Genomic DNA, 144,179 nt, shown 5'->3' with positions numbered 1-144,179 from the left:
GCATTTTGGGTATCTTCTTTCTGAAGCACGTAGTTGACCAGCATTTTCCTAGCACACGACATGTTCCTTAAGCTTAATAATTCATACTACTGTGTATGACAAATGGCTCATCTGATCACTCATGTTGTTTCTTACTGAAGTACAGAAGTAGGAGGCTGCCCTAGGTTAATAGACAACAACCAGTCCCATTGATTTAGTCCGTGAGTGCTGCTTAACAAATGCTTTAAGTTGATGGTGTTGGCATGTGGTCTGTGTTTCTCTGAATGTTGAGATACATAAATAAAATTCATAATAATAATTATATTTCACTTGTTTTCATAATGGTTGTGGTGGGTTGACCTTGGCTGGCTGCCAGTTGCCCACCAACTCACTCTCTCACTCCTCCTTCATCAACAGAATGGGGGAGAGAATACAAAAAAAGCTCAAGATACAAAAACTGTGTGACCACTCAGGAAGTACCATCATGGGGAAAACTGTTTCAACTTGAGGAAGATTAATTTAATTTATTACCATTTAAATAGAGTAGGCTAATGAGAAATAAGAAAAAATCTAAACCCACCTTCTTTCCAGGCTCAATTTCACTCCCAACTCTTTTACGTCCTCCCTCCAAGCAACGCAGGGGAACGGGAAAAGGAAGTTGCAGTCTCTGCCATTCCTTCCTTTTCATACTCTTTCCCTGTTCCAGTTTTGGGGTCCCTTCCATGGGATATACAAACTTCTTCAAAGTGGGTCCTTTCCATGGGCTGCAGTTCTTCATGAACTGCTCCAGCATGGGTCTTTTCCGTGTGGTGCAGTCCTTCAGGAAGAGACTGTTGCAGCGTGTGTTCCCCACTGGGATACAGATCCTGTGAGCAAACCTGCTCCAGCGCAGTCTCTTCACAGGGTCACATCTCCTTTGGGGCATGTCCACCTGCTCCAGTGCAGGGTCCTTCATGGGATGCAGGTGGGTCTCTGTTCCACTGTGGGCCTCCATAGGCAGCAGGGGATCATCCTGCCTCACCGTGGTCTGCACCACAGGCTACAGGGAAATCTCTGCTCCAGCACCTGAAGCACGTCATCCCCTCCTTCTTCACTGACCTTGGTGTCTGCAGTTTTTCTCTCCCAGTTGCTGTTGTGTAGCAACTTTTACTATTTCCTAAGTATGTAATCATAGAGACACTACCAACATTGCTGATAGGCTTAGCTTTGGTCAGCAGTGGGTCCAGCTTAGAGGTAGCTGGAACAGTCTCTGTCTGGCATAGGGGCAGTTCCTGATGTTTTCTCACAGAGGCCACTTCTGCAGGCCCCTGCTACCAAAACTTTATCAGGTAAACACAAGACAGTGGTACATATAATATGTTAGACAAAAAACCTGAAAATTCCACCCTGTAAAAAAACCCCCAAAAACCCAAACCCAAAAAACCTCTACAACCAAAAAAAAAAAGAAAAAACCCACAAAAAATCCAAACAAAAGCCCCACCAAAACCACCAAACCCAACCAACCAAACCAAACCCCAAACCAAATAAATGAACACCACCCCAATAAAAACAAAAACAAAAACAAAAAAAACCCCAACCCCCCCCCAGACCTGAGAGGATATAGACATAATAACTGATTAAAAGGTCTCACTTTCCCAAAAATAACCAGCTTTTTTGTCTCCTTAACTCCTGCAGTTGTAGACATATCTTTTTTGATAGCTGAGATAATATTTCGTTTGACGTTTGGCTAGCACACTTTGCACCAGGAAACTGCAGCAGTCCTCTGTAAATTCTTCACATGGGTCACAGGCACCACAGGCACACAAGTGTTGTAATTAGCAGTGATGGAAATATGTACAACTATCTCCTTTCACTTCTCTTTTTCCTCCAGAAAACAATTAACTTTGGATAGATTGTATGAAAATGTAGCAAGATGTTACCGATTATATTGGTTGTTTCTGAACTCCTAATGGAAAGGTTTCCACCAACCCTTCATTCTAATGCTGCCTTTGTAAAATGAATGTTTTTATTGTTCACCCAGAGGAATGTTATATTTAAAAGTGTAAGTGCTGTACTTCAGCCTTTTCTTTCCACTGCCAAGAAGAAATAAGGCTGAACAATGAAGAATGTTAACATGGTTCATCCTATCTTCAGTTTGGGCAATGTGGTAATTTATGATGTAGTGGATAACAACTGGTCTTGCTTCCTCCACTTACACAGACTATTTAGTAGCAAGCAGCTGGATGGTGCCTAGATGTTGGCCAACAACAACTCCCCCATCATTCTCCCTTCAATCCTCCACAACTCTCCAGACTCCTCTTTCTCCATATCAGTCTCCCTGCTACCATAAAAACTATAGTTTTCCTTTTCCATCACCACGTGCATAGGTTAAAACTTAAAACAAACAGTAAAGGACTACTCAAGCTGTGTGAAAGCTGCTTCTAGACACTAAAAGGTGAAAGTTTGCTCTTCTATAATATATTGTTTATCTCAGTGTCAGTGGGTTTTCGGCAAGTGCTCAAGTGTTTTTCTGAGCCAAGGCTTGCATTCATAATTAATTTCGAAGATATTTGTAGTTGCATATTGTTATTTAACTTGGAGAACTTCTTGATACTTAAACACAAACTTTTGGAAAAAACATAGCAAAACATTAATTTATTGTAATTAATCTAATAAAGCCTTTATTTTTATAAATAGACAAAAGACATTTTAGGTTGCCTAATAACACTTATGCATGAGCAGAATGAATTTGCCTGTTGTAATGAATGCAGGTAGATTGAATGATGTTAATGAAAACAGTCATCAAAAAGGAGGTCTCTTTTAAACTATTAAATATAGTTTTACTGACTGTCTATAGCAGTTCAATTAATGTTTGTCAGCACTTTTAATTTATATTTAGAAACATGAGTTTCACTGAATAGAACTGTGTGACCCTGTGGTTTTCAGAAGTCAGTGGGAATGAATGAGGAATCACCTCTTTCTCCAGGCCAGACAGCAGCAGCTGCAGTCAGCAGGGGCACTATAGCTGGATCCCTCTAGTTATTTTTTTAAAGGTGACTGGCAGGCACCATCTGAGATTACTTCAGACTCTGGAACAAACTCTTCTGTAGCTTGCACCAAAACACGTTGAATTTGGTGACCTTCTGGTCATACTGCAAAGGACATCTGTTTGACAGGGCTTTGGTGGGATGTTAAGGATCATGGCATTGTACAGATCTTTATGGATGTGGCTGGTTAGACTCCTGGTGAATTGGTCACTTAATTCTGCTGAGATTCTATTTAATTCTTAATTGTATTAGAGTATTTCAGATCTGAGATACCCATCTCTTTTTTTTATTTGTTTCTTTGGTTTTTTGTGTGCTTTGTTTTTTGTTTTGGTTTGTTTTGTTCAGGTTTGTTTTGTTATTTTAAAGTCAATGGGATTAGCTTGAGTGTTTTGCTGAATCTCAGTGAAGATAAATGCTGTATCCTCTATTACTTTAACATTATTTTGGTACTAAATAGAAGAAATTACAGGATTAATTCAGTTTCCTTTTTGACATGTCCCAGAAAAACTGGTTGTTTTGCAAACCTTGAACTTTGAACAAAAGATCACAAAGAACTTTGTTGTTTATGAAACTGTTGAGGAAGTAGGAGAACTTAAAATGTGAAGCTAAGACATTCAAGATATTATATTTGCAATTCATATGAATAAAAACTCAGTACAACATTAAAATGAGAAAAATTAAAAATGAGAAATCAATACTTTAGGCTAATTAAAAAAGTAGACAACTTGCTTCTCACATGTACAGCTAATACCTATTAGTATAAAAACACTTGGTAATAATTTTTCTGTCTTTAATTAATGTCTTACAGTTTTCCCCTGTATTGTTTTATCTATTCTCATAGGTCATCCTAGGCCCAGATCTCACACTATTGAATTTAAATAGAACACAGCACGTTCTTGGTCTAGCTATGATTTTTTTTTTTTTAATTTTTTTAAGATCATTACTTTCATTTACAAGAGTAAACCTGAAGCCCCACAAATTCTCTGAGATGCTGGTTCCCCTCCACTTGACTGGTGATGTCCTGAGCAACATTTAGAGCAACAGAGATCAGAGGTCTGCAGATGTGAGCACCAGCCCCGACCCACATCCTGCACACCTGAAGCCTGCAGTGTGGGAATTCATGCTAACACTAAGTTTGCAAATCCCAGTTAGTAATACATTTTACAAGATCACATTACTGCAGAAAACCCAGGGGAGAAACATTTCCTTATTTGCTTGTTCTCTCTTTTCCAAGTCTGTAGGCAAGCCAACAGAGGTGAAGAACTAATTCTGTGAGAGTGTGTGAAACCTCAGGAGCTGTGAAGTGCAAAGACACTACTACTGCCTTAAGAAATCTAAACCACAGATATGTAAGACTGGAAGATTACAGGGGGAAATATTGTTATATTCTTCTTATTCTCTGGTCATTCATTATCAGCCACTGTCAGCAACAGGATGCACCGTGATGAACCTTTGATCTGACCAACAATGGCCATTTTAGTTCAACTACGTTGTGTAAGCAAATGCTGGGTATTGCTCTAATACCAACATGCACCAGCTGCAACTGAGCAGATTTTGGTCTGGTAACTTTGTTTTGTCATTCACTGTATTGTAGCAAACTTAACCTTTTATCATAATTTGTATGTGTTGCTTGAATACATAGTTGTACTCATCACATCACTGGGTATATCTTTTTCTTCTGCTGTATAGGGCTGTGATTCTTCAAGGCAAGGATGGTGTTTTTAGTGCTGTCTCAATCTGTACTGTAATGTTCCAGGGTCAACTTTATTACACTCACTGCACAATGCTCCTAGAATTCTCTGTGTACATTTGTGCACTCACAGGCTTTTTGTGAAAAGATTGCTTCGAATAAGTCTGTAAAGCAACAGCATGCAACAATCTTTTACTTGTGAAATTGCCTTTCCCTTTGCTAGTGATCCTTTAGATACATAAATGATATTTTACATTTTTTAATAATTGTGCTGCACCATTTACTTCGACCTGAGCAATTTCACCAAATAGTTAGCTTTTAGCAGACTTCAAAGGTGATTTATGAAATAATAGATTGAATGTTCTTTGCATTTTGGAGTTTATCCCTTAATTCAGAGTATTTAATTTTTATTCATTTGGAGTATTTTTATTTTATTTAATTTTTGTGCTTTAATCTGTTCATCTGCCCACTTGGTACATAATAGGCACTTGTTCATTGTCAATGAAGCAACTACAAACTCCAGGATTTCTAAATACATAGCAGACCTCAAAAACACACCCGTGACCACAGCTGACTCCTGGGATCCAGTGCCTAGAAGCCACTAACTCTTAGCAACACAGTGTCACAGTAGATAGGATTCATAACTTTGCAAGGGATTAAAAAAGACCTCTAGAGATATCAAATACCAAAAAGGAATAAGATACAAACTGACTCATACTTGTGAAAATGTGAACCAAATTTTGCCCTCACACTGTCTTATGTTATAAACTATAAGGCAATCACTTTTCCCTTACCTGTCATCGCTTTCAGATTCAAAGTCCGTGAAAGTGAACACTGTGGCTTAAGGCATAGCTCTGGGTTTAATACAACTGACATCTGATTTTTTTCCTAATACTTCAGAATTATATATGTATATATTAGAGAAAAAAAAATGGAAAAGGGGTTATATTTTTCTTAATTGATGATTCACTGCACTTTCCCTTTGGTGATAAGGCAATCTTCTGACCTCCTCTTGTGTTTAGTTTTCTTTTCTTGATCTTGCCGTTTGTAAAGGTGCAACCTGTTTTGAGAAGGAAAGAGACTATGTGATCAGGACTTACAGCTTGCTTCACAGTGTGCTGAGTCACAATGCTGTCTTTTATAACAGTGTTGCCTTTGAGACATTCGTTTTTTCATCTGCAGCAGTTTTCATGAATAAATTACTTAAAAAAAAAGAGGTGAATTTTTGAAAAGGTCTTTTTGTATCCTGTAATTATCTCATAGAATTTAATCTAGGAATGTACTGACTAAAATGCTTAAAGCGATGAAGTAGACAATGTTTAACTTATGCTCATTTTTAAAACAGTGTTTTCTGATACTTACAATAATGATGACGTGTATTTTTAATATACTCTGTATTGTCCATGCTTCAATATCCTTTCTCTGGCATGACTCTTATTCCACCTAAAACTAACAGAATGAGGGTTTTTTCACTTGTAAAACACTAAATTGCTGTTTATTAGCTTCTATAACAAGGGAAAAGGCCCTAGAATTGATAACTTTTTAAACAGTAGACCTCTGTCTGAATTGAAATTAAAAATAAACAAACCACTCCACTGAATTTCTGCCATGTAAATTTTAATTTGTCACTTTAAAGGCTGGATACATAACCTTAATATTATGAAAACTACCTATTTACAAGATAACCTATTTGTATTACAGTAAGTGCTTAGCAAATTGAAGCAGTTCTATTATAACAACTTAGTTTCAGAAAGTTGTAAATAAAGTTTCCTATATCTTTGAGCGTAAGAATGCTTTTTTTAGTGTAGGTATAATTACTGAAATCATCTTCAAATGCTGTTAGGTTTTATCTCTTAATTCTGTTATGTGACATCATCCTTCAGTGCTTTTTGAAAGACAATTACTTCATTGGTTGTGGTGATAGTTATTTCCCTCCAGATAGAGATCATTACAAACTACCTTCTCTGAACTCCTTTGTTCCAGGAGGCATCTGCATTGAACAAAGATAGACAGAAAGCTGCAACTAAATTATAGTTGCTATCACCTACATCTTTTTTCCCATGTCATTTAACTGGCAGTATCAGAAGGCAATTCTTCGTAGAGTCTGGCTCATCTGGGATTTAGTCCACCCAATCTAAATTTTTATATTTTTTTTTAGTTTCTGTTTAATTATGAAAACTCCAAGCTGAAGGCTGGATAATACAAGCAGAAACAGTTTTCCCATGTTATAGACACTACCTGTGTGACTTAAAGACAGAAGATTAGAATTCTGCAACATCATAGTTTGGTATTGTAGAGAGGACTTCAATGTCTCACAAGTAGCCACAATGACAAGGTCATTGACTGCCTTGAAAGATGTGGATGTTGGAAATTACCACCCATAGAGCCATAGACAAGAAAGTTTTATGTGACTAGTAATAGGCCACATTTTCAGAAAAGCAGCCTTCACTTCCACATGGACAATTCTGCCCATTAAGATGCTACTGTGCAGTTATTGTCACTAATCTGTGCTTATGCAAGTAATTCATAGACCATACAACCAGGATGAAGAGGCAGACAAAATATTCTGTCAGTAGCTGGGAAAAGGAGAAGTCTCACAATTGCTAGCCCTTGTTCTCATGGGATACTTCAACATGCAGATTGCTGAAAATATAGCTGAGAGAAGACAGTCTAGGAGGCTCCTGGAGTGTGTGTAAGATAACTTCCTGACACAGATGGTGAGGGAGCCAAGTAGGGAAGGTGTCCCACTGGACCTGTTGCTCACAAAGAGAGGGACTCGTGGGTGATGATTTGAGGGTGTCTTGGGCACAGTGATCACAAAATGATAGAGTTTTCAATTCTTGGAGAAGTAAGGAGAAGGTCAGCAGAACTGCTGCCTTGGACTTCTGGAGGGTAGACTTTGGGTTGTGTAAGGACTTAAAGAGCACAGTTGCCTGTCTCAAACACTGTCCAGGCCACAGGATGAACTTGCAACTACAGTGGGAACTTGAGATAAGCACAGAAGGGAGGAATTTGCAACAGGAAGGGACTAATTCCAGGCCTGGTAGAGGTGAGATCGGGTTAGCACATCCTGGTTAACATATCTGGGCAAAAATTCTATTGTGGCAAGCAGTGTGAAAGGAAGCAACTGCTCATACATCACCCCAAGTTATGATAATGGCATCTGCGAACACATCCTGCTGATACCTGGAACGTGGACTGCATAAAGTAGTACCCTCAGAAGAATCATAGAATGATAGAATCTGCTGAGTTGGAAGGGAACTCCGAGATCATCAAGTCCAACCCTTGATCCACTACTGCTGTGGTTACTAGACCATGGCACTAAGTGCCACATCCAGTCTCATCTGAAAAACCTCCAGGGATGGAGAATCCACCACCTCCCTGGACAGACCATTCCAATGCCTGATTACCCTCTCTGTAAAGAATTTCTTCCTAATACCTAACCTAAACCTCCTCTGGCACAGCTTAAGACCATACCCTCTTGTCTTGCTGATAGTCGCCTGGGAGAAGAGATCAACCTCCACGTGGCTACAACCTCCTTTCAGGTAGCTGTAGAGAGTGATGAGGTCTCCCCTGAGCCTCCTCTTCTCCAGGCTGAACAACCCCAGTTCCCTCAGCCTCTCCTCATAGGACTTGTGCTTGAGTCCCTTCACCGACCTGGTTGCTCTTCTCTGGACCTGCTCCAGCACCTCAATATCCTTTCTGAGCTGAGGGGCCCAGAACTGGACACAGCACTCCAGGTGTGGCCACATCTGATGTACCTGAGTACAGGGCAAGAATCACTTCCCTGGACCTGTTGGCCACACTTTTCCTGATCCAGGCCAGGATGCCATCGGCCTTCTTGGCCACCTGGGCACACTGCTGGCTCATGTTCAGCTTCCTGTCAATCCAAACTCCCAGGTCCCTTTCTGCCTGGCTGCTCTCCAGCCACTCTGTGCCCAGCCTATAGTGCTGCAGGGAGTTGTTGTGGCCAAAGTGCAGGACCCGGCACTTGGCCTTGTTGAACCTCATCCCGTTGGAACCAGCCCAACTCTCCAGCCTGTCCAGGTCCCTCTGCAGATCCCTCCTACCTTCCATCTGATCAACACTACCCCCCAACTTAGTGTCATCTGCAAATTTGCTGATGGTGGACTCAATCCCCTCATCTAAATCATCAGTAAAGATATTAAATAGAACTAGGCCCAACACTGATCCCTGGGGGACACCACTAGTGACTGGCCGCCAACTGGATGCAGCACCGTTCACCATCACTCTCAGGGACTCCCACCTCTGAGAAGCTCAGGGTGAACAAAGACTAACAGGACACCGCTGGATCCATGGGTGTGACTATCTTCTGCTTGATCTCTCTCTCTCTCCCTGCTCCTCCTTTGTAGTTCTATTTCTTTCTATCTCTCTACCTCACATTTGTTTTTAAATAAAGTCCGTATTATGGACTTTGCACATGGTCTTGTCTGCACTTTAATTTGGGCAAAGGCATCTCTTACTAACTGGATTATGACAGGTTGTTGAGACTCATTGACAAAGTCCCTTGAGAGGCAGTCCTGAAGTGCAAAGGAGTCCACGAAGCCTGGAAATTCTTCAAGAAGGAAATCCTAGTGGTACAAGAGCAGGTTGTCCACACATGCTAAAAGATGAACTGTTGGGAAAAAAGACTGGTCTGGGCAAACAGAGAGATTTGGCTGGAATTAAGGAAAAAAAGGGAGAGTTTGTGGCCTTTGAAAGAAGGGGCAGATAAGGCAAATATGGGCACTGAAAGAAATGGAGCTGCACACCACACAGAAGTCAATTTTGGGATTTCTCCGCCGATCTTTTCCAGCGTTCCCCTTTTATTCACATTCTCTCATAAACAGCACCTAGTGTTTGTCTTTTAGTTAACTGAAATTCCCAGGATCATTCTAGACCAGTGCTTTGATCCCACACATTCACCTTGCATCATGTGGTGGCTGTGTTCAGCCATGGGAAAAACATGCAGACCACGCAGGCCGTTAAGTGGTGTTTGCTTTGAGAACACAGCACTCTCTTTATCAAAAACACCAGTAAGGCCAAAACACTCCTTTTTGATCCTAATTAACTGAATTCAAGTGCTGCTGGCTTAACTTGTTCCCACAGGCAGGAAACTCATGGAGATTACAGGGACCCTGTGAAGTTATGCATGGAGAAAATCAGAAAGGCCAAAGCCCAACCAGAACTTAATATGGCTACTGCCATAAAAGGCATTAAAAATGTTTCTATAAATGCATTTTTAACAAAAGGAGGCCTAAGGAGTCCCCATCCTTTACTGGATGCAGGAGGAAACATAGCGAGAAAGGTTGAGGAAAAGGCTGAGGTACTTAGTGCTGCCTTTGCCTCAGTCTTTAACTTAGGGTACCCAGCCCCCTGAGCTGGAAGACTGGGATGGGGAGCAGAATGAAGTCCCCATAATCCAAAGGGGAAATGGTCAGTGACCTGCTACACCACTTAGATACACACAAGTCTATGGGGCCGGATGAGATCCACCCAAAGGAACTGAGGGAGCTGGTGGAAGTGCTCACCAAGCCACTTTCCATCATTTATCAGCAGTTCTGGCTCATTGGGGGAGTCCCATTTGACTTGGGGTTAGCAGATGTGATACCCATTCTTCCCAGAAGAGCCAGAAGGAGAATCCAGGGAACTGGAAGCCTGCCAGCTCGACCTTGGTGCTGGGGAAGGCCATGGAGCAGACCATCTTGAGTGCCATCATGCAGCACATGCAGGACAATCGGGGGCTCAGGGCCAGCCAGGATGAGTTTGTGAATGCAGGTCATGCTTGACAAACCTGATCTCCTTATATGACAAAGGACCTGCTTAGTTGATGAGGGGAAGTCTGTGGATGTGTCTGGATTTCAGTACAGCCTTTGACACGGTTTCCCATAGCATTCTCCTGGAAAAAATGGCTTCTCCTAGCATGGATGGGGATTCTGTTCGCTGGACAAAAAATTGTCTGCATTTATGGGCCCAGAGAGTGGTGGTAAATGAAGTTACATCCAGCTGGTGGCCAGTCACTAGTGGTTTTCTCCAAGGATCAGTATTGGGGCCAGTTCTATTTAATATCTTTACCAAAGACCTGGGCGAGGGGATCAAGGGGACCCTCAGTAAGTTTGCAGACAACACCAAGTTGGGTGGGAGTGTCGTTCTGCTGGAGGGTGGGAAGGCTCTACTGAGGGATCTGGACAGGTTGGATTGATGAGCCAAGGCCAATGGCATGAGATTCAACAAGGCCAAGTGCTGGATCCTACGCTTAGGTCACAACAATCCCATGCAGTGCTTCAGATTGGGGAAGGAGATGCCCTTGGTGGAAAAGGACCTGGGGGTGCTGGTCGACAGCAGCTGAACGCAAGCCAGAAGAGGCTGATGGCATCCTGGCTTGTATCAGACCTAGTATGGCCAGCAGGGCTAAGGAAGGGATTGCCCCTGTGTATTCAGCACTAGCGAGGCCACACCTCAAATACTTGGTTCAGCTTTGGGCCCCTCATTACAGAAAAGACATTAAGGTGCTGGAGTGATTCCAAGAAGGGCAATGAAGCTGGAGAAGGGTCTGGAGCACAAGTCTGATGAGGAGTGGCTGAGGGAGCTGGGGTTGTTTAGTCTGGAGAAAAGGAGGCTCAGAGGAGACCTTATTGCTGTCTACAACTACCTGAAAGGAGGTAGTGAGGTGGGGGTGTTGGTGTCTTCTCCCAGATAACAAGTAATAGGACAGGACTCTTGTGAACAATTAAGTTTGAACTTTAATAAAATTATAACCTATTCCACAGAACTATTGCAGTGTCTTTCCGTAATTAAGTGCAGTGCACAATGACTTAATATAATCTGTCAAACTCAGTATAGTTGTTTATTCAATTATTATCTATTCCTGAACACGTCACATTATATGAGGTGATATGCAAGCACAGAATAAATAAGAGTTCTCACTTTGATGTTTCATCCATTTCTATATAAGACAGCCACACAAGGGAAACTGCAAGGAAACCATGAAATCATGCTGAATGGTAGTGATCTTAGCATATTAGCAACTTAATCCAAATACGTTATTTTCCTATGCACTGTGACCATGGTTAGACAAAAGACTGGAATGTATTCAGCGAGGTAGTTTTCTGGAAAATATAGGGAATTGCTAAGGTAGCATGAGTGGTAACATAAAAGCACAACAGCCTGTTTCGGAAATGCGGGCGGGCACAGTGTTTTTTCTTTGGATGAAAAGTTTATTGATCTATAAAGTTAAGTACAAAACTTCAGTAGATATTGCAGGAATAGAACTGAATTTAGGTTAAATTCAGAAGAAGATTTAAGATGCATTTAGGAAACAGAAGTCGTTGTGTCCAGTAATTACTTCACAGAATTTCGAGTTGGAAAGGATCACATGGATCAAGTACAACTTTTAAGTGAATGGCTCATGCAGGGATTGAACCCACAGCCTTGGTCTTATTAGCAACATGCTCTAACCAACAGAGCTAATCTCAGGGTCTCCATATTATGACACATACAATCTTTGTGCCGTCTGAGTCTTTCCTCAATTCATGTAGTAAGTGAATGATGGAGTCATTATCTTTTGTTTTTTCCCCTTTGTATTTAGCTCTTCTATCAAAATGCAGTTGTTACACCAAAAGACACCACATCAAGAATATAACACAGACTAATGGCAAAGGCTTGTTCCAGCAATGGGATAATATGGGAAGAATGAAACTGCCTGTATATGGTAGGTACTTATACCCTGGAGAAGATTCACTGCCATGGAACTGCTGTGCCTGCTTTCATTGCTAGGTTTGTAAATACTCTTTAAATTGACTTGTCAGCTTAGCCTTTTGCTTTATTAAAATGTCTGCTTTTAAGTATGCTTTCATCAATTCAAAATTATTTCTTTACATTTAAATGTGTTGATAGTGTTTTGTTTTCTTTAAATTGCTTTACATCAACACTAAACTGAAATTAGTTGCCTTCTGTTTCACTGAACAGAACAACCAGCTTTTCTTAGAAGTCAACATCTTTATGATGTTTCTCATCCATATGATACATAAACAAGGTACTGATAATCCACAAGGACATGAGAAAGGAGGATTTTATTTATGTCTGAGCATAGAGGTGGAGCAGTGGTGGGAAACAGAGAGCTAAAGCTTGGCAAGAAAAAATGGCCTTAACACCAATGTTCCCAGAGGGTATGAGCAAGGCAAAAGGAAAGCTAGAGGAAAGACCTTTGCAAGAAAGGCTGGGCTGACTATACATAGTGGGAGTGGTCCAGATTTACTGTCTGTCAGTGTGTAAGGAACATGGAAAAGTTTCGAAGTGCTTAGTTATGGGTGGGCAGGAGAAAGGGTCTGTGTTCCCTTTCGTAGGTTGCCCTTGCATTCTATTGAGTTCAGCTGTACTGAAAAATACAAGCGAATGCAGATTTACAGAAGCTGCACTGACAGTTTCTGGCCCTGGTTGTTCTTCTGTGAGGTTGTGAATGGCTTTGGTGGAGGCATGAGAGATGTTTGAATTTTCAAAGCTCTGCAAAATAAACAGACAGAGTTCATAAAAGCATTTGTAAATTAAAGATTACTTTAATCTTCAGTGACAGATTTATGAAATATTGCTTTAAATTCTACTTCATGCTGCATAGTCAACTGAGTTTATTTTGGAAACAAAAGCAATTTAAAAGAACCATAGATTACTTTGGCTACTGAAGAGTATAAATTATCCTTAACTAAATTTTGTCGGTAGAGTACGTTGAACTATTTAGATAAAACGTACATTTTGACATTTATTACAAAATGATCTCTTCCCATAGACTGCTAGTCACAAAAGGGGAACACAAGATGAATCATTATGAGGCTGGCAATTTTTTTTCTGACATAAATGATAATGATTAAAGATGAAAAAATTAGACCTTTATGTGGTTGGGTTTTTTTTTGGTGGGGGTTTTTTGCTAGATTTTTGTTTTGTTTTTATTCTGTATGGTGCAGTACTATGCAATCAGACAGTATTGCATTAAAATTCCAATGTTAAAAATACTGTAAACATGTAAAAATGTATCTTGATATGGCAGATGCTGTTGCTAAATATATATTTACCAGGATGCAGAAGGAATCCTTCTGAGCTAAAAACAAGAAATCTAAGAAATCTCTTATCTAAGTTAAACGTCTAGCAATGAATCTTGACCCAGGTTCTTCATAAGTCAACAGTTTTTGAACACATAGCCTCAGCAAAGCACAATTTCCAGTCCCAGCCTTTTGTGGAGATATATTTTTCAGGGTAGAATTCTGATTTATGCAGTTGGTTTTACTTTCTCACACAGATAATATGTGAGAAATATTTCCAAGCCTAAATGCAATATTTTTCACCAACTAAAATATAACTGTGGCAGGTACCAATAGTATGCACAGCTATGCATGTGCCAAGCGATCTGTGAGTGACCCTATCCTAGAAACAATAAATGTTTTGCTTACAAGCTGGCAGATCCAGACTCTCTGCAAACCACCCTCACATTCCACATCCAGGTCACTGGGGTACACATGAGGCATGTTCCCCAGCCCTTGCTGAAGGCATGGCTCTGCTTCCCAATTCATCCCACTCACCCCAGAGCATCTGGATCAGCTTTCTGGAACAGGCGCATACCATCGCTGTCCTATAGTGCCCATCTGTATCTGTCCATACTTTTTGGCTGGAGACAACAGCTAACCTAGATTTGCTGCTGACTAGGTTGAGGAAAGAAGCCTAATGCAGTTAGCAAACTGTTAGCAAGTTGTCAGCAAACAATTCTCCTTATTTTATTAAGTGTAATTACATACTACATTCCTTCTCCTGATATGCATTCTTTTAGGCTCAAAAAAAAAAAAAAGAAGGAAAAAATACCTCCTTAAAAATTATATAAATATATTCCCTTAAGATTGTGCCTAATGCATGTTTTTGCAAATTGCCAGATGAGAGGGGAGAGAGTAGTTACTGTCTACAAGCTCTATCTTATTTCTGTTTATGCAAGTGAATAGGCAAATACAGATGGTTTTGGAGTGAGAAAGAAGAAAAATAATTTCCAAAGCACAGCTGTTTCTCCAAGATATGTGCAAATCCATACTTTCACTTACCATGGTTAGAGAAGATTCAACTGCCCAGTCCACAAAGTTCAAATTTTCATGGTTTTTCTCTTTTCAAAGTTCTGGTTTTGTACACTACTTGTTGTCCAGTTAAAACAGCATTTCCCCAGTTTCAGTCAAGGCTGCCATCTTAAACAGTAAAACGGCTAAAGAGGTCTATGGTTTGCTCCTCTGTACCTTTACTTTCCAGTTTTCCAGGTCTCATGTTTTTCCCACGAGACATGAAAATGAATGGAAATTCATAATTGACTCTATTTACCCTAAAGTATCATCTAGACAGCTGCATGTTGCTAACAAAAGTTTCCAACTATTACCCAACAGCACTTCAGGATAATTTATCAGGAGCTTTAGTCAAATCAACACTGGTTTTGGTAGGAAATTCAGACCTTTTTTCGTGCAGGTCATGTTCCTGTTAAGTTTATTTCTTTACTCTGGTGCTTCTCTCTTTCATGTCATTCCTTTTCTGTGACAGGAATCACACACAATGCTTCTGACTCTCCAGTTTTGCATAACACATAAAAAAGCCACTTTAATCCCATTAATATTAATATTTATATTTTTTACCTGACAATTGAAGAAAACAGACTAATGAGTTATTTGGTTACCTTTGAGATTTCCACTTCTTCATTTTATAAAAATGTATCCTTTTGAATACTGCTTAAATATGTATAGAAGCTCAAATGGTGTGCTTTGGAAAAAAAAACCCCAATCTACAGTCCTACCACAATTACAGGGTAAAAAACCCTCCTGTGGTACCACTAATATTGCACACAACTTCTTCAGACAGAAGACTTACTGATATTCTTCCCTAATTTAAACCAGGATGGTGTCTCATAATACAATAAGGCAGAATTATTTGTGCAACAGAACTTAGCTTCTGTTTCTGAAAAAACCCCACCACTCTCTACAGTTCTCATCTTTGTTAGCACACTGCCTTTTAAATCCTGAAAATACTCCTGCACATTGTGAACGACCACTTAATTTTAAAAGCTCATCATAAAATGTAAATAAATCCATATCCACTGCATAGTAAGACTTTACTGTCAATTTGAGTAAAGTAGAAATCTAATCTTCACAATCAAACATCTGTTGAGCTGCCTAACACAGTGGTATTCTGTTCTTGACAAGGGCTTTGGTCATCTTGGTCATCTTGCATTAAGGCTCAATCTATGTGCAAAGCAAAACTGTAATAATACTCAGTTGGTTTCATGCTAAAATATTTCTTTAACACTAAGATTATATAATCCTTATAAACAATCATGCTCTGTGTTCTTGGAATTGTATTTAGCATATTTTTGTCAAAGGAGTTGCTTCAGTGCTAATTATATTAAGGTTTGCAACAATCAGTCTTCAAAGAGTGTCTTGGGATTTATTCATTTGCAGTAGGTGAGCTCAGGACACCCTTGGCACCTTCTCTTGGAGTGTATGTACAGCTTATCCAAGCAGTCACTCACATATTGTATCTTTCCATGGGGGCAGTGAAGTGCACTGCTTTTCTGGCCGCTATCAGCTGTAGGTCTGGGTCAAAAAGGTCTCTAAATGTGTTCTACATTTTTCCTTTGTAACCTTGTGCTCTTTCGGTCTCATCTTGCTTCTTCAATAAGTAGTTATAATATCAATCTTTGTATTTCAGACATAGGACTCTAAGTAACAAACTCTTAAAGAGTTTACTGAATCAAAATCATTCCTGAATTATGTCCCAGCTTGACCCAGTTCTGATACTTTTATTCATTACATAGTAATGAACAGAATATTCTGGAAACCTATGCCAAATGCTGAATCTAATCCCATGCTAATTTGAAGTGATTTTTCTCCACTGTAACTGAAACAAATTCAGAAAAAAGTATCAAATCTTTCTTACCCCACTTAAGTGGTGTAAGAGGGATGCCATATCTTTTTTAGTGATGCATCAGAATAAAGGGATGATACCTAAATCCTATTCTTTCAGAGCTGTGGTAAAGAAAAGACTTTTAAACTATCTACAGATGAAGACATAAATCTCCTGACCTTTAAAAACTGATAAAAATATCGGTGACATGATATTTTAAACTGGTCTCAAGTTGCTATAAATATGTAGCAATAATAAAAAAGAAATCAATAAAAAAATCTGCAGGATCTATAATTCCATTTTGGATTACAGCTGGTGAAATAACTTGACCTGGATAACATAGTACAAACATTTGTGTGGAACATCACAAATATTTGCAGCAAAAACGGTATATATATTTTAAAAAATAATAAATATATACGTTACTTAACTTTGACCTTCCCTCCCTCCACAAAAAGACTTGTTTTGCTTAATTTAAAAATATATAACATCTCCAAAGAAATAAAACATTTTGTTCAGCTTACAATTAAAGTATCAAATCCAAAAATCAGTTTATAGATAGGCTGTTGCTTCAATTTACTACCTAGTATTTTTCACTTCCCTAAAAGTAGATCAGTGTTGGTTCCTCCTGCTTCATTCCTCCTCAAGCCCTTTAGGATTAAGTTTATGGGAACTTTTATTGAAAATTGCATAAAAATGGGAAAGAATGTTAGGATTTAGCTCACTTCTTCAAACGTCAAAATTCTAATTATGTAACTTCTGTTGTTTGATGCTCACCTGTGGTTGCCAGGAGCTGCAATTTATATTAATGTGGGGGATTTTTGATGGTGAAGGGAAGGCTGTGCATTTTTTTTTCCAGGACGAGCAACTTGTCTAACTCATGAGAAACTGCTGATGCAGACAGTAAGTTTCAAGGAAGTGATTGCATATTTATGTGGAATAGGAAAACCTTCACATTTGCATTAGGCAGGATATAAATAAATCCGAAGGGCTTGTCTTCCCCTAATTGTATAGCATTTTATCTTTATATGGTAGAATGTAAGTAATATAACCCTCAATTTAGAAATAACCCTCAATTTAGAATGCATGAAAATCTTGATGTAAAAAACACATGGTATCTATTTAATAGGAACAATCAAAGCTGTAGGAGTCTTGTTCTCAACTATATACCTGTGCCCGTGCTTACAATCAAATAATTTATAATTCTCAAGTGACTGGATTAATGACCTATTTGCCATGTCTGTAACCCATCACATGTATTTTTGTAGACCACTCAATTGCAGAACAAGAAAGTATGAATTTATTTTGAGTTATGATACTGATAGAGTCACAGTCACAAAACCCCAAGATTTACTTCAAATCAGCTGAGTCTTTTTATGAAGATCATAATATGAGTTGAAGAAGCTGTTACTTCATCACAAGGCATGTTTCTCCTCAGCTATGTAGCTGCTGCATGAGTGGTCTTCTTGAGCCTATTCAACAGTTCAATGGTGAAGAGAATCTGAAAATACCAAGAAGAGTTCCAGGGAGACAGAGAGGTTGTATTCGTCACCTGAACAACTGACATCTTTGCCTTTCCGACAGATTTCTTCTGACACAAAACATGACCCTCTTCACTACTATAAAAACATTTATCAGCAGTTTCAGATAAGGAACTACAGCAAACATCTGCCTATCAAAAACCAGTGTTACATTTTGTGGTGTAAATAGACCTCTGACAACTACTTTCCGAAAAACAATTAAAAGTATCCAACCGGTATAAAAGTTTCAAAATTTACGTCTCCATAGTGCTCTCCTTTATGACTGTTTCCATGTCTGTCTTATGGTTAAGTAAGGTAAACCAATTTCACTCATGTTTCAAATTCTCCTTAAAACAGCAGAATAACCAGTAGAATATGAGAGGGAAAAAATGAAGCTGCTGGGTCTTGCACTTTGGCCACAACAACCCCGTGCAGCGCTACAGCCTGGGGACAGAGTGGCTGGAGAGCAGCCAGGCAGAAAGGGACCTGGGAGTTTGGACTGACAGGAAGCTGAACATGAGCCAGCAGTGTGCCCAGGTGGCCAAGAAGGCCAATGGCATCCTGACCTGTATCAGGAACAGTGTGGCCAGCAGGACCAGGTAAGTGATTCTTCCCCTGTACTCAAGTACATCAAGTGAGGCTACACCTGGAGTACTGTGTCCAGTTCTGGGCCCCTCAGTTCAGGAAGGATATTGAGGTGCTGGAGCAGGTCCAGAGAAGAGCAACCAGGTCGGTGAAGGGACTCAAGCACAAGTCCTATGAGGAGAGGCTGAGGGAGCTGGGGTTGTTCAGCCTGGAGAAGAGGAGGCTCAGGGGAGACCTCATCACTCTCTACAACTCCCTGAAAGGAGGTTGTAGCCACGTGGAGGTTGATCTATTCTCCCAGGCAACTATCAGCAAGACAAGAGGGTATGGTCTTAAGCTGTGCCAGGGGAGGTTTAGGTTGGATATTAGGAAGAAATTTTTTACAGAGAGGGTAATCAGGCATTGGAATGGTCTGTCCAGGGAGGTGGTGGATTCTCCATCCCTGGAGGTTTTTCAGATGAGACTGGATGTGGCACTTAGTGTCATGGTCTAGTAACCATAGCGGTGTTGGATCAAGGGTTAGACTTGTTGATCTCAGAGGTCCTTTCCAACCTGGCTGATTCTACAATTTTATGAAAAATTTAACCTTTTCCCTTTGAAGTTTTAAATAAAAGAAGAAAGAAGAGGACAAGAACCTCTCCATGCAGACTCACAAGACAAAGCTTTTGGAGGATAGAAATAGATCACCACTGTGGTCTGCTGGGCTCATGCAGAAAGCCCAAATGAAGGCTCCATTATTTCTCTCTGCTTAAGCATTAAACAAGTGGGCTATACTATAAACATGACTTAATAAGCCATTTCAAAGCCTTTTGATGGCAAACACCCTCCTGGATCTGCTGATGTAGGTCAGAGTGAATGCCTCTGAGAACAACTAGATGTTTATTTTTCTACACAAAAAGACATCCTTTATGACTTTTTTTTTTTTTTTTTTTTTTTGCTTGGCAATAACATCCAGAAGGCTTAATACACGGAAAGATCATTACAGGATAATATATCCAAGAAGGTGGCACCCATCTGACTCTGGCAACCATAGCTTTGTATGCTTTTGGTGAACTTACATTATCAGACATCTCCACCACCAACAGATATGTGATTATCTGCAGCATTCAGTAATTCAAATGCAAATTTGAAGCTGCTGCATTTTGAAATAACACTAGTCCAGAGATGGTTGGTTATGTCATTACACAGTTGGCTTAAAATAAATTAATAAAATAATATCTCACAGTTGCATACAATTATTTTTATTACTTTTTTAAATACGTCCATAAAATTTTACAGCGCCTACTGTATAACACCCATCATTTTCCTGATCGCTTAATGAGTGATTCTGAGTAACAGCAACTCCACCTTGTGGTAAACTAGAGAAATAGATCTTCCTTAACGAGATCTGCCAGAAAGCACCTCTGAAAACATTATGATAATCTAGATCCACGCGAACTGGATCTTGGCTTCAGGTCCTTCAGGGAGTTTGTTTTAGTGTGATTTCTCTCTACCTTCATTTGGCACTTGTCATCTGGGACAGTCCTTGTCCATGCAGAAACCTTGTTTCTTACAGGCTGACAGCAGGGAACTTGTCTTCCCCTAAGGGGTCAGAGAGATACTGTCTCTCTATGAAGTGAGAACTAAAGCTATCAGTGAATAGCTGTATCTAGGCATTGAGAAGTTTAAAGGTTTACAGATACTTGTAATAGAGGAAACTTTCCATTCTGGTGCAATTGTAAAGGTTTTTTTCTTGAAGCTGTAGCATGAAAGCAGAAGTTTTCCACTGCCACAGCTGACTAGGAGCATGAATGTGTATGTGTGCATAGAGTTTGTATTTTGGGGTTAGAGTTAAATTTTATAATTTGGACAAATCTAATTCGAAAAGAGAAATGTTTTTCAAGCTCAAGAAGAGATCCTTCCTCACTGGTACTGTCCAAAACCTAGTTAATCACTGGTCCCTGTCTGCACTCTTGATTGCCACTGTGAACAGCTCAGACACCTGCATTGGGCTATCGCATGAAAGTCTAATTTACTTCTTCTCCTTTGTTTCCATTGGTGTTTTTTTGTTGTTGTTGTTGTTGTTGTTGGTTTTTTTGTTCTTTTTTTTTTATCATTGAGATACTATGTGCTGTGAATGCAGAAAGTGAGACATTTAGCAGACAAGACAGCTGGATGCCAAATATGAAGGGCCCCCCACTTTCAAACTTGGTATTGCAGCAGTGCTTTGTTTTGCAGGACAGCTCTAGATAATTAGTGTCATCATACCCAGTGTCCTCACCGTCTCCTTGAATCCAGTGTGCTACTGTCTTAGATTTACTCCAGTATATTAAATTTTTCCTTATCCTGGGGAGTCCAAAATGGGCACAGTACTTGGGTATGGTCTTCCAAGAGAAGGGTATTAATCACATCCATTGATCTGTTGCCTACAATCTTGCTAGGAGAGAAGTATGTTGTTAGTCTTCATCACCATGGGGACACACTGCTGACTCAGTTCAGCTTTCTTCTCTAGGACCCCCAGGTCCTTTTCTGGAGAGCTCCTTTTCAGCTTGTTGGTTTCCAGTCTGTGCTGTTGCATGGAGTTACTGTGTACTGGCTGTGGAAACTTGCTTTTGTCACTGTTGAACTTCATGGAGTTTCTGTCAGCTTGTGTTTTCAGTCTGTCAAAGCCACTTTGAATGACAATTCTACCCAGAATTCAAATAAGCACATAATTTGGACCAGAAATTATAATTGCATTGTAATTTAAGAACATAAAATCTTTTGTGCTATGATGTCCAGTATTTTATCTCTGACAGTGGTCATTAGAGAAAAGTACCATAAACCAAGAAAATTTAAATTTGCCTGTGCTCTCCTAATAAGCAACTGTCTCTAACAAATCAGTAGTTTAGGCACCTCTTCATTTGATATTTGCATTTTGACCTTTCTCTTCAATAGCAGGAAAGGAACTGACTCCATTTTTATTTTTTGCTGACAAATCTCCCATATCAATTCATAATCTGATGACGGATTGTGCAAACAAATTTTTTCTGTTTGTTTTAAGCTTACTTCTTCTAAATGTTTTTGTTATACTTCTTCATATTGAGAAATTGGAAACAGTAATCCACAGCTCAGCTTGTGCACTATTCCTACTTCTCCAGTCCCAGTCTAGTTTCCCTTTGCTCTTAGAGTAGAACCTGTCAAAATGTTTTCTTTTTGTTCTTCAATGCTTTCCTTGCAGTTTCTAACATTTGACTGGCATTTTTGACTGTTGCTGTGCAGTGATCTGGCATTTTATATAACCCTATCCAGGAACTTTAACATTTCTTCCTGGAGTGGCAATAGGTAATTAACCAACATCTTGGATGAGTACTTTGAGTTACTTTTCCCATACAAGGTTTTTTGCGTTTATTGACATTGGGTTTCATCTGCTATTCTGCTGCCCTGTCACCTGTAGGATCCTTCTGCAGCTCTTTGCAGTCTGTTCTACTTAAGCGTGCTCTGAGCAACCCTGCATGAGGAAGAGTATGCCACAGCAAAGCCTTTACAGGTAAAAATTGATTTGACTAAAACTCACTTCATTTAAAATCATAGGCTGAAAAGATTTTTATCCTTAAACATAGCTCCTAAACCATAGATAGGTCCCCACGTACACAGCACCTGTTTTGAGTTTTGGTTTCGTAGGGTGATGGAACGCAAAACACAGCATTTTAACTGGCACTTACCCCATCTGTATTTCTGAAAGCTGAATGCTGAAAGCTTCTTCATTACCTGGATTAAGCATGTTTCCAGCAACTTCTGCTGGCTTTGGGCTGCTCATATGTCATTACACACATATCTGGTCTCTTAACGTAGCATTGACTTCCAAAGCTACCCAGAGACTTGTGAGTCATCTAATGCACACCCACATATCCACAGCTGCTTCCACAGCCACAGGTGGCTGGAGCAGAGAAGCTCCTGTACACATCCCTTCCTGCAGTTCTTCTATAGTCCTGGTGGCCCAGCACATTTATGGCAAGTCCTGGTCAATAACACTGACTTGAAATCCAGTTCGTGCTCCTGGAGGGGCCCTCAACCACCAACTTTTATGATGCGTGTTTCTTTTGCTCTGTGCTGAAAAAAAAGATTGCTATAACAGGCATCAGCTACTTTATATTGGGTTGCATGCTAGCTGCAGAGCTACTTCTCTCCAGGAACTCCAGTCCTGCAAAATGTTATATACACCTATACATATACATATGTATATGTGTGTGTAAAATGTTATATACATGTGTATATATGTAAAATGTTATGTATAAAAAATGTTATATGCACATGTACATAAGTGAATACTCACACTCAAAAGAGTAGTTTAAGCAAAGCAAAGGAGAAAATCTATGTGTATGGAATTAGACACATAATTTCAAAAATAGTACTTAAGTTCTTCAGTTCCCTTCATTTTAACAGGTCATACAGAATGACAGAAAGTAGAAAGTATTGAACATAAAAGTGAATGGTGATACTGGAATACTTTGTGTGTTCTATATGGAGCCCTTTTGCATTTATTACTACAGATTAGCACCTGAACAATGAAATGCAAACTGCTAATACTTCCAGCTGGTTTTACGTCAGTGTTACCATTCGAAAATCATAATTTTAAAAATAGCACATATATGCCTGCAAATAGTGAGTGGACACTAATGACTGGATCTTAATCTCTGTCCATCCATTTTCAATATCAAAATCCAAAACGGTTCAGTCAATGCTGAGGAAAAAAAACCCTCGACTAAATTGACAGTAGAATTAGAATTAATTTTCATGTTATCTCTACCCCTCTTTTTTAAAGTCAGTTTCCCTAAAATAAGTGTGTTATATACATAAATCCTTAGTGCATTTTGCATATCCTTCATAAAATGCTAATATGTTTTCAGGAAAATTGTATGTTTCATTCAAACAAAAAGTTATTGCCCATCTGGATAGGTCTGACAAAGTATTTTATTCTTTTCCATTTTCACCTCAGGTTTAATGCCTCTTGCACTTTTAATTAAAAAAAATTAAAAATACCAACATTGTCCTTTCAAATATTACTTAATCTAACACTTTGCACATGAAATATGTTTTCTCTTACAGAAGTTAGATTCTACCATGGGGCATTAAAACGTAACAGACAGTTTTTTGTCTTGAATTAATTCATGCTTAATCTCTGGGTTTGCATAAATTGTATCTAGAAACCATACGCCACCAAATCTTTGGAGTGCTAAGTATCTGGAATTTATATGGAGGTCAGTGAATGTTCTAACATTCCTGTCTCTCTGAGAGAAGGATGAGGCCATCAGTTTGGAAAATCGTTATTGCTTACTGCACTTTATGGCATATTTTGTATTTTTACTCTAGGTTTACATATGTGTTTATATAATACTTCATTGTCAAATTCATTAGGTGCAAAGAAAAGTTCATTGGTGAGGCTCACAGGAGGAAAAGCAAAAATATTGATTGTTTTTCTCTCATTTACTTAAAAGGCAATGCTTCTGGTATTATTCAGCAGTCTTTGGCTCGCTTTCCCCTTATAATTGTATCTGTTTCCCATTGTTAAAGATTCTTCATCCAGGCTAGTCTATTATTTCTGGAATTTGTAGAAAGGTTAGTGAGTCTCTGGAGTTGTGATTACTTTTTCTAGCTGACATTTATTGATCTCATTACTTTCATGCTCATATTTCAAAAAACTTTTTTTTACATTTTGTTACCATTTCAAAGATGACAGAAATGCTGCAGTGCTCACTGTATTAGAACTGTATATAATTAAAATTTGTACTCTGTGTTTCATCAGACATTCACTGTCAAAACCTCAGCATGTGCTGTTTACGAATTAGACTGTTATAATTAGAACACAAAATGATTGAAAAAATAGAGACCGAATTTCTATTTGAAACAAACATCTATTTTATTTCTGCACAGAAAACTGTGACATTTTTGGCCATAAGCAAGTAAGTTGCTAGATACCATACTATAGATGAAATCAGATGATATCCACACCTGTGCTGATGCCAGCAAGCTCGTAAGACACATAAGAACATTTTAGGAGATACCATGGGGGAGGTAGGAGATGTAAAATTTTTGTGCTAGCTTTTTGCTAGGAAGTGAATTTCACCTTTTGATTTTACTGAATATTTCCTATATTACTAATTATTAATGAAATTTCAGTGATCACAAGAGTATTATCAATTTTCTTCAAGGCACAAAGAAATTTTGCTACTACTTGAATGGAAGGTACAGAATGCTTGAGATGTTTAAACCTACTAAGGAACAAAACTAGGTCATAACACACTCCGAGACCTCTTAGTATCCTTGTCTATTTTAGAGGAAGTATGTAGGTGTCAGTCTTAAAAAGAACTATTGCTTCTTAGACACCTAATAACATGAAGGACTTCTGAATTCCGGAGGATTCCAGCTGACAAATGCTACTGTCAATTTGAAATTTCTGCTGTGCCTTCCATATCTTTCTTTGTAAAGCCTTTTTAAAGGTTGTCTGCTGAAGTATTAATGTGGATAGATGATGAAATGCTGGCAACAGGTTATATACAGAACTAACAGGGTGATCTTGTGGTAGTGCATAGCAAATACTTCCATAGAAACATGAAGATCTGAGATAGCTTAGGTAGTATACTGGTTTAATGAGTATGAACATCTCAGACTCTAGTTCTGTACTGCTTTGCTGGAGACTGCTAAATCACCTCCCTGTCACTGAGCTCCCTAAAAAAATAGAATAAATTGTCACTTTGCTTTAGTGGAGAAAAACAGCACAGGAATAGGTGTTGACATTTAAACCATTTAAGAATATAGTTATATATTATTCCATTAATATATGGACACCAGACAGAATTATAAATATATAAAGTAATCCATATGCAATATGGATACATATTTATATAAAATAATTATATAAGTATACAAAAATGCATTTTATTGCTGGAAGTTCAGCAGAACCTATATTCATTTATTTCTTTTCAAGTTATGCAAAAGAGTTGCTTTCTCCTTGTAATTTTTTTATTTAAAGTGGCTTAGTGAACCACCACACTAAGTGGCCCTCTGCCCAGGGAAAGTATCTGCAGTTACTTGTCACTTATGATCAGGATGTATAGAGTTCCTAGATTAGTGATCTTTATCCAGCTTGTGTGACATCTCACAATTCCCCCTCAACAGTCTCTTTTCCCAAGCTGAATTCTCATTCACTTCATACAAAAACAATGCAACTTTTTCTCTGACAAATGTAACTTGAGAGTCCTTTATAAACTGGACATGATCTTATGACAATTAATAGGCTTCAACGGCTGAAGATGCAACTAGATTAAAAAATAACATATATGTGCTACAGTCTATGGGTGCCTTATGGCAATGCTCGTGCCAGACAAAAAGGGTGATACTAACTTACCAAGCCGAAATTGTCTATGATATCATTGCAGGTGTGTATTAGCACACAGTGTGTGTAAGTATGTTCCCTGTGGCAATGTAAGATAGCAGATACTTTTGCAGATAATACTGAGAGAAAGGAGATGTCTTACTGTGAAGACGGAAAATTCTACGTGATGGAAGTTGCCTTCATCATTCCTTCGCAATGGGTGTCCTCTCCTGTTCCTAGGCTGTTTCATTATAGTTGTCCTTGGAGCACTCCTTGAATTAAATGAGTATGAGTCGGAAAATGGATTGACAGCTGTGGTTATGTCAGTTATGGAAATTAATGTATCTGTGTCTGAAATATATGCTGCTAGCCTCTCTGGCTGTGGATATCTGTGGATATCATGGCTACCTATGGAGAGTTTAGACAATACTTTTTGTCTCTTTATATTATTTTAATAATATAAATTTAATTATTTAATTATTTAAATTTAATTATTTTAATTTAAAGATATCTGTTCTCCAATTTAAAGATATCTGTTCTCCAGTTAATATTCAAGTCTGATTCCTAATAATAAAAATGCAATAACTTTACTCACCTTTTAGATATTAAGGCCACCAGCACATACAGTGCTGACCTAAGGAGATCAGTCTGATGACCATCAACAAGCAATGAAAAACATGAATCACCTCTCTTGTGGATGTTAAGCATATAATTAAAGTTTTGGTAGGATTTAGGGAAAAGAAAATGTAAAAAAATTACAAGACTTGAAATGCAAACCGTATTCTTTCTAGAAAGAGATTGATGTATTAAACATTTATGCAAACATAATAAATTAGCAAGTGTATGAAAACACTGCTACACCTACATCTCTTTCATACATCATCTTCCTGAAAGAAAGGATTTGCTGCTAAAACAGAATTGGCACTCTGCTATATATTTTTCATAACGGTGGCTGTTTACCATTATTCTTTCTATATTCATCCTAATTTAAGTAAAGAATATAGCTAACAATAAGAAGAAACCAATGAATAGTATTTCTGCATAGAAAATGGAAGATATATTTACATCATTGGACACATACTCTGGAAGCACTGAGCTCTTATCAATATAGGGTCAATGTCTTTTTTCTATTACCGATCTGTGAATTTAAGTGAACGGCATGTCCCACAACCTTCTGAAAACAACAGATCTATTGCACATTTTAAACTGATTATGAAATTGGTGGTTTTCCCCAATACCACCTATTAGTGTTCTTCTCTAGAACTGTGGTTACACTCTTGAGTAACTCTCACAAGAATTCCAATGGAAACATCGTATTTTCTTTTTAGTGATAAAGTATTACAGAGGTTCCTGAATGTCATATAAGAGATGTATCAAAGTAACATCAGAGTAAGATGAGTTATTTGAATTAGATTATTTTTCAACTATATGACTTTTTTAAAACCGGTGGTGCACAAGCCTATAAGGAAAGTAGGGCATGACTTACTGCTCTTCACTGATGTATACACATGCACTTGGGTTTGATCATGATAAAGACTGCTGTACTCGCTGGCTACACAAGCAAGCTGCAGACTATAAAGTGACTGTTCAGCACTTAGACGTTCCAAAAAGCTCCATCCAAAGTAGAACAGTGTGACTGATTCTGCATGGACTCAGCCATCAATGCTTTAAATGTATAAACTTAGACAGATTCAACTTTTCGGTAATAGAAAGCTGCTTACATAAGTGATTCACAAGACGAATGTAACTACTATTTGGATTAAACGAGTCAGTTTAGGATTAAAAATGTTTGGATAAGCAGTATAATGTTTACTTCACATGGAATAAAATAGGGACAGTCTAAAATATCCTAAATTAATTAATTAAATAAAGACAGATATAATGAAGATTTTGCTTTTTTAATGAAAAAAATATAATTTTATTTTGAGATTCAGGGGAAAAAAGAGCAGATTTGAAATTGCCATTTCACTGAAAGCAAAACAAAAATGTATGCAGATCTGTTTACTTTGTATTTTTATATTCACCAGGATCAAACTTTATAAAATATTCTCCAAACTACATGGTTCACTGAGAAAAAAATGAAAAATTCAGATTAAAAAAGAAATGTTAACTATTTCTAATATCTGGTTCTCATTTTCAAATAATTATGATTCTTTTGGGATATTAGGTAATCTATTCAAGTAGAATAACAGGACAACTAATGTAATAGTACATTTCAGGTTTGTTACATACATGAACATACCTAACAGTTGAAAGTTTCTAAAGAAACTGATTCTGTGGACCTCAAAAACTGTCATTACTGTCAGTGGAGCAGGAGTTCACTTTTCATGTGAACCCACAGAATTAGCTGTAGCTAGGGACCAACAGAATGGAGAGGAGTTAGAGGTTGGGTGGATGAGTTAGAGGAACTGAAGGTGGAGGGACATGTAGTTCAGGCACTTATAATCCAAAGATCTGCATATATTGCCAGGACTTGATTTACAGCTTTAAAATCTCCTTTATGTCTGAAGATAACATATACCATAGAGCTATTAAGACTTCGCTGTTATACATCAAGAACTTCATTGTGTGTTTTCATACCTGAATTGTCTTGCCAAGATGTTGATCTCCCTCCTCCACTCCCTCCCTACAGTGGAAAAGACCACCTGTAAAAATCACATCAGTATTAGAGTATCCTTTTACTGTAGGGTTCACTTGGGTTCTTCTGCATTGGAAAACATGTTAAACTAACTCAAGTGAAGAATAATCAGATTTTGAAACAGCACTCAAGCTGTGTGTCTACACACCTCTGTTCTTGTTTGATAGTCAAACTAAGATTTCTAGAGGTGTAGTGCCAGAAGATGCTTTGCACTCTTTAAACTTTCTCATATATGAAGGCATGAGGAGGGATGTCTCTGTTCTTTCTAGTCACAGAAAAGGGAAAGCATTTTAATACTGGGACCCTTAAGCAGATCTAGTCTGTACCCACAGTGAAGAACACTTAGGTTAGCAGCTGGCAAATCATGCTAACTGTAGTTTTTACCTCTACAGCAGAGAATATCAGTATGATGGACTTCGTGTGCAGGTGGAACTCTTATTAGGAGCGATACTTGAATTACAATTTAGATAAAATTCTTAATGCAGACAAGGTTTTACAGGTATGTCTACACAGTACTATCTAATGCTGCAAAGAAACATACGCATTAGCTCAACCATTAAAAGTAATACAACTGCGTTAATATAGTTCTCTGATGCCTGATATGCAGACTATATTTATACCAGAACCAGTAGCCTTAGAGCTAGGCTGGTCATTTCATTTAGACACTGTATTGTGCAATGAGGACAATCCCTACAAAGAATATATAGAAAATCCTTCCAGATGTTTTTTGGGGACAATAAATGCTAAGCAGCCTTTATTAATGATAAACAAATGTGTAAACTGAGAGGATAGATGAACTGGAGAACACGTCATTTTCTAATCATCCTCTCTTAGTGACAGCTGACCTGCTTCTCCACTTCCTTGCATCTTGAAAAGCCACTAATACTTCTGCAAAGAAAGCATAATGTTCTGAAAGGTAGTATTTTACATCCACTGTGCTCAGTTGAAAATTACTTTATGAGATCTAAGGTAGTGAAGGATTGGACCCAGATGAAGCTACTAATAGTTAAGGCTCATATTTCTACATGATCTGTGATGAAAGAGAAGGAGGTGCAGCATCTCCAGAGACTTGGGGGAATGTTCAGGGAGTGATATAATTAATAACTAATCGTTCCATTTGACAACTCTTAATCTCATTTTCTCAGTCTTGTGTCCTACAGATTATTTATAAGTTAGATTGGTGGTTGTAGTAACTATTCCCTTGAGTTTGCAAAGTGAAGTGAGCCTAAAATGACTTCTACTTTTCACAGCAGGGTCAATTGAGCACATCATCCTCCTCAGCAGGATAAAATGAATACTGTGCAGCCTACTCTGGGGTAAATAATTTCCCTTTCATACAGTCTTGGTAAATGAACTGTGGAAGACTGTAAGTTTAAGAAGGAAAGTACTGTCCCTTAGTCTACAGCAAAGCACTCACAGTTTCAGCTTCTGCTGAACCTCCTCTAAAGGTGACAGGGCCCATCTGTCCACATAACTCCAACATGAAATCACATATCTCCATTGTATGCATATGGTGAGAGTCTTATGCACCCTCTCCCTCACCTTGTAACAGAACATTAGCTCTGTGGAGCAAAGGACTTTTTCAAGTCTTTTCACAACAGAAAAGGAACTGAGACCTCTGTGCAAGCTGTTGAGATGAGATGTAAATTGTCCTTCTGTTCTGAGAAACAACATCTGCATCACAGAGAAGTAAAAACAACCTTGGGAAGTTCGTTGCATTGCCAAAAAGGTGCTTGTCTTTACTTCCAGATATGTATTCAGTGCAGAGTCAGAAAGTTAAGCTGCAGACCAAAATCCAAAGTGAAATTAATACTTTTACCTTTAACAGGATTGCAGAGCAATTATTTCAGAAAGAACTTCCAGTTAAGGAAACATATATGCCAACAAAAATATATTTCAAGTCCCTCACATAGCTGTGACTTGTAGGAGGAAACCATCATAAAAGCTCATTTTTACCACCAAATTTACAGTGGATAACAGTTTTTTTCTTTTTAAGTATGGTAGTATAAGTTCTCAAACTTTACTTTACAGTGCAATTTCTTGCTTCAGAAAAGTCTTCCAAAGGTCTTTTGTAGGCGTTGTAGTGCTCCCAGGCTTCAAAGCCTGATCTGTACTGATTCATGGGACTGTTTAATCTATGATCCACAACACCCTTTGGCAAGGAGTCCCACAGCTCAACCACACATTACGCAAAGAGCCAAGTCCTTTTATTTATTTCACACCTTGATATTAGCAGTTTAATTTGACCCCCACCTAACAGTTTTTTACATTGCAAAACATTGTATGATGGTTAACATAAGGATGTTCTTAATACATTACTTCAAATACATTTGTAGTAATACATTACTACAAATAAATTTGTTTATTCCAAATTCAGATGTGTTTTGTCTTCTTTACAACATTGCATATTTATTAATAAAATACATAATAATATATTTATTTGTGTATATGTATATATACATATAATAAAATTTAATATTTTATGTGAAACACTGTATACAACACTGTATACTAGGACTGTACAATGCTATTTTACATATACAGTCAAAAAATGACATTCCAATTGTCATGACCTTTTTATCTATATAGTTTATTGGATTGTGTGAGATTTTCCTTTTATTTACATTAAATTCATAGAAAGATAGCTCAAGAGGCTAAAGTTAGAAGGATTGTGGTTTATCAGTTTCATTCACCAAATATCTCAAAAAATATTGTTTCACAGGATTAAATGAAAAAACTGAAACAATTTTTATCTGCAGTTTAAAGCAATCTACTTCGAAGAAACGAATGATCTGCAGGTGACTACTAAGGCCGTGTGATTTATTGATTTATTTTTATCGACTTAGCAAGCAGCAGAGCAGAGACAATACTTGTGACCTGAAGAGAAGAAGCTGAGTCTGCACAGGCGGGTCCGAGGTACCTCACGCCTCTGTCTTGCAGAAGGGGAGAACACCCTAACCTGTTCCAGCTATTTAGTGGTGGAAGATTTTCATACCGGCGTAAATCATTTAGGTCTTAAATGACACCACGAACCTAAAATCACGAGCTTTCAGGGGGGACGATGGAGACAAACGCAGCCACAAGCCGGGGGTGTCCAGGCAGCCCGGACAGCTGCGCGCAGCCCCGTCGCAGTCCTGGGCCGGTCTGCGCTCCCAGCCGTCAGCGGGCACCGGCGCAGCGGTGCTTCCCGTCACCTCACCTGGCTGCGGAGGGTCCAGGCGAGGGCCAGCCCGCGGGACAGCGGAGGGGAAGGGGGTAGAGTGGAGGGGATGCGGGGGACAGGTGGAAGCGCAGCCAGAGGCAGGCAGGGAAGGGACGTTACCTGCCAACACCGGAGGCGGGAAAGTTGGGCGAAGCGGACGAGAAGGGCGGTCAGCGCACCCTGCCACCTTCCCCAGCCCGCTCCGCCCGCGGTTGCCGGCGGCGGCCGCCCCTTCTCTCCGCAGGGCGGGGGCCAGGTCCTCCTCCCCGCCACCGCCCCCGCTCCGGCCCTACCCCTCCTCCGCCCCCTCGTACCGCCTCCCCCCCCCGCAGGCGGAGGTGAGTGAGGCGCGGCGCCGACTGCGGCGGCACGGCAGGAGTGGAGTGGGGCGGCGTGGATCCTGCGCGGCGCCCGTCGGCATCCACCACCCAGCCCGGCCCAGGGGAGAGCCATGGGGAGCAGCCGCCGCTCCAGCTGCCGCGGAGAAACTCCCCTCCGGATGTCGGCTGCCGGTGGCCTGGTCTGAGGAGGAGGAAGAGGAGGAGGAGGAGGGAGGGAGGAGGGGAAGGGGCCGTAGCAGCGGCGGACTGTGCAAGTTGTGCTCTGCCCTTCTTCTCGCCGGCCCGTCTCCCACCCGCGGAGCAGCATGCGGACTGGCCTCCGCGCTCCGTCAGATGTGCTCTGGCTGCCGCCGCTGCTGCCGCCTTCAGTGCATCCTGCTGCTGGCAGCGCTCACCCGGGCGCTGGATGAGACGGGAGCGGGGAGATCGCTGCTGCGGTTCCGCCCGCTCCTTCATGCGGGCTTCTGCTCCGGCGGGGCCAGCACCGCCGCCGCCGCGGAGGAGCCGGGCTGCCCTCCCTTCCCGCGCCCGCCCGCCCGGGGCGCCCGCATGGCGTGCTACCTGGTCATCAGCTCCCGGCACCTCAGCAACGGGCACTACCGCGGCATCAAAGGCGTCTTCAGGGGACCGCTCTGCAAGAAGGGCGCTCGCTCGCCGGTAACTGCCACCTCCTCGCTCCCTCCCTCACTTGCCCCCCGCACGGTAGGAGCGGTGCGGGCGGATGCCCACGCGGCGGGGCGGCCGGCGCGGCTGCGGGGGGCGCGGTGCGTGGGCTCCGGCTCGGTCCCGCTCTGCGGGGCGGCCGCGTGGGCGCTGCCTCGCCGGGCGGCTCGGAAAAGTTTCTCCGTCGGCGGCTGCCGGCGTGTGGCCGCGGGGAAGGGGCTGGGGGCGGTGCTGGCGCTCCGCGGTGGGGCGGGGGGGTTGCCGCTTAACTGGGGCTATCCGGGGACCGCGGCTCGGGCTCGTGCCCACGGAGAGGTTAATTTCTGACGCTTTGCAGGGAAGTTGAAGGCTGGTAGAGGGGAAGGTGCCGCGTCGGCTCCAGGTGTCGCGGTTTAGTACCTTGTCCAAGGTTTTGACGCGGCGGAGGAGGGAAGCGATCATCCTTCTGGTTTCGCCTGCAAAAAAAACGCACTTGCGAGTTTGGCTGCGGCGTGTTGTGAACTACCTGTCGAGACCGATATCTAGGCAGAACACGCGTGAAGTTTGGGGCGGTCCTGCGGTGACTGCAGACCCGTTGAGCTACTGTAGACGGTCTTCGTGAGTCGCTAAAGGTGTTTCGTAGGGGCAAGTGGTTGTCCTGGGCTGCGTGGCGGGGTCTCCACCGAACGGGGGCGAGGGGCAGTGGGGTGCCGGGAGAGTCGCCGCGAGGGCGCCCGGGCACCGCCGAAGTCGCACTGCCTTTCCTCCACCTCTCTGCCGTGTCATTGGTATCACAACCGCGTCCGTAGTCTCGACTGGACTTTCCCTGTCACTGTGCCCTGTCTCAGTATGTGACATACGGAGGGGAACGGACCTGCCACCCACCCGTACCGGCACCAGTACCGGGGGCACCTTGAAACCACGGTGGGACTTTGGCAGTGCCGTGTTATGCCGCGTAGCACACCTGCGCTCTAAATACCTTTAGGAAACCAAAGTCTCTGCTTTCTGTTTCTTGACGTTCAATGACAGAAAGTGACAAATATTTCATTACACTTTCAAAATCCCTTCTGTGTTGTGCACCAGAACTCTGATAGCACCTGCGGGTTCTTCCCCTGTACTGCTGTATCTGTCGTGAGCAATAGAATACAACTGTGCCGCAGGTATCATCGAGTAGACAGTGGCTAAGCTCTGTTTGTGTTCTCTGACCCGTGGAGCTGATCCACCTTCGTGTGTGGAGCCTCCCAAAATGCAGGAGACATTAACTGTACAAAATTAGATCCAAAGAAAAAGATGTTAAAGATCTAAAATGGGAACAGTCTTAATTGTAAATACTTTTTATTTAGTACAACTTTAACAACTGATGTTCAAGTCAAGTAGTGTCAGAAATAAAAGAATATAATGCCCTACAAATAGCATTACGTTCCAAATCCTTCACTTTCCAATTTCTTTCCCTTTCTTTCTAACTACCTGCATAGGAGTATGCACACCACTCCTCTCAGTCTAAACACTTAATGAAATAAAATTGTCTGACTTCACTAGTGAACCATCATTTTAAACATAGTCCTGTTACCAGGTGGGAGTAATTTTTGTTCATATGCAAGTAACAGAGAACAAGACCAAAAAAAATTGTATGGATGTTTCTTATTACTTAAAGATGCATTTTTTAAAAAGGGTTTTGCTTTACATTGAAGCATCTTAGCCAACTATCTGGGGTTTAGTGGAAAAGGAAAAAAAATTACAAAATTGAAAATAAACTGAAATCTCTTTCACTATATAGAAACATTCTTTCATGTGAGCTTTACAGAGTTGGAAAAAAGTAGCAAGAGCACTTTGTATTGCTTTTCACTAAGACAGAACTACTTGTTTCTGAGATTCATATGACCAGGAGTTGGTATACTTTATATGTTTTGGGACCATTTCTGTATAAAGAACTGAATTTTAGCAATCCTTAGCTTTCATTCCAAATTCTTGAGGGAAAACTTTCATTTGTCTACACACATTTCTTTTTCTTCTTTTCTTTATTTTTACCTTTTTTAGTGGCTACTCTTTGCAGCTAGTCAGGCTTTTGAAGTCATAGGCTGAGCCCTGTGGAGAGGGAGTACTGGGCAGCTCGTGGGGGTAAAGGTGCTTGATAATGTTTAATGCTGGGTAATTTTAGCTCTATAACTCTTTTATGTGTTTTATATTTAGGATTTACTACTGGTTTATATATGATATTTTCCTGTTTTGATACAGCAGTCCAGACTTTAGGAGATAAATAAGGGATGCTTAGTTGACAAAGAGGATAATAGTTTGCTATTAAATACTGAAAGCAGTGAGTAATCTGTATGTACCTACAACTTTATGACTTTCCAGATGATATCCTTCTTGCCTATCAGTGTGCATAAAGTTGGGAACAGTGAACAGCAGACAACACCATCCTGATACATTTTTGCATTATGGATGTGGGAATCATGCATATTGAAATTTCGTATTAACTGAGGTGGTAAAATTGTTTTAAGCATGAAAAATGCCCCAAACAATGCAAACAAACCCTCCGACTATTGAGTTAAACTTGGGACCACTTCTTATGCATCAGAGGGAAGTCTTAAGCAAGCGGCCTTTATTTGTATTCCCTGTGCTGTGCTTTTATTTAATACCTCCTGATTATAACTTTGAAAGATACAAGTTACATCTTGCAGTCTTTTTTAAAATGCTGAATTGGAAGCAACCTTGAAGATTCAATTTTATAGTTTGTATCATTAAACAATCTTATATTTTTACACTATGAGTGATCTTATGCATGAGCCTACACGGTCTTTAGTGGATAACATGTACCTTTCTATATTTAAAGTGTTCTGTATTAACAGACCATGAAATGTCAGTAGACTTAAGGCTATACTTTAAGAAATGAGAACAGTGGTGAATATTTTAAATACCTTTATCAAATTTCATGGTTATATGAACAAGGATTTTTTCAGTCTTGGTGTTTGTGTAGTAGTTGTTTAGCATACTTCATTGTTACTGTGCCACAAACAATTCTGATCCTTCTTCCTGGTATGCAGAGAGACCTTTAGCTGCAGCAGTACTAAGGGAAACAAGATATGGAGGACTACAAAGGTAATGTACTTTGTGCGTGTCAGTGTGTAGAGACATGGTCATAAAATCTTTTAAAAATTCTACCTTTCCTTTGCCCCCCTTCACAAATCGGAAAGGGACTTTAGCTATGAATATAGTGAAGCTGTCCTCTGAAGTTGTGGTAATGAATTCAGAAAGAGTGGAATTAGAAGCAATGAATCCTGTATCAATGGAGTTGTGATGGAGTTGTACTGGGAAGGAAATGCTGAGTTTGAACATGATGCCAACATTACTAAGGATAATGGACAGTAAGCCGAAGAAGGAAGCTGCTTACTTTAGAGACTTGATTCTGTGCTTTGAGCTTTTATATTTTATTTGAAAAGTTATATTCATGAACATATTATGAGCAAATTTTCTGTCTCTGAAAATTTCTGTTTAAGGAAATGAATTATGATACAGCAATATTACATCTCAGACCGATGATATTGTCTACAGGATTTCTGAGTCCTGAATAGATTACATTGATTGGTGTAGTGGTTTTACTTTTTGCAGTCATGGTAGATCTGCTGTAATATACACCTGAAGCCCAGCCTACTCAGAGGTTTACTGCCATGGTTCACAAGCCTAGCGAAGCTGACACGGAAAAGGACTCTGCTGTGAAACTTTCGAAGAAACTCTTCCAGGATACAGCAGAAAATGGTACTGGGAATTCAGCAGATGGCCCCCTTGCTTCTGAATAATTTCTGAGCAAAAGATGTTATTAGGGTGCACTGTTCTGCTTGTGGCTTTTTAAGATAAGATATAAACAGAATCTTGTTTACTACTTGGTATTTAAAGATCTCTTTGTATTTTGAAGGAAATAGAAGGCTCAGAAGACCCAGTGCCTTAGACAATTTCTGACTCGGCTAATTATTTTTCTTCCGTTGTTCCCTGCAGCTTCAGATGAATACAGTATTTTTCACATACTTCTCTAAGTTGTTTTCTAATAAGACTGTCAAGCAACTGCTCTGTTGCACTTAGTGCTTACCTAAGTTCTTTGGGATGCGGGGTGTGGGAAAGGCTTCTTGTCTGTTACAGAAAGCTGCCTTTTAAAAAGCACAGCTCTCATCCCACATCCAGAGGCTCCAGTAGTTTTAATTAAGTAGAGGTACTTGGAAATAATGACTGTTTAGTTGATACTGAGCCACAAGCAAGCTGTTTCAGCGCTAATGCAAATATAACCAGGTCTGAGTAGCACCTTAGCACTCTCTGTAACAGATAACAACGCTAGGCACGTGGAAACTTTTTTGAAAACTTAAGTGAGCCTGAGGACCAAACGACTCTAAATAGAGAACAGGAGGGCCACGGCATGGGCAGCTCTCTCCATCTGCCTGAGCTTAATTGGGAAATGCTAGCACAACCAAGTCTGCCACAAAGAATGACAGTGTTGTGTTTGCCACCAGAGAGGAAAGACATGTGCCAAGCACAGTTGTCAGAAAGCAATTTAAAGGCTAGACATGCTGGATGTGTACCGTGTGAAATATGGTCTAGGTGGCAGCAGGTTAAAAGGAGCATCCACCGTATATCTGTGGTTAGCTGGAAGACCAAATAACTTGTGGGTTTCTAACTATAAACAAGTCATCCTTCAGTACTGTGACTGTACCCTCAACAGCACTGAAAGCAGAGAGGAAGGGTATGCTCTAGGCATTACCAAGGAAAATGCACGAAGTGTGAAATTTAAGCAACGAAATATAGTATAAAGGGACCAATAATGAGCCAGCAGCTCTAATAAACAGTCCTTCTACGAAAGGGAAGGTGGAAAAAGAATTCCCAACTGTACTAACAAAATCTTGTAGAAAGGAAAAAAGGGAGAAATAGTAAAGAAAATGGTACTTCACTTTTCTGTGCCAAAAAGTCTCTGGCAGCTGCCTCCAGCAGAAGTGGCTGCCTGCCAGGGGGATCCTGTGTGCTCTTCTGAAAGCATGGAGCTGGCTTACCAAGGTATCTGCCTTAAACAAACCAAGGCAGGCACTCCTGCTTAACTATTTCTGATCTCATTGATTCCTGGCAATTTGTGCCTCAGAGTGGGCTGAGTGTGTTCCCTACTAGCCCTACTGCTCCACTGTGCTGGAGAATATGAGCATTCCTGCAGCCCACACTCAACCTTATGGTGACATTATTTCCCGAGTTCATGGTTCTGTTACAATACTTTCTGTGCAACAAAAATTCTGCAACACGTGAGAGAAAGAAAGAACTTCCAGAAAACAGGAATGTTCTTTTTGCCCCATGTAGCCTTGCTGCTCATGCCTTGTATTAAATCTGTTTTTGTGGAATGTGTCACTTCTGAGCATATTTTGGTCCCAATTCAGTGAGTGGGTAGCACTTTGTATATAGCATTGCAATAAAATTTAATCATCTTCAACCAATTTCTGCTGGGGCCATTTCCTTCATCCACAATTAGCAGTAATGTTAAACAGGTGCTTTATGTCTGAGAGTGCCTTTCTAGCATTCTAATATTTTTATTGGTCCCTCAATTGAGTTCTTAAAACCAGATCGATTTATCTGTTATTTTTCATGTGGCAATGCTTGTTTGTTCATTAGTTTTGGAGTTATTGCTGTTACATCCATTTGCATTCTCACTTTCAGTTTATATGCCTTTTACTCATCTAGAGCACAGCAGTTTAGTGGGCATTTTTTTTTTTTTTTTTTTTTTTTAGTTCTGTGCTGTGTACAAGTTTGAAAATGAATGTAGAGACCTAGTGTTTGTGAAACAGGTACTCCCTCGGATGGTGGGTTGGTGGGTTGAGGTGTTAACCATGCTCTAGGCCTTAGAGATTTTCTCTGCCTGTTCCTACCCTGTTTTCTGGACTCCTGATTCTATGTGCTGTCCATGGTAAGTGCTAGCTGGCTTTGCTGGGGAGGATGCTCCAGTTCCTTTCTCCATCTAACTGAATGTTTTGTTTTGACCATTAACAACTAAATTAACTGAATAACTTTTGTTTATGTAAATACTTTCATATGAGGTTAGATTCCTTGAAAAAAACCTGTGTTCAAAAGAATTTCATGGTCTGAATCAAGTTATTCCCTCTAAAAAGGGTTTGCAAGAGCTCCCTCTAAGAGGTATCTAAATGGAGAAGGAAAACAAAGCTTTTAAAGACTGGCCAAAATGTATGCATTTTTCCCTACTTGGATTTCCCTAGGGAACTGTATAGCCTTTCACTACAAGGCTTGGGGTTTTTAGTTTTTTTTTTTTTTTTTTTTTTTTTTTTGTTTTGTTTGTTTGTTTGTTTGTTTGTTTGTTTGGTTTTTTTTTGTTTAATTTTTTCTTTTTAGGTTACTTTTTTTGCGTTTAATATGAAAAAACTTTGTTAAGTCTTTTTATTGCATCACAACTGATCACTTTAGAAGACTGAAGTCATCATTACCTGCAAATGTAATTTTTCTCACTTGTCCTGGGGAAAATATAGACTTTTCCGTCGAAAAAAATAGAAATTAGAAAAGTTTTTATCTTCCTGCTAAAGCACTGTTATTTTAAAATGCCACAGAGGTACACTGTGGAAGATTTAGTTTTACTGCTTTATGTGTCTGTCGATCTGTATAAGCTTGACTTCTTACGTGGACATACCTTCCATAATGCCTTCAAGGTTTTCACTCTGAAAGACAGAGCATCACATTTGTTACAACGGAGAGCAGAAGCTGCAAACCTTCTTTTAGAGCTCAAGAGTTAAGAGTGGAAGTTTTGTACACCTACAACAGTAAAAAAAAATAAATCTTGGATTAGGGATTATTTGTGTAAAAGGTCAAATTAAGTTTATTACAGGGTCAAATTAATGTCAAAGAGAAGTGCAGATGCGTGCATGGACCTGCAGGAACCAGAATTCACAACATAACACACAGTACCATTAAAATCCAGTTTGACCCTCCAAGGAATTAAGCAGTCTTCACTGGAGAATAAGTCATTTTGCAAATATATGTGCATGCGGAAGTCTATGCACGTAAACATTTTTGAATAGCAATTAGAAGATCCTTTAAAAGAACTTTTTAACATTCACATTGACAGTTGTGAGCACTGTTTTGTGAAGATTTAACCTACTCCTCTGTTAACCTTTGAACCTTCAAAACTCTGAATGAACCGTATTAAAAATGATTTGATTTATGATGATAATCTGCATAGGTGATACCAGAGGCAGATATCTAGGGTTCTGCATTTCTGTGTTTTATGTGGGCACATATCACTGCTTGTCTTGTACAACCAGCTACAGCGCATGAGTAGCAAGATTTGTCATGGGGTATGTACAGGTTCCTGAAAATGCTGTTCACTGTGCAGAATGTATTGTTCTGTACCCAGTGGGAAGGCACTGTAATGATAGGTTTTTTTTTTAAAGGCTAAATTTATGTGCATACTGGATAAGATGTAAACATCATCATCATCAAAATTTTGTCCCAGTTTCATAGTTATGCATAACGATAATTGGCAAGCTGGTTCAAGTAAGATAGAACTATTGCTGCAAGATTGCGTGCAGCTCTGAAACAATCCATACATTAATCAACTCTAATTGATATCAATTTTTCAATTGATGTTTTCCCTGGAATACCTTCTAAAACAGATTTAGTGCTTTTGTGTCAACAGAAATATTCTGTCTATATTCTGCTCAGACTGAGAGCTGTATTTGGGGTCATTGAGGAGATTCTCAGTTGTGATCAGCTGTAAATCTGCAGCCTGAATTTCCAACTCAGACTGTAACATGAGAAAGGCTTTTGAAACTGGATTAGAAATTGTAAAAACAGAACTCCCTAAAATACACCTTTTGATAGCAAAATAGGTGGTAGATTAGATTTTGGGGTTAAAATTATAAATTAAATCTGTCTGAATACTGTGATCAGAAGGTCTGTTAGAAATGAAAATTCTTATCTTTATTAAGGTGTTTTGAGCTTTTTTTTTCAATGAAAAGTTTTCATATTCAGATTTTAATAAATCTAATTTTAGTAGCTTTTGTGGGTTTCAGAAGTTATCAGTACAAATTATTTGTCTGTACTAATCTTCATTTTTCTGTGCTAAACATTATATCTTCAGTGTAAGTACGATTTTCTGTGAGGTGTGTAAAACTCTGAACATGGACTTTATTGGGAGATCTAACAAGAAGCAGAACGTGTATATTTATGCCACCCTATGTTAGACATTGCAAAATCAAATTATAATCTTGATATTTTGAACCTGCTCTTGTCTGTGTTTGGAAGAAGCTTCTGGTGATGCATTGCAGGTGTAGGAACAAAAAATCCAGGATTCCCACAAGCCATGTGGCTCCAGGTCTGTGCCAAACAGCAGCTGAGAGGTGTACCCATCATCTCAGCACAGACTGAGATGCCTGCCTTGTGGCAGACTGAGTGGCTACCTGGTTCAATGGGCAACAGATCAGAAATTGTCACATAACTATTGAGGATTAGTTCAGAAAATGAAACTAAAAAAATGCAGTCATGTAGGTCCCCATAGAGCAAAAGTAAAAAACTCACAATGTGATGTGTATGCAAGTAGTTTGTGCGTACCAAGTAATAAATACACATCCTGTAAATGTCACTGAATACATATTTGGGTTCTCCTGTCTGTCTGAATGCTTAACTGCCGTCCTTATAAGGCCTTGCTACTGCTCTTCCTGCATAGAAGTCCAAGGTTGTTATGTTGTATGCATCTACATAGATGCTAGCATTTCCTTTCTTTAGTGTTTTGGTGTGCACTTACTTCACCTTAAAGAGAAGATAGCAAAACCCATGTGAAAAAAAATTAAGTGGGACAAATGAAGAAAGGTTGGTACTATATACAAAGATTTCAAATTTTCATTGGAATGATAACTATGTCCTTGGCTGTTAAGTGTGGAAAAGAGGTAATGTAAGAAACGATGTTGGAGACACTGATCATTCAGAAAATAAACTTCACTTTGAAAAAGTTCTTTTTCTGGGAGTGAGTGATAAATTTTTGTGATTACTAATAATCAATGAAAAAATCACAGATATGTGCTTTTTGATGCAGATGTTGTAGTTGCATGCTCTAAAAAACAATTACATTGAAATAAGTGTTGCATATGTAAACCTCCTGATTTTATATTTTGTTCATCTTCTGCTGAAGACCTGTTTATAACCAGTGTATTGTATACCATGTGGAACAGGAGTTTTTTATTGTGTATATGTACTCTACAATATATATGTTTTATTGCTTAGCATTATAATAAGCATCTTTTAGATGTTAAACTGCAGAACATATAGATGCAATATTGTGGTTATTTATCTCAGAAGTAAACCTTCCCCTCAAAATAAACAAAAAATAGTCTTCAAATTTATTACCTAGAAGATATGTCTTATTTGAAAATGATAACACTTGGTGGAGAAAGATACGCCTTTTATTTTGTCTAGGTTAATAAATCTGTGCAGCACAGGTTTAGAGCTGTCTTATTATTGGGAACAAGTTTTCATTCTGTGAAGTTAAAAAAAAAGCATTGACAGCACTGGGCTTTTTTATTATATAACGCAGATATGATGACTGAAATAGAGAGTTATATCCATGTGTCATGTTATGACTTCTGATGGGGAAAGGATAGTAAAGCAAATAAATTTTGGATTGGGTTTTTGTGGGTTTTGTTTGTTTGGAAGGTTTGTTTGTTTGGTTTTTTTTTAACAGCTGTCTGCTAGCCTTGGTTCATAATATTATTTTTTTGCCTTAAAGAATCACTGACGTTGTAGGTGATTGAATTTGATATCTGTGGGTTGTGGAATCAGCCTTTAAATATTTATGTTGCTTTGCATACTTGACAGCTTTCATTAGTAAAGATCATTATAAACAGTAAATTGGAAGAAATTTAAATATTCCTATCCTTGAAAGGGGTTTAAACAAGTTTACAGAATGAATTAATCTTCACAATCAATAAAAAACAAAGGCAGAGAAATGTGCTTAAAATCCAAGGCAAAAATATTTTGTTTCCACTGTGTATTCTTGAAGACTCACTTCTTAAGGTACAGCAAATGAGACTTAATGAATATGTACACCTATAAATATTCCAGTAGAAAAACAGTTTTTAAGGCCTTTCTTTTTAAATCTGGAGTTCATCAGTAAACTTCAGTAATAGGGACCTTGAACACCTTTTCCCTCTACCCAAATACAACTCCTTATGCCATTTCCCAACATGCATCCTGCAGTAATATTATTTTCCTGATGATCTGACTAGCAGTGTCTGAAGAATAAAGTTATCATTTAAAAAGTGCTTGAAATATGTATTTTTAGAAACTCTTTTAGCTGCTGTGACTTCTCATTGTACCAAGCAATACAATAACCTTGGATAATTTAAAAAAAAATAAATCCAGAACTTACCAACACCCCAAACTATGTCCCCAAACATATGAAAATAATCAGAGTTAGAAGGTGAGATCATCATGAATGTGGTGAATCACTGAGAGCTTTTCTTCCTATGTCTGTTCAGGTAAAGTTCAGTTCTTGACCTTCTACTTGCCTGGGAGCCATTATAGAAATCCTAATTGGCTTCTTGATGGCCTCTTAAGAGTAATAACTGATTAAGTAATTGTAGCACCTTATGCTGAAGTGCTTAAATACATAAAGTCTTCTGAGCTGTCTCCCTACAAAGAAAGGCATGGCTGCTCAACTTATATTACAAAAGAAACTCTTGCTTTCTATCATCCTTATGTATTTAGCTATGTTTAGACTTCTAACCTCTGGCTAATAAGGATGGTGACTGCAGGCATTAGACAGCTTTAAAAAGATTGATGCTTTTGATTACAGCATACTATAGGATAAATTGTAGGGTTCAAATCTCTCACAGGGTTAAAAGGGATATGTGGTATCTGAAGAAACATGAAGGTGTCAATTTTCTACTTGATGGTACTAATATATTTTGATAAGATCTGCATATTAATAATGAGCCCTCAAGTACAGTGATTAAGTTATGCAATTGTACACTGTACTTCACAGCGAGGAGAAGAAACAATAAAAATGAGAATCCTTGTCTCTGCTCTGAAGGACAGTGAACAAAGACTTGTAGGTGTTACAGCTGGCAGGTGTGGAGAGGACTTGGTTTTCAGAAGTGACTGGCAAGAGGAATGAAGGTAGGATAGTAAATGTTAACAAAGAGGTTAATTGCAAAGTAAATGAGTTTGCTGTAGAGAGTGCTGAGGCTCAGATCCTCAAAGGCAGTGTGTGCATTAGTAAACAACACCAGGGAATGTGCCAGGCATTGGAGCTTAATCAGCTAAACTATGGAATTGTGAGCATTGTTTCCAGTATGCTTGTGGTGTTGAACAAGAAGCACTGTCCCTGACAGTGGAGAGGGTTTGGGAACTAGGATAGGACAGAAACATTACCAGCATGCAGTTTCAGTTCCAAGAGAGTTTAATGGCACTGACATGAGCTGCTCAGTAAAGGCAGGTAAAAGCCTCCCTTCTTTTTTTATCTGGCTTTGAAATCCTTCCCCTATATGGAGCTGCAAACTAGCTACAGGGCACATTGTCCAGATGCTGTTTTTCCCAAAACTATAACTGGGCATTGAGAAAATGGTGGATGCTGTAAGTCAAAATTGTCGTGGAAAGCATTGTAAAAAACCAGTGCTGATGGTTGTGTACTAGTGCTTGAGCCGACGTCCTGGCTGTTTGCTTACTATGTGTGTAGTCTGGGCTCCAGCTCCATTAAGCTGTGCAGAAGATAGGACTGTATGTTGGAGTGTTGGGACATCTGAAGATTGAAGGGTAGTGGCTGCATCTCCTGACAGCAGTGTGGTGTTTGGATCAGATGGAGTGGCTGGATTTTCTCACAAATCCCACTACAAATCTGTCTTGTGCTCCTGACAGGAGGATTCCCAGTAAATGTGATATGCATATGCTGACTGAATGAGAGAAAGTTCAGCTTAACCACTCATGCAACAAACATCAAAGATAAAGAGCAGATGAGAGGATATTGGTGAATCATAATGAGCTTCTTGGAGTACTTTCTGTAGTTTCTTCAAGCATCCTTAAAATTCACAGGGAGAAGTGCACAGTGACTGACTGTTCAGGGCAGGACTATAGCTTGTGTAAATCAATCTGTTTAACTGATTGAATTTTCAAAGGCTGTTTTATACCAGCATGGATCTGGTTCTCAGATTTTATTTAGATTTTGTTTAGTTAGTAATCTGGCTAAAGTTAGCGAATACTGGTTATGAGGTCCTCCAAGGTTAAGGCATCACTGTGATTCAGTCACAATTTCAATTCGAAGGAAAATGCAACTATGCTGCAAAAATGAAACCTTGTATATTTTTGCTGGACTCTGTACAGTGACTGTCTTTTACAATGCTGGTTAATTGCAAACCATGCTGCTCTAGTACAGGTATTCAAGCAGTCAGCGTTAACACCTTTCTTTTTATGGAGCATGTCTTTGATTAGCACACTTCCCTGAGAGCACACACAGAGTTTGACTCACAACTTCCTTCCGCATTCCTTATCCTCATAGCAGGTAGGTGTTCATTAAGAAGGACAAGTACAGGTTATTCACTGTGGGATGGTTTTATACTAGACATTTTAGAGGCTCATCATACTAACATCGGGGACACTTACTTTTAGGATCCAAATTCCTGGTTGGAATAAATCAGATCTTAGTAAAAGACGCACATAAATCACTTTTTAATCTTTTCAAAAGACAAAAAGCTCAACAGAAGTCAGTTGAAACTTTTGCTGGATTATAAGTGCAGAGCAGTGCATTTTTTAAATGTGAATTCATGATCAGACAATATCTCAGTATTAATATTAGTCACTAACCTAGTATCATCTTAATATCTGAATATTAAGCTAATATCCCATTCTCTGCTGTTTCAATTTTTTTGCATAAGTAAGTGACTAGGCCAGTAAAGAGCAGCTGTTTACCTCATGAAGTGATTAGTTCCTTATGGAGGACAAGTGTAATTTTCAGGTTTAATTTGAAATCTAATGCATTATACTTTATTAACAATATAAGATGGATTTTCTACATTTTTATGTTTAGTTGCCCTATTAGAGATTTCTGTTTGTTTCTTTTCCTCTTATTTACAGTGTTGCCACGCCATTAATTTCCTCTAACATAATATGTACCAGAAACTTGCCAAGTCATTATCTGTAAGGCTGCTTGAGGAGGAATCCTGCTCTTTAATGACTTTAGTGGGACCCTGCCATCAGGTAAAATAGGAGGGCTGGTGTTTATTTCCACATAAGATAGCTCTCTTCACAAGAGTAGAGTCACTGTGCAGTTTCAGTCCTGCAGGTGAGTGCACACAAGGGATGCTGTGGGAATCTGTATGACTGCAGGGCACTGAGTGGTGGAAAGCTTTTGATTTTGGTGTTTTGCTGAACAAAAGGAATTTACTTTTGGGACATCTTGCTACTTCGTGTTGTTGATTCCACCATTAAGCAAGTGAGAGATGGAGTTATCTTGCTTTATTACCTGAAGCTGGTAAATATTTCTATTGTGATAATAAGTGATGATCTGATAAGTCTGGAAAATTACAATGACAAAATAGAGCCTGGGAAAAAAATTTCTGTGGATATGCCAGAGATTTTGTGACACTGCTTCAGTTTCTCTAACTGGGGTGGATTTATATGATAACTTTCTGCTGGCCCATCTCTTGGTATATCTGCTAGCAGAGCTACGTTTTGTGCACTGTGGTATCTTGTAGTCAGTGCTCTCTGTCTCTGCCCAGATGTTCAGGAGGAAACTCGCAGGAGAACGTGGAAGATGGAATGGTAAAGTTGCTCATCCTGCCAGAGATGCACTTGGAGTTCATCATGATTCAGCAGGCAGGGGTTAATGTGGATAACTGCCTTGGGAAGGTGAAGGGACAGGAAAAAAAGGGGAAGTAAACTATAGAAAACACATTTTTATTTTCCATTTGTTTTGCTTTCATCTGATATCATGCTAGAGAAAAGGTATTCATCCATGGCCAAAGGTCTGCAACATGACAGTAGATCTAAAATAACTGACACAAAGAAGTAAAAGCTTTGAAAAACAGAATTTTGGCAATTTTGAATGAGGATATTTTTTTTCTCTGTGTTGCTGGCTAATGAACTAGTCCACAACTGCAACTGGAAATGGACTCAACTCTCTCACTGCCTTCTGGCACTGGTTTAATCCTACCCCCAAAGCAATTGAAACACAGATACAGATTACATAAGATTTTAGTTAATTTATGTGTAGTTAGTCTGCATGTATGTATGGCTTATGGGCTATGTAGTGGAAGTAGGGTTGGTTTTAGAATGGAGATGAGTGAACTGCCTCCCTTGCATGACTGTAATTCTAGTGTTATTATTAGTGCGTGTAAACTATAAACTGTTGCTCTGTTAGCACAGCGAGTGTGTTTATTACAAACTAAAGGTCTGAGAAAATGCACCTTTTGTCAGGAAAAAATGAAGTTCCCCTCTTCAGGTATGATGCTGAGAATGATTTTGCATGAAGGAGGGATTGAATCAATAGCTTTCTAGTTGCAGGAGCACAACTTTTCGTGGTAGGTATGTCCCTAGAAAGCATAGTTTTTAGGCAGGAGTGTGCAATAATTTATGTCTGAGCCATTCGTTAATATTGGCAAAGCATCATGGGTGCTCTGAGTGCGGATGGCAAGTTGGGGACAAGAAGGCATCAGCAGGTTGCTGTTCCCTCCCTGCACTGAGGGGTGGCATTGTACACAGCGGGAGGTCAGAAAGGTACATTATTTCCCCTTCTAGTACAGGAAAATCTGTGCTTCTCATAGTAATTTCAAGGAGTTTTACTGAGCTCGATGCTCATGATTGTCAGCAAAATCTCTTAAAAAAATGTTTATAGAGAATCCTGTCTCTGATGCAATTACTCTGTCATATGCAATGGCACATCTTACTCATTCTCTGAACATTTTATCCTCCCAGGGGCATTTAAGAGCAAATACTACCAGAAGTACAAAATTAACGTATCCAATTAATTTTGTGTTATACACACACAGTGATGGATAGTGTCAGTTCAGGACTTGATCCTGCATATGCTGAAATTGAGAAGATTTCTTGGTGTTATTTTGGTTTATGATTGGCACATAAAGGTCTCTTGATCTTTTTCCTAGTTGTAGAAAACCCCATATTATTAAATAAATATAGGCATAGCATATTAACAAAAAACAATGGCAAATAAAGAATACATTAAGTTTTCCTGTAAGGAATATAATACCAAATTTATAGCAACAGTTTTTATTTTCATGAAGAAAAAATGCACTTGCAATCCTATAATTATGTTCTGAAGCAGAAAGTCAGCTTACTTTCAGGTCATTATATTGTCTGTCTTAGAAAGTGTAATTGGTGATTACTGACAGTTTTTATCAGGTTTGGCTTGACAGCAAACAAGGTTAACATAAGTGGTTGTATAGCTGAGTTAATTTTAAATGATCGTTAAGGTTGACTTGTTAAGGCTGAAATGCCTTTAAAGCAAGCTAAATGCTGCTTGTGTTTGGAATGTGATCTGATGTATAATTAGATTTCTCCTACAGAAAGGTTAGAAGTTGTAATTCAATGTTCAGAATCAACAGCAGAATTTGTTCCTTTTTTAAGTTTAGAAATGTATAAAACTTAACAGAAGTTGATTTCAAAGATTTACATGCATGTAATGGGGAGGGTAGGAAGGTACTGGATTTAAAGCATAGAAAATTTGGGATTACACGGGATATTGTAAGTTGTGTGAGTTCATACTCTGAATGGGTGGTCTGCTAAAGAATGTGGATTTGAGCAGTTGGTATCACTATACATTAAAAATACGTAGGTAGGGAAATTTATTAGGGTGAAGGACTGTGTCTAAGACTTAGCATTCCAAACACTATCCATTATAATGCTTTTAAAGACTGCCATACTTTTGCTAAAATTTCATCATTTTTCAAAACTGAACAAGCTTAACACATTGCAGAGGCTGCTTAAATAATATATTTAGAGTTTTTGTGACCAATAACTGACTGTTTCTCTCCATCCTTAATAAAGAGATTTTTGCAACTACTTTTTTCTTTTTTTCCTCTTCTCTCAAAAGAAGGAAGGAACAAAATTATGGCTGTGTTAGCTGAAAATTTAGGTCAGCTTCTTTTACCTGTTTTGGAAATAATGTTTCCATGTTCTCTCATGAAGGTAGAACAATGTCTTTTTCACATGTACAATGACTTCCAGTGCTAAGTCAGCTTGAATTAAAGTCGCTGAATGTTCTGTGGTGGAAAGAGCTTTGAACCTAAATTTGATTTTAGCTTTCCTTACTGCAGCCTGAGGACAGAAGTAGGAACATGTAGTGTTTTCACAGAATATGGGAAATCTTGTGGACATTTGACTGCCTCCCTTTCCCTCTTGTTTTATGCATTAATATGATAAAAATACATTCAGCAAGCCTGGAGAAGGGAAAATCAGAAGAAAAGAAAGGTTATAATGACTGCTGTAGGAAGGAATGCTTTCCTTGCTTCCATTATGTTGTTCCTAGAAGGCTCCAATGTGCTTTGCACTTACCACTGCATGATGCGTCAGTGCAGAGTGTACACACATGGCAAGCTGACTGAATAGAGAAGGGCAGGGAGCAGAACATAAGGAAAGGAGGGTATGAGGTGGCACAGATGACTGTGTCCCCTTCCTCCAAGAAGCAACGTGTGCAGACAGGGCTGCACGATACAGCAGCAGTAGTTGCGAAGCTCCTCCATTAATTTTGAGGGGACGTAAAAGGCAAATTAGTTTGCTTCCTGGGTGTGAACTGCTTGCAGAAAGTAAAGGGACACTCCTTGAAGTCAGATGAGATTAAGACGTATGTGCATGTAAACTCTTAACATTATCTAGTTTCTAAGCCTTGATATCTAAGTATTGCTCATGTCCTTACAAGATATATAAATAAAGTACATTTTTTACTAAAACTAGAGAAGATGGGATCTAGTATTCTCATAAAATGTGATACTGCTATTAGAGAGGGAAGGAATGTGAGTGGGGAAATGAATGTTTAAATTAAAAATGTATCTTACATTTTTATAGATTCATTTTATGTTACTATTAACAAGACTAATAATTTATTACATTAATATATGAAAAAAATGTCAGTAATTTTTGCTTGGGTCCAGTGGTAGCATATCTATATACTTCACTTGACACATCTCTGAAAATTTTAGTGAGATTTCTTACTTTTCCTGTCTGTGAAGCTCTCTGTGCACTTAAACATCTAGTTGGTAGTAGACTTTTGAAAAACTAATAATATATAAACCTTGCTAATCAAGAAGGAAATTCTGGCAGAACTTAGGTGATATTCACAAGTATTGAGCTCAGGATAGTCTAAAAATTATGTATTATTCAAAATAATTAGTGTGAGCAGTCATTCTTACATCAGCTGCTTTGAGTTTACAAGGTAAGGTGCAGTCCCAGGCTGGGGCATTCAGCACAGGTCCTTCAGCCTGGGGCTGTGCTTGAGCTCCGAAGATGGAATCGCAGCTGGGACTCACTTGTGCGGGTGCATTTAACAGTGAGCATCTCTGCGCAGCTTGCTGGCTGAGATAATATAGAGGGGTGGCATGTGATTGTTCCTGACCATATAAGCATGATTTTATGTTATTTAAAAAAAAACAAACCACTGTCTCTTCAGTGGGCAAAAGAGAAAGTAATTAGATAGTGCAATGTTTGCATGAGAATAAGTGAGTAAATAGCATTAGGGAAACTTCCTTTTGTCAGAGGTACTTCTTTCAAGAAACAATGTTAATAAGCATAAATAAGGATAACAAAATATCCCTCATATGGGTTTTTAGGATCATAAAGAATACAGATAGTTTTATTTATGGCTTCTGGTTTTGTAAAATCTACTGAAATAATTTTTTTGTTGTGATAGGCTATACTTTATTTCTTCACCAAAACAGTAAAAAAGAACAAGGAGAGTAAATATTATTAGGTATTACAACATGTAAATGGATTATTCATGTAATGCTACTCGACACCAATCCTACAAATGAAGGGACAGGGGTATATTTTCTGGCATGATGTCCTTAATTCTGTCATTTATAATGATAGGAAAGGTAATGAAAACTACTTGTAGAAGACAGCTCACAAAAATGATAAGTGAGAGCAAATAGATGACACATTGGAAAGAAGAATTCCTGGTAGTTAGAGATGACAGAGGAGGTCTTATGTGCACTATCTATTGTGGTTCTATGCCTGCCTCTTGGATAACTTCAGCAATTCAATTGACCGATATAAGCCTGCGTTTCATCATCTGTAAAAGGGAGATAATGCTTACCCACCTCACAGCACCTTAATAATTGATTTTTGTAAAGTGATTTGTGATTCTCAGATGGAAGGCACTATACTAGTGTCAAGTAGTAGTATTATTGCTACTAGTAGAAGTAACAGTACTTGGCATTTATACTGCTCTTGCCTGCTCAAATGCTTTAACTAATGCATTCCTGTAGTGCCTCTGTGAAGTAGGTACCTATGTGCTTTTAAAGATGAAAAAATTCAGCAATCATCATCTAGCTTTTCCATCTTCATGGTGTTTGTAAGATTTAAAAGAAAAAAAAATGAAAAAGTTCTAAGCACTTGTGTGATGATTAGACCACTTGTGGAAGGTTGTAGATTAGGTTTGGGATTTGACCATAGTTAAAAGGACACAGAACCCAGTACTCACAATTTCTAGAGAAGTTTTTTTGCCACTGAAGCTTGTGAAAGATTTCCATCTCTACCTGTATTTCTGAATGCAAAAGCATAATCATGTTTCAGGGCCAGGCTGGATGGAACTCTGAGAAACTTGTTCTACTGAAAGGTGTCCCTGTCCACGACAGGGGGGATTGGAATTAGATGATCTTTAAGGTCCCTTCCAACCCAGACCATTCTATGATTCTATTTATCTATATTGCTGTGTCTTTATCAGATGAAGCCTGTTCTTCCAGGCACTCCAACAATGGTGCCTGGTTTGGCAGGCAAACGGGGGAGCTCAGTCAAGGGATCAGTGCTGGCTATCAGGGAGTCCTGGGCATGTTCAGAACTCTTGGTACTGCCCTTAGACAATCCTTAAGTTCAAACACAGTTTTGGTTTCTCTAGGCTTAGATTGATCAAGAGGTTTTGGATCATCTTTTGACTGAAAGGCTTATAATCTCCAGAATTCTGTTTTAAGTACCTAAGAGTTTGTGTAGGGATTGGGTGTTGTGGCTTTTTCATTTGTTTGCTTGTTTTTTGTTCATTTTGTTTTAACTTTACTGAATCTTATCTTTAAATGATAATCTGAGATTTTAGATTTTTTTTTTTCCTAACTGCACAGTTTTTTTAGTGATAACTTGGAAAACTGGAACTCTTAATTGCTCACCAAGCTTTTTCAGATCAAATTCCACAGTAAAAAATAAATTCTTACCCTTGGTTCCATTGCTACCTTTGTTGTGGCCTCAACAGCTACAGATGTCATTGCCTCTGGATGTGCTGTCTTCAAAAGCAGCTAATTTCTGAGATGGCAAAATGTCTTTGACTCACAGCACCAATGGGCTCCAAGGTTCAAGCGTTCTTCCCATGTTCAAGAGATGTCTAAATGTCACTTAGTAGAATGGACATATGTGTTGCTGCACACATAGGCAGAGATGATATGACTGCATGCTGTGGACTCAAGAAGCAAGCCATGGTTTTGATGCACTTCAGATATTACCATAATAAACACAAATTCTGTTCAGCTTATGTGGATATAGCATGATTATACTAACACACCATACAGGGTGCTAAGGTATTCTGATCTGTGCAAAAACCCTTTTAAATGAAGAATCAGGAAATGTATGTGATCTCTTCAGAAGACTTTTCCTAAGACTACATAGGAGGAGAGCTGCAGTGTGATCGCGGGCTGCAGCTCATGGCTTTATCCCATGGTTTGCCTCTGACTACTGCACAGAACTTTCCCTGCTATGGACACCCTCCAGTGAGCTTCTACTTGCAGTAGAATGAGGTATAAATACTTTTAATTGCATACAACTTTCAGGAGTTTTGTTTGTTTGTTTGTTTGTTTTCCAGTCAAAACCAGAAATCAGGTTTGTCAAGAAAACCAGTTGGCCACTGTGATCCAGGAGACCAGTTACAGCTCAGGATCACGTGTTTGTAATACGTGGGGTTGGGGGAGAGGGGAAGACTTGGCTTTGAAAAGAGAAGTTCAATTGTTATTTATATGCAGACAGTCTCAATGAATCATTTATGTAGCAAAACAGTAAATGAGAACAAAATGCGACTCAGCATTTTGTGATGAAAAGCAGATACCCAGAAACATCGTTTTGTTAAGTGTTACATTCCCAGGCCATCACTAATGAGAGCCTTGGAAATCTGTAAGTAAATGTTTTTTCTTTGTGTCCTAAACATTAAAGGTTATCAATAGCAGCAGGCTACTTAAGTCAGCTTAAATGGCAAGACTGCTTTTCGTGGAAACAGTAATGCGTAAAACCAGAATGAATTTGATATTCAGTGCAGACATATGCTTCAGGCTTGCTTGAGAGGTGAGACCTCTGTGTTGCTCATAGTGTTGAAAAGCTGGAAAATGACTAATCACAGAGCTGGTAAAATGTGCAATAGGCAGGCTTGGGTTCTGTGTGTCTCCAAGAGAGCTTTTTTGCGTTCTGCAGACTGGCAGGTACAGGGTCTCGCTGCCTCACTCAGCAGAAGGAAGGCTCCAAGAATTAATGAAGTATCATCCATAGAAGTCATAATATAGGCATAAACAGTAAGACTGTCTTGTGCCCCATATGTGTTTTGTGTCTTCCTGCTTCCTTGCTTTAGCTCCCTAGCAGAACAGCTCCATCCAGTTGCACTGCTACAGGATTTGACTTTCTGCTTCTCTTACACGTGGTTGTCATGTACTATCTTTAGTTTTAGGGATACTTTCTCAATATGTTGCTCTACTTTTTGAAAATAAGATTCAGTCTCACAAACATTAACTGAATCAATAGCATTACTGGCACAAATAAAAGTTAAAGAATTACTTAGAAATACATAGTCAATGGAAGAAATCATTCATTTTGATATAATTCTCATTTCTGCTTTTATCATTCTCCATAATTTTTTTTTAAGGACAAATTATTTCCTATCTTTAAATCAGCTATATGCAAAAACGTTTTAAAACCAACTTTAAAACACCTTTTTTTTGCATATAGCTAAAAATTATCTGAGTTATAAAATTGCATGGAAGTGTTCTAACTTAAATTTCACTTTCAAGCTTGCACAGTAAGAGATTAAAAAATTTCATATATATATGGACTTACAATATCAAGGCATGTCATTAAACTACAGAAAGTTGTGCTTGATGCTTTCCTGACACCACAAAAGATGTTTTAAAACTTGTTTAATTGTCTTAAACCTCCTTTCAGGTTTAAATGTTTTGGGACAGTTTGGTGCATTAGAAGATCCCATTTTATGGAGTTAGGTGAAGTGTAGCTGCACCAGGAGTTATTTCTATGGCTATATTCTGTGGTGGTTTTTATATTTTTATTTTTGAATATGACCCCTCCTCCATATTATCTAAGTTAAATTAAGGCACCTATTTCTGAGTAATTATTTTTAAAATGTACACTGTGAAGGAAGCCTCATGCAGGCCCTACTGTAATATACTAGTGTCAGTAGTCATCTGAACGCTGAATTTCATATTTTTGGTTTTAACTTGTAGGGCAGATTTTTGTTTGCTATATCATAAAGATAATATGGCTTTTACTTGTAATAGAATTCCTAACTTAGCTTATCATTTTCCTATGGCCTTACTAGCAGTGAATCTGCCTCATTTTTTGAAGTCTGAGTGATTCCTAGGAGAAGAAAATGTGGCTGTGATGTTTCCTACCTTTTTCCCTTTCCAGCAAGACTCGAAACAGGGACTCACTCATCACTTAAAAACATAATTGCTGAATATACAGAATATTGAATGTTACAAAAAAGGAAAATTCTTTGTGCCAAATGGTTAGATGCTTAAAGATGGGATATTTGGTAATCAGTGGGTTCTTAGAAATGAACTGATGTCTAGATAGAAAACACATGTCCAGAATCTCACCTTGCTTCTTCCAACTTTATACCCTTGTTGCCCTGTTGATGTCGCTGCCGTTTTTCAGTAATATTATGACTATCTCTTAAGTTCGGAGAGTGTGGCTTGCACCTTACTGATATTACTTACATTAGAGTATTGTTACCTGTTTTTTCATCTGGCATATTTGTGCCTGTGAAGCTCGTGAAAGAATATGGAGTGCTGCTGCTGTGCCGTTGGCAGTGGGCATTTTTTCATTTTCGTGTAGCTGGTTACATCCATATACATAAAGCATCCTGACTGTATTTGCTGGTTTGGCTGGGGTAGAACTCATTTTCTTCACAGTAGCAAGTATGGGGTTGTGTTTCGGATTTGTGCTGAGAGCAGTGTTGATAATTCAGGGATGTTTTATTATTGCTGAGCAGTACTTGTGCAGAGCCAAGGCCTCTTCTGCTTCTCACCCCACCAGTGAGTGGGCTGGATGTAAATGGGAAGCTGTGAGGAGATGGAGCCAGTACAGCCAACCTCAACTGAACCAAGGGATATCCCATGCCACATGGTGTCATAGTCAGCATATAAAACTGGAAGAAGAGGAAGAGAGGGGAGAACATTTGGAGTTATGGCATTTGTCTTCCCAAGTCACCGTTATGCGTGATGGAGACCTGTTTTCCTGAGGATGACCGAACAACTTGCCTGCCCGTGGTAAGTAGTCAGTTAATTCCTCATTTTGCTTTGCTTGTGTCTGCAGCTTTTGCTTTCCCTATTAAACTGTTTTCATCTCAACCCATGAGTTTTTTCACTTCTACCGTTATGATTCTCTCCCTTGCTGTGAGGGGAGTGAGAGTGATTGTGTGGGGCTGAGCTGCCACCTGGGATTAAACCATGACACCGTGAATACACTTCTTCTGATTGTGTGTAACTCTGCTGTACACAGTCTGCAACTTGAAGCAGGTACCAGACAGGAAGAGAGCAGTAAGGGATTCTCTAAAGGTTTTTAATTGCTCTGGAGTTGGGAAAGTAGCCTGCTTCTGCCTGCAGACATAAGTTGAGAACTGTACAATGCCCTTTTACTGGTTCTTTGTAAGGCATGATATAGAGGAAGAATATCCAACCTTTTAAGACAGGGGAACATACTAGGAATCTTTTCAAGTGATTCAGCCAGAGAATTTTGCCTGGTAAAGGTAAGAGCTGCTTCTCACACCATGTCAAGGATTTGCAACAGATGCAACATAACCTATTGGTGGTTTCAAGATACAGTTTCCACTATTTAAAAGAAAGCATTAGAAGCAATAAAGTCATGCCCATAATTAAAAATTCCTGTGTGTATTAAATATGTTGTTCCATTAGAAAAAGCAGTTTCAGTTAAGTTTGTCATCATCTGCTAGATGCTGGTAGTTTACATTGAATGGTATAGTAATTGCAGGTTGATTCTTACGGGCAAATGCTTAAAGCTCTAGATCACTGTGCAGCACTAATTGGTCCCCTGACTGGAATACTGTTGGGAAGAAAAATAAGTGGGAATGAGGAGTAAAATCATCTCTCATCTCTACAGGTGGTTCCTAATATTCACATCTTTACTGCTGTCTTTTGTGTGATTAGGTAGGCAAGTTTCCAGACTGTTCACTGGAATCATTTACATCTGATTTAAATGCTTACATAGAGGAAATAAAAATGTTGGGGTTAGTTATAAGAATCTATGTGCCTGATACAAAAGCAATTTAATATTAAAATACACATAGATCTATTATCTTTTTTCTTTTTTTTTTTCAAACAACTCAAGGAATGCTTATCTGACTTATTCCTATTGGCTGATATGAAAAGCTACTATGATTTAAGGCCAGGCTGATTTTTTTTGAATTCTGTGACTCATCTCTAGTTGTAGAAAATCCTTCTCCAGTTACATGCTTGAGAACAAGGTTACTAATCAGTAATTACTTGTCAACTTTTAGAATAACCTACTCTAAGACATGCTTAGGGTCATTAACAATCAAACTCTTAAGTCAATACCTGTCCTTCCTCTCAGCTCATCCAAGCTCAGTGTAAGCCAAACAACCAGCCTACTCCTACCTAGTCACCAAGGGTCACTACATTCCATCCAACCCAGTTCCTCCAGACAGGCAATGGATGGTGCAAGAGAAAAGTTGTGATCACCTGTGTAAAGGTCTCTACCAGCTGATTTTCCCTTCTTAGTGGTGGTCCTCTGTCCTGCTGTGAGTCCTCTGCAGGCCACAGTCCTTTGATGGTGTCCCTGCCCCTGTGTGGGGTTGCCCATGATGTGCATCGTTGTCCCTTAGGGGTGTCTCTACTCCTTTGTCATGGAGTCTTGTTCGAAGAGTGCATCTCCAGCACTCAGAATCACAAAGTGGTTCAGATTGGAAAGGATCACAGTGGGTCATCTGGTCCAACCTCCCTGCTCAAGCAGGGTTATCCTAGAGCACATTGCACAGTATTCTGGCCGGATGGATGTTGAATATCTCCAGTGAGGGAAACTCCATGACCACTTGGGACAATCTGTTCCAGTGCACAGCCACCTACACAGTATATGAGTTCCTCCTATTTAGATGGAACTTTCCATGCATCAGTTTCTGCCCGTTACCTCTTGTCTTATTGCTGGATACCACTGGGAAGAGCCTGGATCCATCCTCTTGACACCCTCCCTTCAGATATTTAGAGACATTGGTGATGTTCCCTCTCAGTTGTTGCTTCTTGAGACCCAACAGACCCTGCTCCCTCATCCTATCCTCATAAGAAAGATGCTCCTGTCCCTTAGTCATCTTAGTCCTGTCCTTTAGACCCACTCCAGGAGCTCCATGTCTCTCTTGTACTGAGAAGCCCAGAACTGGACACAGCACTGCAGATGTGGCCTTGCCAGGGCTGTGTAGAGGGGCAGGATCACCTCCCTCAACCTGCTGGCAGTGCTATTCCTAATTCACCCCAGGATACCATTAGTCTTCTTGGCCACTAGGGCACACTGCTGGCTCATGGACAGGAGCCCCAGGTCCTTCTCCACAGAGCTGCTTTCCAGCAGGTCAGCCCCCAACCTGTGCTGGTTCTTGGGGTTATTCTTCCCTGGGTGCAGGACCCTGCATTTGCTTTTGTTGTGCTTTAGACAGTTCTTCCCTGCCCACCTCTCCAAGCTATCAAGGTTCTTCTGCACTCTGGGGTATCGACCACTTCTCCCAGCTTTGTGTTGTCAGGGAACTTGCTAAGGAGGTATCTGCCCCTTCATACATGTCACTGATGAACAAGTTAGACAATATTGGTCCCCGTATTGCACCCTGGGGGACACCACTAGTGACAGGCCTACAACTAGACCCTGTGTCACTGATAACAGCCCTCTGGGATCTGGCATTCAGCCAGTTCTCGACTGTGGGACCCACTCCCTTGTGGTTCCTCTCTGCAGCGTGTCTCCTACCCCAGCAACTGCTCCCTGATTAGGGTCCTGTGCTCTCCCCTGTCTGGTTGCAGTTTTGGTGTGTGAGGGTAATTGTGTTTCTGCAACTGCTTTTATTGGCAAATGGCAGTTCATGGTCTCCTCTCACGTGTCACCAGTGCAGCACCTTGCTGATTAAGCCCTGCCATTTTTGCCTACTACGGCGTCATATATCAAATTCCTTCTCAAATAAGTATCTTTCAGAAGGAAATTGTATTGTTATGCGTGTACTGGACTTCCTGTCCCTGCCTTTGCAGAAGGCATTGCAGCATCTGACAGCATGGGTCAAGATAAAACAGAAACCTGCACCTGGATTGTTGCAAGGTCCTTCGTTGGCAAACATGTCTTGTTGAGACTGGGGTATGTGGAGTCTATTTAGGTGCTTTTTCCCATGGAATAAAATAAAGCAGATTTTGGAATTTTTCATTAATTTATTTGGTTGGTAAATTCATTATAACTGTGCTTTCTCAAAAGCCCACTGGTTTTTATTGGTACTTTTTTTCTTTTTATTTTTTCTTTTTCTTTTAAAGAATCTCCCTCACTTTTTTGCTAGATCTCAGATGTATTTTTGTGCTGAGTGAAGTTCTAGCCTTGCCTGATCTTATCTTTCCCCTCCTCTCCACTCCTCTCCTCTCTTCTCCTCTGTGTCCACCCTGACTTGCTGAGTGAATTAATTGTTTATTGTGACTGGGATAGTTCCTACAGTCACAGGAATACAGATAAGACTCTACTGAGTGGATACTCTCAGGCACGTGGTGTGATTCTTGGGGATGGTCTTGTGCAAGGCCAGGAGCTGGATTTAATGATCCTTGTGGATGCCTTCCAACTTGGCATATTCTGTGATTCTGTGAGTGGGAGATGCTGTTTACTTTAAACCCAGAGGGCAAGGTTTTCAAGGACATGCTTTTCTTTTTTGAAAATACATTTTACCATGAAACAAATTCATATCTTGTTTTGTAGCATGGAAAAAAAAAAGAGATCTGTTTTCTGTGTCTTTATGTGTTTTTCATTACTGGTAAGTCCCATGATCATTATGAAACCAAAAATTTTTTTCACTTACTTGTGTTGAAATTTCTTTTTCTTTACTTTTCTTTTTTTTTTTTTATTTCTTCCAAGTGATTCCATTATGTATTTGTTGACAGAGTTAAACTTTTTGCTATTTACCATCAAACCAAGAAATTGAAGTGGGATGAAATCAGAATAACATGAGTTTAAAGTTTATGTATTAAAATAAATAGGAAACATTTTTTGTCTATTAGGTTGATGGCAGAAGTAAAATTAAATTCAGCCAAAGAGTACAGAACAGCAAGATTAAATCTGTGATGCACTGGGGTTTATGAGTAGAAAAGAATGATTCCTGCATATGTTTTACAACATCTGAGTGGAAACACTTATTCTGCAGCTTGAGATAGGAAATACAATCAGTGAAGCTGAAGCCAGGCATGTATTTATCTTAAATTAATCACTCTCCAAGTAGGCCGTTGATATCCTAGTGCTGTGTGCCATCCCTTTTACATTCATGCAGCACACATTAAATCAAAGAGCTGTTATTGTAAGAGCTGAAATATATTGCAGCACACACTGTAAATGTTTGAAAATACACTAACACTCTTCTGTATGTTCAGTTGGCAATTAAACTGTATTAATATCTTTTAATGTTTAAAATTATTAGACACTTGGAAACAGATATACTTACAAAATTCTTACAGTTTTCACAAGTGTAAGAATTGGTTTTAAGATCTTTAAATACAGAAGAAGAAAAAGAAGCTACTTGTAGGTTTCAAGCTAGAATATTTTTTAGTTTATTTGTGCCTTTTATCCAATGAAATTTAGTTCTTATTTTCTCCAACATATCAACAAGCAAAAATCCTAGAGTTATTTCTAGTTTTTGAATTTACAGGGAACTGGACAAGTTAGGTCTGAATCTCACAATCTGGATTGAATAACAGAAAGAAAGTAATTCTTTTTTTGGTGTTTCAGTTTGGATACATATAGTTCAATTCAAGAACAGAATAATTCAGGCAATAGCAGTACTAAAGAGAGACCTACCTTTGAGGCACAGATTCTCCAAAACGTTTATATTTTAATTTCATTCTAGGACAGAGCCTGAGGTTTTGTTAGATTTGACCTCAAATGTCATAAGAGCGAGTGAAATGAAAGGATAATTTAATGTTTCCTACTGCAGATGTAGTAATTAGAAGAAACTAAAAATCAGTCATTATGCAAAAAGCAAGAAATGAAGCAGGCAACATTTTCTCTTAAAGCATCTTTTTTTTTCCTCCTAAGTATTGATGATATCTGACAGTAATTGCTTGCCAACAAAAGTACTGCAACTGGAATCTTATCTTGTTTATTCTTTGTTGATTCTCATGTTATCACACCTTTTTTTATTCTTCGTCCTCCAAGTTTTCTTTGTTTCTGGTTTTAAATCAAAGCAATTAAAAAAAAAAGTGGGATTTAGAAATCCTAAATAGCAACTTTTAAACATTGTTTTATCTTTCAGTATTTTCAGTAACCTTCATTTTATCTGTGCCACACAGTATATATGCAGACAAATTCTCACTTTACAGCAAAACCTGCATTTGAGTTCTGTAAACTCTCATAGACTATTGACCACTCTCCAGACATGCCACGCTGTAGCAGTTCTGAAGGACTTTCCACCCCCATCTGTAAGCTGGCTATGAAGTGACTTCTTGTCTGCTGTGGTATGGTGGTTTAAACTGACTTGACTTCTTGTGTATTGCAGTGCAAGTAAGAGAGTGCATTCCCTATCTGCATTCCCACCTGTTTGAGGGATGTCAACATGCAAGTGGTGGGCGGTCACATCTCAAATCACTATTTGTGAAGCAGATAGTTTGACAGAAATGTTTCCCCAGGACAAATGCTAGATGCCAGCACAGAACCAGACAAATACAAGTGCTTAGCTATTTCCTTCATATATGGTGAGCTAGTAGCTAGATAAACAAAACCAAGAACAATCCTAAATAAACAATAATATTATTTCAAATTAATCATGGTAGTGTTCAACATTTAAACAAATCTGCCTGGTCACTTTCTTAAATCAAGAGACAAGCTTTTAATTTAATGACCTGATTTTTAACCTTCCAGGGGAGATTTGGACTGGACATGCATTTCTTTACTGAGGGGGTGGAAAACACTGGAACAGGCTTCCTAGAAGGCTGGGCAATGCCCTCAGCCTGTCAGTGTTTAAGGGGTGTTTGGACAATGCCTTTAGCAATATGCTTAAGCTTGGTCAGCCCCGAAGTGGTCAGATGGTTGGACTAGATGATTGTTGTAGGTCCCTTCCAACTGAAGAACATTCTATTCTATTCTATTCTATTCTATTCTATTCTATTCTATTCTATTCTATTCTATTCTATTCTATTCTATTCGTTAAATATCCAGAGTTTGGAAGTAAATGGAACTATAAGTAGAACTATTCTATCTTCAAAGTTTTTGAAAATATAGGTTGTTTAGAGTTTGATGAAAAACCTAATTAAGCCAGCAAGGTGTGTGCCTTTATTTTGAGTTCTGGATCTTTACATACACAAGGATGTTGTTGAAGAAACTGAATATGGATGAAAGGAGTACAGATTTCCATTTGCTAGGAGCAGGTGCCAAGGGAAGCCACCCTTTGGAAAAGGACAGATCTACACTGAAATTTTACCATCCAGATAACAGGTGGGCTAACTGTGGCTGAATGCACAAAGCCACTTAAAGCCTGTCATTCTATGACTGTTCATTGTGGTATTTCTTTTGCTTATGTTGGAGGCCACTGTCAGAAAAGGAGGCAAAGTGCACCCATCATCGGACTGGTCTGCTCTGGTTTGCTATCTCTACAAAGACACCATACATTTGACAGAGGCAGAACAGAAAATTTTCCATCTCAGGGAAATCCCTTATCCATTGGTAGAAGGAAAATCACTTTTTTTTTTATGCGCCTAGAAGCAAACTTCGTTTTTTGTGATGAAAACATAGACTGAATGTGTTTTGCCTGCTGATGACACTTAGAAAGCAAAGGTAGATGTTTATAAGTACTTTTACTAGTAGGAATACCCTTGTCTTTGTGTCTGTTTGTACTGTATATAATGAAAGATTTACACTTACATGCTCTTTGGTGCATACAGGACATGAACTACATAGAAGACTGCAGTATGTCAAAGGTTCTGCAAGACTAGGGAGCTTAGATAGCTCAAGTTATAGAGTAACTGCATGGCCACAGTGAAGTCCTACATTTCCAGGGCAACTGCTTATGAAGTTTTAGCAGAATTCCTGTATTAATTGAAGACTTTTTCCTTGTAAGTCTCCAAAGTGTAAGTGAAGGCCTGTTCTGTCAACATATGGAAATAAAAAGAAAACTTAGACAAATTTACTTCCTCAAGTTTTCATTTCATCTATTACAGTCATTTGTGATTTTACACTCGAAGGGGAGGCAAGACAAGGTTTATTTTGAAAGCACCATATTTACTTTTTGTCCTCTATATGTACCTTTTAGACAAGCACGAGGTAAGGCTTTATACATCCACAGCCCAATTTTCAGAACCAATGAGCACCACAGATTTCTGTGACAACATCTGGAGCTATATGTCTTACCATCTCTGAAAAATCAGGCCTTCAGACATTATTGCTTCATTTCCCCAGGCAAATCGTCTCAGAGTACCTCACAAAATGAATGAGAGGCGCAGTCTGCTGCAGTTCAATTTGTACTAACATTTATGTCTTGAATGTCAGGATGGCTTTTTAAATGTTTCCTTATAAAACTAAGTCCACTGTCAACAGTATTCCTCACTCTGATTAGAGAAAGTATTTTACAGCTTAATAAAATCCTAAACCAAGCAGAGAGCTGCCAAAGTTTCAGAAGAAAATATGTGAAACAAGCTCAGCTCTTGTCTGAGCTACAGAAAAGGCATGGTGTGGTTAAGTGTGTGTGTTGGGTTAGTGAGGCAAGGTTTTGGTAGCCAAGGTGTTACAGAGGTGGCTTCTGTAAGAAGCTGTCAGAAGCTTTCCCCATATCCAACAAAACCAGTAGCAGCTGGCTGCAAGACGGACCCGCTGCTGGCCAAGGCCAAGCCCATTGGGGACAGTGGTAGCACCTCTGGGATAATGCATGTAAGAAGGGGCAAAAAAAGTTGCTGCACAACAGCAACTGCAGCCACATGAGAGAGGATTTGGGAATATGTGAGAAAAACAACTGCTGACACCAAGGTCACTGAAGAAGGAGGGGGAGGATGTGCTCCAGGTGCTGGAGCTGAGATTTCCCTGCAGCCCCTGGTGATCCAGGCTATCCCCCTGCAGGCCATGGAGGTCCACAGTGGAGCAGAGATCCACCTACAGCCTGTGATGGACTCTGCACCAGAGCAAGTGGATGTGACCTTTCCTGACTGCCCAGGTTGAATCTGTTTTGACTGTGATGGTAACTGGTGATTGATCTCTCCCTGTCCTTATCTTGACCCAGGAGCCTTTCATTGTCTTTTCACTGTCTATTTGAGGAGGGGGAATGCTAGAGTGGCTTTGGTGGACCCCTGGCATCCAGCCATGGTCAACCCACTGCAGCATGTAGGTGAGAACTGTTCTGGCTTTTACCTTCATGTGCAAAACAGCATTTCATGGTAGAAATGCGTGTTTTCCTCTCTGAGCACCTGTAGGCAAGAAAGGGTAGATAGAGCTTCCTTCGATAAAGCTTTGTGAGGCATTAGTAGAGCACTTTACTAGTTTTCACAATTTCTGTTTCTCCTACTCGTAATTTGATCCTTTTGATATGCCATGGTGTTTTTGTTTTTGTTTTTGTGTGGTGGGTTTTTTTTACTGGTTGATTGTCTGTTTGTTTTGAGAAAATAGTAAAGGGATTCTTTATGAATAATTGTTCCTGTAAAGTCTTCCTAGTCCAGATTGTTTTTTTTTTCAGGAGATAAAACTGTCTCCTCAAATGGTGTAAAATGCTTCAGGAGATGTTAGGCTCTCCAACTGTCCTAAGGCTGGGACTCCCTGAAGAAAGATGAGAAGTTCTGATTTCTGCATCCTGCTCAAGTCAATGCCATTCGTGCAGTGATACATATATAAGCCCTCTACTTTCTTTTAAGGGGCAAAGAAAAGTAGCAGATGTCCCAAAATCCATGTAAAATATCACTTTCTGATATAGGTTAGGGTTTATGAGTTTGCTTACAAGTTTACTTACTTGTGCTTGCTTTGACAGTGACTTTACTGCACAGAAAAGGTCTTCTAAGGTAACATTTATATTTCCCTGTCTGGTGGCTTAGATTTACTTGAAACAATATATGAAATAATAGCTTTGGCATGATTAGTGTAAGTATGGTTTTCATCCCAAGTGTGTCAAAACCTTTGGTACAGATGTCATGATGTAATCATACCCCTATCCTGGAATGGTTCACTGGAATATTGTATTGTGTGTGTTAGAGTCAGTCTGCTATTGTGTGGCTGTTGTCCAGAAAACAACTTTTTCCATTAAATGATCAGTGTAATAATTGTTTCCATTCTCTCCCTTTCTTTCAAGTGAGCACTTTCTGTCCTGGTACCCTTTGCTGTTGAAAGTCTTCCACTTCTCCAAGTTTCCTCTTTTTCTGTGTGCTCCTTTTCACAGCTGCTTTTGAGAGTACTTCTAGTGCTGGTATCAACACCATGCTGCCAGTGCTTCTGATGCTGCTTCTGCACTGCACTAAAATTTTTTCACAGAGCTTCAGGGCATTCAAGACATTACACCTAAGAGGTCTGCAAAGAATCAGGGGCAGTTTGGTGCTGTACAAATAATCATTGTGAAGTTAACAGTCACTTTGTTCTGTTAAGTGTCTCTGTTCATTTATTCCTGTGTGATATAGTCACTATATGTCAAGGAGCGTAACAAAGTTCTTGTGATTTGCAACATTCAGTTTATAATATACTTATTGTCAGGCTTGAATACAGAAATATATGAGTATGTTTTTGTATGTGATACATGTATTGTCATATATATATGACATAGACTATGTAATTTGGTAAGGGTAGTGAGGGAAGAGCTCTAGAGCAATAGAGAAGAAAATGCAGCTGTTGTTTATGTGACTGAGCATAATGCACTTGAAGTTATGAGGCTGTGTGACTCTGCTTGTGGCAGATTATGTGTAATGAATATAATGCAAATGATGTACGAAGGAAAAACTGTAGAAGAGCACAATGGTACAACTCCTGTACAACAGCAAGGAGCCTCTGTACTTAAAACTGAATAAAACAGACAGAAAGAATTATAAGGTGGTAAATCAGTGCCTGTGCAAGGGCAAAATTAGCAGGATTAGGGAAAGAAGAAGGAAGTTTACACCCTTTGTGAGCTTCTCTGGCAAGGGGAATACCAGATTATGATTTCTCTTGTCAAGAAGGAGTACGGTTCAGTCTGAAATTATCAAAAATATCATCACGTCAATTTAGGAGAATTAAAGAAACTTGGTAAAGATAGTACTAATCAATTTATGATGCTGGAAAAAATGGATAACGTTTCTGGCTAGGGTCTTTGGAGGAGGTTTGTCTGGAATGTCTTCTTTTCACAAACCTAAGGCATACTGTAGATTTAGCCAGTGGGGCAGCTAGGAAAACCAAAACATCCATCATCTGGCCAGTTAAGTGAACTCACCAGAGACTTACTTCTTAGTTGAGTTCTCCAACAAATGGGAAGTGCTCCTTTCTTGTAACATGTGATTGCATAGGTGAATATGTATATTGAGTCCTTTAAAAGTCTCTGTGACTTTAGATACTCATAAAAGAACATTTATTTGTTCATGCAGAGTCTAACATGGCAGGTTAAAAAAGGAGGAGGCAGATATTTTTCCAGATGCAGTCTGTGTTCTGCACTGTTATCAATAATGGATTGTGGACTCTGGTTAGATTGCCCTCATTTAGAGTATTTATGGTAATACTGAATTATAAAGAAGAAAAAACTGTGCAGATTTATCCTACCTTTTGAAAGTACGATTTTGAATTATAATTGCTTGTATTGTGTGAGATAATGCCCGTATGAGGTAAAAATATTAACTCTGGGGATAGAGAAATAAAATTGAGATACCCACCTGTCAAGTGTCATGAGGCAAAACAATTATTGATAGTGCACAATGCCTTCAGGATGAATAGCTGCACAGAAAGACTCAGACCTTATATCTGGATGTACCAATGATATTCCTCTGTCCAGGAATTTTTTTCCTTTTCTTTTTCAAGTTACTGTTTATGGAATTGCAGTGAGTATTTAAAAAAAAAACAGGATAGGGGAGGTGGAAAAATGGTCAAGATTCGAAAAAGCAATTTAGAAAGATTGCCCAGGCATGTAGGAGGATTTTAGGAAAAGCAGCACACAACTGGGATTGAGACTTATCAAGATATCAAACAGAGCTTCTACCACAATACTAGTAATAAAGGACTAAATGAGGACAGTGTGGGCCTGATGCTAGATGGGGTGGGAGAATTAATAACAGTGGACAGAGATATGGCTGAGTTGCTCAGTGCTATCTTTGCTTCAGTCTTCACTGATTTACTGCTAATCAAATGTAACTAATCTGACTTGGAGGACTGAAAGTTCAGAATGCAGCTGGTGTGAAAGGGTTTTATATTGTGAAGACGCTCTTGCTTTCAGAAGAGGTCACCCTTAGATAGTAGCTCACACTTTCCTCTTTCATGGAAGTATTTTGGTGGATTTTTGTTAAAAGTTTCTGGCAGATCATGGGAATATCTTAATGCTTCAGAGCCAGCACACCTTTCAAAGATGTACTTAAAGAAAAAAGCTTTGATTGTTGAAATCTACCGTGATGGACTAAGCAGAGTATTAACATACAAAATACAAACATACAAAATTTGAGTGTTTATTCTGATGCTAGCACAATGAAAGGGTTACAACAACAGAGGCAGCTGGGAGTTAATTCACTGTTGTGCTGTGTGTGTTTGAGTTGTCCAACTATCCTGCAAAATACTCTTCTTCCTGAAAGCAGTCTTTATGCCAATTACGCTGTTCTACCTTGTGCTCAGCTTGTTGTCCTACTCTGTAGTCATGTATTCTGCAGTAGACATTTATTTCTGTTCTTTGTGAAGTATGATAAACAATGCACTTGATGTTTCAGTGAGTACTGATGTTTCAGTAGGTATTGAAGGGGTACATCTTCCAGACACTGGTGGCATGCAGAATGTCTTCCAGATGCCCCACTGAATCCAGTCTAAGGACCAACAATGTGGATTTGTCACAGGCATAGGTGTGGAGTTAACTCAGTTTAGAGACTTGTGACTCTTGTTCTTTGCTGGAGGTGTCTGATTCAGCCCTAGGTTCCCAATCACAATGATTGCTGTTGTAAATTCACAGAAGAATAGACTCATGAAACCTACTGTGTAAATCAAATACAAATGATTCAGCTTCAACACATGACAGATATATAGAGGGTTAAAATCTAATTCATACAAGTACTGTGCTCTCAGAAAAGGTTGGATTGAAAAGAGATCGCTTACAGGAAGAAAAGTGTTTTCAAGTGTAAGTGAAATACTGAGAATTGGCATTAAAGTCAAAGTGTAAGGAAAAACAGGAAAAACATTAGGAATACATAGGAAAGTAGAAAGAAGAAAGAATGTAGAAGAAGAAAAGACATTTTGGAAGACACAGAGCTGCTGTGGGAAGTGAAGACATTCACCTTGTACACATGTGCATGGTTTTTTCTCATTTGAAAGGCTTGCTGAGCTTGGTGTTAAAAACAAGAACAACAGCAAAGGAAAGTTTTAACTGTTCACACGGATAAGGGTTTGAGGCTCAATAGCTCAGAAAGTCCTCTGAAAGATGAATGCAGATCTTTTACAAGGCCAAAATCTGGTTTAGAACTTGAAATCCTGAAATGTCTGCTGTTAGACCCAAACAAACATGGCAAAGCACAAGAAAAAATACAGTACCCTTTTAATTTACTTTTTTTTTTTAAATTAAAAAGAAGCCCTCTCTTGTGATGGTTTTGCAGTTTACGTAGGAGTCATTAATAACTTATGCACCTTCCAGCCTAACTTCTTTGTCTGACACCTATTCAGCCGTAACTATGACAAATTGCTTGCATGCAAAGGCTTTTCAGTCCCTGGAAGTATAGACTGAAGTAGAAACCATTCATTTTTCAAGAAATTTAAACTGACTACTTGGTCATTGCTGATGTATTTTGTAAGGAAGGCTTTTTGCATGAAAAAGTCTAGTCCTGCTTGTTCCTTTTGTGCTTTTATAGTACATTTTAGCACCTACATTTCTGACCTGAAGCTAAAAAAAAAAAAGTCCTCCAAAATATCTTTTCTGAATGCGTCTCATTCTTTTCTTATGGTATTATTTGGCAGAGAAGCTATCTCCAAGGTCTAAACAGTATTCTGAATCCATTTTGTCTTTAGGGTCAATCTAAACTATTACAACAGATGAAAGGGTAAAAATAGAGCCCTATCAGCACTGATGTAATAATTTGTACCATTCCTTTTCCCGCTGGCAAAGAATTGTATACACGGCCACCCAGTTTTTCAGGTCTTGAGAAGGTCTGGAGCCTGTTTTCAGCTTTAAAATAATTTTTCCCTGGAAATGAATTTTGACTACTTCATGATATTGTTGGTCAAGAAATCCTTAAATATAGGATTAGAGGCTGCAAACCTGAAATATCTCTGAAAGAGCAAGCACAGGATCATTTCAAAACTTATTGACCATGAATGATACCTTAGGAAATAAACAAAGATATCCTTTCTCCTTTCTTTGATACAATTTAGAAAGGTCTCCAGAAAACCTTTCTATTGCTCTGCAATTCAAACAGTATAAATTTTTTTTTTCTAATGACAAAGTTTGTATTTCATTTAAGTTCACTTTTTCTCAACTTTTTACAGTTACTTTCCACTTCATAGGTTTTACCATGTTGCAATTAGTATTAGAATTAAAAAGTAAGATTATGCCAAATATTTTTCCTATGTTAAGTGTTGTGTCAACCCCTTTGAAAAGGGATTATTTAGTGAACTTTGCACTAACTGTAAGATTTGCATAGCAAATTACTCTGTGTGGCATAATTTTCCTTATTTATGTATTGATTTCAAAGCCTATGAAGTCAAATTCACTTAAAAACAGTGTCGATGTTTTGTCGTACTCTGTTGACTAGCACTGCACAATGCGTTTAGGAAATTTGGTTCATAAGAGGCTAGAAATAAAATACTGCAATAATCTGAAAACTTAAGTTTAACTGCTGAGTGACAGAGATTGAATTAAATTTTGTTTGATGAAGTGTTAAAAAGCAATGCCCAAAAGTGTCTTCATATTATTGATCCTCACCATGTTCTGATGAAATGGATATCACTTTCTGATTTTGTGTTTTGGTCATTCCCCCTCCCCTCCCTGAGTTCTTGCTGACTGGATGAGATGTCACAACCCAGTTTTGATAGTTAGAAGTAAAATAGTCTGTTTAAAATTTTAAATGCTAAATTATATATTCAAGACCAAGCTCGTTGTGGAGGTGTCTTTGTTGATTTTTTTTTCTAAAATTTTCTGAATTTTTATGAAGAACACATACAGACTTTTTTATTTAAATATAAGGTATAATTTCTCTGGTCTGCTGATATTTCCGCCCAGCCTTCATAGCCAAGTCCTGTACTTTCTGTGTCATCCTGAGGACATATCAGATGGTGCCAGAGTCAGAGAGATGTGCCAGCTGAAGATGAAAAAGCTGTGCTTGACTTACTGTCCCTTGGAAAGGTGTTAAACCAGAGGAGCGGACTATGGGACTATTTGCCTTAAGTCACCTCAACAACTATCCAGACTTCATCAGAGAAAAAACTACTGAAATAGTACTCTCTCTGTCCTGCTGAGATCTAAAAATTTGTGAGGAAAAACATGTGGTCAAGGTTTCAAAAGCCTGAGAGAGTTCTAATAAATCTTGTGCACTAGTTCACTGCAAAAGGGAGACACTGACCAAAGGAATCAGAATGGTCTTTGAACCAGAGAGAGTTTTAAATCAGATCAGCTTGGGATAAGTGAAATCTTAAATTTGTAACTTTCTCTGTGTCCTTCCCTCTGGAAGGGGGAGAAAAAAAAAAATCAAAACTCCAGCCTCAGAAATATTTCTAAATTGTTAGCAAAGTAGATACTTTAGTCTTTAGACACATGGCTGGGGCTCATCCCCATTGGGCTCGCCTTGAGCTGGGAACCACATCATTACCAGCCCCTAACAACTCTGCTGCCTTTCTGCTTGGCAGGACCACAGCCTAAGTGTAATAAGATGAAAGAATGGCTTGCTCTTCAGTGCTTTCCATCACTTTTCACACAGATCTCTAAATAGTACATAGGTACTTTAGATAGGGATCTTTAATATAAAAAGTAATGAAACCCAGTTTCTAGCGAGAACACTGAGGCTGAAAAGGAAATGAACTCAAGTGTTTAGAATTAAGTACTTTGTCTGTGAGTTGGGTATTTTTCTTAGCACAAAGAAGAAATGGAAGACCTATTTAAACTTTTAGAGTGTACAGCTTAAACAGACACTTCATTAAGTTTAAGTAAACTTCACTTTAAAAATTATGAATAAATGTAAATACAGTGAAGGCTATGGTTCATGTAAAAACTACTTGAAGTCTGCTGCATACATACAACTAACTTCTTATCAAAATATTGAATCTGTGTCGTGTTTATGATTTTACTTGTCTGATACCACTGTAATGTATTGAAATTATAGTTATAAGAAAATTCAGCAATGAATCAAAAATAGTGAGAATTTGTTTATATAGAAAAAGGCCTATATTTATACAAACATCACATGTATGTATTTAAATACTGTGAGTGTATCACATATGACAAAGGTTGTATGTATTTCAGGAAGTCTGAGGGACAATTGTGGTAGTGTGATAGAGAAACTAGTGTAACTTGATTTACTGCTTTTACATTTTTTGGCTCTGGGGATACCTGCTCTGTCTGTGTAATTCTCAGCATGGCTTTTAGTGACAAAATAAGTAATAAAATGAATGTGCCACTCAGGTCAGTGTTGTTCCATATGTTTTGCAGAAGAGCACTTCAAGGCAGATTCACCTTTACGTTTTGACTTTCTTATACCTTTGAATGTCACATCTCTGGTGGCATGTTAGTTCCATTTGTAGCTTCTAAACTGCTTTCCACAGCATCTGCATGTGTGGTGCAGCATGCACAAAGATCCCGTTACCCATTCTGTAGGTAGTATGATTTCTGTTACAGCAGTACCTATGCGCCCTCATCATGGGTTTTGTCTGTACTGTGTATTGTACATTCACTGCCCTGACAGAGCCACTGGTTTGATTCCATTGCTAATGTTTGTGGAAGAGTGTGTATAGAAGGAAGGAATTGGATGAAAGATAAGAATATCTTACTTTTCTTGACAGATTGAGGAAATAACAGGTGAATGGATTTTTGGGTACATCCTTTATTTTTTTTTTTCCCTTAAGAGGCAAGAGTAAAAGTACATGTGCTTTGTCCTTTTGTGCCTGTTCCCCGTAGGAACTTCATGTATAAATTTTTCTAGTAATTTAAGTGAGTAAATGGAAGCTTACGTTTTTGACTTAGCTCTGTCAGCAAGGCTGTATTTGCTATTATGTAAATTCACCATCAGTTCACTAAGTGATTTTCCTGGTTTTATAACGTGAGCTTATCCTGTACTTTGATAAAAGCACTTAGGAAAGAATTGATACAATAGGCCTGATGTTAAAGGGTCAAATGAAGGAGCTAAAAAATAAGCTTTTGACAAATGAGGAATTACGTAGTGTATTTTGTTGCATTACAAATATGCCAAGAGCTTTAATTTTTGGTGTTGCCAGAATATGCAAAATCTTAAATCCTTACTAGTGAGTCAAAATCATCCCACTAACCAAAATCTTTGACATCAAACAAAAAGCCTCCAAGTTCAAGGTACATCAGAAATGGTCAGTTTTTTCCTAAGCATCTTAAAATACTGAAATAGATTCTAAATAAACTGTTTTGCTTAGGACAGTTTTGTCAAAATTAAGTGCTTTCAGTGCAATCTCAAATGGTTATTACTCTAGGTTATTTTAGGGATGGTATTTGCTGTATCAGATATTTTTTGTTTACTATGAAATATCTGTTTATTCAATTGGTTTATTAAGAATCAATGACTGTGACAGATCCTGTTACTCTTAGCTATGTTGAGTTATATTTAAAATTTATATATGTGTTTATTTATAGTATTTATTATATTTTAAAATATTTATTTAAAATTTATTTATTCCACTTGCCCAGCACTTTCTGTCAAGAAATTTTTTTTTTGACAATTTTTAAACATACAGAAAAAAAACATCTTTCACACCTTTGGAAATTAGTGCTATGACATGATAAAAATTCCCCCCAATTCTCTAATTATATTATTATATGTGATAAACGTAGCTATTTTAATAACTCTGATAAACATTTAAGCTTTATGTCTAACACTATCTACTGGCTGGGAGCATTTTCAACTTTTTGCATCATCCTTTTGTTAGGGAACATGTTCATATTGTGTATGTTGTAGCAGTTGTGGTACATATTTTGCCGAAACTAGGGGAACTGAATTTCCTCCATAGTGAAATTATCAGGTAATTTTATATTGGGATATTGACTCGATTATGACTATCATTTATGACAGGTATCATATATTGTCTATTTATGCTGAAAGAAGTGTCTTCCAGGATATTTTCCTTCATATGATCAGGAATTAGTGTGGTTTTGGTTTGCTTTTGGTTTTTTTCCCCACATCTACTCTTATCCAATAGGTTCATTTTTCCAATAGGTTTACTTTTCTTAGTGAAACTATGCTGAATAGTGTCAGCATAAAATCTGTTCTCTTGTAAACATGACTCAACAAACAGCAACAGTCATATGTTGGTTGTTATTCCTCAGAAGCAGGTAACAGGAGTCATCATGTGTAGTTTGTTCTCTTGCTGATAGCAGTACGTCATACACTTGAAACTTGCATTAATGAAAGGTCTTTAAAATATGGAAAAAACATAATACTAAAGGTTTTTCTTCTTCAAGCTTATTATTAATCCACCAAGGGTATTTGTGCTTCAGTTCAGATTTCAGCACAAACATAAATGTAGTTTTCTCTTCAAAGCTACTGAAATCGCACCTTCTTAGTTTTTTAACTCTTTTTAACTCTTCTTCACATGAAAAAATTAAAAGCTGTTGTTCAAATTCTGGATGACACTTTTCCTGCTCCTTCCTCCCTCTTTGTTAGACATTGATCCTGGTTTACTTTGTCTCATTACATTCTGAAGTTCACATTGACATGGTAAGCAAGGCCAACAACCACTTGAAGTGTTTGAAAGCACTAAATTGCTTTAGATTTGTTTTCAGTTCAGGTGCGATAAAACCTTTCTGTACCTTCTGCACAATTAGCCCTCATCCTTGGGTGTTGTGCTCATTAGCATTGCTGATATTGAAAACAAATTTATTTATTCATTCAGATCTGGGATTATCCTTTATTCGAGTTATACCTTCTCATGTACTGTCATCTCAATAAATTACAATGCTATCGTGCAGTATAATATTTCTCTCTTTCATGGGAAAAGTTTGTCATACATTAATGGCAAGTTTCCGCAATGCTTTTTGTTCCTGCCAGGTTTGCCCTAGTATTTTTATTATGCTTGCGCTGGTTGCCTTGAGGTCTGTATCAGTAATTTTAACATCTCCATTTTGTTGCCTTTGCCTTTCAGCAGTTCACTTACTTCTTTTAGGAACTCACAAATCTACCTTGTTTTCAACTTTGCAGACTCGGCTGGCTCATTCCTTTCGTTATCTGTGTTTGCATATTTACTGTTCTCATCAACATTAATATTTTCATTCCCCTTATTGTACTTTCAAATTTTCCTCTGATAGTCCTTCTTCTACTGTCATAGTTTTACTTACTCATTTTCCTCTTCCTGTAAACTACAGACATGCAGAGACCTTCATCTGCTTTTAGGCGTTCATATGTTTCCTTTTTCCCGTCACACTGAATAACAAGCTAATGCAAATTAGGCAAATCTTTCTGAATTGCCCCTGTACTCCTTAATTTAAAACTTATCTCATCAACCCCGCTATCATTCATTTCAGCTTGATTCACACTTCTCTATGAATTCAGTGCTACACAGAGAAGACACGTGTTCGATCAGTAGTCATTCTAATATTTTCCTATCTATTACTATCATTTTTGCACAGCTCTAATTCTTGATCTTCATTATTTTGCTGTGTTTCTTCATTCCTTTGAGAAAAACCACAAGAATTTCAATGAAAATTTCCCAAGATTCCCAATCAGACACAACATCTGTAATCCCTTTCACATGAGTTTCATGTTGTCAGCTTTGCTGATATGATGGATGGTCAGTAGGTTCTACCTGATTCTCATGAGGGTGTTTTTCAGAGTTCCATCCTCCTCTCATGACCTTCTTTTTATCAGAAAACACATCCTTCTTTCTTTCATATGTGTTATAATGACAGAATCATTTATTCATAAGAGCAACGATATCCAACTTAGGCAGACCAGAAAACTGATTCTTTAACCTTATTTTTTAACCAACCTTCTCATCTTTTCATAATATTCTTCTTAATTTCCTGTAACTCAGGGGCTCATTCTTGTTCCTCCACACACACCTTGACCTTTCTATTTCCAAGGCTGGGATTTGGGCAGGAATATGTTAAAATGTTGTCTGTATGGTAAAACCTAGAAATTAAATGGTTTTAGTTGGTCTTCAGGCAAAGAAAAGGGAGGCATTTTTATGAACTGTGTTCACTCTATAGACCCAATATGCTCCTGAACCCTGTGCCATGTTTGTGCCATGATTTTCATTAGGAGTCACAGAAACCTTTTGTAGGAAATGGGTTGTTTTCCAAAGAAAAAACTGAAGAGTTAAAAAAGATGTAAAATCCACATCTTTGGCAGCTTTTTGAAAAGCTTCATATGCTACTGCAACTGCAGTAGCAACTGGTTGATTGAGATTTATTTGAAGTTAAAGAAATATTTTTTCCATTTCACAGACATTTTTATTTTTTATTTTGCTTTGATTTTAAAATTTATTTTATTTTATTTATTTTTATTGTTACTTTTATTTCTTCCATACTCAATAGCTCGACAATCAATAAAGATAACTTCTTCTGTAGCTAATAATCCAGTATGGCAAATTGCAGAGAGCCAAGACCTTTCCTTTGTCATTTACCAAAGATACAAATCATACTAAGTTTACTAGGAGGTTTATGTATATGTTAGAATATTGGTAAAAACACACCCATAGGATAACTGAAATACTTTAAAACTCAATGCAAACCCAAATTTGTTTCCTTTATCAACCAAAAAAAAGTTAAACCAAAATATTTCTTGGGTGAGGCAGACAGTGCAGCTATGCAGAGATTAGTATTTATACTCCAGCATTGATGCTGGTGAAATTCTCTCTCTGATGCTTTTTGATACAGATGATGTTTAAGTGTACTATTGCATAAAAATTGGTCAGTTGCTGGTGTTTTCCAGTTTTGACAGAAAGGAGTCACTACTTTTGATCTTTTTTTCCATTCTTTTAACTTGTTACATGTATTTGCATAGAACTTGTAGCTGTAGTAAATATTTAACCTAACTTAACAATTTCAAGACCCAGAAGGTGCCGTGTAGCATGTGCAGTATATGACATTGCTCGTTATGTTGATGGCTAAAGAGTTTTCATACTTCATATTTCAAGAAAAATCTAGCAATTGATGACCCTTTTGAGGGGCTGATTCGAGATGTAATCATAGTTATAAGTGTGGTCAAGAGATTGTAGAGGAAGATTTCAAAGCAGCTGGCCAAGTTAAGTGAAATAAACTGCAGGACCAGTGCACCCTGATTCCCAATTGTCAGAAAAACTTTATTCCTTTAAGGTACAGAGAATTTCTGCCATTTCATGCTTGAAATATTGCTTTGGGCTTGTTCTTCAGAAGTGTAATCTTTTTTTCATTTTTATCTGGTTGACTACTCAGAAAGCACAAAAATCCAATTTTCAATGGATGAAAGTAATTCTGTACAAGTGGAAAGTTGCACCTGCTTCATTAGAGGAGTAAGGACTAAGTTTTTTCATTTGTATCATTGGAAAGAGCCAGTCACATAGGGAGTGTTTCTTGTCATTGTTTAGAGTCCTATTCTTACTCGAGCTCCATCTGTAGTCCATGGAGAGGGATGTCATTTGGGATGGAGGGATGACTGCCTCTGTCAATGGGACTGTTTCCTTCAATAATGCTTAAGTTTCTGAGCAGCCACTCTGGGGTGATGATTCTCAAACTTGGTTCTTAACTTAGTGACTGCCCCTAAACACCCATATCTACTCTGGGGTGTGATAGCACTGTGTTTTATGCTGTATGCTTCAAAATTACTTTTGGGCTCAAGATACTACTGCAAATATGTCAGGATCCCGAACTCAGACTGAATTGAACTTAAGAATAGCAAGGAGAAGGAGCTAAAGAACAGAACATCATTATATATACATACAGGGTAGGTTTTTTTACCTGAACATCAAGCAAGCACACAGTAGATACTCAGTTGCTTTGTCATTAACTTACATTTTTTTACCCACTCCACATTATCAGCAAATCAACAAACCTAAGACCTGGAAAGATATTTGTTTGTACCCCATAAGAAGTGATACCATCTGCTTAGAGAGGATACCAGATCACGAAGTTGGGACATTCTGTAACATGGTGGTGAGAAAACTGCTGGAATATATATGTGCAGTTACTTGTCCACCTGCAATAGTCATTAAAAGGGTGGTCAGGTGGAACTAAAAGGGGGAAACAAACTCTGCAAATGCTGAAGACAACTGCATGAGGTTCAATAGGGTGAAGTGCTGGGTCCTGCACTTGGGTTACAACAATCCCATGCAGTGCTACAGTCTGGGGGAAGAGAGGCTTGAGAGCTGCTTAGCAGAAAAGGACTTGAAGGTGCTGGTTTACAACCAGCTGAACATGAGCCATCAGTGTGGCCAGGTAGTCAAAAAGGCCAGTGGCATCTTGGCCTGTGTCAAGAACAGTGTGGCCAGCAGGACTATTGAAGTGATTTCCCTCTGGTGAGGCCACACCTTGAGTGCTGTGTTCAGTTTTTGGCCTGTGATTTCAAAAAGGACATTGAGGGGCTGGACCAGATCCAAGGAAGGGCAACTAAGCTGGTGAAAGGTCTAGAAAACATGTCCTATGAGGAGAGGCTGAGCGACCTGAGGTTGTTTAGTCTGGAGAAAAGAGGAGGCTCAGGGGAGAGCTTATCACTCTTTACAACTACCTAAAAAGAGGTTGTAGTGAGATGGGGGTTGGTCTCTTCTGCCATGTCTCAAAGGGAAAGAATGAGATGAGATGGCTTTAAGTTTGTGCCAGGTTCGGAATAGATAATAGAAAATGAAAGAGTGGTTAGGCATTGGAATGAGTTGCCTTGGGAATTTTGTGGAGTCATGTCTCTGCAAGTGTTCAAGAGGCATCTGGATGTGGCACTTGGGGAATGGTTTAGGGGTGATTATGGTGGTGATAGGTTGACTGTTAAACTTGATGATTCTGTGATTCTCTATAGTTTGTCTGAATAATGAGTAATGCCAATATGATAGCCAGCTAGAGAAACAGGAATGATGTGAGTACCTGGGAGGCAGCAAAAATGTGGTTAAATTCTTTGCATTTATTAAGGTAAGATAGTCTTGGTACTGCATGTAAAATGTGCCAAAGGGAATGTGACTTGATATAATGGGATATAATTTAGTAAAGAGACAGTTTAGATCAATAACTAGACAACTACCTGACTTTGAGATCTATACAATTGTGGAAGAACTGTCTTAAAAATATTTAAAAGCTACATCCTTTAAGACATTTAAAATTATAGTAACAAACATTGGGGGAAAAGCCTATTTTGACAGGAAATGTCTCTTTCTCTCACTTTCTTCCTGAAGCATCCTCAAGTATTGCTGTAATACCTGGGTTTTTCAAGATGGACTAATGGGACTTCTGTCTGCAATTCATATGATTTTCTGATATGTTCAAGTTTTTGAGTAGCCTGAGTACTTTTGCAATATGACCTAGATAATGGTTTTTCTCTGCCGGGATAAACACTTCCTAAGTGAACATGATTTTGGAACTACAATAGTGTACTTTGACAACTATCAGTGCATTTTCTGGATAAAATTTATAGTTCACGTGTTGTTTAATTGTTTTTGCTAGACATATTTTTGTAAGCATTTCAGTTTGACACAAGCACTGTGAAAAGCAGTAGAAACAGTCACTTTCTTTCTTCTTTTTCCTTTTTCTTTCTTTTTTTCCTTTTCATATGTAGTAGCTTAGTACATGTAAATTAGTAGTGTGTAAATGTCAGCATGAGCTACTTTATGATAGGAAGAACTGAAATATTCAGAGTTACAGCAGTGTTAGGTTAATGATTCGTCTCGATGACCTTTAGGGTTTTTTCCAGCCTAGATGATTCTGTGATTCTGTGGAGAAGTATGAAGAGGAATAACTTCTGTTTATTTCCACTAGGTTTGAGAAAATTAATGTTTGTTTCCAGAGTCTGGCGTTACTGTGTTTTCCTGCAACCGTGACAACTTGCTTTGCTTTTGAGTTAATTCTCATCTCCAGAAAACGTGAAGGAAACCAGAAGCAGACATAAGGAGAACTTGATGTAGAGGAACAGTGATACAGATGTAAGGCAATGGTAGCATGAAATGAGGGGCTTGGGATACCAGATTTTCTGGGGAAATTCCCTCTTGTATTGATGATACATGCACACAATCCAAACTTCTGCTTAATCAAGGGATGTGTTTTATATAAAGGAAAATATGTTAGTGTTATGACTTCTGCAAACACTGGAAACTTCTGCAGTACCAAATTTAAATTGAGAATGGGCCATTCCATCTTTGAAAATAAGAGCTGCATCCACCCCAGGAATATCTCCACCACTCTGAGCTTCAGCGGTCAGTGGGGGCCACCTGCTTCCCTCTCAGCCCTTGGGTCTTACGCCCCAGCAACCTGCTCACTCTTAACTGTATGTTGGCAGCCATCCCCTAGTTGTTCAGAAGCTTTTCCCTCCAGCTACTCTCACTCCTTGACCAGGTGTTTATCACAGTAAATTGTTCCTCTGTCTCTCTTCCTTCTGTTCAGTCCCTATTCACCCCCTTCAACCTGTGGAAAGGGTTTTTCAAAAATACAGAGTGCCACTTCTTCCTTCTTTCTTAAATCCTGCCCAGATGATCTAATGCAAGAATTCTTTATGTGGTAGTGAATCAAAATACTTTTTTCAAATATTCTTAAGAAGATTAGATTTAGTTTGGTAACTTTTATTAAATCTCCGAAGAAAAGGTGGAGTGAGCTCACCAGTTCATGTACTGATTATAAAGCATTTACTTTAGAATAATACAGGTTTACAAAATTCAGTTTATGCATTTTGCTTCCTGTCTTTGTTAAACAATCTGAATTTTGTACTGTTTGGGCTTTTTTATTGTTGTTTCTTTGCACATACTTCATCTAGATTACTACTACCTAAAGAGTGAAAGGAGAACCTATCTGCAATTTCTGAGTCTTAACCTTGAGTCCTAATACTGTTCTGCCTGGTCTGTGCAGCGTTATTTCAAATATTGCAATAATCTCACTGTGATTAGGTAATCAAAGAAACAGAGTATACTTGACATACTATGTTATTACTTTATGCAGTAATACTACCGTATCTTCTGATTCATTGCTTCTGCTTGTAGAATCCAATTCTCCATTGCTTTTTTTTTAAATTTTATTTTATATTCTCATCTAAATGTCCTAACATTTTCTTCTAGCTATGTGTATGTGTATCTTTCTGGCCTTAAGATATATAATTTCCTATTGTATGTCTTTTGTGTTTCTTTTCTTTGGCTCAGGTTTTGTGTTCTGTCCTCCTCCCTTAAGATTTCTGCTGTGCGTGCCTTGTAGCTTGCTATGGATTTGAATGTATTTCTGTTTCAGTAATATAGTATTTTTTATTTTGATGCTAATAAAGTCTGCTGCAGATATTATCTTTAGAATGGTTAATTTGCTGGCCTCCCTGGTCTAAAGACTTAATTCTATCCTAGAATAGGATGTTTACAGAAAATCAGATTTCCTAATTGGCATTTTGTTTAACTTTGACACTATTAAGACAGAGTGTTGTTTATATGCTATTAATAAGGTGTGTTTACTTTTCAGCTGATAATAAATTATTGATCAAATTAGAAGAACACATTGAAGAAAGGAGTCTAAACTTTATGACTCTTAATTAGACCTCTGCAAATACTGATACTATAATTAGATATGAACAAATTTCTAACTTATGGTGATGCAAGTCAGACCCTGGGTTTGCATATTTGCTTTATAAACTTTTATAAAAGCTGTGTCTAGGAATACTTTGTTAACTCACAATTTTATATTTGTTTAAAATCCATGGATTTACTAACCCAAGGAGAAGACCTTTTGTTCTTTTATTTTTCTGTCTGTGAAATGTGAAGCATGTCATAAGGTAAACTCCCGTTGGAAGGATCTACTGATAACTAGCAATGAACAAAGCTCTGATCAGTTATTTCAGTTAAGATCTTACCTCCACTCTGCTGTCCAGTAGACAGCTTTTGTATTACACCTCTAAAAAAGAAGTCTGACATGGAAAGTGCAGCTGAACATTTTTCAGCTTTCCTGTTTCTGCGGTTCTTTCAAGGGATGGAAAAAGCTGAGGAGTGGAAATTGTCATAAACCCCAGTTTTTTAATATCATTTACAGAGAAAAACTTTTTCATCTTCATGGTGGGAGGTGTTGAATGTATTTAATACTGTGTATTTTTATTATTTTTCAATAATACAATGCAAATGATTTTTTAAAAAATAAAACTATCAGTACAATGTAATGTTTCAGTGGTTTAATTTATTTATGAAATTTAGGCCTATCCAAATTTAATTATAAAGGGCTTTTTTTTGTTTCTGGAGGGCTTTTTTTTTTTTTTCTTGGTTTGTTTTTCTAAAAAGAAGTTTTAGTTTATCGCCACTGTAACTGAGCATCACTTATGTTGGTTGTAAAACTTTTCACACCATTGCGAAGGTTGGAGAGGCTTTTTGATTTTAAAAGTTTCAGAGTCTGTTGTGATAGCAAAAATGTTTACTAAACTTTACTACAGCTTTCAGAGGTATGGAAAATAATTTGTATTAACTTTTCAGCTGAATTAATTTTCAGCTTTCTAAGCTTAAGGTACATGATTACTGCACACAGTTTTCTCTGCTATTTTTGGTGAATGGTTAATTCAGTCTCTAATAAATTATCAAAGCAGTTAAGGACACTGTCATTCATGTAGATAATTAGAGGATAGATGAGCCAGTACTGGCATAGGTTTTTAAGAAAGAAGCCAGACAAGCAAACCATGATAATAGAGGAAAGGAGTATAATAGAGGCAATATGTTTTCATTTTAATAGAACTTTTGATGGTGTCTTTCTCAAAAGCCTATTTGAAAAGAGCTCATTTCAGGTTGCTGCCTGCTTTTAAACATAGGTGTGTGGAAATACATTACTGGTTGTTAATGAATTGAAGGGAAGTGTCCAGATGAGTGCCATAGAGCCTTGGGTTGGTTTATTTTTACCTGCTGTTTGTATGATTCTTTGAAAAGTGGAGATGATGAACTCAAGACTGCTGAGGCCAGGAGACATATTGCAGTGTAGCGTAGTGCTTACTGTGTTAGCAAGTGTCTCTCCTACCCCATTCTGGAGCTGGACAAGGGATGCTGGGTCCTCCTGCTTGACACAGAGTTGCTGTCTACCTGATGAGCCAGGAGAAGAAAAGAAAGGAAACCAGAGCCTTTCAAGTTATGGCAGAGCGCTTTTTTGTATGTAGGTGAGTGACAGGCTGAAAGCATGAAGCTTAGGGCAGGCTTTGGAGTAAAGGCAAGTCAGAGGCAACCTGAGCATTGGATGTGGAGTCCAGGGAGCTCTGTCTGCAGGGAGCAGACTGTTGCTGGCAATGGTGGAAGGAGGATGCTGGAGATCCCTTTCAGAGCCTATGGTTAGGCTCTGCTAGTGAGGCAACAAAGATACTCTCTTGAGTGCAGTCTGTAAATGGGCCTGAGCTTAATGGAACAATAAACAAGCTATGTCAGAAGCTTTATACATGGCAGATTAGCCTGTGAAAAAAAGCAGTGTAATACTACCTGGCTCTCTGTGCTTATAAGTAGTAAGTAGAGGGCATATGTAATCAACCTAGCCTTCAGGGTATGGTTTGCAGTCTGTTGCCTGCTGGTGAGTGTCCAGCATGTAGGAATTGTTTCTTCCATGTAATCAGAGAGAGCAATGCAAAAAACATTGCGCTTAGAGGCAGATCTATAGCTTAATTGGCCTCTAAATAGGGAAATGAGGGATCAGAAGAAGAAACTAGGTATTAAAAGTAATGTTAGTTGGATATGAATATCTGGTAACTAGTACTGTAGAATCATAAAATAGAACATAGAATCATAGAATATGCTGACCCCTCAGGATCACTGAGTGCAATTCCTGGCCCTGTGCAGGACACCCCAAGAATTACACCATATGCCTGAGAGCATTGTCCAAATGCTTCTTGAACTTAGACAGGCTCGGTGCTGTGACCACTTCCCTGGGGAACCTGTTCCAGTGCCCAACCACCCTCTGGGTGAAAATCCTTTTCCTGATATCTAAACTAAACCTCCCCTGACCCAGCTCCATGATGTTTCTTTGAGTCCTGTCACAAGAAGAGATCAGTTCCTACCCCTCTGCTTCCTCCTTGTGAAGATACTGAAGACTTCAGTGAGGTCTCCCCTCAGTCTCCTCTTCTCTGGGCTGAACAAACCAAGTGACCTCAGCTACTTCTCCTAAGGCTTCCCCTCCAGACCCTTCACCATCCTCATGGCCCCTTCTCTGGATGCTCTTTAATAGCTTAATGTCTTTTTTTATATTGTGGTGCCCAAAACTGCACACAATATTCAAGGTGAGGCCACATCAGTGCAGAGCAGAGAGGGACAATCCCCTCCCTTGACCGGCTGGCGAAGCTCTGTCTCATACCCCCCAGAACATGGTTGGCCCTCCTGGCTGCCAGGGCACTGCTGACTCATGTTCAACTTGCCATTGATCAGGACCTCCAGCTCCCTTTCCACAGCACTGCTCTCCAGCCTCTCATTCAGAGTTACTTCAATAGTCACATCCTATTTTCCCCACTTGCCTTTATTTCACATTTAAGTCTGAGTCAATCGATGTTGATTACCAGCAGAGAGATCAAAGTAGGTGAAACGTACTTCAAATCCTATTCAATATCTATATAAAGTATCCCAGGCCCTTCTCACAAAACTTTGGGCCAACATTAGCACCTGTGAGGAGTAAATGATAAATTTAGAGGTTTAAAGCAGAGGTGCCATATGCAGCTGAATAAACAGCCAAGTATCTTTTCGGTGTGTTATGATCTAGCCTGCAGCTGACAAGTGTCAGAAGTCAGAGAGAAGCCATTTCAGAAAGGATTTTTATAGTCATATGAAAATAAAACAGATATCTGTTACTTCTTCTTCTCTGAGTACCAGCAAAATCAAATGGGATTAAAATCCCTGGAATATGTATTGATACACATGACAGCTGGAACCTGTGTTATGGACATGAACGCTCATATAGGTGTTACTCTTTTTCTTTTGTCCATCAAAAAGGAACAAGACTGGAAACATCAAACTTCAGACAGCTGGAGAACAAAAATATGCAGAGGGAAGCCAGGATTTCCAGAGAGCTATCTTTTCCTAAGTGAATTCAAGTTGAAAATTTTGTAAGGTTGAAAGTAATAGAAGATTCTTTTTTAAAATTTTGTTTCTCTTACAGTCTATGACTTTGTAATTCTTGGCTATTTTTTCAAAGAGCCAGCAGCTGTGTGTTGTGTACAAAGATTGTAATTGCACTGATTTGCTGATAATGCTTCAGGTGGTTTTTTTTAGCAAAGCTGGACCTGTGATTACCTTTGGAAAACTGAGCTTAACAATATTGTCCGTATTTTACTACAGATAAAAAATGCAGTATGTGGCCTAGCAAAAATTGAAATGATGACAACTATTCTATGGAAGTGACATAGAAAAATTGTGCTGTTGGGTTTTTTTAACTTATGTGAAAGCACAGAAAAATATAATCACAAACAACTCAAATTTAATTAACTGTATATAACATAAACTTTTTATTTGTGACATTCATCAAGTATTGCTGAAACAGATTAGTAGAAATAAACAGTCCAGAAAAATCTTTAAGTGAGAAATGATGGGACAAAAACAGGATTCAGAAAGCGCTACAGGTTCATTGCAAGACATCATTGATGTAGATATCAACTAATTGAGCTCTTGGTTTGCCTTTTTAATTGGTAGAATGGAAGAGCACCTTTAAGGGCCTGAATCCACATGATTTGTTTAATTCCTACATTAATGCGTTTCATCTTAGATAACGTGATTTTATTTACTAGACCTTCAATGACTACAATGAATCCCTTGGGGTGACAGAGTAATACAGATGTCTGGATTGTAGAAAACTATTCCTGGTTTGGTGGATTCCACCCCAGTCTTTTCAGTCTTCTTTTTTAAAAATTGCTATAGTGCTTCTATAATCTGTCTCATTACCTGTAAGGCTAGTCTGCAAGGAACCTGCTTTTTCACTGACCCTCTGCACTTATGTGTTATTTATAGAATTTGTTCAAAGCCAACATAAAGTGCTGCTTGAACACAGTTTTACTATCAGTAAATTTGAGCAAGATTTGTCTGGGGATCTCTGAAAGTTGGCTTAGAGAGCTGTATGTGACCTTTTTGTCTAGTATCTCTATTCAGAAGGTACACATGTGAAAGTTAATTACTGCCACATATTTGTAGGGTAATTTTTGCTCCCAGGCAGATGATCTGTTCTTTTGAGTTCAAATCTTCTGGATACCTCAGGACTTGTGACACAAGACTTAGCCAAGCAATCTTGTTTTTTTTTTTTGCATTATTTTTGAGTTGTCTATACTTTGAGTTTTTTTCCCACAACTGTTTTTCTTACTCTCAGAAGGGGAAGGTAGCTGTCTGAAAACCTCAGAAAAACCTTTTGAGAATTAGCTTAATGAAATGAAAGGGAGCAAAGACACACTATTCTATTATTTTGTAATAAGAATATACATTACTGAACATTACTATACATAGTCTAGTAATTTCTAATCTTGTTTTAATTTTTTTTTATAGGTCAATTGTTTCATATATGGCAATTCCCATGCAACATAAAAAGACTTTGTGTAGTTATTTTTGAATATTTTCCCTGGAAGGTTGTATTGCTTTTGAATTAACAATTATCATTTGCACGTGTTTCCATTTATCAGAGAAACAATTTGCTTTAAAAAATGTGCAACTCCGTGAAACTTTAGACAGTAATTTTCCTTCACTTTTAGAGTCAGAATACATTTTTAAAAAATGATGTTTAATAGAAATTGCAGGCTAGGATGGAGGTAAACAGATTTCAGTCAACCTGATTTATCTCATATCTGTAACTAAAAAGTTGCTGTTAAAGTCTGAGGAGACACAGGCATGTAAAAGTGGAACAAAAAGGGAGAGGCTCATGCATCATTCAATGAAATAATCTGATTTTGAGTCCTAGTGTTTGTGGATAGGAGTTTAGGTTCCTGATCATATATTTCCTGGAAATTACAGCAGTACCAAACTTGAATACATTAACAACTGCCTCATGTGGTTCCCCATTCTCATGGTCCGTGATGAAGCCTGAAAGTTTCCACTGGAGCTATTCACTTGGTAATACTTTCATACTGACACTTCCCACTTCCCCCCAACATGTCTCAATGTACCTGGCCTGCTGCACAGGTACATAGAGACTTCTACAGGGGCTGTTCCCACTGCTCTGAGTGAGGACAATATGAATAACGTCCTTTGTGTGGTGTTTTTTCTGTTTTATGCTACACTGCTGGGGTTAATATCAACAGCTAGACACTTGTTTGCAGCTGTGATTGCACATTAGCATTATAAATATCCTAACCATTTTCTGCACTAAATTTGGAGAAGCATTAGAGTTTCATTTAGTGTGTTGCAATTTTAGGCAAAAGGCTTAAGTGTTGTCATTTTAGTAGACTTATGTTTTGGATATTTGCACAGATATATGTGTAAAATTGGTTAAATCTGCTTTTAAAATGCTTATTAGTTTCTCCATTTAAAAAGTGTATTATATACATCTTTTGAGTCCTTGAACATCAGGTTTCTGCCAAAGGGCAGATTTTACGATTAAGTTATAATGTGCTGAAATAAGAGATTGTAATGGAAATGCATATGCATTCCTATCAACTGTAGCTAGAGGATGCACATTCAATTAATTATTAATAAACCATGTTAAAAAAAATAAGGTCACTGACCAAACAACACCTAATTTATCTGAGCCCTGTTGCATATTGCTAGCTGAGCTGGTCGCTTATTAAACTGGCCATATTATTCCCTGAGTGGTGAATTGTACAGATCCCCTTGGCTTAGTGGATCAAAAATACCATTTGGAAGTGTTAGCTTGTGGAAAGCACACTGTTGATCAATATAGATAGGGGAAATTAGCCCTGATTATCTAAAATATGTTTGAAAGTAAATTATGAAATTTGAACATCTAACATTTATTTAGAATCTTTTTATTCAAAGATTAGTCAAATATTAGTTTGAAAATAGCCATTACTTTAGGTAGTAATTGCTACAAATTGGATTCAATATCTTACAATATTTGTATCTGAAATGATTTATCTGAAATCCCAAACTGTCTTTTACATGTAAATGCCTTTCCTCTGTTTCTGTCCTCCTTCCTGCCTCCCTCCTATTCCTATTTCACCCCCATTCCTCCATCTCCAGCATCAGAGGTGATGATACTGTTGTAAAACTCTAAACTGTATTTCTTCTGGCTATGGAATGTGGAAATGCACACTCTGCAAAAGACATGACCCAGGAGTAACACTTCTGCTTGCTGTCTTTCCCCTCAAGTAGTGTCCACATTAACTCCCAGAACTAATTCTATGGAGGAAGGGGCTGGTTCTACAGATGTGGCATTGACCTTCTTGCCCTACAGAGGATAGACCACTCTAAACTAATATCTGTTATACCTGCTAGTGCTGCATACTAAGTGCATGCAGAGGGTTTTCCTAATGTCTGTACTGCCACAAGGGTCCTTCCAGTAAGGATGTGTATAATTGAGTCATATATCATGATGAAATGATGCAGGACCGATATTTGTTCTTGGGGAAGATGCAGTGTTTTTTTCCTTGAAATAGTGCATCTGGTTTCACCTACAGGATGGGGTAGGTGGGTGATGGGTAAAAAATCAGCTGTGTACCACAATCTGTGTTACATGCTTTCCCAATATCACATACCAATATTCAGTGTTTCTCCTAGAGCTCCAGCTGTGAAATCGGATTACTTTCTGAGAAACCAAACTTGTCTAGAAAAGAAATAACCCTTGCTATTGTGTAAAAAGATTGGAAGTAAGAATTATAAGCTTTTTCTTGAGAAGATAAAGGATAATATTGATTTTTATCTTTAAATCGTATGATTTTTAGGCCTATATTTCGGGAGCTGAGGGGACTTGATAATATCGTTGAGCACAGGGGACTGGCAATGTTGCAGTCCCTTGATTTTTGAGGATCTCTTGAGGTCTGCAGAGAGATAATATTGTATTACTTCTGCAGAAGCTGTATGGGTTTTTAAGCTGTGTCATAATCCGTGTCGATGTTTGAGGTTTAGTGATATATGTTGTTGTGTTGTTGTACAAGATTTATTGGTAGCTATTCTGTGAAGCCCACTTTACCCTTTCTAATATATAGTACAAAATACAGTTATTTCAAGTGTCAACAATGAACCCGTTATTCAGTTGGTCTGGGAATAATTGGCATTATATATTATTTGGGATTTTTATTAATCACCTACCAATAATACAGCATAAATGAGTATCGGTACTTCCTAAAATAGATGATTTTTCAAGAAAATTAGACTTTTGCCATTCGTGGTTTTAATAATGAGGTTTTTTTCACTAAGATTATTGTTCTGTTGGCTAACTAGAAATAAGAAAGAAAGTTCAGTATTCGTCCTTTTGACTACTTGCAATTCTTTATACTGTTTTCTAGCTGTATTGGTAAAAGAAAAATTACTTTTTACTAAAGAGGTAATCTACTGAAATAAATGGTCTAACTAGTTTTAACAGTTCAGATGTCAACAGAAGAGCCTGCTTCGCTGTGTGCAATAGTTGGACACTGCTTGTGAAATATACCCTTCATGTCTTTACACTCTGAGATAAAAATAGCTGTTCAAGTCAACTTACTTTTACCTTCGAAAGAGATGAAACTGAGCAGCAGCATGTTTTATGATGAAATTACCAGTACCAGTGATAACGTTAGGTGTGCAAATTAGGTGTAAATTATCTATATAATTGCTAATTTGTTAGCAGCAGTAGCAAATCTTACATTTACTTTGATTACCCAAAGAAGAAGCAGTAATTGAGAATAGGGTGGGAGGAATGAGGCAGTGGAGGTTTCCACTAGAATGAAATGTTTCAACTAAAAATAATAGAATCTTTAATCAGCATTACACTAGCATTATACATCCATCAGTCTCACCAAAACGTCTGCTGTGTCTCCTCACAGCTTTTTCAGGCTGAATGTCGCATGTTTGTAGTGTAACTAAGTATGTATCCCTTTACAATCTGTACACAGATAGTGGTGTTGTACTGCTTAGCTCTTGATATAGTGTTGTATTTCAATATCCTGCTTTGTGTAGGCTGACTAAATAAGAATTCCAGGATGTCTTGTGATAACTTTAGACTTCTTATGTTATTTCTCCTGAGGTGGAAGGGAAATAAAATTTTCCTGAAAGATCTGTGGAATTTCATCTGGGGTATATAAGAGTGGTTCCCAAAGCCACCCTCTTTTCCTTCATCCTCTCTAGGTTTAAGCTGCCTGCCCATCCTAAAGTCAGTCTGTGCTGCTAGCTTACTAATAGTTGGCTGAAATTTTTACTGCACATCATTTTTCTTTCCTTACCCCCTTGACCCTCTACAACTCTTGTGAGGGATTTGTACCAGGATCATGGTTAGGTCTTGAGAGAGGCAGAGAAACTGGTTCTCCCTTGACAGTGCTCTTTGTATCCTAAGGAGTAGCCATTGCAGTGGCACAGGCATTCTTATGATTGAGTTGTTCTGTGCTATGGACCTCTTCTAAAGACTAATATACCTCCCTAATCCCTTTTCACTGCTGCTATTGCTGCTGAAGTTACATTTATATTTCTACAAAACCGTTGACTAACTTTCAAAGACTCTGCCCAATTTCTGTGCTGTTGCTTCCTGGGCAAGGTTGTACAATGCCTAGAATAACAATTTTTCAAGGTTAGTGCATTTTTCTAGGGAACATGAACTGAAAGAAAGTTGTATTGGACCTGACTCTCAGCAGCACTGCCAGATTTCCCACTAAGGTAGATTTTAACTCATGCAAGTCAGTTGTATGTTTTGCAATGTTCCAACCTTATTTTTATAGTCTGGCCTACTGGTTATTTGAATGTGTATGGTTTATGTGCACTTCTGTAGCTTCTTGAATCCCTTTGTCCCTGATGATTTTGCGAACCAGCAAAAAACGTTCACCTGGGTATGCCAAATTCTGCCAGGAATGTACATAAACTAGTCTTGAGCATGCTTCAGTCATTAAGATTCTACCCCAGTACCTAATGATCATCTACATAATATGTAAATCACAGTAAAAATAGGCCTGATATTAAAAGGTCAGACATGCAAGCATGCATGCAAAGATATATGTGGGTTTACTTTTGTATCTTAATGATATTTTCTAAGGAACTCCTGCACCAATGATCAATTTGATAAATTAATGGTTGGTTGACTGTATTATGGTCATTGTGTATGCAGAGTAAATATTTAAATATGCATATATTTTTGTCTATGCATTTTCTTCCAAACCTCCTGGAAACCAGACAATTTTATTTCTTTCATATTCAGATTTCCATTTCTGGTCTAGAAGCTTTTTTCTCCCTTGCTATTCAAGACACTTATAAAGGAAGTTATAAAATTTTAAAGAGTATAAAAACTCTAATAGAATGACATGAAATAGAATTAGAACAATTGATTGGAAAAGGTATTTTCTTATGTTTTCTACTTCACCTTTAACAGCATTACTCAGATACTCCATTAAAAATGGACAAAGATTGTTATGCATCTTTTAAGGGTGGAAAAGAGGTTCTCAGTCTTACTTATTTTTACTTTCAAGAAGTTAAGGTCTGACTGCAGATTGGTTGTAGGTTTCACTGAACTAGCTTTCCTCTTTTGTAACAATGTAGTTAAGAGAGTAAAGCAAGTTCTAAGAGAAGAGCAAAGTTTAATTTCTGTAGCTTGTAATAGGGTTCTTTTTATTTAAAAATCACAGTCTAGTAAAGTTGATCTCTCAGCAATGGCATTTTTTTTAGACTACAAGTGTTTCTTACTTTCCTGATTCCATATTTCTTTATCAGTTGGATATCATGGGCATCAGATGTAGATTGTAAAAGAATTTTTAGAATAATACAGTCTGAGCTCTAGACATTGTATGTGTTCTAATGTATATTTCGCAGAACAAATTGGACTTAATTATTTGTTCAAATAGTGTTTCCAGTAGTTACTGTTCCTGTAGGGATATGTCTAGACTTCTGAAGTATAGGAATTATTTGCATAATACATATATTTGAATACATTTTCATATTGTCAGAGTGCATTGGGTCATGCTATCTGGCATGATTTTTCATACAGTACAGCTGTGCAAACTGAAGTCAGTAAAAACCAAAGACAATAAAGTCCTTAATTTTCTTTTCCAAAGTCTTAATTTTTTAAAAAAATCTGATTAAAACTGAAGAGTTTTTTTCAGTGATGAGGAAATTTAAACAAGCAAAAATTACACAATTACCTAGATTGGTCTAAACATGAAGCAAGACATTTTATCCATGTCAAATGAAATCTTACAGGTTTACCTCTAAATAATTTTTGCAGGATGCAGTGTATTTTAGTTAAAAAGCTTGAGAGTTATATGTTTTGATTAAACACAAACTACATTTTTACCTATTTTTTTTTCACAAAAAAAATCTGCTCCTCTTCTGGTTATTGGAGATAAACCAGACTAGAAAACCCTCATAAAGTGCATAACCGAGTTTTTTAATCTGGAGTCTATTTTTTCACTTTTTTGCCTTACCAAGATGTGTCCCTCTACATACTTGAATGTACTTTTACTAGCTTCTTTAATTTTTACATAACAAAAGTGGTCAGATCTAATTTGATCTATTAGATCAAATCAATCAATAAATCAATCTAATTGGATTTATTAGATCAATGATCTAATAAATATGTAAGAGTCAAGTGTATGAAAAACAGCAATGGTCCACAGCATTAAAAATGTCTTTCTTGAAGTCAGAGGTCAAAAAGTGAATCTAGTACTCAATGTGGAGCCTCACCAATGTCAAGTATAGGGAGATAATCAGTGCCCTAGTCCAGCTGGCCACATTATTTTTGATACAGACCAGGATGCCATTGGCCTTTTTGTCACCCCGGCAAACTACTGGCTCATGTTCAGCCTGCTGTTGACCAGCATCCCCAGGTCCTTTTCCACTGGGCAGCTTTCTGGCCGCTCTTCCCCCAGCCTATAGTGCTGCATGGGGTTGTTGTGATCCAAGGGCAGGACTTGGCACTTCAGCTTGTTGAACCTCATACTGTTGGGTTTAGCCTATCAATCCAGTCTGTGCAGATGCCTGTACAAAACCTTCCTACCCTCCAGTAGATCAACTCTCCCACCCATCTTGGTGTCATCTGTGAACTTACTGAGGGTGCACTCGATCCCCTCATCCAAATTATAGATGAAGATATTAAACAGGACTGACCACAATAATGAGCCTTGGGGAACATCACTAGTGAGTGGCTGCCAACTGGATGTAACTCCATTCATCACCACCCTCTGGGCCCAGACATCCAGACATTTTTTAACCCAGCAAAGAATGCACCTGTCCAAGCCATGAGCTGCCAGCTTCTCCAGGAAAATGCTGTGGGAAGCAGTATCAAAAGCTTTACTAAATTCCAAGTACACACATCCACAGCCTTTCCCTCATCCACTGGGAGAGTCACCTGGTCATCAAAGGAGATCAGATTGGTCAAGCAGGACTTGCCTTTCCTAAGCCCATGCTTGCTGGGCCTGATCCCCTGGTTGTCCTGTATATGCTGTGTGATATCGCTCAAGATGATCTCTTCCATAACCTTCCCTGGCACTGAAGTCAGGCTGACAAGCCTGTAGTTCCCTGGATCATCCTTCTGACCCTTCTTGCAGATGGGTGTCACACTGGCCAACCTCCAGTCCTCTGACTCTCCCCAGCTAACCAGGATTGACAATAAATGATCGAAAGTGGCTTGGCGAGGTCTTCCACCAGCTCCCTCAGTACCCTTCAGTGGATCCCATCCTGCCCCACAGATTTGTGCGTGTCTAAGTGGCATAGCAGGTCACTACTTCCTCCTGGATTGCCAAATGTCTATTCTACTCCCTGTCCCTGTCTACCAGCTCAGGGGACTGGTTGCCCTGAGGACTACCAGTCTTTCTTTTAAAGGCAAAGAAGGCATTAAGTACCTCTGCCTTTTCCTCATCCTTTTTTACAATGTTCCCCCCCAACATCCAAGAAAGAACGGAGATTTTCCTGAGCCCTCTTTTTGTTGTTAACGTATTTATAAAACCCCTTTTTATTACCTTTCACAGCAGAGTTCTAGCTGAGCTTTTACCTCTCTGACTTTCTCTCTACATGACCTAACAACATCCTTGTACTCTTCCTGAGTTGCCTGCCCCTTCTTCCAAAGCTCATAAACTCTTTTTTTACCCTGAGTTCCAGCGAAAGCTTCCAGCCAGGCCGATCTTCTTCATCGCCAGTTCATCTTTTGGCACAAAGGGACGGCCTGCTCCTCTGCTTTTAAGGCTTCCTTCTGAAACTAAGTCCAGCCTTCCTGTACCCCTTTGCGTATAAAGGCTGTTTCCCAAGAGACTCTTTGCATCAGTGTCCTGAACAGCCTGAAGTCAGCCCTCCAGAAGTTCAAGGCAGAGCTTTTGTTGACCCCCTTCCTTACTGCATCAAGTGTGGTCATTATGGCCGAGACAGCCTCCGACCACTGCATCTCCCACCAGCTCTTCTCTGTTCATAAACAGCAGGTCTAGCAGTGCACTGCTCCAGGTGGGCTCGTTTATCAGCTGTGTGAGGGAGGTTTCATCTGATCCTCAACAAACTAATAAAAAACATTTGCATAGTTTGATATAATCTGGCAATTTCCGTTTCCACTTCATTTTCATAATTTTTGTTTGTGGAGCTATGAGCAATTGAAGCTGCTTTGAAAAATTGGGAGATAGAAACATATGGTAAGAGGCACTGGGGAGGTTGACCAGATCACATGAAGCACAGAGTCTTGCCATATGAAGTGAAGAAATAATAAGCATCTGAAAACAGTCTAGTGTCTTAAAGCTTGTGAAGTATGCTTAGGAGCTTAACCTGAGCAAGCTGATGAACTTCTCAGATTTCTATAACAAATGATGAAGAAGTTTGTATCATTTAAGTCAAGTTCCTCTGAGCTATCTGTATTTGCAGCTTTGATCAATAGAGTTATGATTGTTCTTCTATAATAGAGGTAATTACATACGCATCTGTCTTGATCCACTCTGAACAGTAAAGCCTACTGGTCTGGACCTTACAGATCTGGTCTGTAAGGGAAAACTGGATCTTCAGGAAGTACTGTGTGATCAGTCCAGATGCCATTCTTTATGTGTTATCATTGAAGAAAAGGACAGAGCAGAGTTGTGTTAAATGAAACAGGTGATGGAGAAATGAGTATTTGGATGTATTGGTGATTGAGCTTATATGCTGAACAGGATTCACTGAGTATATTTTATGTATAATTAGACACCATGAATAAAGTTGGCCTAGAACTTCAGCTTTCTTTTCTTCAGAGCTTCTTAGCCTTTGTATTGTGCTATTTTCATATTTTCAGTATTCTTTCTGAAAATGATATTAGCCATTTGGCTGTTTAAAGTTATGTTTAAAATTTTAAATTTAAGATATTATAATTGTTTGTTTATTGGGTCTGTAATTGCTTTATTTATATTATTTGTTTTATTTGGTTTATTTGTTGCAATTAATGCAATAATATTGTCTTCATTGTTTGATGTATTTAGGAATGCCTTTATGTGGTATCCATTGAAAATAACTAAACAGTTATATCAAGGGCTTTTCTAGTTTTGCATTGATCATCGAGTGGGTGCAACTGTAACTTACAATGTCTGAGTAGAAGTTTGCCAGAGAAATTAGCTGGCTCTTTTCAAATCTTGGGGTTCACCCATGACTTAAAATTGATCCACTGCTATAATTAATTGCTTTATCAAGCTGCAAATCCTGTAATTGCATACTCTAATCTAGATGTGGTTTCCCAGGATGCATCTTCCTCTTTAGTTTGTTGTTTGCTCTTTCTTCAGATATGCTTCTGTTTTGTTAGCTTTCAAAGCTTTTAACATTGTCCACCCTCTGCACCTTGATCCTTTTTCAAATCAGTTTTTACGAGCTTCTTTATCTCTAAGGCATATTTCCTCTTGCTACTCATTCATCCAATCCTTGTTTACTTATATTGTGTATAATAAATTAATAAATAAAGGTAATAGAGTTACCCATTCTTCATTACTATTTCTGGATCTTTTGTGCTATGTTTCTCACCTGCTTGTTACTGAGTAGTTTAACTGTTTGCAAATGTAAATATTCAAGTTTGTTTTCTCTCTATCTGCAGACCACTGAATGTACATAACATTTTTCCAGTCCATAAGTGGATCAAGTCTTTCAGTTAATTGAAAAGAAATATAAAAAGCAGTAGTCAACAATTAAACCATTCTGAACAAGTCCATGAAAGAAGAACTAATATTATGATATTATAATTAAAAATATGTTAAAATTTTTTATTATTGTAGAACTGCTTTATCTTTGTGATGTAATAGTACAAATATTGGAGAATTATCCTTTCAGAGTTAAGGAAAAGGATTTATCGGTTCATAAGCTGTGAAATGCTAGGTGCTCTTTCTTCACTGTGAATGAAAAAGAAAAGCTATCAACTGTCAGGGCTCAGTCCACCCACTTTGCTTTGAAGTTTTACTTCCATGTGAAAAAATTATGTTCTCAGTCCTCGGATCTGAAAGCCAGCTATAAAGGGACAGAGCAACTCTTTCACCTTGTGTTTCCCTTCTCCAAATCAAACTAGCTCAAAATGTCAGTGCCTCCAAAGTAAGCCAGTCTGTTCCTTGTTCTTAAAAAGACATCTCATTCAAGGGATGATCAGTTCACCTGAGTCCTCAAGATAAGAAGCTGTTTCAAGAGTTGGAAATTTAGCATTTAGGATTTATATGAGAGTCAGCCTTAACAAGTCCCAGAAAATCACTGTTAATATTGAAAAAATATGCACTTCATCACATAGTTTCAATTAAGATATTTTAATTCCAGAATTTATTAAGCAAACTGTTAAAAACAGTTTTTCCATATACTTTCTACTTGTAACATCAAGGCTAGATTGAATTATGACTGTTTGGGTATCCGTACTATTTTTTTTTTCATTTTAACACTAGATTTTCCTGAGTATAAAATACTGAAACTGAGATAATTTGATTGTACTACTACCACCCTTGAAGGGCAGAAAATTTCCTAACAGAAAACTATATTAACATGGAATTAGGAATGTTTGCCTTACATATATAATATGTTAAATCTGCAAGCAGAATGGTATTGCATAATACTTGCAATGATTTGAAGATGTGAAGTATCTAACTTCAGTGAGGGTTTTATGAAATGTTAATTTTGAGGCCCATCTGCACCTCAGCAAGGGAAAGAACTACACTACAACAGCCTGTTGCACTGTGTTAGGATATGCTTTGCCCCACTAGAAGACCACAAAATAACCCCGGATGGTGACCATCTGTTTTTAATTTACAGTTGTGTAACTGTCTCTGAGCATCATCTCTTTGTGAAAAGTGAACTGATGGAAGAGACACAATCCCTGAGTCCAGGCACCTCAGTCCCCTAAGGGTTGTTTCTGCACTCTGTAATGTGTGGCTGTGCCAACCAGGCTGCATCCTGGGGCAGCAGTGCCCTGCAGAGCCCTGCTCTTGGTACCTTTGGACCCTTGCAGCACAACACAAGCCTTCTTCAAATTGTTCACTCACTGCAGTGGAGAAAGTGGCTGGAAGAGCCTCTCTGTGGAAGAGGCACAAATGAGGTTGTCTTTGATGCTGTGTGGCTCTACTTAAACGATCTGACTCAAACTGCTGTAGTGTATCTGGTCTTGATATGGTCATTTTTAATAACTTCATTTACTTGTGGTCTCATTTCTTCATAGAAGTCTCTAAGATTTCAGTTAATACAAAAATACACTTATACCTGCATTGTTACATTAGGGTTCTGCTGGTATATGCTGGTTTTAATTGTGTATATTTCAATACATTATTGCCAAACTATTTCAGTCACATTGTCAGTTTTTGTTGGACTTTATTTCTGAGTTCAAATTTGTTGCTAACCGACAAAAAGTGATATTATATATGACTGTATAAGTTTGCTTCCTGTAGGAAACCAAATTAAAAATCTATTTTGAAAATTCATTCAGGCTATAAAAAAGGGCACTCAGAGCAAGGACACAGTGGTACTAAAGTTGTTGGAGAATCTGCAGAAAGAGCTGGATTTTTTCTTCAGTCATTTAAATCTGACCTCTTAATGTAATAATAGGATGAGGAAAAGTAGATGCCTCACCAAAAATGAGTCTTTCAAAGGGATAATATTTTATAAGGAAAACCTTTTTAAATAGAGGTCTGTATCATTCCTGTTGATACCTTTCCATAACTAAAATTCTCAAATGTGTAGAAACATTCTGAAATATGATTATATTTTTCTGCAGTTATTGTTCCTTTAATATCAATATTTTAATAAAATTCCTGTATTTTGGAAAGAAAAAATATATATTTATTAAACAATATATGTGTTTGTGGCAATTTATTTTATTATTTGGTGGATAATTTCTATGTGCAATTTAGCAAAGTCCAAAACAGCAACTGCATAGTCAGAGATCATGTATTTAGTTGCCTGTATTCAATAGATTGTTCTATTTTTGCTAAATCTTAAGCAAAAATGGGGAAGCTTGAAATGAAAAATACTGCTTTCTTTTTACTTTTTATCTTGGAATGGACTTCACCCCCTTTGAAGAGGCCAAAGTCTTCCCCTGAGAGGCTTGGAGAATAGAATGAGAAATGCTATTTATCAGTTGCAGCCTTCTGTCTTTTACATATGGTATAAAAAATAATAATTGCATTTATAACAGTTTTAGGAAAGACTTTAGCTAAAAATTAACCTGTTAGCTGCAGATTGGATTTTTCTGTTTCACTGTAAAATTGTAAGTTACATTGAAATTGATTTTATTTTGATAGAGCATTAGACTGGATTCCCAACACCACAAACTCTTGACCCATATTTGATTTAATACACATTAGTCCTATGCCTTTGAGGCCACCTATGTGCATGAACTTAAGCCTATGCATAATTGTTTGTGCTTTTGTGACTAAGTGATCTTTTGAAAATAATCTGCTTCTAAGATATTCCTGTATTTTGATTTGCCTTTGGTAATGTTTCAGTTAGTCCAAAGAGTGCAAAAGACAAAGAAGAGAAAGAAGATACTGGAATTAAATTTTGCACCTCCAGTACAAAGTTACACACATTGTATTTACTCTTTGTTGCAAGTTTCTTTACTGTCATTGAACATTTATTTTCCTGGAGGAAACTTTAAAGGAAATTAAGTCTGTGGCCAAGAAAAGGGGTGATTCTTTTATCAAAATGTACCTACAGGAGGCTTTGACTTCTAGCAAAAGCTCTGTGAGCTCTAAGGAGCTCTGACAGCTGTCCCTCACCAGAGTGGGTTTGGGGCTCTTGCTACAACTGCCTTCCGAATAGGGAGGGTGGAGGATGCCTGCAGATGGTACTGGGGAGTGGCCAGTGTAAGAGCCATGATTTGACCACAGCTCCCAGCGCCCAGCTAAAGGATGCAGGAGTGTGTACAGGAGGGAACTTGTGACTTCTGACAATGGAGGACAGTTCCTGACTGCCCACGGATCTGTGTCTACAGAGCAGATTCAGTGCCCTGGTTGCAGATGAGGGGCTGGGAGCTGTGTGTCATCAGGGGAGAGTAGCAAGGAATAGTTGTGAGTGATTCCCTGCTGTGCAGGATGGAGGCCCACATTGGCTGACTGAATCTGCTGTTTGGAGAGTTTGCTGCTTTATTGGAAATCAGATCAGGGATGTGGAGTACTGCAGAGGCTTTTCTGGTCTTAGGACTTTGGCACCACTTTCTGCCAGAAGAGATCTGGAGTGTATAAAGCATGACTACATGGCTCTGGGGTGATTTTCAAGGGCAGGAAGGTACAAGTGGTCTCTCTTTGATCATGTTGCTGAGGGGCAAAGACTTCAGGAGACCTTGAAATCTGACAACTGGTTGCACAACAGCTGTTGACAACAGATATGTGGGGTGTATGACCATGGGATCAACTTTGAGGATCAAGGTCTGCTAGGGAGAGATAGGACTGATAATCTTAGGTCATGGTGATTGAGGGAGGCTTCTGGGGACTCAAAGAATGAAACTGTCACTCATTCAAGACAGACAACCAAAAGGATTTGGGACCTACAAGACAGTCAGCCTCACTTGACCTCTGGGAAGATGATGGAGCAAATAATCCTGGAAACCATTTCCAAATATATGAAAGATGGGAAAGTGATTTGGAGCAGTGAGCGTGGATTTACGAAGGGCAAATCATGCTTAACCAACCTAATAGCCTTCTATGATGAGGTGACTGGCTTGATGAATGAGGGAAGAGGAGTGGATGCCTTTTTTCTTGACTTCAGTTAGACTTTTATCATCCTCATAGACAAGATGATGAAGTACAGGCTAGACAAAAGGATGGTGTTTCTAGGTACTTATGGTTAGTTTGAGTAAATATGAGCAAGTAGAAACACTGTGATACTTTGACAATATTGGAATTGTATGGGTATAACCTGGATTGCTCGTGATCCTTCAGCACCATCTTGTGTGGCTGGCTTTGCTTTGTTATTAGAAATTTCAGGAATGCAAATAGATCTTGTAGTATTTTATGTTATTTTCTTTGTAGTGACCTGTTCTCCAAGATGTTCCCCGCTTTAAGATGTGCCTGTGGAATATTGCTGAGTTTGGACCTCATACATGTTCAAGGACGGAGCAGATTTCTTCCTGTTCCTAAAGGTGCACACATGGTGACATGTGACAGCTTCACCTACCTTATTTGCACTCTGCATTCTAAATTTATCTGATATAGTGACACTAGCTTTGATATTTCTGACTGTATCTTATGAATATATGACTGGAAGAGACATATTTCATCTTAATGGTCAGCTGTGGAAATAAGTGTGCTTAACTATCCTGTCCTGTTAAGAAAATACTGGGATTTATGGTTTGGAAGACATAGAGATCCTCAGGTTATTTGGAGACAACTCATAGCTGTATTCCAAGAAATGCCTTTTGTTCAGCTGTAAAGGATTACATTACATTCTCATTGCTGGAGATGTGATGTAATTTTGTAAGTCTATGAGGAAAATAACAATTTTGAATTCTCTCCAAAGGTAAGGGAGTTTTCTATGATTATAATTTTATTGAAACTAGATTGATGATCACATTAGTCATGCTTTGAACTCTTATGTTGTTGACATGGGGAATTCAACCAGTCTAAACATTTCAGCATAAAAAACAATAACTCACACTCTAAACTCTACCATTAGCTTGTTTTTCTATTTTTTACCATTGAAAGTTGAAAACTTTGTGTTCTGAATTACAAACTACATTTACTTTTTGGCTTGGTTTTGCTCATTTTAATGAAGACATCATCACCTGCGACTGGGAGCTCTGCCTCTTGCCACATATTGGCAGAGGCCAACAAAGATACATTTTTTTTGTTGTCACAAAACATGGAGCTTTATTACCACTTAGTTTGTCATGACCCTAGTTGTTTTTTTCTTACCTGCATTTGTTCCTTCAGATACCTTTTTTGGGCTGTTTGTTGAATTCTTTGAGAGAGAACATGGAAAGTCTCGGGTGGATTCATTGAATCTCTTGAATGTGAGGTCTGCAAGATCCCCAGCAATTCCCCTCTCAATTGGGCTGGACAGAGTTGTGATAGCAGTTTTGATGATGACACCTGCAATTTTTTGGGTTTTCCTGAGGTTTATTTTTCTCCTTTTATTTTTTCCTTTTATTTTTATATCTTTATTTTTTTAATCATATTGTTATTTGAAATCATAAAAGACTTCATTGTCAGACACCAAAGTTTAAAGTCTACAGTTATTTTACTTAAAAATAAGTCAAGACTCTTTTCCCAAAAGTATTCTGATAAATTGAATGCTTTTTACCTGAGTCACTTGTCCTCTTACCTATGTTTGTGTGTAGGTGCCTGAGAGTGTACTGGATTTTTCCAGAACTGTGAGAACTATGCCCTCTTTTCAATTCTACTGCTCTCATAGTAATAAATAATTTTATATTGCTTTTTAATATATTCATTAAATGCATAATTTTTATTATTTGGTTCTTTGTATTTTTAATCTGACTAAACACAGAAAGCTGTTTTGACAACATAAAGAGGTTACCTGCCTGTGTTCCAGGCTCCACTTACTAGTTAGTTGGTCATGGTGGATAATTTCATCAGCAGTGTCCTAACTACTTGTGGATTTTATGATTTACAGTAGATAGTGTCATCAATAATATTAGCATGGATTCCAGTTCTGTGTTTATTGTCATGGAAGAGGCTGAAATCTATTTTATATTGGGCTGCCTTTAATACAAGAAGTGTAATCCAATTCCTTTTGGTTGCCATTGTTCACCTGCAGCATTCAGAAGAAATGTCACACTGACTGTTCAGTTTAGTTTACATTGTTAATGCCAGGCTGAGACACAGAACACTTTCCTTGCATTTGAATCGCTCTCTGTGTGTATGTCTGTGGGGAGATCCAACTCCACCTTGTACATTTGGTGAAAACAGCAGGGTGTCTTTCACCCAAGTCTGTGCTCTGCCTTTCTTCTGCCTCAATTCCACATTAATCCTGCTTTTAGGCTTGTCACTTGCCAAGGCAAAAGGATTCATATTTAAGCTTGAACTGCTTTTCTGGTTATAATCTTTTGAGTTTAGTGCCCTAGTGAGCAAACCTCTAAATTGTGGGGTATCTCATATGGATAAGCAGTCAGAAAGTTGGATGTCCTAGCCAGGCTTCGAAGGTTTCTTTGAGCTCTTCAACATGCCCTTCATACTTTTGTAGCATTCCTGAATCCCTCTAGTGACTTTGGACCTGAGTTTTATTCTTGTTGCTTTTTACAGAGAGTTTCTTCCTTTTCTCCAAGAGCAACCAAACAGCTTTGATCATCTGGTCACAGAATTGCTTCCTTTGTTGGAGGCAAGGTGTTCAGGGATCTCCTCCTTTTTCCTCCAGAGAAGAGAAAACATCAGAGGGTACATGGGCTGGGGTTACCAAAGATGATAGTTAACCTGATGGTCTTCAGCAACCCCGACAGCCAGCATGCCAGCTGCCATGAGGATATGTAGCTTTTGGTCATACTTTATTTATATTATTCATTAACTGGTTTTTTGAGTCTATATAGTTTTGGAAAGACTGAAATGTATCACTCTAAGTCATGGTGGGGAATGTCCTATTGGGTGGATGATTGGAATAATTTTAGATTCTGTCCCTGGGGTATATTTAGAAATGCTTTTAAGTCAGGACTCTGTGACTTATAATATGGAAGACAGCAGCCAGAGGATCATTCAGTGGCCTTTATAAATCAGAATGTCACTCTAGATTATCTAAGAATGCCTTCTGCGTATAAAATGAAAGAAGGGATTAACCTCTAGTCCTATAGAAATGTAAAAACTTTATTTTAGACACATCTTAAACCATTCTGTTTTGGTCCATACTCCTGCAATGCCACTGCACTGAAAAATGCTGGTGTAGACTTAAAGAGCAGCATTTGACCTTCCATTCATTGCTTTATAACTCAATTGTAATTCAATCTCCACTCTTTCTGTAGGGTGTCTATCATGCTTAATGCTTTCAAGCTGCATGTGTTACACTGGTATTCTAGAAATGATACAACTCTTGTTAGATTTTGAAGCTAAACTCTTGCAGTAATGCTCATTTTATGTCAACAGGGCAGAGGATTTAATAAGATATTCTGACACTTTGACTAATTTTTATTTATTTATTTATTTATTTCCACTAATTAATTGAAGACAACCACTGTAGCCTTTTAAAAAGCATGCTCGGCCTTAGGTGACTTTAAAGGTATGAGTAGACTGTCAAGTATGGAACCAGAAGGGGGAAAAGAATTTTCATATTTGGCTTGCAAATCAGGAAGACTGGAGAGTGCTTTGAATAAGTATCCAAAATATCTGTGCAACAAAGAAATGAATAGGCAAGTTAAAAAACTAGTGTCTACTCACATCTATGTCTAGATTTCGTGATTCGAGGCTTTAGAGAACTGGGATTGCGAAGAATGTAGCTGGAGAAAAGAGCCATTTGAAGCAGGCAGAGGAGAGATATAAGCCAAGTTCCCTACCCAGCACCTACAGTCATGGATATTGAAGACAGTTCGTTTAGAGGGTTCTTTTCAACTTCAGCAGTCCTTTGCCTAGGAAAAGTCAAATACGAAGAGTATAGGCTTACTATAGGACTACAACCCATTTAAAGGAAAAGCATTCTGTAGAGCTGAGCACTATCTTTGAATGAAGGAGTGAGGAATAATGCTGATGGTCCCACAGTGATGAATAATGATCTGCCAAATGTACATAAAATCATAGAATGGTTTGGGTTGGAAGAGAACTTAAAGACCATCTAGTTCCCCCTTCCACCATGGACCAGGATGCCACCAACTAGATGAGTTTGCTCAAGGCCCCATCCAACCTGGCCTTGAACATTTCCAGGCATAGGGAATATATGTATATGGAAAATGTTAAATTACAGAGTTCCTTTAAATGCCCAGATTCCTGTTAAATTGTGGCTTGGGTGGCAAGATGAAGTTTTTGAGTCCCACTGTGAGAGACTTTTTAATAGAAAAATTCAACATCTTAAAAATTACCCTAAATAGCCAGAGAGCTTGTTATCTGGTTTAATTGCTAACAACTTCCACTGACTACCTATGGAGTCCTGGTGTGTTTTGAATGGAGGTGTAACTTAAGATTACCTTTTTCTTTCTAATAAGTAGACCTTTATGCAGAGAAGATACTGGATTAGTGGAATACTGTTGAATCTCTTATGACTGCACTATAATTAAGTAGTTCTGGGAGCTTTTAAGAGCACTGTAGCCTGGAAATTGTGATCTGGAGAATCCACCTGCCCTGTCCTTCCTCCAGATCATGTGTCCATCTTTGTGAGGATTATAGACTTGTGTCCGAAGGATCAACGAGTTGATTCAGGCTAAAACTAGGTTTGTTTTTTTTTTTCTGATCAGATCTAGTTCATTTAAGATTCACTACTTGATCAAAGCACAGCTTCACAAATGTTTGCATCAGCAAAAAAGAGAAGGGCATGTAAGGTGGGGGAACCTTGAATGAGGATGGCAGATACTTGCAGGGATATTGCAGGCCTTGTGCCTTCCAGGCATTCTTCTCATGTAAATCTCGAGCTACAAATGGCTGGAGTAAGTGCTTTACTGGGCTGGCTTGTTCCTATATGGCCATAAACTTGTCCAGATTTCACACAGAAAGGGGAATGCTTTTCTGTCCTTTCACAGGATGTCTCACAGAACCTTGTCTTATAACCTCAAATAAGGGAATTCATACTGCCCAGCTCTGAAGGCTCTGAATATCACCTAACTGTCTAGAGCAGCCTAAAAGCTATGATGTCTTATGTCTCAAAAATTATTTCTCAAAGAACTATTTACATTAAAAATAATATTGAGAACAACAACATTACAAACAGATAAAGCAAGTGGTCCCAAAATTATTGTTGTTGTAATACTTTCATTCATCAGAACAGAAATGAGACTATATCCAGCTTTAGGCATTTTCTGACTGTGGGATTGAGCTGTGTATACAGCAGCAAAATGCTCTACAGCACTTGGTATGCTCCAGTATGACTCATTAGTATAGAAAAATAACCAGGAGAAAGGATCAAATTGGTTTTTATTTTAATATCTATTTGCATTTCCTGGAATGGAAATGATTACCATGTGGATTCATTGCCTTCATTTTAATAAACTATTTTTATTAGAACTTATACTGTCAAGAAATTGGTGTTATTGATTCCTGAGTATTGTCTTCAACAGCAGGTAATAGGAAATATATTTAAGTAATAGGTTTTCAATTATTTATCCATGAAAAACTAAAAAAAATTAAACATTATGCTAATTTGTGTTATTAAAATCCTTTTATTTCTAATTGTTAATGCAAGTATAGAATAGATATGGAAAAAAAAAGTCAATATAAAAACTTTTTTCCAGATCTTTTGCTATTCAACCACAGTACAGTAGTTCTTAAGCTGAATTATTGCATATAGCTTTCAGATAACTGGGGTTTTATCAACAGTATCTGTTGATAACTTGGCTTTTTATTGTGCCTTGAAATTTTGAGCACATGTAAGTCTTTTTGCAACAGAAGACTTAATAACAAAGCATTTGACAGTAGAGTACTTCAATTCGTATTATAGTTCTCATGGTCTAGAATCTGGCTGAAACAATAATGGAAAACTCTTTTTAGAGGTTAAGAAATTGTTGATCAAACTAGTGACAGCTGAAGTCAACCAGCCACTGCAAAAAGCAAGTATCATGCCAGTTTACAATGGGATTTCTTATATGACTTGAGTGGATAGGAAGTCCCCTGTAGAACCATAAATGTTTGCATTTTAAAGTGAAATCATGATTAGAAATAGTCTTTTAAAAGACAGCAATAGCGTGTTTGTTTCTATGTAGGATTTGTCTGATATATGAACTTTTGGTGTAAAATCTTAGGTATTCTAGTGCAGTGATTTGACAGACATCCAGCTGTAGCACACAGGAAATTACTAAATGGCCCAAACAATGAAAAACAAGGCATTATGCACACTAATGATTAAAAGATTTTGAGGTAGACCTCATTAAATGAACAATATTGCTAAATAAACATTTTCTTCACTCACTTAAATACATCTATTCAAAGAAGAATGACCTTAAGCCATAGATCATCTTAGAATACGTTGCCTTGATTATAATAAGATACTGTAAAACACCATTTGTTCCTGTTATAGACAGAAATTCTAAGAGTTTAAGATTAAATTTTCCTACACAGAAAGGCATACACTATTTGTGAAGTGTCAAAAGGAAAAAAAGTGGTGGTGAACATGGAAATTTATAATATAAGCAACCTTTCAAACCTGCATGTGCTAGAAAAATGAGAAAGCTCCTCATTAAAAAGGTATGTATAAGCAAATATATGCAATTAACCATACTCTGGATCTAGTTAAGAAAATACTGTAGGCCCATGTTTATCTTTAGTAGGTGTTTAATTTCAAAGTTATTTAGCAGAGCACATAAGTGTTCTTTAAGCTATGTTTGTGGATAGTTTTCTCTGTGCAGACTCAAGAATTCTCCTGGAGTGCAGCTTCTAGTGGACTTTTAAAGATCGTGCACTGGTGCACGATCAGTCCTGAGGGATATGGGCCAGGTAAGGAGTAAAGTTAGACCCCTGAACTTTAGGAAAGCAGTCTTCCAGCTCTTCAAGGAGATAGGAATCCCTGAGAGACTTCCCCCAGACACAAGGGATCAGAACAGAACTGGCTGATTTTTAAGGAAGTCTTCCATAGAGTGCAAGAGCCAGCAATCCTCAGGAGCAAGAAATTGGGCAAGGAAATAAAGAGACCAGCATGGCTGAGTAGGGACCTGCTGGTCAAACTAAAGGGAAAGAAGGAAATGCACAGGTAGTTGAAGCTAGGACAGGTGACCTGGGAAGAGTATAGAGATGAAGTTTGGTTGTGTAGAGATGCGGTGAGGAAGGCCAAGGTGAAGCTGGAACTAAACCTGGCAAGGGATGCAAAGAATAAAAAGAAGGACATCTACAGATATGTTAACTAGAAAAGGAAGGTCAAAGACAGTGTGCCCCCTCTGACAAACAGCACTGGTGAACTGGTAACAAATGAAGAGAAGGCTGAAGTACTCAATAACTGTTTTGCCTTAGTCTTCAGTGCAACTCTTTCCACCTCTCAAGTGGATGGACAGAAGGATGGGTACTCAGGGAGCAAAGTTCCTCACACTGTAAGTAAAGATCAGGTTCATGACCATCTGAAGAACCTGAGCAAACATAAGTCTATAGGAACCCATGAGATGTATCCCACAATCCTGAAAGAATTGACTGATGGAGTTGCCAAGCCATTCTCCATGATATTTGAAAAGTAATGACAGTCAGGTGAAGTCCCAGGTGACTGGAAAAAGGGAAACTTTGTACCCATCTTTAAGAAGGGTAGAAAGGAGGACCCTGGGAACTACCAACCTGTCAGCTTCACCTCTGTGCCTGGGAAGATCATGGAACAGATCCTCCAAGAAGTAATGCTAAGGCACACAGGACAAGGAGGTGATCCAAGACAGCCAGTGCAGCTTCACAAAGGGCAAGTCCTGCCTGACAAAACTAGTAGCCTTCTCTGGTGGAGCGAGGCTCACCAGATGCTGTTTTTCTGAACTGTTGTAAAGCCTTTGACACCATCCCACACAACATCCTTCTCTCTAAATTGGAGAGAGATGGATTCAGTGAGTGGACTGTTACATGGATAAGAAACTGGTTGGACAGATGCATCCAGAGAGTAGCGGTTAATGTCTCAGTGTCCTGATGGACATCAATGACAAGTGGTGTCCCTCAAGGGACCAGTGTTATTTAACTGTTTATTAATAATGAATTATTTATTAAATCATTAATGACACAGACGAAGGGATCTAGTGCACCCTCAGCAAATTCGCACGCGACACCAAGCTGAGTGGTGCTGTTTACACACCTGAGGGATGAAATGCCATCCAGAGGGACCTAGGTAGGCTTAAGAAGTGGGCTCATAGGAGTCTCATGAGGTTTAATAAGACAAAGTGCAAGGTGTTGCACTTGGGTTGGGGCAACCCTCAGGATCAGTGCAGGCTGGGGGATGAACAGATTGAGAGCAGCCCTGCCGAGAACAATTTGGGGGTGCTGGTAGATGAGAGTCTGGACATGAGCTGGCAATGTGTACTTGCAGCCCAGAAAGCCAATTGTTTCCTGGGCTGCATTAAAAGAACTGTCACTGAGCAGCAGGTGAGCAGCAGAGGGAGGTGATTCTGCCCCTCTACTCTGTTCTTGTGAGACCCCACCTTGGGTACTGCATTAATTTCTAGAGTCCCCAGCACAGGAAAAACATTGACCTGTTTGAGCGTCCAGAGGAGGGCCACCAAGTTGCTTAGAGGCTGGAAAACTCCTATGAGGAAAGATGGAGGGAATTGGGATTGTTCAGCCTGCAAAAGAGAAGACTCTTGGGTGGCCTTCCAGTACCTAAAGGGAGCCTACAAGAAAGACGGAGAGAGACTGTTTACAAGAGCATGTACTGATAGGACATGGGGGAGTGGTTTTAAACTGAAAGAGACTAGATTTAAATTAGATATTAGGAAGAAATTCTTGACTGTGAGGGTGGTGAGGCACTGGAACAGATCACCCAGAGAAGTCATCAATGCCCCATCCCTGGAAGTATTCGAGGCTAGATTGGATGGGGCTCTGAACAACCTGGTCTAGTGGAAGGTGTTCTTGCTCACGACAGAGGTGTTGGAACTAGATGATCCTTGAGCTCCCTTCCAACCCAAGCCATTCCATGATTCTATGATTAAAGATCATCTTGTCCAATCCTCCCTGCCATGGGCAGGGACATCTTTCAGTTGACAAGGTTGCTGAAAGCCCCATCCAGTCTGACCTTGAACAGTTCCAGGGATGGGGCATTCACAACTTCTCTGGGCATCCTGTTCCAGTGTCTCACCACCTTCATTGTAAAGAATTTCTTCCTTATGTCTAATATAAATTAAACTTCTTTCAGTTCAAAACCATTGCCCATTGTCACATCTGTTTTGCCACTTTGTTTTATTCTTCTGGCTGGTCTTGGTTCAGGCATGAAGGACTGCACCAGCTGTACTTGCTTGCATGTGCTTTCCTTCTGCACAGGTTCCCTAGATCTCAGGGTCTCTGCTTTTCCAAGTCTATGCTAAAACACCTGGCTGCTTTTGAGGGGGATTTTAAACCTTGCAGGTTTCAGTCACTGGGATCAAAGTTGGACAAATCTAGTCTGTTATAAAGTGATCATGTTACTGTCTCAAGCTACTCCCATTTGAAAGGATGGTCATTAATATTTAACAGACTTCCTTTATCACAACCCTTGAATATATGTGACACTGGATGGCCTGTGACTGACATGTGCAATGAGGCACTAAGTGATGCAATTCCTTTGTGAGAACAACTCAAATTCAGAAGGTGTACAAAGAAACTGTTTCAAATTGTGATAGAAAACAGAGACCTAGTATTTCAGTCAAAAAAAATCCAATAATAGGAAGAAAAACCATGAAAATTAAGCCAAATGAAACAGCTTTTTTCAGTGCAATGAGAAATTAAAGAGAAGGCATTAGATGTAGGACATTTTAAATTCCAATTAAGTCACCAATATGGTAGCACATAGAATTTAAATAATCGGTTAAATTACAACTACTTATTACTTGTGTCATGGTATTACTAAATGCTCAAGTCCTCAGTTAGTGATAAACACTGTACAAAAAAATGAACAAAAAATATTTGTTTGTATTTCATTTCCTCTAAAGTCCAGATGTGTAAAAAAGGGATTTGATTAATATTCTTGTAAAACAATATCTTGACAACCAACGCAATATTATGCAGTCACTTACCCATTGCCTTTTAAAAAAGCTGCAGGAAATTCCGTATTGCTTTTTCCCTTGTTCACCTAGAAATTTAATTTTGTATCTGAAACCTACAATCATGCAATGGTTCTCTATTTGCAAATGTATCAAATTGTGGGGAAAAAACCATGATCAGAGATTTGCATTTTCTAAGGTCACCTTTTCTGTTTGAGACCTATAATTGTTCATCATTCCTAATTACAGACTTTAAATTATATGAGTAACTGCCTATTTTATTCACAAAAACACATGTTCTGTTCAATTGAATTGCACATTTTTGGGACTATAACCCCAAATTGATGAATGAATTTTAATTTTGCATGCTCAGTAGCTTAGTTCCCTTTTTGAGCTTTTGATTCTCCCACAAAATATTCATGTAGTCTATACTGAAGCTTTTACTTCAGTGTGAGACATCCTCTATTATGTAGAAGATTTGGAAGTTACATTCCTGGAAAAAACTGTACCTTAAATTCCTGTGTTTTGAGCTGTATATAGGAACTAGAGAATTTATTTTGTAAAGGTTCATCTGATGGCACTTCATATCAACAAGATACAGGTTTAAAATAAAAACCAAACATTTCAGAGCAACAGGATTACCCTGAAAATTTGCTTGAGGTTTAGAGCTGTAGGTTTCCCTTTGATCTGTTCTAAGTATCTCAGACTCGGTGTATGAGGGAACACAGATGCTGCTTGAATATTTTTGAAGTGAAATACTTAGTGGATGAGGAAACAAACCAAGCTGTGGCACTAAAATTAATAGCGTAATGTACTTTTAAATAAGCTGAGCTAAATTCATCAGGGAGAGACAACATTTATCAAGCTGCCTTTTTGTTAAATTGACTGAGTTAAGAAAAAATGAAACATCACACAATTTTCATCAAGGACCAATGAGGAAAAGTTACTTGTCTTTCCCTGGAAAGTAACTGTTAATTATTGTACCTCTTTATAGTATGTTTATAAACTGTTCTCTGGGAAAATACAAGCTCTCTTTGAACTGACCTGTAGTTGTGCAATTGCCAAGATAAATCTAATAATTATTGGCAAGAGAGTTTATCTCAGTTTATTAGCTTGAGTTTGGAGTCACACTACAGTGATTGCATGGGATTGTTTTGGCTCACAAGAAATACTGATAAGGCAGTGAGTTCCTTGGTGGACAGTGACATCAGATGTTCTGCCTTGGCAGTACGTGTATGTGTTCTCTGAAATAATAACACATCCTGCAGGAAAACAGAATCAGTTTTCTGGAATTCTTGAATGCTGTGTAATGCTAAAATTAACATAATATGGTGAACATAAAAAACATTGAGAGGATATGTTCCTAAATGTAACTTTTCAAGAACATTAGATGTCCCTGCAGGTATCAGTCAGAGAGGAGCTACAGGTCACCTGATGTGACCCTTTCACGTATGTGCACATATGTCTCACACAAACATAGAGAACTGTGCTTCTTCAAAATCATCACCACTTGAAAGCTTACTGGTTTGGTTACTGTATTGATGATTATTATATCTCTTTAACATGTAAATATAACTAGATGTATTGTAACCATAACTAGATGTATGCTCTAACACTGCTCAGCTTTTAGGAAACTAAGAGCCACAAGATGTGGTTTAGCTCAAAGTTTTGACCAGGTTACAAGGAAAATCATTGCAATTCTTCAAATGGCAGATAAATTTTATCTGGAATTTGTCATCCAAATTTGCCGTATCTAACATTGTCATATGAGATTGATAGAATGAATGAGTTTGGGTAATAAATGTTATAAAGATATTGCTCTAATTGTACTAGTAACTAGTACTAATGTATTTGTTAAACAAATTCAGTAACATAATAGTGATAAAATGAAGAAAATTAATTATGATTGTTTTCATTCATGTGATCTCATTTGCTTTCTTTAATGCTGAGGAGGTAGAGAATAATATAGGGAGTCTCATAATTAAGCCTACCCAAAAGTGATGACATAATTTTATTTGTCTTTATCTTACAATTATTCCATTTTTGAAGCCCTGAATCCACCACCAGTGAGAAAATAATATAAAATGTTACATTCTGCTATTATTTGCTCTGACCTGTCTCTCAAACAGCCACAGCCACATTAATATGTCTGTACTGCTGAAATGTCAGCTTAGATGTTTTTTCTTCTGCCTTTTGTTCCTTGAATAATAAAAATATTTGATGGCCCCACTAAAAGTGCTATCTCAGCTGGCTAAAATGAGTCACTGACTTTTCTTTTATACACTGGGCATCATATAGCTTTAGAGATCAATTTATGTGACAAATTAGCTGTCATCGAAGTATAAATAAATCTTAACATAAATGTCTTCCATGCTGTTGTCCATGTTTACAAATAATACGTCAGAGATGACAGATAATGTGAGTTCCCATTAGATTTTGATGATGTAGTTGTATCTTATTTTTGGACTTTCCTCAGAAATTTTATTCTGTATTCAAATCAGCTTTTACAGTCTCCTCCATATCCACAGCTGCCTGGCTTCAGTCCCTGAAGTCCAAGAGTTACTGTGTGAAATCAAAAACTACCGGCAACTTAAGCTAAATCCTAAACTTCGTAGTAAAATTGCACTTGGCTTTACCCACAACTTAGGAGGTGAATCCCTGAGCTCACATGGGTGGGTCAGGCACTTTGTGCATGAAAATTGCAATAGGGCAGTACTGCTTGTGGTGAAAGAAATGTTGACGTGTGGCTACAGCTGCTCCACATTTTCCAGACTGTTTCCAGGGAGAACAGAGCTTTGCTGGACGTCATTTTTGGATTATATTTCTCTTTTTATAGTGAATTTCACTCAGCAATGTTAAGTGGTGTCAGAATGAGAACAGTGGGAAAAGTATGTCGTTTAACAGCCAGAAATCATTGGTCAGGTGTCAAGATACCCTGTCTATCAGCATGGTACAGGAATCAGCAGAGAACAGACCTCTCTGTAGCAGTGGTAGACAATGTCACAGGTTTCTGTTGTGGTGGTATAGTTGAAGCATGGCCAGAAATCCTTCAAATCTGGCTTTGATCCATCTCTTTTACCTGGACAGTAGAAGAAATGGCCAGCACTCAATTTGAAGATTAACGGGTTATCCGAAGTAATACAGAACATGAATTAAAATTATTTATCTTTTGGAAAGATGAATAAAAAATTAAAGCTTTTAAGGCACAGGCCAGAAGAAGTAGTTAAAGTACTGGAACAAACAATGAAGTAGACAGTCTGCAAGTTTTTAAAAGAGATTAATGCAGAAAGGCAGTATGGATTCATAAAAATAAATCATGTCAAGCTAACTTTCTTTTTGCCTTTGATGAGATAATAAGCTTCATAGAAAAGAGGAATAAAGGGGACATATCTCTTGACTTCAGCAAAGCATTTGACATTACTCCACATCAGAAAAAAAGCGATGTGGTTAATGCTTTTGAAATTGTTAGACAGATGGCTGACTAACCACAATTGAAGAGTAATTATTAATGCAGTTCAGGAAAACTGCAAAGTGCGCTCACATCATGGAAGGATTGGTGCTTTATCTTGCATTAAACAGATAAAGATATTCACCATATCCCCACAAAAATGGCTGTAGAATGTGCTAGGACTGGCCAGAGATTTTATGCCACACTGTATGTCCAGTTGGATCTGTACAGCAGCATGCTACTTGAGATGACTGAGTATAGCGGAGACAGTGGAAGGCAGGTTAGTGAGACAGAACTGATTAACTATTAACGTAATTGCTAATCTGTTCTAAGTTGAGGGAGACTATGGTACTCATTACTCTAGATTTCCTAGCAGTAGTTTTAAATCAGTCTTCTGGTTTGCCTATCAACTCATTTTAGTCTGCTCTTCTGCATTGCCCATTATCTCAGATTCACCATGAGTTCCTATGAGTTCTTTTCTTACTGTATCATTATTTATTGCACTTCATTCCTGATCTTTTGCTAATCTACTATATTCTTCTATCCTGACTTTGTTTACCCTTGGTCCCCCAAAAGTTCTTCTGTCCTGTGAATTCATGCCATTAGTGGTATGCAAGCCTCCCTGCTGCTTCAGTGTGTCCTTATGGTCATGTGTTTCCAGCTGCCTTTCACTTTCATCTCTGGTACTCCTGAATTTCCCACAGGGTGATCAGTCCCTTTGAAGCTCCAGGAAGCCTCCCAAGACAGCTCTACCACCACACACTGAAACACTTCAGATTAGAGAGAGCAGATGCTCAGATGTGCTATTGTTGACCTGCAGTATTTCTCATCCGAGGCTGGTCCGTGGCTTGGAAAATACTTTGTCCAACTAAAGCAAATAAAAAAAATAAAAGTGTGTTTGTATATTATATTATATTATGTTATATTACTGAGGATGTCAAAGGATACAGAGCTACTTCCCACATGACTGAGGCATGGGTCAGTGCCTTGTACCTTCCAGTAATGTTTCTTTTTCATATCAGTGTAATCATTTTAGATTATGATCCCCACAGTCACTCCTCATAAGGCTTTAGGACAAGGACAACTGTTCCTCTGGTACCCCATCTATTTTTTACCATGAGTCAATTTGCTATTTTTTTCTCATATAACTTACTAGTTGTCTGCTGTCTCTCATAAAATATCTCAGTCAATTAAAGGGTAGGAAGTTTTAAACCTACACACATAATAAGGTCAAATATCAAAGGTTCTTGTCATAAGCCTCTCTTTATTTTTCATTTTTATGTCATACATTATAGTTAAACATTTTTCCTCAATAATACCACACACAATATTGTTTTTCTTTTTATGTTCTCCTTCATCACTTATTTCCTGCATCTCAGCTGTAAATTCATTTAAATGATTGAATATACAGTGATGTAATTTTGTTCTTTTTCCCCCTAAGGAGTCTTTTTGATGCCATTGCCCTCCTGAAGGTCCAGTTTACACACTTAAGTTGCAACATTTGATTTTGATTAAAAAATTTATTCATATGAATTCTAAGATAAATAGCTAACAGCCTGAGTTGGAGAAAGATATTGAAGAATTTAACTTTAATTAAAACCACTACACCTTTACACATATGCAGATATCAGAGATGTCTGCAGGAATGATGTAATGCTCAGCAAATACACTAAATAGCTGCTCTACAGCCATGAAGGGGGCAAATAATTTCTATGTATCTCTGAACTGAATACATCAGAGATTAAGAGTAAAATATAATCTATACATTTAAGACAATCCTGTAGGCACAATATCTCTGTGGTACAGGAGCAGAAGCTACTTATTTTCCAGTAGTATGTCAGATATGGACTTTATATTCCTGCTATCACTTGAATGTTGAACAGATATTTGTCTCTTGGATCAGATTTGAGAAGAATGCATTTTTAGATGTGTTAAAGAGTCTTCCCATGTTCTGTTAGAACATTGGCTTATAATCAAAAGCATGAACATATTTATAAAATGAAATATTTAATAGTTTTTTTTAAAATTATTTTCAGTACTCTGCACAAGTTTTCAATGTGTTTTCATTGATTGATGTAATTTCATTATGTTTTGTCAAGAAACTGCTTATTATTGAATGTTGATTCTTCTGCCAGCAAAACCTTTGAGATTCAACCCCATGAAAAAGATTTATGAAATTACATTAAACTATAGAACCTTATCTGTGCATTAGCTAGATTAAACTAGTTTAAACTGAATTTTGGGATTGAGAAGGGGCTAAAATTTCATCTAGTAATATTTTGATAATTTTGTCCCCATTTTCACAGAACTTACAGGCCTCTATTCTCTTGCCAGAAGCATGCATCTTCTTTCTGGTATTTACTGGATCATTCTGTATAGCAAGCATTTCATCGAGCAGTTCATACAATTCATAATTTTTGTCCTTTGGTGATGACATCTTCCCCAAATAAGGAAGTCTTTTTAAGGGTAGTTGCTTAGTATTCTAGCAGCTGTGCTGGCATCACTCAAGAAAAGCTTTTGTTGCCTGAACCAAGTTCAACTAGCAGGATGAAGTGCTAAAGTAAACAATTGCTTCCTGGGTATTGATTGATTACCACTTTGAGAATTTGTTACTTGTCAAGGTAACTTGATTGTCAGACAAAATATTTCAATAGCACTTAAACATCACGTATCTGAAGTTGCACAATGCTCACATATTGAACTGTCATTATACCAAAGTATCAGTTTTTGTTTTCACTTTGTGCTTAGGATTATATTATTGATTGTTGATCAATTGCTCACTGAATTTCTAGTGGCAAATAAAATGTGGGAATTTTAATGTAGTAAAAACTGTTTCTTGAAAGTCTAATTCACCTTAACTCAAATGCATTTATTAAAAAGTCTGGAAAGGCATAGACCTTGTAAATAGATTGCTGTAGTTGCAGTTGAGATTCACATTTTCTACCATGAACAACACTATTTTGTGAGAAAATAGTAATTTCAGTCTTAGGAGGGAAAATAAAATTATTATTAGTTATATTAAATATTAGAATATTTATTAAGATAATCTGTAATTTCAAAGGTGCAAGATAAAGCTAAAAAAATCCATTGTAACAAGATAAATAAAGACATGGAAACTTAGATAAATGAGGTTACTACTTAGTTTAATACAATCAATTTGATAACGTCTGCTTGATAAACTATGGCAAGAAAGGCTTAACATTGAAGGTTCTTTGCAAAATAGGCCATATTTGACCGTTTCCATTAGGAAAGTTCAGAAAATTTTCATTTTAGTTGTTATAATTGATTTTAAAATTTTAGTGTTATATATTGCTTTTTGCAACTTAAATAAAACATCCTAAGAATGAGACAGCAAGAAAATAGTATGTACTTGATCTCCAAGAAAGGAGAGATGGTCGAATATCTGACCTTTTTCTGAAATCCTTTTGTCCAGGTTGCAATACTGTCAACCCACATCCCTGTGAGCTAGTTCTGTCTCTTTGTTCAGAATAAGTGAATTAGGAGCAGAACTTTTAGTATACATACCATGTCTGGGAGAGCTTAGAGAAGAGAAAGAGCTGAGGCTACAGAGATTCCCTTTGACTCATCCCACACTGCTCTTGTGCCACTGACTGAAGCAGGAACAGGTAGTCACTGCAACTTCAAAAATGGATTGCAGCCTTTGCCTCCTGGACCACACACAGAAACTGATGACAGGGGAATTTGAGGATGCTGAAGTGAAAGTCTGGCCAGGGGCTAGGCCAGGCTCCCCCCAGTGTTATGCCAGGTCCTGGCCAGAGAGAAGATTGAGGTGGTGGAGAAGGTGGCTGAGGTACTTGCTCAAGAGAGGTGTGGATTTGCTGCCACAGATCGCAGTTCATGGGACGAGACCCAGCAGTTTAGATACCTTCTTAAGGAACCTCCTCTCTACACCAACATCTCTGCACACTTCTCCTCAGCCTTCCCTTTTTCCCACACTTTCCCTCCTTTGTTCTTCCTCTGTTGTAGTCAGGACAGAGTAAGAACTGTGGGACCACTTGTAAAGCACTATCTTGTTTCTATTGTATTGCATTTCCCTACTCTGACCTAAAGAAAAACCTTCATAGCCATCATTGACAATTATTCAATCTTGTTCTTTTCAGTAGTAGAGTAATGGGAGAAACATTCTGGGGAGCCTTTAGATTCTTTTTTCCTTTTCAAAGATGATTACATTAATTTCATATTTTAGTCTGATTTAGTTCAATGCTTCTTAATGCCAAACTGCACTAACCTGTACTGAGAAGTTTATCCCTTCCAGTGATTATAAACTACACACTGTGTCATCCTTTTTGCATCGTTCAATTTTGGTTGGTGACTGGTGCTTTTCAGTCTTAGTCCCAGTACCTGTACTGTCATTTTATCACTTATTGTATTTTTCACAGAATTATATATGTGGGTGATTTTGTTTCAATATCAAGTCAGAACACTGCAGTCACTGTTCAACCAACAAGTGCCTTGCTCCCCTTTATCTAAAGAACGCAAAGTTGCTGAATGCAGACATATGTGTTTGATAACATATTTGCTGTCGTACATACAGTTAAAAAAATCTGATGCCTTTGCAACTGTAATTTTTATTTCCCAGTAATTCCTTTCCAGATGCATGTATTATTATCAAAGCCAAAAGTAGATCCATTTTCATTTAATCTCTCTTTTAACTGTACATTATCTTAGCTGGGAGTAAATTGAGTTTCCCTAAAGCCATGCAGAAATGAGACCTCTGCTTCTTGCTTTTGGGTTCTGTACTACAGCTTGCAGCACAGAGAAGAGAAGAACATTTAAATTATGACTATAGTTGAAACTATGAAGATGAGGATTTGGGGGTAAAAACCATTTTTTTAATCCATTAGTGAGAACTGCAATGTGTGGTCCAGTTTCCATATATTGGGAAAGAAGATGCAAATATATAAACATACACTTTCATCCCACTCTGAGTCTCTAATTCCTCAAGTGCATCCAATCTGGTTTCCAAAACCACCTCTCATTCCAACAGCTTATTCTCTTGGTAGAAGGCAGCCGCTGTTAGAGAAAAAGAACAGAAAGCAGGAACATTGTGTCATGAAGGTTTGAGATCCAAACCACGCAAGGTCAGGTCTTGCTTAAGGCTACCTTCACGTCCTTCTGTGAAGATGAATCCTGCTTTCCAATAGATTGTTAGTTTCCTCTGGAATTTAAGGGTCTAACCTGACATTTGCTTCTCTATACACTGTGTCTATGCTAGCAAGTACTGAAACCAATGGGAGTGGATTAATAGAGTAAAACTCCTGGTTCTACAGACACAATGTCCACACTACAAAAATTTCAGGAATTTTATAGAAAGAAAACCAAAATCTGGTCCAGTGGGCATGTTCATCCACTGTAGTTTAGAGTACAATGCAGGCACTCCTCTCTTCGGGTTCATGTGCTTTAAGACTAAAACATGAACCAAAGCTCATTCAGTGACCAGGAGATCTGTTTCAAAAGTGCAGTCCTGGACGTAATGAAAACTCTAATGCAGACATGCAGTATGAAATCTTCTACAAGGTCAGGAACATCATAAAATGTGAGGGCTAATGACATCCCAGTATTTGGGGTTGAAGGTGTAGTCTATAATAAGAAGAAATTGAGAATATACCTTAAATCATACCGCCTCCTGGATTTAAAGAGCACTTTAAAAGCCGTACAGTTCATAAGATGCATTTTGTGTTGTGCTGTATTTTAAGGTCTCATCCATTTCTCCATGAGTGATTTTTAAGCAGGCATGGTAATTATGCTAAAGTGCTAGTAGTATTTGAATCACACGGTAGACATTTTCATGGTTTTGTGCAAATACAGATCACAGCTTATCTGTATAATTTAGAAAACTGTTTTCTTTGCCAAAGTGTTTTGGAAATCTGTGACTCCTAATGGTACATTTTTTTCTGTAATTTGCATTGGTTGTGTATTTCATCTTTGAGCTGAAGAAAGAAGGAAGCACAATGTTGAGAGCCACCTGAAAGCTGCTCATTTGTGAGTATATTCACATTAGAATTGTGCCCACCCCCTCTTACCTGGTTGGTGAAGGTGTACAGCTCATTCCTCTAACAGGGGAACTAACACTATTATGGCTCTAGCATTTTCTTGTTTAGAGTGCAAATGTGTTATATTTGCAGGTGGTCTCTCACCAACAGTTTTTACCAAGTAGCTTTCATTTCCAAAGCCCTCTCTAAGACAACTGGCAGGCAACCACCTCTCTTTCCTTGCATCTCAGCCACTCTCAAAGACAGTATTTGAATTTCCTTTTATTCCTGTTTGTGGGGTGAGGACGATGGAAGGTCAGTCATCAAGCTCAGTCATGCTAAGTTTGTGAAATGCACAATTTAAAGGCAGGAGCAAGGCTGGAAGGCATAGGGCTTTTCAGAGTTGTAAGGCACACAGAGGGGATGTGTCAGTTCACTCTCTTAGTAGCCACAGCAATTTCTTGATCCTGTGGCCCAGTGCTCAGTGCTAGCTCAGATACTTAAATGCCAAAGACAAGGCGTGTAGGTCCTGGAAGAAATGCTGGGGGATGAGTGTGTCAGGTATTGAGAACAGTTTTCCCACTGACCAGTTTCATATGAAGTGTTTGTGATGAATCATGCGATGTTTTGGGAAGCTGGTAAGCCTGGGTCTGCGTGGGTCCAGTGTTGATTCTGCGCTGCATATACTGATGGTGAAGATAAGGGACATGAGGTGTCCTTTCAGCAGACACATCAGTTTCATGGTAGATGTGTGAGACTTGTCTGCTAATGAATAGTCTTTAAGCCCATGTCGGTTTTAAGATTTCTCTTCTGGCTGGTACCGGTGTTGGATGAGTTTAGGAGATGTTTCCTCTTACTCTTCAGTGAATTGGTAATATTATCACATATTTCCTCTTCTTTCTGTTCAGAACATTTTTATCCCTGCTATGAAACATTTGAGTGGGGGAGTTTCTGGGACCCTATTCCATGTTTCATATTCAATTATGGGCATTTGTACTTGGGGTGCAGTGTGAGCTATGGTCCTTTTATATCTCAGCCTTGTGATCTTTGATGAAAATGCACTCTGCCTTAAACTTGGGATTCCTGTCTTTCTTCACAGTGCTATGAGTGCTGCTGTATGGATTCTGCCTCTTTTGCTTTTATAGCTACAAATAATAATAATGTGAATTTTTCCTGTCAAATACATTAATGCTGCAGAATTCCATCCAGTAACCTCAGACATAGTAGGATATGAGCACTTGCATGATAACTTGATTGCTTTAGGGATTCATATCCTTGAACCTATAAAGTTGTGTTTTTCTTTCCAGCATGACCTGGGGGTTTGAAAGGATGTTGAGGATATTTTTCTTGCTGTTTGGAGAAGGTTTTCTGAAGAGTATTAATTTTCAGTTTTTTAGTGCCATACTGCTATTTGGAAGTGCTGTCTACACTTACCAGTGTGACTGTTTATTTCCAGTGCTGTTCTTTTACAGAAGCAGACACAGATGAGTTTGTTAAGTTTTTCCAACTTCAGTGTTTTATTTTCCAGTCTATATCTTAGTCTTCTGTATGATTGGTTAATTTCACATATCTTGACCAGTATTTCCAGTCACTTCAGAAGCAGAATAATTGAAATTGAACTGAATAATTCAGATTCATACATGCTTTTGCTAAAAGGACTTTTGTTTTGTATGGGTACTCTGTGGATAGTGTTTACTAATTTTTATGTACTTTATCCATGTCAAACAAATTAAGTATTGGTAAGATTTATGTAAAGATATAACAGGCTTCTAAATTCTTAGGCTAAAGCTTTTTGCCTGTAAGAGTAATCCATTTTGGTTATAAAGTGAGTTCTGAGATAGCTCCAGATTCTTTTGCAATGTTGTTGCCAAAGATGATTTTCAGCTTCTAAGGTTACCAAATAATGTTGAAAAGGTCATAAGAAAATTATCTCAGAAGTTTCTCTTTTGTGGTCACATTATCCAGTGAAAAGGTAGATCTCTTTTTTCTCTGTTCTGGAGAAATAATGATGATAACTTATGGTCTCTAGTTGTTGTCCCTTCATTCTGCAGTGTAGGATATAAAAAAGAGAAAACCACCCTATTCTGGTTTGTTTGATTTTAAGATTGACTCCTGAAATAAATGCAAAAGACTGTGTAGAGTGAACATGGCTAGACCCTTTTTTTTTGGATATTCAGGTGAAATATTTTCGAAATGTACGCTTTTGCAAATTGCTTTTATTTGAATGCCCCAAATATTTTGTAAATGTATTTTCTAAATTAAATGCTTGAATTTTATTATTAAGAAATAGTTTATACTTTAAAAGTAACTGCTTAATAATACTGATGTGCACTAGGAAGTGCAAATATCAAAAATGAACTGTTTTGGGTAGAGCAAAATTTTTCTTTTGAACTAGTTGTGTTTTAAAATTATCAGCTAGTCAAAATTATATTCATTGTTCAACCAGAAACAAATTATTTTGTTATTTACCTCCTTTATTCAATACCTCCTTTGTTCAATTCCTGGTTAAAGAATAGACCTGAGTGCCTTTGAACAAGAAATATAATTTCGTTACTTCTTTCTTGCAATTTTTAAGAGGGAAAATGCCAAGAATCCCTAACTGAATGCCAAGAATCCCTAACTGCCAAGAGTATTTAACATAGTAATCTGTTAATTCTGTTTATATTTTAAGATTCTCGAGCAGTTAATAGAGCGGTAGGATAGCATACCCAAGAAATGCTTGACTCTTTGAACTACAGTGGGGTAAAGAAAACAATGAAAAGGTACTTGTTTATTTGGTTTTCAGTCAGATTACATTACCTCTAGGAGAAAAGGAGTTTGCAGACTGATATGCAAAGAGGAGAACAGTCATAGCAATGCACTGGAGCATTATTTTAGTGTTAGAGGAAAGGGTCCTACACTTTTCCTCCTTGTTATAAGTTTGAAGTCTCCTCTTGTAATTTTACCATAGAAAGAGGACTCTCTATTCCATCTAAGGTCTCACTTCCCTGGCAACAGTGTTTTTAAAAAAAGACACTCCTAGAGTAGATTTTCAAATGCTTTCTTTGATAGCCAATACAAGAACTGATATTGTTCTTATTTGAACTACTTATTAGATGAGATACAGAAAATCTAAAAGATTGTGATATGATGACTCCTGTTTGCCCTTTTGCGTAGCTACACTGTCATCTCTTCTGCCCTTCCTTTCCCAATACCAAGTAGAGGCACTGAAGCCACCTGAGAAAGAAAGCAGATGGAAGTTGTGATCATGGTGAGAAATGTCCTGAGAGGCTGCACTCATCCTTGGTTATGTATCTAAAACTTCAGCACCTCCTCAAAACATGTCAGATTTTCTCTGGCTGTTGTAGAATACTGCTACACTTCCAAAGGGTCTCTTTTGTTAATATATTCAAGGAATACACATGACATATCTTCCTTGAAGAGAATTTTTCTTTTGCTTTTAGTTGTGTCAAGCGGTAAAATCAATGAGCTTTATCACTCCCAAAATCAATGAATGCTTGTTCCTACTGCTTTGTGGGACCCTAATGCTGGTGCTGTTATTGCTGCTCTTGTGACTTCAGGAACTCTTTACCAGGAGGATATTTACTGCTCTTCCTAGCCTGAAGGGCAGAAGAGCCTTCCTAATTAGACCTGGAAGCTTATTCTGGAAAATGTTCTGTTGATGTAAAATATATATTTTATTTTCTTTTATTTCTGAAAACTTCTACTACTATAAAGAACACAAGACTTTCAGCATTTTGTATTTTATTTGGTATTATTCATCAAGTTCTCAAAACTGAGGAATTCTTAAAAGTTAGTAACACAGCAAGTGACGGAATTAGCTATGCCAATCATACAAGAGGTGTCTAGTTCAGAAGAGGTTGCTGGGCATGTGCCATCAGCACTATACTTTAAAGGAAAATGAAGGAATGTTGGTGAGATCATCCTATAAACACATTGTCCAGGCTTCTAGGTCATTGTTAGCAAAGAGATGTAAAAAATGATCAGGGTTTATAAGAAGAAAAGGAAAAATTATTTTGAGATTTATTTCCTGAATAATTTGAAAATAATAGGAGGGGATTTTTTTTTTCTGGTTTCAGGCCTTTGTTGAATTTGCTTTCGGTTTGCTTCAAAGTTACCAGAATCTGGCTTGAGCTACAGCAGCACTGTGCTGGCTGAGCAGGGTTTAAAGCACTTTAAGTCCCACGTGTACCCTAAAGACATGAGGTCCGGGTAACAGCTGGATTACTTGGGCAGTGAGGATTGCAGAGTACTTCCAATTCTTCCAAGGCTGAGTGGTGACAGCAGGAAAGGGAATAAGGATTCTGTCCCCATTAGTCAGAAGGCAGAAGTCTTCAGATGAATTATGACTGCAAGGAAAAAATATGTACTTGCAATGTAAACTGCAAAGATTGTATCCTGCTGGGAAATGTGAATGTCATTATAATACTACCTCCCATACATAATACATAGATTGATGGATTAATTTAATTATTTATCTTTCAGCATTTTCTCACCTGGTAGAATGGAAATGCTGGTAGTAGCTTTGATAAACACAAAAAAAATTATGCTATTCTTCCATTATTAATGACTTTTAGTGACTGGAAATTCTCGGACTGTTAGGATATACAGTTAGCTTTGTAGGAGACAAGGAAAAAACACATGGGATTGTTATCCATTCATTGATTCAGTCCAAGGCTGAAATAGGATCTCCCATGAAATCGCTGCTAATGCTGATTTCTCTTTGAGCTTTCTAAGAATGTTGCCACAATTTTTTTCTTTACACTATTTTCGGAAAATTGCAAGGTACCAGAAATAACCAATAGCAGAAGAAAAAAACCCCCAACAAACACCTTATGGTTCTGTTCTTTCATTGGAGATTTTGATTGCTGTTTTTCACTTACCCATTCTCCTGCTGCATAGACCAAATCTTGGAGTTATTACTTAGTCATTCACTCCTCCATTGGCTCCTAATGGGATAATTAGCCATTGTAAAGACTTTGGACACAAACTAACTTAGGTGGTGAGCTGGAGCATGTGTGGTCGCATTGTGTCAAATTGATAACGTTCTGTTGTCATTTCTCCCCAGTACTCTGAAGGTTCAAGCCAGAGTTAAAATCTAGAGGGTATTTTTTGTTCATTTCTTCTGCATGACCATGACTTTGCCACTATTCTATGCAGTATGCAATATCCTATAACTGTCTGGGACTGTATAAGTAATGGAAGGAATTTGCATGCTGACCTGCAGTCATGTCTGTTTAGAGCAGACAGTGAACTTGCTTGGCTTGTTAATATTTTAGTTTCCCAGCAATCAATCTGCTTTGATATTTATGTGACCCAATAAAGTTTGTTTTTCTTGGGTTTTAAATTATGTTGTTGCATCTCTCTTTGCATATCTAAAATTCAGTCTGGGTTGATTGCCATTTGTATCATAAAATTTGGACATCATGTTTTCATTTCGCCCCTGTAGTCACTTGCCTGTGTGGGCACGGAGGTCTTATGTTGCTTTCCTGGACATTGTGGAGATGGTTAATCATTGTACAGATGCAGTCTGTTGACCTCCACACATCCCTTGGCTTTGTCTTTCTCAGGATGCTTAGTCCCTTCTTTGTATTTATGTAATTTAAAGTTCGGTTCCTATGTACAGCAATTAACATTTTGATATAAAAATGCTGCTGTTATAAACAAATACCTCAACTACTATAAAATAAACAGATAAAAAAAAATAAACATACTGAGTCAGTGGAAGCTGATAAAGTGCAGACACTGCCTTGGGCTATCTCTGCACAGTGCAGGCTTAACCTACACATCAGATTTATCTCTTTTTTTTTTTTTTTCGAGGTCACTAAAGACATTCTGTGTTTCTAAAAGTAATTTTCAGTCACCGGTGATAAGCAGAGTAATCTTTCCCAACATTTCTGGTAGTTTGGAACTTCAACTGGAGGTGGTGGGATTAGAGCAGACTAGATCCAGTCCTGCTCCCACAGTGGAGAACTGCTGACTCTCCACCACCTGCAAGCTTAGGAGCAGGCAAAGAGTATACCTTTCCAGACGTTGTAATTTTAATAGCTCCGGGAGATGCTTGAGTAACTGTCTTCTTGTCTGTTAGATGAGATAAATGCTGTGTTTATTGGATTGAAATGTCATATTATTTTATAATAAATATTTAAACATGTCAACGATTCCAAAGAATAGGTTGGAGAAATGTACTGCTGTGATTCAAAAAACGTTTGCATCATACACCAAAGCATCTTATTAAGTGGTTTAGAAGATGACAACAGGTTGCAAATTGTCCCCCTCTGCCAGTCTGACACCTGTGTAATGCTCCTCCTGCACCTCCTCTGCTATGTCAGACCCAGCCTTCTCAGTGATACCTGCTGCTGTCACGCTGGGGCTTGGAAAGGGGAGATCCTCGGTTTGATCCAGCCTCAGACTTTTCACCTTCTTCTCTTAAGTGCATAACTGTGTAGCAGTGGGTTAAGTGACATCAGAGACACCTCTGCAGCTGGGTGGTGGTGGGAACATGTGTCTGGGCTGGGCACTCCTTGGAGCTCCTGCTTCAGTGCAGCAAGCAGCTGCTGCCCTGCATGCCTGACAGAGCTGGCCATAGGTCTGCTGCCCCTCTCAGACTGAGGCAGCTACCTGAAAACATATGAGGCTGAGGAGCTAGTGACATGGAGGTAGGAGGAAAATGGGCACCCCACCAACACGAGGAAAGTGCATTTGTGTAAGAGACACAAAATGTCCACAGTTCATCACAATGCATCTCAGTGTTCTTGTCCAGGGTCCTCCCAGTTTCCTCTGTACCAGTGTCTATCAGTCCACCTGTGAAACTTCAGCAGGAAAACAATTACAGCCTTTCTAGGTGTTGCTCTCCCCTTTTACAGACCTGTGTTGCAAATTGTAAATATAAAAGGCATTGGTGGACTGTTTTTGTCTTAACTTCAAAAGAAACAGAATTTTCTAAAAGCTATTTTGATCTCCTTGGGTCAGTGTCAGGACAATTTATTCACCCAAAGTTATGTATCACACCTTTTCTCAGAGAATTTCTGCTTCACATATGTTTTTTAACCTCTTTTTTAGGTGTGAAATGACTAAACTGTCGTTAAAATCAATGCAATGTTCCCTCAACATTTTACTAGAGCAGGGTAAGTCCTTAGCATCTACTCAAAGACCACAGAAGTCACTGATGTCAATAGAAATCCTCTTACTTGCATTGCTGAGCTTCTGAACCCCCACTGGAGAGGAGGGACAGGACACCCAGCTAATGTGTATGTAACCTGTCAGGAAAGAAAAGCTTTTCATGGCATTGCATTTTTTTCTCTTTTTCATGCAGACTCATTAATTTGTTAAACCAGATGTTTCTGAGCCTGGCAGATCTATTAATCTGTATATTTTCCAGTTTGCCAAACATTAAATTACCAGAAAAGTAAATGGAAGCTCTCATTTACTTCTAGTGCTTAAAGTCTCCTAACACAATCTAAAAGTGCTTCAAGCAAGAAACAAAAGGGAATAACCAAAGCCTACATCATCCTTGCGGCTCCATTCATCTCCCCATAAGGGAGCAGCCTTCCTCTTCTGGAGGAGCACTGTGCACGCATATTAGACTAATTTCCTCTGACAGTTCTCCTGATAGAGAGGAATATTCCTCCAGTTATCGTATCTCCAGAGGCATCTCTGCATAAAAAGTATGTCTGCACTATTAGAGGAATCATGTTAATGGACCTAAAATGTTTCAGTCGGGGAACTGAAAAATTTAGTGAGGATATTACAATGCAGAAGCGTTTCATTGTTTGGATATGTCTACGTGTGGGCTGTTGACTCATTTGTGTATAACTTCTCACAGCCTTTGACCTGACCTTTCACTTGACTCCCTCTCCTGCCATTTTCTTGGTATGAAAAATTTTAGCATTTTTGTTTGGCCTGTGTGAACTCATAAATTCTGGTTGCTTACACATGTAATCACAGAGCAAAGAAAGCAGATGGGAAAAAGCTCCTGCTGTAGGAAGTGCTGGTTTTTACAAAGCAGATAGAGGAGACCATGCAACATCCTGCTCCTCTCCAGCCAACTTTTGTTTCTCTCACAAAGACCCTTCCACGTCTCAGGGGTAGCTTGAAACAGGCCATATTCTCCCAATAACCCAGTCAATACATGAGTATGTCCCAGTTCAGCCACTTCAGACTAAAGTATTTCTGGGAGAGCTGCTGCATGTTCATTCATCTTATGGGCCCTGTTCTAGACCCGTAAGCTCAATGAAAACCCAGAGACACCAATCTTTTAGAAGACATTAGTGGGTCTGATGCCTTCTTAATGCTTAAAATAGAAAGATGTCCTTTTATTCTGAATTCATTTTTCCTACCTAGTGAATTTTTATGCATTCCGGAGTAAATAAATAAATAAATGAAAGTATGTAATGGATTCACAAAGGTTTAGAAACCAGTGTTGGAAAAGCTGTTCGGGTTTTCTTCTGGTCAGGAAATTCAACTGGATAGGGCTATTTCAGTCACACTTGTCTTCAGGCACAGAGGGGTCTAAAATTCAAGACTCATTGTGGTGCCTCTATGACCATTGAACTGTGAAAAGAAATTCCAAGAAGTATTTGTAACTATCTGTTTAACTTCTAGCTTTTTTTTTTTTTTTGACAGTTTGAAACTTGTTACTTCTGCACCTGCCAAAGTGATTTTCCATTGAAATTAACACTTCAGACAGGTGTAAATGGAAGGATTGGTATATTCAGACCATACAAATGTTCTTATCCTACATAAAAATCGTACAGCTCCTTCTCTTTTGGAAAAAAGAAAAAAAAAGGAAAAAAAATATACTGAGTGATGTACTCTTCATTCTTATATCTCTGCTATCCAAAGTAGTAACTAAAATTACACTAAGCTTTGTGTATTCATTGTCCTGAACTTGCTTGGCAAGTATGGAAACTTGGGATTCATATAATAAGAAAATTGTTTCTGGGTCCATCATTCATATTATGTGATTGATGTTCATTTTGTAGAAGTAGAAGACTCATGAGCTGTGCAACTCTGGTCTGAAAAATTTTGGCAGGACTGCCTTGACCACCTGGGATAGTGAAGTGAATGAAGGGATGGAGAAATTCAGTTTAGCATGCACCTTGCTCTTTTTCTGAATGAGGCTGGTGGTAGGGACAAGAACATTATTTTTTGGCTGTTGCTGTCTAAAATATGCAGATGTAGAAGCCTTAATTTATAATTGGCATTACTGGTTAATTAAGGAGATTCACTGATTTATTCTTGGCAAGGGACTGTTAGCCAATGTTCACTTCTAGGGAATTATTGAATTCAGATAGAGCATAAGGTAGGTGAGAAGAAATACTTTTCTTCCCTGGAATAATATTATTTCTATCTGATTTTCAAAATAGCAATTATTTATACCTTCCATTGTTAAATTATTATAATTATTAAATTATTTTAATCTTGAAATAACTGCCTGAAATTTTATAGCAAAGTATTAATTATCATATTTAATAAAGTATTTATCATTTTTCAACAAAATATTACTGAAATTTTGAGTTGGAAGTAAGAAGTTCAAAGATCAGAGTTGTCTTGCCTCGGAAATTATTTTTAAAGCAACACTTGGCACATATTTGACAGCTTACAATTAAATGTGTCCCTTTGAATCATCTGCTGGTAATATGGATTTTCAGATTGCATTGTAGCAACCCATGTGCCTGGAACCCCAACCCTCATGATACAGAGATTCAAAAATAGAATCGATACTATTTGTACTACCTATTTGACTATGCATGAAATGATATTGAATAAAAGGCTTCTGTAGAAATCCCTTTCATATTTTCATAGCAAATAATGAGCATACATTTAGAACAAATTATATGTATCTGAACTTAATGGGTTAGATGACCCAGACTTCTACAAATGAATACTAATGGAAGGAAGTTGTAATATATATTGAACATTTAATTAACTTTTGGAGCAAGACTGTCAGTGCATGACAGAGTGGCAGCATGTGTAAGAAAAGCAAGCAAACAAATAAGCCCCAAACTGTATTTACAGGTACAGTTTCAGAATGGGAAATAAGAGACATTTTAGCAGCTATTTTTCTGCAGAAGAATCCTGGTATCTCCATGCTGCAGCAGCTGGCACTTACACATGGAAGAAATCCATATAGGATTGTCCTCCTTTGTCTCCTGCTTGTGTGTCTGTTTTCCATTTTCTTTTTCACTAGCATTCAAGTGGACTATTATTGAGATGGCCATGGGTTTACTGTGCTGTGTCAGGAACAGAATTGAAGTGTCTGTACTGTGTCCAAGGATGGAGCTCTAAGGTGCCTGGCTGGGGTCTCTGTGTGTGCATTTATATGTGTACAACCAGAGTCCACCTACATGCGGTGGCCCAAATTTTCTGTAACCCTGCACTGACTGCTGATATGTAGCTGACACTTTCATCCCATACAAGTTGGTGTCACCTGTAAGTGGCAGAGAACTGGACTTCTCTGTTTGCAGTCCCTCTAAACCACTGAGAATATATTATGTTATCACATTAGGAAATGTATATAAAATACAACTCTGGCTGAAGCATTTATCCTTCTGGAAAACCAACCAGTATCTCAGTGAAAGCAGATGAACACCAGGAAATGAGGATATTTTCTCACTGGCTAGGCAAATTCCCCATCATACAAGTGCTTCATAGCAATGTCAACTACTTCAGTCTGTGACAATTCAGTCTAAGAAATTTCTTTGTGTTTTGAGCATCACATTAAGATATATTTAATTAGTATGTGTATAACAAGCAATGCCAGCAATGCTTGTAGTCTCTGACAGGATGCTATTAAACAATTTTTAGTCAGTAGAGAAGTAGAGAAGGTGCTGCTTATGTGCTTGTTATTCAAGAGGGTTTTTTTCACAGTCCTTCTAGTGTTTGGCTTAACTACCATTTTTGGAATTTGCTGGTGCAGTAGTGAAATAATACCATGTGTTTCTAAGGAATTGTAATGATGTGAGAGGCAGCACAAATACCAAATAGACTGATTACTCTGTTTCAAAGCTGAGTTAATCCCCTGATGTTTAGTTGGTGTACAGCTGGGAGTTGATCAGCTGGGGAATTGCAAGCAAATGATAAATAGCACCTATTCCTGAGAGCTAAATTTCCTCTTTGTGTTGAACTTTGTAAGTAGGATTGCATTCACCAAGAGTAGCTGTCAATTCCATCTTGGCTCATTTTGTTATGTTTGGGAACTCTGATTCATGTTTTGGGAAAACAGCTACATTTTATCAACCATTTCTGAGTGTATTTAATTTTGGCGTACACTTTGATCTTTGAATTACGGTAAACTTTCCATTAGGCATGACTGTGGTGTTCTTGTTGAGTATTCGCTTTTGCTCAGAGAAATTTTGGTCTTTTGGGCTCAAAACATTGGATTTTTTGTTTGTGATGACTGTTTTACTGCTAATTCAATACCAAGTGCTATGTCTGCCCAGCCACAGTCTGGCCCCACTCCATTTCTTGTAGAAGAGCTGTGGTGGTGGGGAGACAGGGAGGCACAGTGAAACTCTCCAGCCTCAGAGATCCTGTGTCCTCTGTGGTTCCCTGGTACTTTGAGGACTTGCAGTTTTTGGATATGGAAACCTTTGCCCTGTTGGGGCTGAGGACAGGCAAGTCCAGCTTCCTGCACTTGCCCCGCTTTGCAAACACGAGCACCAATACACGTGCACACAAACGGACACCGCAACTCTTTCCAGTTCCTGCATAAGGAATAACTGTACCAGCGACATATTGCTCCTAAGAATCTGCTTTTACATCTGTATGAAACCTACTTACCCTTCTTTCTTGCACAAAGTTCTGTGACTTGGGTTTCCTTTGTGGTGTCTGGAGCTTGAACTAAATCTCAGGAGAAGTTCTCATTTACTGTTCACATACTCCAGATGTAGCAGGTGCTGTAGTCACCGTGGGAAGCAACTTCCACCCCCAGAGCAGCACTTTCTGCCAGAAATATGGGTTTGGGGTTGACATAGTTGTAAGCTGGGGTACTTGCTGGTTCTCTGTTCTCTTAACTCAGATAAAGAAAAAAAGCTTTTACTTTCTGGCATTGACTAGAACAACTCAGAGAAGGGCATAACAGTCCTCAGATTTTTCCTGCCGTAGGGAAAGAAGGTAGTAATTTACTGAAAACAGTGTTATTCTCACCATTAGTAACAACCTTTTAGATACCAGTAAGGGAACTGGCCCTCAGCAGTTTTTTACCATGTGAATGTTTGGAGTGAGGTGAAAAGGGACAGATTCAGTGAGAGCAAAGGGAATGTTACAGTCAAAGGAGATCACAGCCTTACCACCTGAAATGTGAATTACATCATACCAGACTGGCAGAAAAGCTAGCAAATAATAAGTTGCATCTCATTTTGTTTAGCTGGCAGGCAATAAACAGTGGTCAACCTGCTACTTCATAGCACTCACTTTCTGCAGAACCTGTGGTTTGACTGCCTTTTATTACCCACTGGCTTTTCAACTGGTTTCATAAAATATGATTTTAAGAGCTTGTGCGACTCCTTAATTCATCTTGCAGTGCCTGTGTGTTTCAGGGACTTCACTATGTATATGTGATCTAACTTGATCAAATACAATGAACTGTAGATGCTGTGACACTTGCGATGTGTGAAGAAAGACAAATATTGAATGGAAAATAGAAGGTAAATCAAGTCCCTGCTAAACTGACAAGGGAGTACAAAAAGAGAAGAGAAGAAAAACAGTAAAAGGTTATTTAAAGGGCAGAACTTACACTTACAATATGCCACAGAGGTCAAGAAGGCAATGATATTTTGATGTGTAGAAATACACATAAAATTGTAGTAAATAATCTTATGTATTTTAGAAAACCTCATGTTACATTGGCCAACACAGAGGTTGGAGGAAGATTTCTCTCTCTCAGCAAATCTTCTGATATTATGGTCTGCATGCAGAAGTCAGTTCTGGTCCCTGGAAGACACAGGTCCTGCTGGAATTGTGGGGCTAGAGCCTAAAGAACCAAAATAACCGCATTTGTCTTCACTGTGAATTATACCAACTTTTGCTGCTAGGTTCAATTGGAGCAAGGCTGGATTTTTCACTTTTCGAATTAAATATTTTCCACCTACACACATGCCAGATACTGGCTTACAAATGTTTCCAATCAGAAAAACTACAGGATAGATTAGAGGAGAAAGTGTAACAGCACTGAGGGAGAAAAAATATGAAATAATTGAGTTCTTCCCGTGTTTTGAAAGCTGTTTTTTCTTCCAATTTAACTCAGTTATACTATGATTAGGTGCTTTTGGTTTTCTCCTTCACTGTGAATGTAGAATCCAGTCATTTTTCTCTTTCATACAAAAAGCATCTATTAAGATAAATTTCAGTGTGGCTCTACAACATGACTTGCGACTGTCATGGGATATCCCTTAATTTGTGTCATCAAGGTTTTTTTTTTTTTTAGTAAGTATTTGCCTAAAATGGTTATGTCAGAAACATTAAGAAAACTTCATATAATTCCAGCCAAAATATAAAACCAAACCCAATAATACCAAATCCAGAAAATATTTACCTTACTGTATTGAATAATTTGATGTAATAAAATTACATTCTGTGTTGGTTTCCCATAATCATTATGTTTTGATAGGAAAATTAGATATGAACTAACAGGAAGATACACAGACTAATCTGTATCATTTCAATTACTATATTATAGAATCATAGAATAATTTTTGTTGGAAGGGACCTTGAGAGGTGATCTAGTCACACCCATCTGCAATGAACAGGGACATCTTGAGCATCTTATTTCACATTGATTTTTTGTTGTTTTTATTGGAACTTATTCTGCTTTGGGAAAGTTTGGCATCAAATGACTGGAAATGATAACATTGGTCAGGTTTAATTCTTCATATTTGAAGCCTATTTTCAGCTGTACTAATAAAATGTCCTAGCCAATAGGAGCTATAGTGTGGTTTAGTGAAACAAGTGTCTTGGGAAACAGTGTCTAATTTTGGATGTAGATGTGGAAATCTGGATAAATGAAAGAACCATCAGGAGGAAGCTGTTGCTCTCACTGATGAGGTCCCATCCACGAAACACAGCTTTTCGTAGCACAGTAGCCCTGTCACTGACAGCCACTTATAAATCATGGAAATAATAAATCATGGCACCATCAAAACAGCTTCACAAGCTGTAATTTATACTCTTAGCCCCAGAAAGGTGGGTGCAACCTGGCAGGCAGTGGAGCAGCAGCAGTAAAGGAGTGGCTTCGCGTTCTGAAGCAAAACGTGTTCCATGAGCCCCAAGCCCCTGCCCTTCCTACAGCTCATGGCCCTCTGAGCTGCCCATGAGAGCCTTCCACAGGGAGCATCCTCAGGGACCATACATGCTGCCACATGTGTTGCTCTCTTAAGTTTCTGATTCAGTCATTTAATCTGTTGGTTTGAAGTAGAGTTGTGCATGTCCAATCTTAAAATTTCTGGGAGAAGCTTTGTTTTCCATTTCAATAATGGAGGTAATGTCACAGTTACAACCTGTAACTGATGGAGATACTCACTTGTGCTTGGTATTGGTTTCTCCGTAGCTATGAAAATCAATATACATTTAATGTTTTCACTGAACAGTGGTGTAGACTTAGGGTAAACCTGAACACATTTGAAAATCTGAGACATCTTCTGTGAGACAGCATGTTCACAGCTTATGCCTAAGGTTAGATTCAAGAGTAACTATTAAGGAAATTCAACAAAACTGGCTTGACTCTTCCAAGGCATTGCAAACCTATTCATCATAGGAGCTGTGAATCCCTGGAAAGCAGAGTAACATAAAAACAGAACCCTAATTTTAGGAAATTGGGTTTGAAGAATATTGTCTCACATCTGTGCAATAAAACAGAAAAACGTTTGTTCCAGTAATCTCAGATGAATGTCATCTTTTGTACATTCCAAACTATCTTTGAAAAATATGTCAATAAAATAATTCTGGCCAATAGGTTAAATTATGCACAGTAAATAAAACTATCATTCAAAAAAGTAGTGCAAAAATTCTTGCTGCATCAATAGGGTATATCCTGAAGATTTTCTTTTACAAGTTGAAACTAATTTACAGGTTAGCAAACTGTAATAGGTGGGTCCTTCCACAGAATATGGCTCTTCTGCACCACATTTTGAAAATATCAAGTTGCTACAGAACACCAAATGGAATAGCTAAAAGCTTGCAAGATAGTGTATGGTGTAGCTAAGTTTTTTCAGTTGTGTAGCAAGTGATTCCTAGATTTAAAATGCTAATCTGTTGTGTTTTATATCTGTCACAGAGTATAAAATTTGGCATCCTCTGCATATAAAAGGCACTCAAGTCCTTAACAAGTTACCCTTATTTTGACAAATGCACTTCTTTCACCTGCTGCAATTTCTGTGTGAGGAGGACGGTGACAGGTGACAAAATGCTTCAAGTTAGATGACAAAAATATCTTTCCTGCTGTTCAGTAACCTCCATGCACCTGGTCTCCGTGGTGCTGTAGGATGCGGAGGCCAAGAGGCGGGCAGCTTCAGTTATCAGTCTCTTCACCATGCCTCCCTATGTGGAAACAGGGCAGGCAGAGGTTAAGCAGCAACATTTCTGCTGTTAGACCAACAGCATTTCTGCTAATGCTGCTTGTGCTCAGGTACAACTCAAGAAAAGAATAACGAAGAAACCCACCAGCAAAACTGTGAAGGCCTCTCTGTTCACTTACAAAGGCAGTGAAAGAATCTCTGCAATTCATTTCGCAAAACTTCCATAAGAAGAACCATGTTTTCACCTAGACAGAGGTGATTGACTGGACAGTCTACAGACAGGTAGATTGACTGGAATAAGGCCCTTAGTGCCATGATATAGTAATTGGAGTTGGATCAGGGGTTGGACGTGATGATCTTGGAGGTCTTTTCCAACCCAATCTATTGTATGATTCTATAAGGTGGACATAGGGCTTTCCTGTGCTTTTTACTCCTTTTAAACATACACGTTATGTGCACTCTCTTGCATCATACATTATGGCCACAGACCCTTTTCTGCTCTTCTCCGTTGTCCCTGGGTCCAGCAGTACTTCAGGAGCAGCTGGAGCAGAGAGTGAAATCAGAACCACCTTGGAGGAACTTACCTGTATTCCAGTGGAGTTATATGGCAGCAGTTGTTGAAAACGAAGCTTTCAGTTTACTGTAAGCCACACTCTTCCTGCCTCGTCCCCCAGCTTCTTTGCAGTGCTACAGCAGTCCAGGTGAAGGCGAATCTTGCAGGCAGTCTTGTCCAACAGGCAGAGACCTCAGCAAGGTCTGTGGGCTGGAGCCAGTCCTAGTCCCACATCTGGGATGCTCAGTGGCTACCTTGCTTGGTGGCCACTTTATGCAGGTCAACAAGGCCATGACAGCATTTATCTGCTCCCAGTCTGTTTCTGCATTAAAATTTTGTGCTTTATTTTTCTGCTGAGGTTTTTTTGTCGTTGTTTTTGGTGGTGTTTTTGTTTTGTTTTGTTTTGTTTTTCAAGGCCCTAATAGCCTGTTGTCAATTTAAAATGAAAAACCTAGTATTTACCATTCTTGGAGAAACAGCTAGGGCATATATGAAAGTCATTGTTCTCCAGAGGTGCTGGTGGCCATGGCTGGTGCTGTCTCCAGCTGTGATGAACCACAGGATGGACTCGGGCATAGCAAATGCAGTTGCAGGAACATCTTCCTGGCACAACAGCCATCTGCATGGTCCTTCATCAAACTCTTCCAAACTGCTCAAAAGAAAGACATTATTGTGGTTTGAGTAAAATAGGTAACATATTTTCTTCCCGAGACAATTCATGTTAGTTTGGGGTATTTTATTAAAAATCCAGGAAACACAAACGTGTTCTTCGATGTTACTAGAAAAAGTCTAATGCGTTTTAAAGGAACAGTATTTTGGCTTATGTCATTGTAGGTAATTTTTCAGAATGGAAGGAGTCTTGTTTCTGTCACTAACTGAAAATATGAGAGGCCACCAGCAGGTATAAACCAGGTCTGCTGGTAGCCCATCATTGTATCCATACTTCCTGGTAAATGCCTAAAGCAATACAATTGGCTTCACCCCAAAAGAGGTTAAGAAGCTGGTGAGAAATAGGCAGAGAAATTTTGACTGGCGTCTTGGCACTGTCTTTGGTGCAGAATCGCAGGTCCTGAGTGAAGCTCACGTGAAGGACACGAACCCAAAAAAGAGCAACCTTGCTGCAGCCACACTGTGTGCCAGAGCCTTCACTCTGCAAACAAGAAATCAGCCTGTGCAGCAACCCTAAAGTTCAGGGTGGTTATGATACACAATATCCCAACTACCACCAGACTTACCACAATTGTAATTGTAATGTGTTGTAATTACTACAAGTTAAAACATAATTTGGTTTGCACTTTAATTCTGCCTTTGGTCATGTTTGCACACTCTCACAGCATGGAGGTGCTGGAAGGAAGAATGCAGGGTGGATTAATGAACAGGTATTTTTACTGCTGAGAAGGATGCATCAATAGATAATGCAGCCCTGCCAGTGCAAGCCACTGCTTTATTTCCCAAATGTAGACAGTGCCTTGGTAAGTCAACTGTGACGCTTATAATTCAGTAGAGTCTATGCTCCTCTCTGCTGAGCCACTATATCAGGCAGATTTAACTTGCTTGCTTTTTTTAATTTTTTTTTTTTTTAGCAAGTCAGCTCCCTTTATTCTGTAAGCTACATCTACAATATGAAGGACTCCCAACAGAAGCTGTTTCCTTTATTACATGGGGTTTAAGTTTAAAACTTTAACTACAATGTTCTTCCTGTCTTCTCAAATTAAACAGAAGGATTGTATGGCAGTTTTAGGGAGAGTATAACAAACATAATTCTGTTTTGTGTGGGTGAATTTCCATGGAAGGCAGCCTGCTTTGCTTTGGGCTGCATTTGGCAGCATGTCAGTGTCTGTGTGGGGAAATTGGCATATATTACCTCTTTATTCACTGGATCTCATTTATAAGAGGGAAAGGCAAATCCAAAAGGTACTTTAGCTACAGCTAAAGTCAGACTGGAGTAACAGAGATGGTTTAGATTATTTTAAAGAAGATTCTGTTACAAACTCACATTCCAGTTTGGGTTGACATAATATTGTTATATGTTTGCTCCATATGTTTATAATTTTAAACAGCTTGGAGGAAAACAAACAAAAACTATGCCTCCTGCTAGAGGGACCTATTGGCAATATAATCCTGTGCAGAAAATTCAGATGGTGAATTGTGCCTCTCAGAGCATCAATCAAACCTCATCAGCAAAGAAGGAGTAAACAATTCTTTGATTAGCCTGAATTTAGTCACTGATACTGTCTTAGTTTCTTAAAAAGAAGAAATCAAGAAATGGGTTATCAGTTGAATTGCATTGTTTTTTCTCTAATAGCACACTTTTTTACCACACTTTACACTTTTAATAAGGTTTTATAATGTATCATATTCTACATTCCATTCTTTTTATACGGTCCATAATGGAGAAGTCATTTTAATTTAAAAATCTATATGGCATATCTGACCTGTCCAAGGAGATCAAATGAAGTAATTTGTATCAATATTTAGTGATGGAAATATAATGACAAAAAAGAGATTTCTTAATTCCTGCTATTGCAATATAATTGATGAGAAAACTAATATTTTTGCCATCTCTCCTTCCACAGTACAACACTGTCATTGTTTCTGAAGGAAAAGATTATCTGTGAACCCAGAATAAACAAGATGTGAGGGCATGCTTTATTTCCATTTTCATACAGCTCTTAGACACATAGAAAAGAAGGGGTAGGAAATGTGATTCTTTGATTATCAGGCTACTTCTTGTGGAAGAACTACCTCCAAGCTAATGCCTGTCCCTTACAGTCACTGGAATTAATTTTTTTTCAGATGACTTTGGGGTAAAAAAAATTTCAAAAAAATCTAACCTTTTCATCCTCAAACTGTAAATTACCATGTGCAATAGCTCAGTTTAGGGATGAGTGTCCTGAGAAACGCTGAGCTGTTTCTCAGCTGCACCACTTCTGTAGTCTTATCTGCAGGCAGGACTTTTGGGCAGTCCATCTTATGGTCAGCCCATGTGGCACTGTCTCTAACTTGTGGAGATGCTGTGCCAGTTTCTCACAGAAATCATTGTGCTAGGCTGCACCAGGAATCACCTCTTCATTACATTAAGGCAGCATTTCCAATATGAAACTTTTGTGGTTTTGTTCTGATACTTTTAATGAAAAACATGCTTGATTTAAATACTCACACCTATAATTTTCCATCAGATCAGAATGATGAGGATAAGTTCACTGGTCTACAGAACCCATTCTTGTGATGCTGGTGTTCCCAAGGATACTGTTTGCATCCCTGCCTGCTCACAAGAGCTTTTGGACATTTTGTTGTTGTTAATGTCATTTAAATCTTGTCTTGCTTCTAGAGTAAGTGATGGAAATAGCTGCACTGTTCACTATTCCAGTTACTGACAGATGTTTCCTAGAGCGAGAAAACAGAGCTTCAGTGCAGTGTTGGTGTGGTGGGATCTGAGGCTGTGGGAACAGACGAAACCTTGCTGGAGGGTTTCTACTAAGCTCAGATTACATTTTCAGTCAGAGATAGTTGTTTTGCCACCAATTTCTCAGCATCCCAATTTGACATTATTCCTGTTTCCTTAGCATCTAGAAAACATGTCTGGAAAAAACACACAGAATTAGGCTTCAGATGGGAAAGCACCAAGGCTCAAGGGAGGTGCTATGCAGAATTGGGAATTGAAAATATATGTACATGTATATGTATATATGTATATGTATATATATATACTTATTTCTTTATATGTGTTATACATGTATATGTATTTCAGAGCTGAAACTCTGGTAGTTGGCACTAAACACTAATTAACTACGATTACTTACACATATATTTGGGAAAGATACAAATATGAACTATACAAAATTAGATGGTCTGCCCTATTGACAGACTGTTTCAAATAATATTAGCTGCTCATATTAATGGAAACCAAATATAATAATTGGTGATTCAAATAAAATTGTGGGAAAAATCAGAGTTACTTGGAGCATTTGTAGGGAAAGAATAAAGCTCTAAGATGGACAAATTGCATTTTATGAATACCACAGGTACAACACTTTTCAATACACCTTTGCTGGGCTAATAGCAATAAATGAGGCTCTGAGCTCAGTGAGCAGTGCTAGGCACTCTTCTAATAACAGTAATTCCAAAATGGTAGGTGAGAATGAAAAAGGGGAATCAAAATGCTGTCTCAGTCTTGTTGAAAGAAGTCTTTAATTTTATTTAATTTCTAATGAAAACCTCCCCAGAACCAACCCAGAATTACTACACAACTTTTTGCTGTATAACTTACCATTCCAGAAATGTGATAAATATCTTACAAAACAATCTTTGGAGGACTGTGAACTTTGAATCAAACCTGACAGAGGATTTCAGGGTAATAAATTACTGAGGAAGGGGAGGATCACAAAGGTAGAACCTCTGTGAGTGGCAAAGGGAATTAAAAGCTGCAGGAGCACTTGGTGGTCATCAGCAATGATTTGACTCTTGGGAATACTTACACCCAGATAGCTGTATGACCTAGCTATATGACTATCTACATCCTAAGATTTAACATTTTTTTCCAGTTTAAGCATTCCTAGCTGAAGTATATATGTTCTGCCATTGTACCACAACTAATTTATCAGGAGCTTTTGCACATATAATAAAGAGATATGGAAGATAGCAACAATTGGCCTAGCAATATGGTAAATAACTTGGCTGCTTTTGGATATTGTGGATGACTACATTTCTTTTTTAGGTATCTAGTAATTTAAATTGATGAGCATAAAATATCTGTTCTGCTAGTAAAGGTAAACTTTCATCTAGCTGAAAATATTTAGTATTGTCACATATTTGAAACAGAAAAAGGAATAAAAACCTGGGAATTGATGCAAGGAGGAACGTGTGGCTGTTGCTGCTCTTCAGCTGCAGTTGCAGCACAGGGCTGCCTAGACTCCCTTTGCAATAAGACAAGGAAGAGCTGTTATTTTGATCATCTCTTCTGATTTTCTGCCTACTCCAGGCTTTTGAGTTTATATGATCGTTCGTTCGGCAAAACTGCCATTTCCCATGGGCCTGGAACATCCTTCTGTGTTCAGACTCCAGGCTCCCCCAGGAATACCCAGTTCCCCTTATGCTCCTCAAATAGGAAACGCTCTGCTCCCAGTTTGTGCCAGTTGGGGTTTTGGTGTTTCTACAGTGTGGGTAGCTGTCTACATAATCTGCACAAGTATACTTTATTCACTTTTCAGATTTTGCTTTTGCTGAGTACAGTATCCACTTTCTGACCATTCTTATGTGAAATCATGCAGGGTTTAAAAAAAATATGTTGCTTTTGTCCTTGTCAAAATCAGCTTGTTCAGGAAAGTAAGTACACCATCTTCAGGAGACACTTTTGCAATGTTTTGTTTCTCCAGCTGTTTGAAGGTAATGATTTACAAAGCCATAGTAGAATGGCAAATGTAGATAAGGAAACTAGCCTGCAGGCGCTTGCCATCTGTAATATAAATGCCAATTAATGCAAATGTTGACTATTTGTTAGATCTTTAATATCTACCTGAATAATAACCCAAAAAAGTCAGATGGAAACTCATTAAAACTGCTTTTCAATGTAAGATAAAGTAGCTAATTGCTTGCACAGAGGGACTTTCCTTCAACAACCTGGCTGTTCTAAGCTGAGAAGAAGAGGTGGTTTTGAAGGAAGAACAGCAGCTGCCAAGTGTGGAAATTTCACAGGTGGAAGGTATTGGTGGATGTTCCCCAACTTGTCCCTCCTTCTTGTCGCCTGGGATACAATGCACCTCCTGAAAATACATGTCTGGATGTGCTGCTCCAGAGCTGATCTTTGTGGTAGGAGGACATAGTCTTTCTAGGTACCTCTCTGCAATAACTTCACTCATAGCCTTCTTCCAGTGCTTTTCCCTACAGAGAGCACTGGTAATCCAGTAGTTTGAGAATGATGCAGGATATCTGGATTTGGGCTGCTGCAAACTCCCTCAGAAGAATATCCATATTGAGTGTAATAGGAATGCCTACATGGTTCAGTGCTTGCTTGTCATGTCAGCAGGTGCTGTCCCAAATCAGAACTACTGTCTGCCAAAGGCAGAGGGTCACAAAGGGAGCTGAGAGGAGTCTGTCTTTGCAGCAGAATGGCTTTGTATGTTGCCACTTTTGTTGAAAAGGTAATTTGGTAAAACAGCAAATGAGGAATCTGGATATTGTCCTCTGTGCTCTCAAAGACACTTTCTGTGTAATCTGGAAGCACCGATTGTATGGCTTTTTCTCAGATACATAGGAAGGACAGGTAATTTAGATTACTAGAAAGAAAAGTGAGGTTTATTGAATCAATTTGTTTAGCCCATATAGGTGCCTTGCCACAGCTAAGCTTCATTTCCAAGTTTTTAACTTTTGGTTACTTGTCTGAGCATGAAGCTATTCTTCTCAGACGGTAAATCCTCTTCATAAAATCTTGTTCTCTTCCAATCTGAAGTCTGAGGTAGAGCATAAATCATGAGTAACTCCCATATCTTCTGTCATCAATTACATTTAAAATCTCCATGTTAAAATTAGGAGCTCAAACTCTGCCTGTGCAACAACCAGCAGTCAATGATCTCATAGTGTAGAGCAAGCAGGTAGGCATCTTATTTTCTGTTAACTAGTGGTGGTTGCTGCGGCTCACTCATGTTTACTGCACGTGCTGGAACAGATTTGAAGTATTGGCAGTATTTTGTGGCCTGCCCTCCAGCACTCCCTCCATGCTGTCAAATATGGCATGAAACCAGGCCTCTAGTTTCATCTGGAAGGAAAAGAAGCAGATATTCTTAAAATAGGGGTTTATTTGTTCTTTGTTCTTGTCTTTTGAGGGCTGTGGTCACCCTTGACAGCTGAGTCTGTAGACCGCATATGCTGTAGGAATGGTTTCAGTTTATGAACTCCAAAAACATCAGAACATATAGTAATTTACCCACTTAGAGATGTGGGTTTAATTACAGCCGAAGTGCATTACAGAAGTGAATACAGATTGACATTGCAGAAGGAGGCTGCAATGGCAGATGGATGGTTCAACTCCCTTGCTTGGCAGCTGTTTGATGGGAGGTATCTCTAGGGGCAGCTGTGGATTGTCAGTGTGTGTTGCTGCTAAGACTAGTCAGGTGGGCTTTGGTGGTGTGGTGCAAAGTTAAGTGCTACTTGTTGGTGCCAGCAAGCAGCCCTCTCTGTGCCTGCACCTGGGAGAGCTCCTTGAGCTCACCTGCTCACTGCAGGGTAAAAAGCAGATTCAATTGTTTTACCCAGAGTCCGGGGAGACAGTGTGCAAGATCAAAGTAAAAAACACGGCCTTGAAGTTGTGCTTTCCTTGAAGATTTCCCTCACTTGCAGCTGAAGTTACTTCTATCCTAGACCTGTGAGGAGTCTCAGAAATGAGGAGAGGCATCTTGCCTTCATGATATGGAGGATAGAACTTGATAAAACATGCAGGTGTTCTTGAGGCTAGGGAATAGGGAAAACTGCACTTTCCTCACTCATGGTCGCTGTCAGAAGAAACTTGACATGACTTTCTGAGTGGTGTGCTGGCCCTGGGGAACCAGTCATCAAAGCACTGGGGTGCCACATGCCCTCAGCCACACTGGCCATGCAGGCAGGAGGAGCCATGGGGTCATGCACAGCTTTCATCTGTTGTCCCCTATGGTGAGACCTGCCACCACTGCTCCAAGACTGCATTTGAAAACAGTGACATGTTTCATGAAAAAGACAGCAAATTTAGGCATTTGCTTTACTTAGACATGGCAAAGATAATTAGAAATCACAACCTTGCATTTAATGGCTGAGGAGGTTAAAAATCCGGTACATGAAGTTAGATTTTGCAAGAGATATATATACAAAGAATACAACAGATGTACAAAAAAAGGGACAGTGATTTTCTATAGAACATTTTTAGCTGACACTAAGTATCGTGCACTTGTGTCTGTTTTCTTACTTTGTTCAGTAACTAAAGAGTTTTGGAGACAGCATGTATAACTTCTCTTCCTATTGCCTCAACACATTAATGAGATTTATTTTTGTGCACAACCTGGCTGCAAAGGATTAATACACTAATGACTATGATTTGCATGCTTCTTTTTGAAGATTGTATTTGATACTGCTCCTTGACACCAAAGCAAAAATTTTCAGTATTATGCATTAAAAGCCTTTCATATGTTTGTATGAAAGAAAACTGTGAGTTAACAAAATTGCAATAGGTTTATTTATGTGAATATGCTTTTTAATTACAATAAGCTAGTGTTTCATCTTAGGATGATGAGTAGAGAGCATTTTCATGGTCCTACCACAGTTAAGTGTGTCTTTCTTTGTTCTGCATTGTCAGGAGAAAAATTGCCTTTTTTTACCTCCCTTAGAGAATACATACAGAAGAAAAAAGGATTTCTTGATGGTATCACGCTCGGTCCATGAAAAACACTTGTACTATGTTGCCAATTATTTATGAAGGAAATCTTGGAGAAATGATCTGATTATAATAAATTTCTGCTTTACTATATGCCTGTATTTCGTTACTTAACACTATTGTCTTGGTCTGAAGATAAAACACACAAACGTGCACACAGGTAGATTCACCTTTTCGATGGATAATGGAAAGCTTTTTAATCTAGCAAACAGCACAAAATAAGACAATACCTAGAATATGTAACTCATATGTGTTGCTCCTGAAAAGATGAAGAATTCTTGAATATTGCCTCGTTGAGAGATAAAATACACAGATACAGGTAAAAAAAGCTAAGGTTGAATACTCTGCAGTTGAATCTTTTCTCTACCATAAATAATTGCCCTTCCCTATAGCAGTAGCTGTCTCCAGGCCTGAATTATGCCTGGGATCTGCTGCCTCTCCTGAGGACTAAGGCTGCAGTGCTCAGTTTGTCCCAGTCCCAGGCTGCACTGCCTGCAGAGTTTTGCCTCCTCCTCCTCCTGTGCTCCTGTGCTGATGGCCCTCAGCCCTCATGTCCCTCCCCTCAGCTCCTGCCCAGGATGTTTTGGGGACATGGAGACACTGGTCAGAGCCAGAGCCAGTGCAGCCTGGTTGTTTGGCAAAAGTGTGTTGCAACTTTTGGCCATAGTAGGAGTCTTGCACCAATTTTTCTAAGGGAAATTTTTTTCTTGGGGAAAAAAAAGTTGGGTTTTTTTCTAGCAGTAAACTTTAAAGGAACACGTAACAGCAAGGTAGGAAAAACCCTCTGATAAACAAAATTTGTGACTGGTTCTGATGATCTATTAGAATGGGCTACTACATATTTTAAAAAATTTCAATAGCTGTTTCAATAGATCAGGTCTTGGATATGTGTGATTCCTTTTTTTGCCATTATGATCTTTTCTGATGTTCTTTCTACAATATAGATCACCAATAAATCAGTGTGTTGTAAGTGTCTGGTATTTCATGTGTGTGGAAATGTCGGATTCATAAAACACCATGCTAAACCTGCTTTCATAAATCAATCACAAAGGAGTTTCATTAAGCTCGTAGTGTTA

General features: G+C 38.5%; 1 protein-coding gene across 1 annotated transcript; it reads left to right on the top strand.

Moving 5' to 3' along the window:
* Positions 1–30,188: 30,188 nt before the first annotated feature.
* Positions 30,189–125,938, top strand: LOC127477612 (uncharacterized). The gene is made up of 3 exons (XM_051802120.1): positions 30,189–30,197; positions 31,697–32,929; positions 125,700–125,938. Exons 1-3 carry the CDS (start codon positions 30,189–30,191, stop codon positions 125,703–125,705), a joined length of 1,248 nt encoding a protein of 415 aa, XP_051658080.1. The 3' UTR covers positions 125,706–125,938.
* Positions 125,939–144,179: the final 18,241 nt, after the last annotated feature.

Source organism: Manacus candei, unplaced genomic scaffold, assembly GCF_025592945.1.
Source record: "Manacus candei isolate 608988 ecotype Guabito, Panama unplaced genomic scaffold, ASM2559294v1 h1tg000056l, whole genome shotgun sequence".
Taxonomy (NCBI): Eukaryota; Metazoa; Chordata; class Aves; order Passeriformes; family Pipridae; genus Manacus; species Manacus candei.
Note: the sequence above shows the minus strand (reverse complement) of the source record. Positions and strands in the feature narration are given on the sequence as shown.